Here is a 126,530-nt window from a genome sequence, read left to right as displayed (position 1 = left end):
AATTTGGTACTGGTGTTTATCTGGTGTTCACACGGAAAAGCTTATGAAGTCGTCGTTACTTTAGAGATACTGAGGAAAAAAAATATGTTCACCATTTTGCATAGTTCTCTGGGTTACCCAGGAAACACCACGTGGAGGCAACCATGCGACGTTTTCTTTACATAAAATGACATCAGGAAGTGAGAGAATTAGATTCCGTAAGTAATATTTGGACACTAATTCTTTTGCGCTTAGAATTGAATAATGGAGTTGGGACCCATTAGCTTTTCCTATTTATGACATAATCAATGCCCGTACCAAACTTTACATTTCTATGACACCGGAAAGTGAAAAAATTACATTCCGCACGTAAAATTTCGACGCCAATTCTTTTGCGCTAGAATTGAATAATCGAGTTGGGACCCATTAGCATTTCCTATTTTTGACATAATCAATGCTCGTGCCAAATTTCCCGTTTCTATGACACCGGAAAGTGAAAAAATTACATTCCGCACGTAAAATTTCGACGCCAATTCTTTTGCGCTAGAATTGAATAATGGAGTTGGGACCCATTAGCTTTTCCTATTTATGACACAATCAATGCTCGTGCCAAATTTCCAGTTTCTATGACACCGGAAAGTGAAAAAATTACATTCCGCACGAAAAATTTGGACGCCAATTCTTTTGCGCATAGAATTGAATAATGGAGTTGGGACCCATTAGCTTTTCCTATTTATGACATAATCAATGCCCGTGCCAAACTTTACATTTCTATGACACCGGAAAGTGAAAAAATTACATTCCGCACGTAAAATTTCGACGCCAATTCTTTTGCGCTAGAATTGAATAATCGAGTTGGGACCCATTAGATTTTCCTATTTATGACATAATCAATGCTCGTGCCAAATTTCCCGTTTCTATGACACCGGAAAGTGAAGAAATTACATTCTGCATGTAAAATTTGGACGCTAATTCTTTGGCGCTTAGAATTGAATAATCGAGTTGGGACCCATTAGCTTTTCCTATTTTTGACATAATCAATGCTCGTGCCAAATTTCACTTTTCTATGACACTGGAAAGTGAGAAAATTAGATTCCGTACGTAAAAGTTGGACGCTAATTCTTTTGCGCATATTATTGAATAATCAAGTTGGAACCCATTAGCTTTTCCTATTTATGACATAATCAATGCTCGTGCCAAGTTTTAAGTTTCTATGACATTGGGAAGTGACAGATTTAGATTATGTACGTAAAATTTTGACGCCAATTCTTTTGCGCTAGAATTGAATAATCGAGTTGGGATCCAATTACTTTTCCTATTTTGGAGATAATCTATGCTTGTGCCAAATTTCATGTTTCTACGACATCGGGAAGTTGGAGATCTTTTGGCGAGTCAGTCAGTGAGGGCTTTTCCCTTTTCGGTGTCATAGAAACGTGAAATTTGGCACGAGCATTGATTATGTCATAAATAGGAAAAGCTAATGGGTCCCAATGCCATTATTCAATTTTATGCGCAAAAGAATTAGCGTCCAAATCTTACGTGCGGAATGTAATTTTTTCACTTTCCGGTGTCATGGAAACGTGAAATTTGGCACAAGCATTGATTATGTCAGAAATAGGAAAAGCTAATGGGTCCCAACTCCATTATTCAATTCTAGCGCAAAAGAATTGGCGTCGAAATTTTACCTGTGGCTCACCATCAGGGCCACAGGCTTTATCTGGTTGTTACTTTACTCTATGTTTGGCGCACTAGGTAGCCTTATCTTGGGGACCTATTGTTTGAGCAGAAAAATTTGTTGAAGCCTATTTTTGGCTGCCTGCTTGAATATTAGATTGGTTGTCTGAACTTTTGATAGGAGTCTAGCATTTCTAGATTAGTGTTGCTGACATTGCAACACTTTTAGGAGGATAGGTATACAGCTTTAAATACAGGATCCTCTTTAGCTGACCCATCTGAACATGCACCTGACTTTCTATTAATGTCAGTGCATATGACTAGAAGTTGTACATTAGTGCTGCTAACATTGCAACACCTGTAGGAGGATAGGTATACAGCGCTAAATACAGGATCCGTATAGCTGACATATCTAAACACGCATCTGACTTGTGACTACTGTCAGTGCACAAGTTCTTTATCCGAGTCCTCCTTCCTTCTTTACCAACGTAGCCACTATACCATCGTACCCTGCTGGCTTTTTGTCTAACGGTGTCTGGTATATATATATACCTGTTGGCGACATCTTCGCAGACAACCCACTTTCTTGCCAATTTAATCCTACTGATTATATATCCTAAAAGAGGAAGATAGCTTAGTCAATTAAATGATTGACGCTATTAATCCCACTAAAGATTTTTTGGTCAAATATACATCTGTGGCTCCTGATGAACCGCTCTAAAGCGAGCGGAGAAACGCGTTGAGCCGTATTTCTCTGTGACTTCACCAGTCATTCAGAGCCGTAGTTCTCTGCGACCTCTACATACGACTGTCACCAGTCATTCGGTGCAGGAACTCTGTATATGCACTAAAGTTGTCCACTTATACTGACCATGCTATTGTGACCATCATCTACATTGGAGACATTGGATGCATAACTCAAACTTGCACCTAAATATATCTTCTCCTCTTTTTCGTGTTAATGTATGTTAGTACTGTTAGTCAGCCCGTATATGTTTTTAAGAGTTTCTAATAAACTATATTCTTTTAGTCTATACCTGTGAAGGGCTTTTAGGAAAAGCTAATGGGTCTCAACCTTATTATTAAATTCTAGCGCAAAAGAATTGGCGTCGAAATTTTACGTGCGGAATGTGATTTCTTCACTTTCCGGTGTCATAGAAACAGGAAACTTGGCACGAGTATTAATCTATATATATAAAGACGAAAGCCCTCACTGACTCACTGACTAGCGCAAAAGAATTAGCGTCCAAATTTTACGTACGGAATCTAATTTTCTCACTTTCCGGTGTCATAGAAACGTGAAATTTGGCACGAGCATTGATTATGTCATAAATAGGAAAAGCTAATGGGTCCCAACTCGAATATTCAATTCTAGCGCAAAAGAATTGGCGTCAAAATTTTACGTGCAGAATGTTATTTTTTCACTTTCCGGTGTCATAGAAACGTGAAATTTGGCAGGAGCATTGATTATGTCATAAATAGGAAAAGCTAATGGGTCCCAACTCCATTATTCAGTTTTATGCGCAAAAGAATTAGCGTCCAGATTTTACGTGCAGAATGTAATTTCTCCACTTTCCGGTGTCATAGAAAGAGGAAATTTGGCACGAGCATTGATTATGTCATAAATAGGAAAAGCTAATGGGTCCCAACTCCATTATTCAGTTCTATGCGCAAAAGAATTAGCGTCCAAATTTTACGTACATAATCTAAATGTCTCACTTCCCAATGTCATAGAAACATGAAATTTGGCACAAGCATTGATTGTGTCCTAAGTATGAAAAGTTAATGGGTCCCAACTCGATTATTCAATTCTAAGCGCAAAAGAATTAGTGTCCTTATTTTATGTACGTAATCTAATTCTCTCACTTGCTGATGTCATTTTATATAAAGGAAACGTCGCATGGTTGTCTCCACGTGGGGTTTCCTGGGTAACGTAGAGAACTATGCAAAATGGTGAACATAAGTTTTTCCTCAGTATCTCTAAAGTACCCACGACTTCATAAGATTTTCTGTGTGAACACCAGATAAACACCAGTACCTAAGTAACTCGGGCGAAGCCGGGTATATCAGCTAGTTATATATATATATATATATATATATATATATACACACACACACGTACATATGTGGGGAAAAAAAATCCCTGAGACAAATAGGTCCTCACTGTGGAAAGTATAGCTCACTGTAGAGAACCTTTTAATGGATATTAATCAATCTAAAGTATAACTTATAATAATAATTATCTAACATTTAGACACAATTGGAGACCACAATACACGTGTACACATACAAACATATACATACATGGGTTTAGATAGCCAATAGTGACAATCCAAATGAGAACTACTGTTATATTACAGTTATAATTCACGTACCAAAATACTCAATAGGATATAAAGTCCTCAGAGGGGCTAAAACTCCTTTCTTTCTTACAGTGTGAGCACCACATGTGCGTTCAGAGTTACTCTTATGACAGCCATCATCAGAGCTGTAACACAAGACTTCTATGTAATCCGAGGGGAAAGAAAGTGTCTAAGTTCCACAGTGGGGGCGTCCTTTTAGGGAAACGATAGCTATATGTAGTCAACATCGGAGCTGTACAGCATAACGTACCATACAGCGGCAGCATTGTGGAACCCATGTATGTATATGTTTGTATGTGTACACGTGTATTGTGGTCTCCAATTGTGTCTAAATGTTAGATAATTATTATTAAAAGTTATACTTTAGATTGAGTTGATATATCCATTAAAAGTTTCTCTACAGTGATCTACACGTATATGTGTCACTCACCGGCCACCGGCCCCGCTCTGCTCATGCGGCGGCTGCCCGGCAGCCAGCACATGAAAGAGCCGGGGCCGCGGGAGAGGTGAGTGCCTGCGCTGCTCTCTGCAGGCGCTCGGGTCGGGTCCCGCGCGGAGAATTCTCGCAGCCGGATCCGACCCGGTCGTCTGCAGGCGGCCATAAGAGTACATTCCTGCTACACCCAGGAAGATGTGGGCTGGGAGGGCCAGAGAGACAGCTCAGTGGAGCTGGGAGGACTGCTAGCCCCAGGGTCTGGTGCAGACCAGGAAGGCAGGAGGTTGATAGGGTTGACCACCCTAACCTCAACACCCAGGTGGGGTGAGTATATGGACTTTATGTTTTACTGAAGTACGATATATGGACTCCGTTTACGTTGTTTGTGCTGTGAATAAAGACTGGCAGGAGCCAGGTTTAAAGAACATCCATGTCTCCAGAGAGAGTGTTTCTACACAGCTGGTGCCCATTCCGGTCCGGAAGTTAGCGATCCGCAGGCAAGTAGACCCCGGCTGGCCACAATAAATATATATATATCTATATATACACACACATACATACATACATACATACACACACACACATATGAGAGAAAGAGACAGAGAAAGAATTCTGGCCTTACCACCATTTAGGATTTATTAGTTAAAAGACTAAATACATCTTTAGTACAGAAAAAGAAAACAAGAAATGGGGGATTTATCAATAATTGCAGAGACACCTGTCATCTCAGAATTAAATGTCAGGAATTTACAAAGAATATAGCATCATGGTGACCCCACGTCATCTTTCACATAAACCCATCAGAACATATAGATCTGTCTTTTCATTAGCAAACTTGCCTATCAAAAATAATAATTATGCAAGGGGCGACAAGTTTACCAAAACAACAGGAATTCTTGGCATATAAAGAATCAATTAGCTCTAAAATGAACAATTATAAACTGTTACAAATTCAAAACTAGCATTGTACAGGGTAAAACAGCAGGAGGACAGTAATAGTTATGTATTCCGAGAAAATCCCAGTTTTAGAGTTTGTCACGTGTATTCTTATGTATATCTGGGATTTTCAACAATTGTCTATTTTTAATAATAGTAGATCCACTAAGTCCAACAAAGCATCCAAGCAGGTGCTCATTAGTAACTTTCAGAAGTCAGAGCTCCCCAAAGTCACTCATAATTCTACACAAGCAGTCTTAAGATACTATATTTTCAGAAACACAGCATTAAAATCAGAATGACACACAGTTACAGAATACAAATATTTTGTACTATTTGTCAATAAAACTAGTTTGCAGAAGAAAAGAATGCTACTTTCCCGTGTGAATTCCCTGATGCCTAAAGACACTTCTTTGCTGGGCAAAACATTTCCCACATTCTGAACATTAAAATGGCTTCTCCCCTGTGTGAATATATTGGTGTGTAACAAGAGCTGCTTTCGCAGCAAAACATTTCCCACATTCTGTACATGAAAATGGCTTCTCTCCTGTGTGAATTCTCTGATGTGAAACAAGATGTGGTTTCTGATGAAAACATTTCCCACATTCTGTACACGAAAATGGCTTCTCCCCTGTGTGAATTCTCTTATGTTCAACAACATATGATTTCCATTTAAAACATTTCCCACATTCTGAACATGAAAATGGCTTCTCCCCTGTGTGAGTTCTTTGATGTGAAACAAGAAGTGATTTCCATTTAAAACATTTCCCACATTCTGTACATGAAAATGGCTTCTCTCCTGTGTGAATTCTCTGATGTGAAACAAGATGTGTTTTCTGATTAAAACATTTCCCACATTCTGTACACGAAAATGGCTTCTCCCCTGTGTGAATTCTCTTATGTTCAACAACATATGATTTCCATTTAAAACATTTTCCACATTCTGAACAGGAAAAAGGCTTATCTGCTTTGTGAATTCTCTGATGTAAAACAAGAAGTGATTTCCGATTAAAACATTTCCCACATTCTGAACATGAAAATGGCTTCTCTCCTGTGTGAATTCTCTGATGACTAACAAGACATGATTTCTGAGTAAAACATTTCTCACATTCTGAACATGAAAATGGTTTCTCTCCTGTGTGAATTCTCTGATGTGAAACAAGCTCTGATTTCCATTTAAAATATTTCCCACATTCTGAACATGAAAATGGCTTCTCTCCTGTGTGAATTCTCTGATGTGAAACAAGATGTGTTTTCTGATTAAAACATTTCCCACATTCTGTACACGAAAATGGCTTCTCCCCTGTGTGAATTCTCTTATGTTCAACAACATATGATTTCCATTTAAAACATTTTCCACATTCTGAACAGGAAAAAGGCTTCTCTCCTGTGTGAATTCTCTGATGTGAAACAAGATGTGTTTTCTGATTAAAACATTTCCCACATTCTGAACATGAAAATGGCTTCTCTCCTGTGTGAATTCTCTGATGTGAAACAAGATATGGTTTCAATTTAAAACATTTCCCACATTCTGAACAGGAAAAAGGCTTCTCCCCTGTAGGATCTCCTTGATGTTTAGCCTTCCTCCTGTGACTTTTCACCTGTTTACCAGTCTGTGATGGATGAGAAGATGGGACCTGTATAAGAGGATCAGATGATGGATCTTTGCTGTGAAGAGCTGATGGGATATCTGGGATAATGGCGGGTTCTTCATATGCATCTTGTGTGATACCACAATCTTCTGCTTTACAGTGTGCAGATATCAGACATCCCTCGGAGCTCCCAATACAGTCACGTGCTAAGAAGTAAACAGATTTTTACTATGTTTGAACAATATACCATATTTTTCAGACCATAAGAGGCACCTAAGTTTTAGTTGGAAGTAAGAAAAAAATATTTCAAACCAAATGGTGTGCAAAAACGTTTAACAGAGTAAACATCTGCAGCCGACACGCTGTTATGGGGGTATCTTCAGCAGAGACACTCTTAGGAGAACATCTGTGGCCAACACTAATATAGGGACATGGGGGTATAATGCACAATATATGTAGATATTAAGGAGGGGGTGGGGAGAGGGTTTTTTGTACCTTGAAGCCCCGCACAGAAATAAAGCATGCCGCGATTTGTTTGCCGCATGAGATTTCGCGCGGCCGTCTGCATAGGATTGAGTAACTGCCTTATCCGAGCGTGCTCACTTATCATCTTAACGATGAGCTGTTCAGATCACTGCAGTGATGTAGTAGAGTCCAGACTCTTCATGGTACTGGTGAATATTTTATTGGGGGGGGGGTAGACTGGGAACTAATGAGAGGAGGCCAGGACCCCTGTAAAACTGTTTGTCCTACTTGAGTCCCCGAACCCGATTCACTTGCATCGGTCATTAGCTAAACCAAAAGGATCCTCATGCCACTGTATTTCTTTGCTCAGGTTATTGGATAGAGGCCACCAGGTCAATGACCTCTTAGTTAGGGGGGATAACCTAATAACATTTTTTTCCTATGGATATCTGCCTCCTGTCCCACTTGGACAGAACCTCCCTTTGGAGGGGCCTAGAATGTGCTAGAGCCCACGCACCATGGTTATGTATGCAGATGATGAGCCTGAACCTGTATCCAGCAGTACCCCAAGGAATACTTCTTCAGTGTCCAGGGTCAGACTTGATTTTCTTTTTTTAAACTCGTTTTATTGACAAGTAAACAGCTTGTACAACATAACAACTGCAGTACATAGACATTCATAAAGTTTCGAGATCAGGCATCTATAAGATATATAGTAATTGTTCTATACAATACTCTCATCGGTGGATAGGAGAGGAAGAGAGGATTGGGGGAGTAGAGGAGTAATGGGGAAGCATCCAATAGTGGGTTCATAGAAGGGACGTAGAGGTGAGGTGTTTTGGGTAGGTAAACCAATATAGGGCTTGATCAGTCTGTATTTTCAGGATAACGTTGCCGCCTTTGTAACGCCGATATGACTAGGGTGAGAGGTTGCTGGGGAAGAGGGTTAGCGACGAGTCACACCACTGGCCCCATACCTTTTGGAATTTGTCCTGGCATTTGCGTGCTTTATATATCAGGTTGTTGTACGGTATGGTTGAGTTGGTAATCTTTCTCCACATTGTCAGAGTCGGACCTCTTGGGTCCATCCAGCGTATCGCAATAACCTTTCTGGCTAGGAATAATACTCCCCGCAAGAAGATTCTATCATAGTGGTGCCAATGTTATGCGTCGAGGACGCCAAAGAGGCAGATTTCTGGAGTGATGGGAACCGGGACGTCCAGGATCGGGGAAAGCAAGTTTGTGACTTCGTTCCAGTATGACCGGATCTGTGGGCAGTCCCAAATCCTGTGTCAAAAGTCCGGATTTGATTTTCTTTAATTTATTATCCACCCCAGACCTGACAAAAGCTCTATCGTCTGGGTCAGATCAGTTAACATGGTAGGTTTATCATCTGCAATAATTAACATTTCATCCAGGTATGGGACAATATTAACCCTTTGAGCTCTGAGGTGAGCTATTGGCTCTATCATTATTTTAGAAAATAAATGTGGGGCCATCGCCGACCAAAAGGCCGACAGACAAACTGAAAATGGTGAACGACTGTGTCCATTTGAACTGCAAGCCTAATGTATTTTTGGTTAGTTTGATGGACTGGTTTACGGCAGTAAGCACCCTTTAATCTAAGGTACGTAAGATGCTGTTTAGCTTTATCAGAGATATAGTAGATTTAATGGTTTCCATTTTACATCTCCGAACTGTAATATATTTAGGAGACGTCTAAGATGTGTTATTATTCTTCAGGACCCGTTGGGCTTGGTAACTATAAATATTTTTGAATAGTAACCTTTCCCTGTTCACCAAGAGGAACTGGCTCTACTGCACCTCTGTGTAAGAGCTCCTTCACCCCTTGTTGTATTTCTTGCTGGAAATCTATGGGCTGATTAGTTGTAATCACAGATCTCCAAGCTGGTAGTGAGTAAAATGTTATCCTATAACCCTGCTGGATTATTGGCAGTACCCATGCATTATCAGAAATCAGATATTCCCATAGTAAAGGAGCCATCTGCCCCCCACTGGCTGTTTGACTTCAGAGGATATTTGAAGTGGGAATGGTAGTACAGGGTTTTTACCTTTCCTTTCCTTAGGATAAGACCATCTGCCATGTTCTTTCCCTCTGGTCTGTCTCCGTGGGTAGCCAGGTCTGCATGGAGGAAGAGGGTCTCTTGGCCTAAACTCTCTGGGTAATCTCTTCTGTTTTCCAGCTTTTTCCAGGATTTTATTTAGTTCAGAAACAAAAACAAATATTCACCCCAAAGGGAATGGTGCATAGATGGTTTTGGACGTTGGATCTGCTCTCTCCATGCTTTCACCCATAAGGCCCTCCTAGAGGCATTAATCAGACTTGCATTTCTTGTAGCAATCCAGAGGGATTCTACAGATGCATCTGCCAAGAAACCGGTCACTTTTTTAAGTAAAGGGATACTCTTTCATCTCTCTTCCCTGGAGGTTCTTTGTTTTAGACTGTCCTCCAGTCTTGTGAGCCTGAGAAACATAGTTCTGGCCACGGATGTGGCTACAACATCAGGCTCTATCAGGGTAGATGTGGCTTCCCATGATCTCCTAAGTAATAGATCGGCTTTTTTGTCCATAGGTTCCGGTAGTTGAGAGGATTCCTCAAACGAAAGGTAGGTATTTCTGGTTGCTTTAGCCACAGGTGAATATACTTTGGGAATTTCACTCCATAGGCTTGTCTCCTCTTATATAAATAGGAGTCTCCCTTTGAAGAGAGAGTTGACCTCTCGCGAAATTACCATGTCTGTATAGAACTAGACTGAGGGAAAGACTGCAAGTCCAAAATCTATTAAAATGCTATGAAGCAGCCCAGGTGGCTCAATTGATTCTACTTCCCTCCACTTCGAATACTCCCCTCTGGTCGGTCATCCATAGAGGCCACAGAGGTCCTTCCTCTCACTATAGAATCCATCTTGTAGAACCCACCGATAAATAGACCCCTCATCACTAACCCGATAACAAAACATCCTCTTAAAATCTGGTACTATATCAAATACTTTAGGAGGCTTAATGTCTCCCCATTTGCCCATTCTACCATATTCTCTATTTCCTCCTGCAATAACTCTTCCTAATCATTTAAAGTTTGGATAGACAGAGATCTCACAAAAATATATCATCTACTATCGTTAGAAATAATCACTCCATTCCCCACCCTCCAAAAAGACTTTGACTTCCCATCCTCTGACGTACAAGAACACAAACAATCCCCTGACTTTAACCGCTCTTGAAATCTTTTCCCTAAGACGCCCACAAGCTACAGGCCTCATCCCCCAAATATACTGTAGACTGGTCAACTCCTCTTACCAGACACAACTGCCGTATATCTCACGCTGGGAGGAAGACACGGGCAACACTCCTTCTGATGAAGATTAGTGCTGCAAAATACTGCAATATACATAAAACTCCCTGGGCAGTGTTGCTAAATAGAGATGAGCGAGCACACTCGTCCGAGCTTGATACTCGTTCGAGTATTTCCCTTCCCCACATGTTTAGCGCCATTTTCTGGCCAATAAACATGTGGGGAAGGCATTACCACTTCCTGCTGTAACGTGCCAGACCTCTGCCCGCCAACAGCAATGAGTGGCTGGCGGGATCAGGTGACCGCGGAGTATTTAAACTGGTCCCGCCCGCGGCTCGCCTCAGACGCATGCTTGCAGAGGTTAGGGAAAGTGCTGATGCTGATATAGGAAAAGTGTTAGAGTAGGATCCTCTCTTCAAGAACCCCAACGGTCCTCCTTAGGGCTACTCCTCATCGTGTGCATTACTGTTGTGGCTGGCTGGGAGCACCATTTTTTTTAAGCATCTAGGCCTGTGCAAAACATTTCAGCTATACCGTTCTGTGTGTGCAGTGCATTAGGCAGAAGTCTCATCGCTAAATAGTATGCTGATATTTCCTGGGCCACTGCAGACCACTTCAGCTAGACCGTACTGTGTGTGCAGGGCATTAGGCAGAGGTCTCATCGCTAAATAGTATGCAAATATTTCCTGGGCCACTGCAGAACAGCATTTCACAGATACCATTCTCTGTATTGGGTGAAGTAGCCGCAGTTATTAGCACTGTCCACTAGCTGTATAGCTTTCTGCCCCTGTGCAGAGCGTTTCACAATACCCTTTCCTTGAGTGCGGTGAAGTAGCCACAGTTATCAGCACTATCCACTGGCTATATAGTTTTCTGCCCCTGTGCAGAGCGTCGCACAATACCCTTTCCTTGGGGGCGTTGAGGTAGCCGCAGTTAGCAGCACTATCCACTGGCTTTAGAGTTTTCTCCCACTCCATACAGCCTCTCTTATTTACAAGTCTCTGTGAGCGGTAAATGACCCCTAGGTATCAGCGCAAGACAGCAGTTAAATTTTTTCCAGTCATAGCATAGAGCCTCCGCTATCTACAAGTCTCTGTGTGTGGTGAATTAGCCACAGTTGTCATCGCTGTACAGTGGGGAAATGTATTTGGGCCCTGCTCAATCCTTAATCCCACATGATGAGGGGTAAGGGTCGAGGATGTGGCTGTGGTCGTCCAAGTGAGGGTGTGGGCACAGGCCGAGGTCCAGGGCGGGGTGAATCACAGTCGGCTGCTGAGGGATTAGGAGAGTGCCAAGTCCATATGCTCCCCAGATTCATATCACAATTTGGGGGTCTGCGTGGTAGAGCTTTATTAGAAGCAGAGTAGTGCGATGAGGTCCTGTCGTGGATGGCAGAAAATGCGTCCAGCAATGAATCGACCCCCCAGTCTTCTATGCAGTCCACTACTCCCAGCCTAGGGACTGCAACTCTGAATCCTCTGGCTGCTCCTCCTTCCTCCCAGCCTTGTCACTCCAGGTAAATGACAGATTCTGAGAAGGCAGACTACCAGGAACTGTTCTCGGGTCCCTTCCCCGAGTGGGAAAAAATGGTTCTTCTTTAACCTGAGGAGTTTGTCGTGACCGATGCCCAACATTTGGAAAGTTCCCTGAGTCCGGGTGATGAGGCTGGGGACTTGCGGCAACCGATGAGGATGATGAGACACAGTTGTCTGTCGTTGAGGTAGTAGTAAGGGCAGGAAATCGGAGGGAGGAGTGCACAGAGAATTCGGAGGTATAGCTGATGGATGATGAGGTGACTGACCCCACCTGGCTTGCTAAGCCTACTGAAGACAGGGATTCAAAGGGGGAGGCAAGTGCAGCAGCAGGACAGGTTAGAAGAGGCAGAGGGGTGGTCAGGGGGAGAGGCAGGGGCAGAGCAAAGAATCCCCCAACTGTTTCCCACAGCACCCCCTCGCGGCAAGCCTCCATGCAGAGGGCTAGGTGTTCAAAAGGTGTGGATGTTTTTTAGTGAGAGCGTAAACGACCGACGAACAGTGGTGTGCAAGCTGTGCCGCACCAAGATCAGCCAGAGAGCCACCACAACCAGCCTCACCACCACCAGCATACGCAGGCATATGATGGCCAAGCATTCCACAAGGTGGGACGAAGGCCATTCACCGCCTCCAGGTCCAATCCCAACCTCTTCCCCTGTGCCACAACCTGGCACAGAGATCCAATCCCCCTTCCAGGACGCAGGCATGAGCGCCTTCCGGACTGCACCCACACCCTCACCTCCACGGTCCTGCACTCCATCCAGCAATGTCTCTCAGCTGAGCATTCAGCTATCGCTAACACAAGCGTTGGAGCGAATGCACAAGCTTTAAATGTGCACATTGCCAAATTAAATCAGACTAGAGATGCTGCCGTACAGGCTTGTGGAAACGGAGGCTTTCAAAATCATAATGGCAATGGTCCCGTGCTACTCGGTCCCTAGTCGCCACTATTTTTCCCAGTGCGCCCTCCCCACCCTACACCAGCACGTCTCCCGCAACATTAACCGTGCCCTCACCAATGCAGTCACTGGGAAGGTCCACTTAACGACGGACATGTGGATAAGTATCCTTGGTGATTTCAACATTCCTACTAACGACTCTAGCTCCTCATCTGCCTCCCGGATTTTAACACTTACCTCCTCCCTTGGCTTATCACTAATCTCTGATTCCCCCACTCAGAGATGGTAACACTCTCAATTTAGTTTTCCTCCGTCTCTGCTCTGCTTCTCACTTTACTAACTCCCCACTTCCACTCTCAGATCACAACCTTCTCTCTTTCTCCATCAGGCACCCTAGCATCTCTCCTGACCCTCCTATCTATCGCACCTCTAGGAACCTCCAGTCTGTCCGCACTAAACAGTTTGCCGAAACTATTCAGTCCTCCCTATCGCCTATCTCTCGCCTCCCCTGCCCTAACCTGGCAGCTGAATACTACCACACCACCCTCAGCCGTGCCCTGGATGATGTGGCACCACCCGTGACGCGAGCCGTCAAACGCAGACCACGGCAACCTTGACTCACGTCCCAAACGCGCATCATCCGGCGGTGCTCTAGGTGCGCCGAGCGGCTGTGGAGAAAGTCAAAGCTGCCGGCAGACTTCCCCCACTTCAAATTCATGCTTAAAACGTATAACCTAGCCCTTCACCATGCCAAACAAGTTTATTTCACCTCCCTTGTCTCCTCACTATCCCACAACCCCAAACAACTCTTTGAGACCTTTCACTCCCTCCTCAGCCCCAAGGAACAGGCCCCTGCGACAGACCTGACTGCTGGAGAACTAGCTGCCTATTTCAAAGAAAAAAAATCGACCACATTCGAAAAGAAATCTCTGAAAGCTGCATGGTTAGCCCTGATCCCAGCTTCATCAGCACTGCACCCAGCACCTACTCACTATCTACGTTAGAACCAACGACAGAGGAAGAAGTCTCCAGGCTCCTTTCCGCTGCCCGCCCTACCACCTGCGCTAGCGACCCTCTCCCCTCTCATCTCCTCCGCTCCCTTTCCCCAGCTCTCATTACTCACCTTACCACAATCTGCAACCTCTCCCTAACCTCTGGCACTTTTCCCTCCTCATTCAAACACTCCATTATATCCCCTCTGCTTAAAAAACCAACCCTGGACCCGACTAATGCTGCCAACTACCGACCCGTCTCAAACCTCCCATTTATCTCCAAATTACTGGAACGCCTGGTCTACTCCCGCCTTACTCGCTTCCTCTCTGACAACTCACTCCTCGACCCCCTCCAGTCTGGCTTCCGCTCTCTACACTCGACCGAAACTGCCCTTACAAAAGTAACAAATGACCTGATGACTGCAAAGTCGAGAGGTGATTACTCCCTACTAATCCTCCTTGACCTGTCTGCTGCATTTGACACTGTCGACCATAATCTCCTTCTCACTATGCTCCACTCTATTGGTCTAAAGGATACTGCTCTCTCCTGGTTCTCCTCCTACCTCTCTGACCGCTCTTTCAGTGTTTACTTTGCTGGTTCTATCTCTGCTCCACTTCCTCTCGCTGTCGGGGTACCTCAGGGCTCAGTCCTTGGTCCCCTTCTTTTCTCTATCTATACTGCCCCAATTGGACAAACCATCCACAGATTCGGCCTCCAATACCATCTCTATGCTGACGACACCCAACTATACACCTCCTCTCGTGAGATCTCTGGCCCATTCCTCCAAAATATCACAGACTGTCTGTCCACTGTCTTTAACACTATGTCCTCCCTGTTTCTCAAACTAAACCTCTCTAAAACTGACCTCCTTGTCTTTCCACCTTCTAACCGACCTCCCCTCAACATCTCCATTCCAGTGTCTGGCACTATCATAACCCCCAGACGGCATGCCCGATGCCTTGGGGTCACACTGGACTCTGACCTCTCCTTTGCCCCCCATATCCAATCTCTGGCCCAAACATGCCACATGCACCTCAGAAATATTGCTAAAATATGTCCGTTCCTAACCACGGACACGCTAAAGACGCTCGTGGTTGCGCTCATCCACTCCCGGCTCGACTACTGCAACTCGCTACTCATTGGCCTCCCCCGCACTAGACTCGCTCCACTCCAATCCATACTAAATGCAGCAGCTAGACTCATTTTTCTATCCAGTCGTTATTCAGACGCCTCTGCATTATGCCAGTCGCTGCATTGGCTGCCCATCCACTGCAGAACTAAATTTAAACTCCTCTACCTCACTCACAAAGCTCTGCATGGCGTTGCGCCACCATACATCGCCTCCCTACTGTCAGTACACCACCCAGCGCGCTCACTCCGATCGGCTAACACCCTCAGACTAAACGCCCCTGTAATACGAACCTCACATGCTCGCCTACAGGACTTCACTAGAGCAGCACCCATCCTCTGGAATGCTCTACCCCAAGGCATCCGGACAATTCCCGATGCACGAAATTTCAGACGTGCCTTAAAAACGCACCTCTTCAGGGAAGCATACCAAATCTCCTGACCTAATCCCTCGCCCCTCCCTATGGTGCTCCACCCTGTTTGCCTTCTGATAAATGATCTGTACATAAAATTTCCTATTGCCTGTGTTCCCCAACCCCTGCACCTACTGTACCACCCTCAACCCATTTGTGTCTAACCCAATGTATCTCACATTGCAATTGTTGCAATTGTTGTATTGTTTTGCATTTATCCATGCCTGAAAGCGCTGCGGAATAAGTTGGCGCTATACAAATAAAGATTATTATTATATTATATAAGTATTGGCGGGCAGAGCCACTATATCTCCCTGACGGCACATTGGGTGAACTTGGTGGAGGCTGAGGCTGAGTCAGAGCCTGGGACCGCTCACGTGCTACCCACACCAAGAATAGCAGGTCCTACCTCGGTGCTGGTATCTGCAGCGTATTATGCCACCTCCTCCAACCCCCCCTCCTCCTCCTCTGCCTCCACCTCTCAATTAAGAAGTGTGAGCACGTCGCCAGCAGTCTTTAGCGTGGCAGCACAGCGGTGGGCAAGCGTCAGCAAGCTGTGTTGAAACTAATCAGCTTAGGTGACAAGAGGGGAGGTGCGGGTATCAGGCAGCATGTCCAGCGCAGGTAGGGGAACACTTTCCAAGGCCTTTGCCAGTTTTATGGCTCCCCAGCAAGACTTTGTCACCACTCCCCAGTCAAGGCTGAGTCCGATGGAGCACTGTAAAAAGATAGTGAGGGAGTACATAGCCGACCATATCACCGTCCCCAGTGATGCCTCTGCTCCATACAACTATTGGGTGTCAAAGCTGGACACATGGCACGAGCTTGCGCTATACGCCCTGGAGGTGCTGGCCTGCCCTGCCGCTAGCGTCTTGTCAGAGAGGGTGTTTAGTGTTGCTGGGGGGGATAATCATCTCAGATAAGCGTAACTGCCTGTCAACTGACAGAGCCGACATGCTTACCCTCAAAGATGAACAAAGGCTGGATTTCCCCAGACTTCTCTTTTCCACCAGTAGAAAGCAGCGGATCCTAAAGATTCTTTTCGCTGCAACAGAAGAAAAATGCATCCTCTATCACCCCAAAAAAACGGGAGAATTAGCTTCGACTATCCCTCTCGGATATTATTACTCCTCTTCCTCCTACTCCTCCTCCTAAAAAAACAGTATGTCATCACGCTGAACTGCCAATTTTTCAGCCCAAAAGGCTCTGTTAATTAGTTTTACAGTTTTTAAAAGTTTTAAAAGTTTAACTCAAACCAATTTTTTCGGAGGGCTATCTCCAGGCTCTGTTACAAATTAAGCAACAACGAGCTGTATCTTTAAAAAATGTTTAGGGGTTTCACCTGCCCTCGGAGTTCAGCAATTTTTCAGGGGTACACTTGTACTCTTGGTACACCAATCTTTCCGGCCTATACTCTTACTACTGAAAGGTTTGAGCGGTTCGCCTATACACTTGCTACAGAAAGGTCACAGGGGTCCGCCTATACTCTTGCTACTGAAAGGTCACAGGGGTCCGCCTATATTCTTGCTACTGAAAGGTCACAGGGGTCTGCCTATACTCTTGCTACTGAAAGGTTTGAGCGGTCCGCCTATACTCTTGCTACTGAAAGGTCACAGGGGTCTGCCTATACTCTTGCTACTGAAAGGTTTGAGCGGTCCGCCTATACTCTTGCTACAGAAATGTTACAGGGGTCTGCCTATACTCTTGCTACTGAAAGGTTTGAGCGGTTCGCCTATACTCTTGCTACTGAAAGGTTTGAGCGGTTCGCCTATACTCTTGCTACTGAAAGGTTTGAGCGGTTCGCCTATACTCTTGCTACTGAAAGGTTTGAGCGGTTCGCCTATACTCTTGCTACTGAAAGGTTTGAGCGGTTCGCCTATACTCTTGCTACTGAAAGGTTTGAGCGGTTCGCCTATACTCTTGCTACTGAAAGGTTTGAGCGGTTCGCCTATACTCTTGCTACTGAAAGGTTTGAGCGGTTCGCCTATAAGAAAGGTCACAGGGGTCTGCCTATACTCTTGCTACTGAAAGGTCACAGGGGTCCGCCTATACTCTTGCTACTGAAAGGTCACAGGGGTCCGCCTATACTCTTGCTACTGAAAGGTCACAGGGGTCTGCCTATACTCTTGCTACTGAAAGGTCACAGGGGTCTGCCTATACTCTTGCTACTGAAAGGTCACAGGGGTCCGCCTATACTCTTGCTACAGAAATGTTACAGGGGTCTGCCTATACTCTTGCTACAGAAATGTTTGAGCGGTTCGCATATACTCTTGCTACTGAAAGGTTTGAGCGGTTCGCCTATACTCTTGCTACTGAAAGGTTTGAGCGGTTCGCCTATACTCTTGCTACTGAAAGGTTTGAGCGGTTCGCCTATACTCTTGCTACTGAAAGGTTTGAGCGGTTCGCCTATACTCTTGCTACTGAAAGGTTTGAACGGTTCGCCTATACTCTTGCTACTGAAAGGTTTGAGCGGTTCGCCTATACTCTTGCTACTGAAAGGTTTGAGCGGTTCGCCTATACTCTTGCTACAGAAATGTTTCAGGGGTCCACCTATACACTTGCTATTGAAAGGTTTGAGCGGTTCGCATACACTCTTGCTACTGAAAGGTTTGAGGGGTTCGCCTATACTCTTGCTACTGAAAGGTTTGAGGGGTTCGCCTATACTCTTGCTACAGAAATGTTACAGGGGTCCGCCTATACTCTTGCTACAGAAATGTTACAGGGGTCCGCCTATACTCTTGCTACAGAAATGTTACAGGGGTCCGCCTATACTCTTGCTACAGAAATGTTACAGGGGTCCGCCTATACTCTTGCTACAGAAATGTTTCAGGGGTCCGCCTATACACTTGCTATTGAAAAGTTTGAGCGGTTCGCATATACTCTTGCTACTGAAAGGATTGAGGGGTTCGCCTATACTCTTGCTACTGAAAGGTTTGAGGGGTTCGCCTATACTCTTGCTACAGAAATGATTCAGGGATCTGCCTATACTGTGGATGCACAAAGGTTTTCCATAGGGGTATTCAGCTGTCTGGCACAAATACACAAAATGACTTGGGCAGAAGTGTGAGTCGAGGCCGAGGTCCTGGCTGGGGGCCAACTGCGCCAAGTTTGAGCACTGTCATTTCTTCATGTGTAATACTGTCTTTGGATTTCATGGGCTCGCCTATCCTGTGGGTTCACAAAGGTTTCCCAGCGCGGTGTTCAGCTATCTGACACATACATCGAATAAATTGTGGGGGCACACATGGATTTCCCATAGCTATGTAACTCACTGCACATTGGGTCAACCAGGTGGAGGCTGGGACCGAGCCTGGCCCTGGGCCTGCTCACATGCTTCCCACACAGAGTATTGTGGGTCCTACATCAGTCATAGTTTCTTGGGCTTCTTGGGCCACCGCCTCCTCCTGCTTGGGGATCAGGGCTGGTCAACATGTATTTTCTCTCGTGTTACCACAGTTATCGGGGACACTGGTTTTGACCAATCAAAAGAAGCATAACTGAATTAAGGATACGTTCACAGCTGTACTAGCATCCAAGTCCGCTTCATGCCCACGATTGCTGAGGGTGTAGAGAAGAGGCCGAGGTCCTAGTGGGGGGGGGGGGCATTTGTGCCAGGTTTGGCCTGTGGAACTTCTTCATGGTTCATCCAGTCTCTGTAGCGATGAAAGCAAGCGTAACTGATTTAATGAGACGTTCACAGCAGTACTAGCATCTGAGTCCGCTTTATGCCCACGACTGCTGTGTGTGTGGGCAGAGGTCCAGGGGGGGCGGGTGGATGGCAACTGCGCCAGGTTTGGCCTGTGGAACTTGTTCGTGGTTCATCCTGTCTTTGGAGCGATGAAAGCAACCGCGAGTGACTGCATATTGGGTCAACCTGGCTTTAGGCCCGCTCACGTGCTTCCCACACAGAGTATTGCGGGTCCTACCTCAGTCACGGTTTCTCGGGCTTTTTATGCCACCTCCTCCTCCTGCTTGGGGTCTGGGGATCAGCGCTGGTCAACATGTATTTGCTCTCGTGTTACCACAGTTATCTGAGACACTGGTTTGGACCAATCAAAAGAAGCATAACTGATTTAAGGAGACGTTCACAGCTGTACTAGCATCCGAGTCCGCTTCATGCCCACGATCGCTGAGGGTGTGGGCAGAGGCCGAGGTCCTGGGCAAGGTGAAACTCTGCCATGTGTGGGCACTCTGATTTCTTCATATTTCGTACTGTTCCTGGGTTGCAGGAGCTCGCCTATGCTGTGGGTGCGCAAAGATTTCCCATTGCGGTGTTTTAGCCATGGGGCACAAATAAACTGAATGACTTGGGTAGTGCGCAGAGTGCAGATGGCTTTCCCAAGGCATTGTTCAGCTATCTGACACATACACTGGATAAATTGTGTGGGCACACATGGATTTCCCATAGCTACGTAACTCACGGCACATTGGGTCAACCAGGTGGAGGCTGGGACCGAGCCTGGCCCTGGGCCTGCTCATGTGCTTCCCACACAGAGTATTGCGGGTCCTACCACGGTCATGGTTTGTCTGGCTTCTTATGCCACCTCCACTCCTGCTAGGGGTCTGGGGATCAGTGCTGGTCGACATGTATTTTCTCTCGTGTTACCACAGTTATCTGTAACACTGGTTTGGACCAATCAAAAGAAGCGTAACTGATTTAAGGAGACGTTCACAGCAGTACTAGTATCAGAGTCTGCTTTAAGCCCACTATTGCTGAGGGTGTAGGGCAGAGGTCGAGGTCATGGGGGGGCGGGGTGGGTGGCAACTGCGCCAGGTTTGGCCCGTGGAACTTCTTTGTGGTTCATCCCATCTTTGGAGCAATGAAAGCAACTGCAAGTGACGGCCCATTGGGTCAACCAGGTGGAGGCTGGGACCGAGCCTGACAATGGGCCCGCTCATGTGCTTCCCACACAGAGTATTGCGGGCCCTACCTCGGTCACGGTTTCTTGGGCTTATTATGCCACCTCCTCCTGCTCCTTGGGATCTGGGGAATAGCGCTGGTCGGCATGTATTATCTCTCGTGTTTCGTGTTACCACAGTTATCCGAGATACTGGATTGGAGCGTTCACAGGAAGCGTAACTGATTTAATGAGACTTTCACTGTATACCTGTGGTGGTTACTTTTACGACACATCCTGCTTCAAACCAATCTTTGGTGTTAGTATGCATTGCGGAGATGTGTAAAAGTACAGGCATCTGAGTCCCCTTCGTGCCCACGTTAGCGGCTCCTGCCAATTTTGTGACGGAGGTGGCACGGGATTGGAATTATGATTGGACGTCAATTTATCATCAATTCTCATCAACAGTGTGGGCTATCGCCCACACTTTCAAGGAGGGTAGCTGCCAGACACTGCAAACCCTCTGCTGTGTGCGGCTCCGGATTCTCCTCATCCAAGACACACTTATAAATAGACATGAGGGTGGTGTGGCTATCAAGTGAGCGTTTGGCATTAGGGCAGCTGAGCGCTGCGCGGGGAAAAATTTGAGTATGCTGTGGACGCTGGCTCATGTGGATGATTGGACAGCAATGCCAGCATGTAACCCAGGAGAAGAGGCAGCAGTGTCACCCGCAGGTTGTGATTGGCCTTGGTTGCAGCTAGTGTGGTGCTTGGCTAAGATGTGCCAGCGCGTGTGCCTTGCTGCCTATGGTTTGTCCCAAATAAATTGTTAGGAGAGTGACTGCCAGGATCTTGCCCCCTATTTGGCTTAATAGTGCAACCTGGAAGCCTCAGATGCATCCATGCATGCTGTCCCTGCCGTTCCCTATCCGTTTCTGTGGTGTTTCCAAGACTTTGTGAGGTTTTCCAGTGTTTCACAAATCCTCCCCTATGCGGGGCATCGGTCAGCTTGAAAAATACTCAAGTCGCCCATTGACTTCAATGGGGTTCATTACTCAAAACGAGCTCTCGAGTATTATGAAGAGCTCGACTCAAGTACTGAGCACCCGAGCATTTTGGTACTCGCTCATTTCTATTGCTAAACAAACAAATTGAAAATATTCTTCCAGATTGGCAGACATTGATCTTTTTCATTGTAGCCTTGAAACAAACCATTGCCCATTCTTAGCAAAACACATCTCTAGAGTTCACTGAGGAGAAACCCTGAATTAACTGCTATCTAATTAATTACAAATGAACTTCAATAAATATAACTAGTTGTTTATAATACCATCAAATAGCCTAGAACATCTTACAGTAATCGACTCCACCGGAGAAGGTTCCCCCCCTTACCTTCCCCCTCCAATCCCATAGCATTTCCCCATGATTCGGCCCTGGCCAGGCCATTACTCTACATTACTTACAGCCTTATAATGAAGAAGCTTGTAGCACATTGTTAGGTTCTCACTATCTGGGAAATCACCAGTTATATCCTTCTGTTATATGTCCTTGCAATTCTGTAATGTAACTAATTTACAAACTGCTTCATCTTTTACTTGTTAAACTTTACTGTAAACTTCAAAGCACAAATAAAAAATACAGCATAGTAACAAAATATGTGAGGCCAAAAAAGCCCCCTGTCCATCCAGTTCAGCCAAACCCCAATGGGGTAAAAGCCAATGTTACCCATCTAAGGAATAATAATCTGGAATATTCCCCGGATCACCGACCCTTCTGAAGCAATTACTGATAAACAATAGGAAAAACTAAACAAGTAAGTGAATCGGCCAATGAGTACCTCATGCTGCTTATCTGGGGCTTTTCCTACAGACAAGTAGATCTTGAGGGGTGAGACCTTTATGTTGAGCATGGTGTCCACGGATCAGATATCGGACTGGACATCTCTAACGGTTCTGGAAGCTCTGGTGGAATTAGTGACACTCCTGCTGGCTAAAACTACACCAATAGGTCACTTAGGAGGCCCAGTGATACAGGGGAAAGTTATGGAAGCTCGTTTGTTCGGAGATCACATCTTCTCTGCTGTATTTAGTGGTTACTACTCACCTGGGTGGTTACCTGTAGGAATCTCCTCTTCACACCGCTGATCGCCCCTCACATTTATCTCTGTAGTATTAATATTGGTCAGATCTTCATCCTGATACAAAAGCAGGGAGACAAATATTATAAAAGTCAGCAGCCGGTTGGAGAAGTCATGTGGAATGTTTTATGACATAATGATCTGACAGGAGTAGTTATCTAAGCCACATAGCTGCAGGTCTAGAAGCCGGACATAGATATTACATGGCGGCTCAATGACCCCTCAGGAACCTCATACATGTATATCTGGCATGGCTAGACACGCTGCAGGTTGTCTCAGTGGAGGAGATCAGCGTCTACCAGACACATTCGCTGCTTGTCTCCGGGGATATAAAGGAGCAGATAGATATAAATCCAACCTCTTGGCTCCTTATTCCCACCAGCAGTCTCCACCGCCAGAACACTGGGAGAAGATCCAGACAAGATGTAATGTCTCTGGTCAGCGGTAATCCTGCCATCTCCACCGGCCTCATCACACAAGGAGAAGACATCTAATAAGACTGAAGACAAGAGCTTCACAGCCTTCTACAGATCAGAGGGACATCTCCATCTACCTGATGGTCCTGTGGAAGAAGAGGACGGGGACATCTCTCTGGGGTTCTTCTCTTACTGGATGGAACTGCAGGAAACACAGACGGACAATGAAGTCATTCTTTATATACAGATAATACAGTCCCCGTGGATTTAGTCCTGTCTATTACCTGGTGATGGGAGCGGCTGGCGGGTCTCCATCATGGCCTCCTTGTACAGATCCTTGTGTCCTTCTAAATACTCCCACTCCTCCATGGAGAAATAGACAGCGACATCCTGACACCTTATAGGAACCTGACAACACAATATACAGTCATCACCCAGAAGCCTCCAGTGCTGTTACTGTATAATGTCACAGCATCCCCTGCAGCATCACCTCTCCAGTGAGCAGCTCTATCATCTTGTTGGTGAGTTCTAGAATCTTCCGTACATTGATGTCCTCATGTATCAGGGGGTGAGGTTGGGGCCCCGTCATTGGGCTCAGAGGTCTTCCCCATCCATCACACACAGGAGCCCGACAGCCATCACTAGAGGTCTTCTTCACTACTGTGTAATCCTGTATATGGGGAGACATTAATAAACATCACTGCAGACATTTCCAGAGTCCAATTGTTGTACTCTGCGGTGGGCCAGCTCAGCGCCCTGAGGCCTGCAGAAATTTTGGTGCCAATAACGGGCTAGTCTCTAGTTTGGAGGTACTAATTTAGTACAATGCTACAATGTCAGTCGGGCAGGGTATCATGGTAACAAATCAGTTCATGACGCCAGCCCTTATACCGATCCCCAACCGGCTCCAGGCAAAAATTAATTAAAATGTGAAGAATAAAATAAAAATTGGGGACAGTCCTTTCCCCTGAATAATGGTATTAGTGTGGAACGGTACTGGTGCATCTCGTGTCCACCTGAAGAATGGGTGGGGACATGGGTTGGCTGGGATGAGATATAGGGGAGGGTCGGGTGATGTCCACAACAGCAGATTGGCTGATGCTGGGCTGCCATCTCTGCTGTTAGCGCCTGTCTTACTGTCCCAGCACCAGCCTTCAGTCAGTGATTCTGGCCCCAATGGCAGTCTCCCCGCGGCGGGCTGCAATGTGCACTACCGAGGCTGCTGTCATTCTCCCCTCCCATCTGCGCTTGTGGACCCATTGGCAGTTACCCCCCTTGCGGGCTGCAAGGTCCACTCCTGACCTCACTGTCATTTGCCACAGCGGTCTTCCATCATATCCCCTGTTGGGTCCAGTCACTAATCCCGGTGTACTTGGATCATTTCCCCTCCTGTCTCCTGTCACTCACCCCGTTGCTCACCCATGTCCCCTCCTGCTCCATCAGTATCCCCGCCAGCCTCTGCTGCAATCTGTGCTTCAGTCTTCCTCCTGCTCCACAGAAGCCGCTACCAATCCTACCATTACAGCAGCGGCGCTGTCAACTGCAGGGACCTCCAGTAGGCAGTTGTCATTCACGGCCATGGGCCTCTGTTCTCCGCTGGAATACGGTGTCAAACGCAGTTTTCTGCCGAGGTAGCCAATCAGCAGCCGTGGGCGGTCCCTATAACTCCACCTGCACATAGCCATGTCTGCACTCATAGTTCTGGTGGAGAAAAGATGCACCCGTACCGTGTGGTACTTGTAGTGCTGGTGTTACTGTGGCAAGAAGAGATTCCAGGAGGCAGGAATACACAGTAAGCTAAAACAACAGTACATTTCTTTGAGAGCCGTCTACAATATATTAATTCACTACTAATTATTAGGAAATATAGTACCAGTGTTTCTGGTGGTGCAATGCGTTACATGGTACATCCATTACGATTCACAGACATCACACACAGCTCTACTCCGTCCATCTTGACCCCCACACATCACACACTGCTCTACTCCATCCATCCTGACCCCCACACATCACACACAGCTCTACTCCATCCATCCTGACCCCCACACATCACACACAAAGCTCTACTCCATCCATCCTGACCCCCACACATCACACACACAGCTCTACTCCATCCATCCTGACCCCCACACATCACACACACAGCTCTACTCCATCCATCCTGACCCCCACACATCACACACACACAGCTCTACTCCATCCATCCTGACCCCCCCCCACATCACACACAGCTCTACTCCATCCATCCTGACCCCACACATCACACACAGCTCTACTCCGTCCATCCTGATCCCCACACATCACACACACAGCTCTACTGCATCCATCCTGCCCCCCCCCCCCCACACATCACACACACAGCTCTACTCCATCCATCCCGACCCTCACACATCACACACACAGCTCTACTCCATCCATCCTGACCCCCACACATCACACACACAGCTCTACTCCGTCCATCCTGATCCCCACACATCACACACACAGCTCTACTGCATCCATCCTGCCCCCCCCCCCACACATCACACACAGCTCTACTGCATCCATCCTGCCCCCCCCACACATCACACACAGCTCTACTCCGTCCATCCTGATCCCCACACATCACACACACAGCTCTACTGCATCCATCCTGCCCCCCCCACACATCACACACACAGCTCTACTCCATCCATCCCGACCCTCACACATCACACACACAGCTCTACTCCATCCATCCTGACCCCCACACATCACACACACAGCTCTACTCCGTCCATCCTGATCCCCACACATCACACACAGCTCTACTCCATTCATCCTGATCCCCACACATCACACACACAGCTCTACTCCATCCATCCTGACCCCCCCACACATCACACACAGCTCTACTCCATCCATCCCGACCCTCACACATCACACACAGCTCTACTCCATCCATCCTGACCCGCACACATCACACACAGAGCTCTACTCCATCCATCCTGACCCCCACACATCACACACAGCTCTACTCCATCCATCCTGACCCCCACACATCACACACACAGCTCTACTCCATCCATCCTGACCCCCACACATCACACACACAGCTCTACTCCATCCATCCTGACCCCCACACATCACACACACAGCTCTACTCCGTCCATCCTGACCCCCACACACACACACAGCTCTACTCCATCCATCCTGACCCCCACACATCACACACACAGCTCTACTCCATCCATCCCGACCCTCACACATCACACACACAGCTCTACTCCATCCATCCTGACCCCCACACATCACACACACAGCTCTACTCCGTCCATCCTGATCCCCACACATCACACACAGCTCTACTCCATTCATCCTGATCCCCACACATCACACACACAGCTCTACTCCATCCATCCTGACCCCCCCACACATCACACACAGCTCTACTCCATCCATCCCGACCCTCACACATCACACACAGCTCTACTCCATCCATCCTGACCCGCACACATCACACACAGAGCTCTACTCCATCCATCCTGACCCCCACACATCACACACAGCTCTACTCCATCCATCCTGACCCCCACACATCACACACACACAGCTCTACTCCATCCATCCTGACCCCCACACATCACACACAGCTCTACTCCATCCATCCTGACCCCCACACATCACACACACAGCTCTACTCCATCCATCCTGACCCCCACACATCACACACACAGCTCTACTCCATCCATCCTGACCCCCACACATCACACACACAGCTCTACTCCATCCATCCTGACCCCCACACATCACACACAGCTCATCCAGCAGGGATCACCACCAGCACAGCAGAGTCCTGCACACACTGAGCTCCAGCCTGGTCATGTGATCCCTAACTCCTCCCACACATGTGGTCACATGGGCGTGACATCTTCACAGGTCCTGGAAGCACGTGGCTGCTGTCTGGCTCTGCTGGTCTGCGTCCTCCTGTGGGGGGTTGGAGGGTCTCATCTGTCCACGACTATGAGGGGGCGTCTCATCTGTACACGACTATGGGGGGGCGTCCCATCTGTACACAACTATGGGGGGCGTCTCATCTGTATACGACTATGGGGAGGCGTCTCATCTGTACACGACTATGGGGGGGGCGTCTCATCTGTACACGACTATGGGGGGGCGTCTCATCTGTACACGACTATGGGGGGGCGTCTCATCTGTACACGACTATGGGGGGGCGTCTCATCTGTACACGACTATGGGGGGCGTCTCATCTGTACACGACTATGGGGGCGTCTCATCTGTACACGACTATGGGGGGGGGCGTCTCATCTGTACACGACTATGGGGGGCGTCTCATCTGTACACGACTATGGGGGGGCGTCTCATCTGTACACGACTATGGGGGGCGTCTCATCTGTCCACGACTATGGGGGGACATCTCATCTGTACACGACTATGGCCTCCCCTGCACCAGACTCTACCCTCTCCAATCCATCCTGAATGCGGCAGCCAGGCTCATCTTCCTGTCCAGCCGCTACTCGGACGCCTCTGTCCTGTGCCGGTCACTGCACTGGCTGCCCGTTAAATACAGAATTCAATTTAAACTCGCTACCTTCATCCACAAAGCCCTCCACAGTGCTGCGCCCCCCTATATCGCCTCCCTCATCTCAATCCATCACCCAGCCCGGGCTCTCCGCTCTGCTAACGAAACCAGACTAAGCGCCCCTTTAATTTGAACTTCTCATTCCCGCCTCCAAGACTTCTTCAGAGCAGCACCGGTCCTCTGGAACGCACTTCCAAAGGCTACCCGAGCAATCCAGGACTTGCAGACCTTCAGGCGTGCTCTAAAAATGCACCACTTCAGGGAGGCATACCGAATTCCCTAAACAAACCCCTCTGTACTCCGCCTGATAACATGCTCCCTGACCTACTGACTGCAATCCTTGCCAGCCATCATAAACCGCTCCTGCAGTCATACTGTTTCTGCCGTCACACGGCTAAATGTGTGACCATTGTCTATGTGTATAGCATCCCTCACTCTCCACCTCGCCATACCGTGCACACCTCCAGCCCTTTACCTTCTGTATCACCCCATTACTTGTAGTATGTAAGCTCGTTGGAGCAGGACCCGCACCCCTATTGTTTCCATCAATTGATTACTATGTAACCGTGGTTCTGTAATGTTTGTACTTTTGTCTTTCTGTATCCCCCCTGTCTATGTAAGCGCTGCGGAATATGTTGGCGCTATACAAATAAAGTTTATTATTATTACACACATACATTATATATATATATATATATATATACACACATACATTATATATATACACACACACATACATTATATATATATATATATACACATACATTATATACACTACCGTTCAAAAGTTTGGGGTCACATTGAAATGTCCTTATTTTTGAAGGAAAAGCACTGTACTTTTCAATGAAGATAACTTTAAACTAGTCCTAACTTTAAACAAATGCACTCTATACATTGCTAATGTGGTAAATGACTATTCTAGCTGCAAATGTCTGTTTTTTTGTGCAATATCTACAAAGGTGTATAGAGGCCCATTTCCAGCAACTATCACTCCAGTGTTCTAATGGTACAATGTGTTTGCTCATTGGCTCAGAAGGCTAATTGATGATTAGAAAACCCTTGTGCAATCATGTTCACACATCTGAAAACAGTCTAGCTCGTTACAGAAGCTACAAAACTGACCTTCCTGTGAGCAGATTGAGTTTCTGGAGCATCACATTTGTGGGGTCAATTAAACGCTCAAAATGGCCAGAAAAAGAGAACTTTCATCTGAAACTCGACAGTCTATTCTTGTTCTTAGAAATGAAGGCTATTCCATGCGAGAAATTGCTAAGAAATTGAAGATTTCCTACAACGGTGTGTACTACTCCCTTCAGAGGACAGCACAAACAGGCTCTAACCAGAGTAGAAAAAGAAGTGGGAGGCCGCGTTGCACAACTAAGCAAGAAGATAAGCACATTAGAGTCTCTAGTTTGAGAAACAGACGCCTCACAGGTACCCAACTGGCATCTTCATTAAATAGTACCCGCAAAACACCAGTGTCAACATCTACAGGGAAGAGGCGGCTGCGGGATTTTGGGCTTCAGGGCAGAGTGGCAAAGAAAAAGCCATATCTGAGACTGGCCAATAAAAGAAAAAGATTAAGATGGGCAAAAGAACACAGACATTGGACAGGGGAAGACTGGAAAAAAGTGTTGTGGACGGATGAATCCAAGTTTGAGGTGTTTGGATCACAAAGAAGAACGTTTGTGAGACGCAGAACAAATGAAAAGATGCTGGAAGAATGCCTGACGCCATCTGTTAAGCATGGTGGAGGTAATGTGATGGTCTGGGGTTGCTTTGGTGCTGGTAAGGTGGGAGATTTGTACAGGGTAAAAGGGATTCTGAATAAGGAAGGCTATCACTCCATTTTGCAACGCCATGCCATACCCAGTGGACAGCGCTTGATTGGAACCAATTTCATCCTACAACAGGACAATGACCCTAAACACACCTCCAAATTGTGCAAGAACTATTTACAGCAGAAGCAGGCAGCTGGTATTCTATCGGTAATGGAGTGGCCAGCGCAGTCACCAGATCTGAACCCCATAGAGCTGTTGTGGGAGCAGCTTGACCGTATGGTACGCCAGAAGTGTCCATCCAACCAATCCAACTTGTGGGAGATGCTTCTAGAAGCGTGGGGTGCAATTTCACAAGCTTACCTCCACAAATTAACAGCTAGAATGTCAAAGGTGTGCAATGCTGTAATTGCTGCAAAAGGAGGATTCTTTGACGAAAGCAAAGTTTGATGTAAAAACAATGTTATTTCAAATACAAATCATTATTTCTAACCTTGTCAATGTCTTGGCTCTATTTTCTATTCATTTCACAACGCATGGTGGTGAATAAGTGTGACTTTTCATGGAAAAAACAAAATTGTTTGGGTGACCCCAAACTTTTGAACGGTAGTGTATATATATATATATATATATATATATATATATATATATATACACACACACACACACTTTATATATATATATATATATATACACATACATACATACATACACACACACACACACACACACACACACACTAGGGATGAGCGAGCGTACTCGTCCTAGCTTGATGCTCATTCGAGTATTAGGGTACTCGAGATGCTCGTTACTCGAGAAGAGCACCACGCGATGTTCGAGTCACTTTCATTTTCTTCCCTGAGAAATTTGCGCCCTTTTCTGGCCAATAGAAAGACAGGGAAGGCATTACAACTTCCTCCTGTGACATTCCAGCCCTATCCCACCCCCTGCAGTGAGTGGCTGGCGAGATCAGGTGACACCCGAGTATTAAAATCTGCCCCACCCAGGGCTCGCCACAGATGCATGCTGACATAGATCAGGGAAAGTGCTGTCTTGCTGTAGCTGCTATAGGGAGAGCGTTAGGAGTATTTTAGGCTTCAAGAACCCCAACGGTCCTTCTTAGGGCCACATCTGACCGTGTGCAGTACTGTTGAGGCTGCTGTTACCATACAGCGCGGCACGGGGTCCCGCGGTCGGCGCTCGTCGCTCCGGCGTCGGCTCCAGCAGCCTGGAGCCCTGTGTCGAGGTCATCCCAGCAGCTTGGGTTGGCCAGTGGGCGGCGGCGTGGGCGTGCCCGCCCGTAGGGTGCCGCCCGCACTCCTCTGTGCTTCTTATACAGCAGTGGGTGGAGTTGCCTCCTCCCACTCTCCGCCCCTGGGCGGAACCTTGAGGTTAAAAGACTGGCAGTGAACTGAGCTCACGGCCAGTTATTGGTTCTGCATGCACCTAGCCTGTCTGTCTGCGGTTCTCCTCAGCCAGTCCCTAGTTGTCGGTCAGCTCCCTCTGGTCCCCTATTACTCAGTCTGTTTTTGTTGGTTCTGTTTGCCTCTAATCTAGTCTGGCCCAGTCAGCACTAGTTGCTATCCAGCACCCTGCCAGTTTGCCTGTGAGTCCCATCTCCAGCCTTGTAAGTTTTGTTGGTCTGATTCATCTGCCTCCTCTGTCGGCACTCTGTTCCCCCCATTAGGTAGTTTCCTGCTTGTCAGCCACCAGGGCAGGGACCGCCGTCCAGTTGTCCGCCTGGGGTTAGCCAGGGCCGAGGCAAGTAGGCAGGGACAGTGAGGTGCGGGAAGATCAGGGCATCCCACTTGGCGCTCGGGGGGCAGAGTGCCGTAACAGCTGCTTTTAGCAGTGTTGCACTTTTTTTTTTTGTATATCGGGCGTGCAGACCATAGCGTCCTCAGTCTGCAGTCATTTTACAGAGTATAGGGGCAGTACTGGTGAGGCAGGGACAGTGGTACATGGAAAGAGATATACTGTCTATATAGGCAGTGGGCTTTTTCAAAAAAATTGGGGAAAAATACTATATTTGGGCTGCCTGTGACCGTCTTCAGGTTACTGCGTGTCTGCTGGGGGTAGTAGTCACTAATTAATACCCAGCTAAGCGTTACAGCAGGCTTGCGCATACTTGTTTCCTGGCTCTGCTGTCTCCGTTACATGATCGCCGTCATCCCGCCAGAGGGAAACAGTATACATATATACGCTGCATACGGTGTCTGTCTGCTTTTTCATCTCACCATTTTAAAAAATTGTAGCAAAATACTTAAGGCCTACCACTGCCCTTTGGCCACTTGACTGGTTCTGCGCTGTGAATTACAGTAGCTCAGTCATACGCACCTAGGTCTCACTACAGGCTTGCGCATAATTGTTTCCTGGCTCTGCTGTGCGCTCCGTAAGCGAAGTCAGCCTCCAACCACAGGCCAATAAGCGGCACATTTAATTACAGCGTTCTGTTTCTGCTCTACTCGTAATACACCATGCTGAGGGGTAGGGGTAGGCCTAGAGGACGTGGACGCGGGCAAGGACGCAGAGGCCCAAGTCAGGGTGTGGGCACAGGCCGAGCTCCTGGTCCAGGTGTATCGCAGCCGACTGCTGCGGGATTAGGAGAGAGGCACGTTTCTGGTATCCCCAGATTCATCTCACAATTAATGGGTCCACACGGTAGACCTTTATTAGAAACTGAGCAGTGTGAGCCGGTCCTGTCGTGGATGGCAGAAAGTGCATCCAGCAATCTATCGACCACCCAGTCTTCTACGCCGTCCACTGCTGCAACTCTGAATCCTCTGGCTGCTGCTCCTCCTTCCTCCCAGCCTCCTCACTCCATTACAATGACACATTCTGAGGAGCAGGCAGACTCCCAGGAACTGTTCTCGGGCCCCTGCCCAGAATAGACAGCAATGGTTCCTCTCCCACCGGAGGAGTTTGTCGTGACCGATGCCCAACCTTTGGAAAGTTCCCGGGGTCCGGGGGATGAGGCTGGGGACTTCCGGCAACTGTCTCAAGAGCTTTCAGTGGGTGAGGAGGACGATGACGATGAGACACAGTTGTCTATCAGTGAGGTAGTAGTAAGGGCAGTAAGTCCGAGGGAGGAGTGCACAGAGGATTCGGAGGAAGAGCAGCTGGACGATGAGGGGACTGACCCCACCTGGTTTGCTAAGCCTACTGAGGACAGGTCTTCAGAGGGGGAGGCAAGTGCAGCAGCAGGGCAGGTTGGAAGAGGCAGTGCGGTGGCCAGGGGTAGAGGCAGGGCCAGACCGAATAATCCACCAACTGTTTCCCAAAGCGCCCGCTCGCGCCATGCCCCCTGCAGAAGCCGAGGTGCTCAAAGGTGTGGCAGTTTTTCACTGAGAGCGCAGACGACCGACGAACTGTGGTGTGCAAGGTTTGTCGCAACAAAATCAGCCGGGGAGCCACCACCACCAGCCTCACCACCACCAGCATGCGCATGCATATGATGGCCAAGCACCCCACAAGGTGGGACGAAGGCTGTTCACCGCCTCCGGTTTGCACCACTGCCTCTCCCCCTGTGCCCCAACCTGCCACTGAGATCCAACCCCCCTCTCAGGACACAGGCACGACCATCTCCCAGCCTGCACCCACACCCTCACCTCCGCTGTCCTCGGCCCCATCCAGCAATGTCTCTCAGCGCAGCGTCCAGCCATCGCTAGCACAACTGTTTGAGCGCAAGCGCAAGTACGCCGCCACGCACCCGCACGCTCAAGCGTTAAACGTGCACATAGCCAAATTGATCAGCCTGGAGATGCTGTCGTATAGGCTTGTGGAAATGGAGGCTTTCAAAAACATAATGGCGGCGGCAGCCCCGCGCTACTCGGTTCCCAGTCGCCACTACTTTTCCCGATGTGCCGTCCCAGCCCTGCACGACCACGTCTGCCGCAACATTGTACGCGCCATCACCAACACGGTTACTGCCAAGGTCCACTTAACAACGGACACGTGGACAAGCACAGGCGGGCAGGGCCACTATATCTCCCTGACAGCACATTGGGTGAATTTAGTGGAGGCTGGGACCGAGTCAGAGCCTGGGACCGCTCACGTCCTACCCACCCCCAGAATTGCTGGCCCCAGATCGGTGCTGGTATCTGCGGCGGTGTATGCTTCCTTCACTAAACCACCCTCCTCCTCCTACGCAACCTCTGTCTCGCAATCAAGATGTGTCAGCAGCAGCACGTCGCCAGCAGTCGGTGTCGCGCGGCGTGGCAGCACAGCGTTGGGCAAGCGTCAGCAGGCCGTGCTGAAACTACTCAGCTTAGAAGAGAAGAGGCACACGGCCCACGAACTGCTGCAGGGTCTGACAGAGCAGACCGACCGCTGGCTTGCGCCGCTGAGCCTCCAACCGGGCATGGTCGTGTGTGACAACGACCGCAACCTGGTGGCGGCTCTGCAGCTCGGCAGTCTCACGCACGTGCCATGCCTGGCCCACGTCTTTAATTTGGTGGTTCAGCGGTTTCTGCAAAGCTACCCACGCTTGTTAGACCTGCTCGGAAAGGTGCGGCGGCTCAGCGCACATTTCCGCAAGTCCAACACGGACGCTGCCACCCTGCGGACCCTGCAAAATCGGTTTAATCTGCCAGTGCACCGACTGCTGTGCGACGTGCCCACACGGTGGAACTCTACGCTCCACATGTTGGCCAGGCTCTATGAGCAGCGTAGAGCTATAGTGGAATACCAACTCCAACATGGGCGGCGTAGTGCGAGTCAGCCTCCTCAATTCTTTACAGAAGAGTGGGCCTGGTTGGCAGACATCTGCCAGCTCCTTGGAAACTTTGAGGAGTCTAACCAGATGGTGAGCGGCGATGCTGCAATCATTAGCGTCACCATTCCTCTGCTATGCCTTTTGAGAAGTTCCCTGCAAAGCATAAAGGCAAACGCTTTGCGCTTGGAAATGGAGGCGGGGGAAGACAGTATGTCGCTGGATAGTCAGAGCACCCTCATGTCTATATCTCAGCGCGTTGAGGAGGAGGGGGAGGAGCATGAGGAGGAGGGGGAAGAGACAGCTTGGCCCACTGCTGAGGGTACCCATGCTGCTTGCCTGTCATCCTTTCAGCGTGTATGGCCTGAGGAGGAGGAGGATCCTGAAAATGATCTTTCTAGTGAGGACAACCATGTGTTGCGTACAGGTACCCTGGCACACATGGCTGACTTCATGTTAGGATGCCTTTCTCGTGACCCTCGCGTTACACGCATTCTGGCCACTACGGATTACTGGGTGTACACACTGCTCGACCCACGGTATAAGGAGAACCTTTCCACTCTCATACCCAAAGAGGAAAGGGGTTTGAGAGTGATGCTATACCACAGGACCCTGGCGGACAAACTGATGGTAAAATTCCCATCCGACAGCGCTAGTGGCAGAAGGCGCAGTTCCGAGGGCCAGGTAGCAGGGGAGGCGCGGAGATCAGGCAGCATGTACAGCGCAGGCAGGGGAACACTCTCCAAGGCCTTTGCCAGCTTTATGGCTCCCCAGCAAGACTGTGTCACCGCTCCCCAGTCAAGGCTGAGTCGGCGGGAGCACTGTAAAAGGATGGTGAGGGAGTACGTAGCCGATCGCACGACCGTCCTCCGTGACGCCTCTGCTCCCTACAACTACTGGGTGTCGAAGCTGGACACGTGGCCTGAACTCGCGCTGTATGCCCTGGAGGTGCTTGCTTGTCCTGCGGCTAGCGTCTTGTCAGAGAGGGTGTTTAGTGCGGCTGGGGGAATCATCACGGATAAGCGTACCTGCCTGTCAACTGACAGTGCCGACAGGCTTACACTCATAAAGATGAACAAAGCCTGGATTTCCCCAGACTTCTCTTCTCCACCAGCGGACAGCAGCGATACCTAAGCAATACGTAGGCTGCACCCGCGGATGGAAGCATCGTTCTCTATCACCATAAAAAATGGGGACCTTTTAGCTTCATCAATCTGTGTATTATATTCATCCTCCTCCTCCTGAAACCTCACGTAATTTTTCTTAGGCCCACAAGGCTCAGTCATATTACTTTTGTAAACAATGTTAATACGTTTCAATTCTCATTAAAGCGTTGAAACTTGCACCTGAGCCAATTTTTATTTTAACTGGGCTGCCTCCAGGCCTAGTTACAAATAAAGCCACAGTAACCAAAGCGATTAATGGGTTTCACCTGCCCTCTTGGCTGGGCATGAGCAATTTTTCTGAGGTACATTAGTACTGTTGGTACACCAATTTTTTTGGACCCTCGCCTACAGTGTAATCCTAGTAATTTTTATGGGTTGGCCTACACTTTTGCTACAAAGTGTCCCTGCGCAGCCTTCAGCTGCCCTCATGCCACACGCTGGCCTCATAGCCACACCACCCTCATGTCTATTTATAAGTGCGTCTGCCATGAGGAGGAACCGCAGGCACACACTGCAGAGGGTTGGCAGGGGCAGGCAGCGACCCTCTTTAAAAGGGGCGGGGCGATAGCCCACAATGCTGTACAGAAGCAATGAGAAATCCAATCCTGTGCCATCTCCGTCAGGAGCTGCAAACGTGGGCATAGCAATGGGGAATCCATGTGCCGCACAGTATTCATTCTGTCAAGGTGTCGCATAGCTCAATCCACACTGCAAGGGGAAAACCGTCTGCGCTCTGCCCCCTACCCAAGTCAGTCAGTGTCTTTGTGCCAGACAGGTCAAACACCGCGATGGGAGCTAAGTTTGCACCAACAGCATAGGTGGGTCCTAGGAAACCCAAGACATGAACCAAAAATTGATCTGAGCGGCCAAACATGGCAGACTTGCCCCGTGCCCACGGCATAGGCCTCGGCCCACAGATTCAGCAATCCTAGGCTGGAAGCGGACTTTCACTGCACCCAGGACATAGGCCTCTGCACAAACCCTTAGCAATCGCGTGCCTACAGCGGACTCCAATGCTAGCGTAGCTGTGCACGTCTCATTAGCGCTGTATTGCTCCTGTAGTTTGTCCCAATGCAGTGCCCCGGATAGTAGAGCTAACATTAGATTAAATACAGGTGGGCTTCGACCCACACTGCATGCCCCAGTCAGATCGGGGTTTTTTATAAATAGTCACAGGCAGGTACAACTCCGCAATGGGAATCCACCGGCGGTACATAAACAAATCCCATTGCAGTGCCCAGCACAGCTGAGGTAACGTCAGATTAAATGCAGGTGGGTTTCGGCCCACGCTGCATGCCCCAGTCTGACCGGGCTTTTTAATACATAGACACAGGCAGGTACAACTCCCTAATGTGAAGTCCGTGTGGACCCAAAGCATGGGTGGCTCCCTGGAACACCGGCGGTACATAAACAAATCCCATTGTAGTGCCCAGCACAGCTGAGATAACGTCAGATTAAATGCAGGTGGGCTTCGGCCCACACTGCATGCCCCAGTCTGACCGAGGTTTTTAATGCATAGACACTGGCAGGTACAAATCCGTAATGTGAAGTCCCTGTGGACCCACAGCATGGGTGGCTCCCTGGAACCCATCGGCGGTACATAAATGTATCCCATTGCAGTGCCCTGCTCAGCAGAGCTAACGTCAGATACAATACAGGTGGGCTTCGGCCCACAGTGCATGCCCCAGTCAGACTGGTAATATGTACCTTAACAGTAACCGCGTTGGTGGGAATGTGGTGGCGACTGCGGACCTAGTAGCGTGGTTTTATTTAGTTGGTTTTCGGAATGTGGCCAGGATTAAGTGGGCCGTGGCAGGGGGATGGTGGGGGGGTCTCTCTTGTTGTGTCGTTAAAGGTGAAATTCTTGGACTGCCACCAGACGGACCAATGCAAAGGTATTTGCCAAGAATGTTTTCATTGTTGGAGGAGGAGGGGGATGTTTTTGAGGCACTGCGTGTCCTCTCCACGTGTCCGTGGTTATATGCACCTTAACAGTAACCGCGTTGGTGGGAAATGGCCTCGCCGCCATCATGTCTTTGGGAAGCCTCCGTTTCCACACCCCAGTGACATAGCATTAGCAGCGGTATAGGCAGAGCCCAGAATTAGTAACATTTCAGCGGTAGCATTAGGTACAGGCCCCAGTAACATATCACTAGCAGCATTATAGGGGTAGCACAGTATTAGTTCCATTTCAGTAGTAGTAGCAGTCCAGACAGGCCGCGGTAACAATTCCGAAGCAGCAGTATAGGGGGAGCACAGTCTTAGTTCCATTTCAGTAATAGTAGCACTCAAGACAGGCCCCAGTAACAATTCCGAAGCAGCAGTATAGGGGGAGCACAGTCTTAGTTCCATTTCAGTAATAGTAGCACTCAAGACAGGCCCCAGTAACAATTCCGAAGCAGCAGTATAGGGGGAGCACAGTCTTAGTTCCATTTCAGTAATAGTAGCACTCAAGACAGGCCCCAGTAACAATTCCAAAGTAGCAGTATAGGGGGAGCACAGCCTTAGTTCCATTTCAGTAGTAGTAGCAGTCAAGACAGGCCACAGTAACATTCCCGCTGCAGCAGTTTAGGGGGAGCGCAGTCTTAGTTCCATTTCAGTAATAGTAGCACTCAAGACAGGCCCCAGTAACAATTCCGAAGCAGCAGTATAGGGGGAGCACAGTCTTAGTTCCATTTCAGTAATAGTAGCAGTCTAGACAGGCCCCAGTAACAATTCCGAAGCAGCAGTATAGGGGGAGCACAGTCTTAGTTCCATTTCAGTAATAGTAGCACTCAAGACAGGCCCCAGTAACAATTCCGAAGCAGCAGTATAGGAGGAGCGCAGTCTTAGTTCCATTTCAGTAATAGTAGCGCTCAAGACAGGCCCCAGTAACATTCCCGTTGCAGCAGTTTAGGGAGATAACAGTCTCTTTCACATTTCAGTAGTTGCAGTATAGACAAGGCCACAGTTACATTTATGTAGCAAAAGTGTAGGCCAACCCCACACACCTTGCTGTACCATGAGTACAGGCGAAGCCCATAAAAATTACTAGGATTACACTGTAGGCGAGGGCCCAAAAAAATTGGTGTACCAACAGTACTAATGTACCTCAGAAAAATTGCCCATGCCCAACCAAGAGGGCAGGTGAAACCCATTAATCGCTTTGGTTACTGTGGCTTTATTTGTAACTAGGCCTGGAGGCAGCCCAGTTAAAATAAAAATTTGGTTCAGGTGCAAGTTTCAACGCTTTAATGAGAATTGAAATGTATAAACATTGTTTACAAAAGTAATATGACTGAGCCTTGTGGGCCTAAGAAAAATTGCCCGTTCGGCGTGATTACGTGAGGTTTCAGGAGGAGGAGCAGGAGGAGGAGGATGAATATAATACACAAATTGATGTAGCTAAAAGGTCCCCGTTTTTTATGGTGATAGAGAACGATGCTTCCATCCGCGGGTGCAGCCTACGTATTGTTTAGGTACCGCTGCTGTCCGCTGGTGAAGAGAAGTCTGGGGAAATCCAGGCTTTGTTCATCTTTATGAGTGTAAGCCTGTCGGCACTGTCAGTTGACAGGCGGGTACGCTTATCCGTGATGATTCCCCCAGCTGCACTAAACACCCTCTCTGACAAGACGCTAGTCGCAGGACAAGCAAGCACCTCCAGGGCATACAGCGCGAGTTCAGGCCACGTGTCCAGCTTCGACACCCAGTAGTTGTAGGGAGCAGAGGCGTCACGGAGGACGGTCGTGCGATCGGCTACGTACTCCCTCACCATCCTTTTACAGTGCTCCCGCCGACTCAGCCTTGACTGGGGAGTGGTGACACAGTCTTGCTGGGGAGCCATAAAGCTGGCAAAGGCCTTGGAGAGTGTTCCCCTGCCTGCGCTGTACATGCTGCCTGATCTCCGCGCCTCCCCTGCTACCTGGCCCTCGGAACTGCGTCTTCTGCCACTAGCGCTGTCGGATGGGAATTTTACCATCAGTTTGTCCGCCAGGGTCCTGTGGTATAGCATCACTCTCGAACCCCTTTCCTCTTCGGGTATGAGAGTAGAAAGGTTCTCCTTATACCGTGGGTCGAGCAGTGTGTACACCCAGTAATCCGTAGTGGCCAGAATGCGTGTAACGCGAGGGTCACGAGAAAGGCATCCTAACATGAAGTCAGCCATGTGTGCCAGGGTACCTGTACGCAACACATGGCTGTCCTCACTAGGAAGATCACTTTCAGGATCCTCCTCCTCCTCCTCCTCAGGCCATACACGCTGAAAGGATGACAGGCAAGCAGCATGGGTACCCTCAGCAGTGGGCCAAGCTGTCTCTTCCCCCTCCTCCTCATGCTCCTCCACCTCCTCCTCAAAGCGCTGAGATATAGACATGAGGGTGCTCTGACTATCCAGCGACATACTGTCTTCCCCCGCCTCCATGTCCGAGCGCAAAGCATTTGCCTTTATGCTTTGCAGGGAACTTCTCAAGAGGCATAGCAGAGGAATGGTGACGCTAATGATTGCAGCATCGCCGCTCACCATCTGGGTAGACTCCTCAAAGTTTCCAAGGACCTGGCAGATGTCTGCCAACCAGGCCCACTCTTCTGTAAAGAATTGAGGAGGCTGACTCCCACTACGCCGCCCATGTTGGAGTTGATATTCCAGTATAGCTCTACGCTGCTCATAGAGCCTGGCCAACATGTGGAGCGTAGAGTTCCACCGTGTGCGCACGTCGCACAGCAGTCGGTGCACTGGCAGATTAAACAGATGTTGCAGGGTCCGCAGGGTGGCAGCGTCCATGTTGGACTTGCGGAAATGTGCGCTGAGTTGGCGCACCTTTCCGAGCAGGTCTAACAAGCGTGGGTAGCTTTTCAGAAACCGCTGAACCACCAAATTAAAGACGTGGGCCAGGCATGGCATGTGCGTGAGTCTGCCGAGCTGCAGAGCCGCCACCAGGTTACGGCCGTTGTCACACACGACCATGCCCGGTTGGAGGCTCAGCGGCAAAAGCCAGCGGTCGGTCTGCTCTGTCAGACCCTGCAGCAGTTCGTGGGCCGTGTGCCTCTTCTCTCCTAAGCTGAGTAGTTTCAGCACGGCCTGCTGACGCTTGCCCACCGCTGTGCTGCCATGCTGCGCGACACCGACTGCTGGCGACGTGCTGCTGCTGACACATCTTGATTGCGAGACAGAGGTTGCGTAGGAGAAGGAGAAGGAAGAGGAGGAGGGTGGTTTAGTGGAGGAAGCATACACCGCCGCAGGTACCAGCACCGATATGGGGCCAGCAATTCTGGGGGTGGGTAGGACGTGAGCGGTCCCAGGCTCTGACTCGGTCCCAGCCTCCACTAAATTCACCCAATGTGCTGTCAGGGAGATATAGTGGCCCTGCCCGCCTGTGCTTGTCCACGTGTCCGTTGTTAAGTGGACCTTGGCAGTAACCGTGTTGGTGAGGGCGCGTACAATGTTGCGGGAGACGTGGTCGTGCAGGGCTGGAACGGCACATCGGGAAAAGTAGTGGCGACTGGGAACCGAGTAGCGCAGGGCCGCTGCCGCCATCATGTTTTTGAAAGCCTCCGTTTCCACAAGCCTATACGGCAGCATCTCCAGGCTGATCAATTTGGCTATGTGCACGTTTAACGCTTGAGCGTGCAGGTGCGTGGCGGCGTACTTGCGCTCAAACAGTTGCGCTAGCGACGGCTGGACGTTGCGCTGAGAGACATTGCTGGATGGGGCCGAGGACAGCGGAGGTGAGGGTGTGGGTGCAGGCCGGGAGACGGTCGTGCCTGTGTCCTGAGAGGGGGGTTGGATCTCAGTGCAGGTTGGGGCACAGGGGGAGAGGCAGTGGTGCAAACCGGAGGCGGTGAACGGCCTTCGTCCCACCTTGTGGGGTGCTTGGCCATCATATGCATGCGCATGCTGGTGGTGGTGGTGGCTCCCCGGCTGATCTTGGCGGGACAAACCTTGCACACCACAGTTCGTCGGTCGTCTGCACTCTCAGTCAAAAACTGCCACACCTTTGAGCACCTCGGCCTCTGCAGGGTGGCATGGCACGAGGGGGCGCTTTGGGAAACAGTTGGTGGATTATTCGGTCTGGCCCTGCCTCTACCCCTGGCCACGGCACTGCCTCTTCCAACCTGCCCTGCTGCTGCACTTGCCTCCCCCTCTGAAGACCTGTCCTCAGTAGGCTTAGCAAACCAGGTGGGGTCAGTTCCCTCATCGTCCAGCTGCTCTTCCTCCGAATCCTCTGTGCGCTCCTCCCTCGGACTTACTGCCCTTACTACTACCTCACTGATAGACAACTGTGTCTCATCGTCATCGTCCTCCTCACCCACTGAAAGCTCTTGAGACAGTTGCCGGAAGTCCCCAGCCTCATCCCCCGGACCCCGGGAACTTTCCAAAGGTTGGGCATCGGTCACGACAAACTCCTCCGGTGGGAGAGGAACCATTGCTGCCCATTCTGGGCAGGGGCCCAAGAACAGTTCCTGGGAGTCTGCCTGCTCCTCAGAATGTGTCATTTTAATGGAGTGAGGAGGCTGGGAGGAAGGAGGAGCAGCAGCCAGAGGATTCAGAGTTGCAGCAGTGGACGGCGTAGAAGACTGGGTGGTCGATAGATTGCTGGATGCACTTTCTGCCATCCACGACAGGACCGGCTCACACTGCTCAGTTTCTAATAAAGGTCTACCGTGTGGACCCATTAATTGTGAGATGAATCTGGGGACACCAGAAACGTGCCTCTCTCCTAATCCCGCAGCAGTCGGCTGCGATACACCTGGACCAGGAGCTCGGCCTGTGCCCACACCCTGACTTGGGCCTCCGCGTCCTTGCCCGCGTCCACGTCCTCTAGGCCTACCCCTACCTCTCAGCATGGTGTATTACGAGTAGAGCAGAAACAGAACGCTGTAATTAAATGTGCCGCTTATTGGCCTGTGGTTGGAGGCTGACTTCGCTTACGGAGCGCACAGCAGAGCCAGGAAACAATTATGCGCAAGCCTGTAGTGAGACCTAGGTGCGTATGACTGAGCTACTGTAATTCACAGCGTAGAACCAGTCAAGTGGCCAAAGGGCAGTGGTGGGCCTTAAGTATTTTGCTACAATTTTTTAAAATGGTGAGGTGAAAAAGCAGACAGACACCATATGCAGCGTATATATGTATACTCTTTCCCTCTGGCGGGATGACGGCGATCATGTAACGGAGACAGCAGAGCCAGGAAACAATTATGCGCAAGCCTCTAGTGAGACCTAGGTGCGTATGACTGAGCTACTGTAATTCACAGCGCAGAACCAGTCAAGTGGCCAAAGGGCAGTGGTAGGCCTTAAGTATTTTGCTACAATTTTTTAAAATGGTGAGGTGAAAAAGCAGACAGACACCGTATGCAGCATATATATGTATACTGTTTCCCTCTGGCGGGATGACGGCGATCATGTAACGGAGACAGCAGAGCCAGGAAACAATTATGTGCAAGCCTGTAGTGAGACCTAGGTGCGTATGACTGAGCTACTGTAATTCACAGCGCAGAACCAGTCAAGTGGCCAAAGGCCAGTGGTAGGCCTTAAGTATTTTGCTACAATTTTTTAAAATGGTGAGGTGAAAAACCAGACAGACACCGTATGCAGCGTATATATGTATACTCTTTCCCTCTGGCGGGATGACGGCGATCATGTAACGGAGACAGCAGAGCCAGGAAACAATTATGCGCAAGCCTGCTGTAACACCTAGCTGGGTATTAATTAGCGACTACTACCCCCAGCAGACACGCAGTAACCTGAAGACGGTCACAGGCAGCCCAAATATAGTATTTTTCCCCAATTTTTTTGAAAAAGCCCACTGCCTATATAGACAGTATATCTCTTTCCATGTACCACTGTCCCTGCCTCACCAGTACTGCCCCTATACTCTGTAAAATGACTGCAGACTGAGGACGTAATGGTCTGCACGCCTGATATACAAAAAAAAAAAAAGTGCAACACTGCTAAAAGCAGCCTCAACAGTACTGCACACGGTCAGATGTGGCCCGTTGGGGTTCTTGAAGACGAAAATAACACCTAACACTCTCCCTATAGCAGCTACAGCAAGACAGCACTTTCCCTGATCTATGTCAGCATGCATCTGTGGCGAGCCGTGGGAGGGGCAGATTTTAATACTCGTGTGTCACCTGATCTCCCCAGCCACTCACTGCAGGGGAGTGGGATAGGGCTGGAATGTCACATGAGGAAGTTGTAATGCCTTCCCTGTCTTTCTATTGGCCAGAAAAGCGCGCAAATTTCTCAGGGAAGAAAATGAAAGTGACTCGAACATCGCGTGGTGCTCGTCTCGAGTAACGAGCATCTCGAGTACCCTAATAATCGAACGAGTACACTCACTCATCTCTAATGTGTGTGTGTATATATATATATATATATATATATATATATATATATATATATATATATAATATAATATGCGTGTGTGTGTGTGTGTGTATATATATAATGTATGTGTGTAATAATAATAAACTTTATTTGTATAGCGCCAACATATTCCGCAGCGCTTACATAGACAGGGGGATACAGAAAGACAAAAGTACAAACATTACAGAACCACGGTTACATAGTAATCAATTGATGGAAACAATAGGGGTGCGGGTCCTGCTCCAACGAGCTTACATACTACAAGTAATGGGGTGATAATGGGGTGATACAGAAGGTAAAGGGCTGGAGATGTGCACGGTATGGCGAGGTGGAGAGTGAGGGATGCTATACACATAGACAATGGTCAGACATTTAGCCGTGTGACGGCAGAATCAGTATGACTGCAGGAGCGGTTTATGATGGCTAGCAGGGATTGCAGTCAGTAGGTCAGGGAGCATGTTATCAGGCGGAGTACAGAGGGGTTTGTTTAGGAAATGCGGTATGCCTCCCTGAAGTGGTGCATTTTTAGAGCACGCCTGAAGGTCTGCAAGTCCTGGATTGCTCGGGTAGCCTTTGGTAGTGCGTTCCAGAGGACCGGTGCTGCTCTGGAGAAGTCTTGGAGGCGGGAATGAGAAGTTCAAATTAAAGGGGCGCTCAGTCTGGTTTCGTTAGCAGAGCGGAGAGCCCGGGCTGGTTGATGTATGGAGATGAGGGAGGTGATATAGGGGGCGCTGCACTGTGGAGGGCTTTGTGGATGAAGGTAGCGAGTTTAAATTGAATTCTGTATTTAACGGGCAGCCAGTGCAGTGACCGGCACAGGGCAGAGGCATCCGAGTAGCGGCTGGACAGGAAGATGAGCCTGGCTGCTGCATTCAGGATGGATTGGAGAGGGTAAACTCTGGTGCAGGGGAGGCCGATCAGCAACGAGTTGTAATAATCGAGCCGGGAGTGGATGAGGGCAACAGTAAGTGTTTTTAACGTGTCTACAGTGAGAAAAGAGCGGATTTTTGCGATGTTCTTGAGGTGCAGCTGACATGTTCGGGCCAGAGATTGTATATAGGGGGTAAAAGAGAGATCAGAATCAAATATAACCCCAAGGCAGCGGGCATGTTGTCTAGGAGTTATGGTGGCGCCACACACTGAGATGGAGATGTCAAGAGGAGGTCGGTTAGTGGAGGGTGGAAAGACCAGTAAGTCAGTTTTAGAGAGGTTTAGTTTTAGGTAGAGAGAGGGACATAGTGTTAGAGACAGCGGACAGACAGTTAGTGATGTTTTGGAGTAAAGGTGCAGAGATGTCACGGGGAGAGGTGTATAGCTGGGTGTCATCAGCATACAGGTGGTATTGGAGGCCAAATCTCCTGATGGTTTGTCCAATAGGGGCTGTGTAGATAAAGAAAAGAAGGGGGCCGAGGACAGAGCCCTGGGGGACCCCAACAGGAAGGGGAAGAGGAGGGGAGGTAGAGCCAGCAAAGGAGACACTGAAAGAGCGGTCAGATAGGTAGGAGGAGAACCAGGAGAGGGCAGTGTCCTTTAGGCCAATGGAGCGTAGCATACTGAGGAGAAGTTTGTGGTCAACAGTGTCAAATGCTGCGGAGAGGTCGAGGAGGATCAGTAGGGAGTAATCGCTCCTCGATTTGGCTGTCAGTAGGTCATTGGATACCCTTGTAAGGGCAGTTTCTGTCGAGTGTTGAGGTCGAAAGCCAGACTGTAGCGGGTCGAGGAGAGAGTTCTCTGATAGATAGCTTACAAGGCGGGAGTAAACCACACGTTCAAGTAGTTTGGAGATGAAGGGGAGGTTTGAGATGGGTTGGTAGTTGGTAGCATCAGTCGCATCCAGAGTCGGCTTCTTTAGCAGTGGGGATATGATGACGTGTTTGAAAGAAGAGGGAAAGATGCCAGAGGACAGAGAGAGGTTGAATATAGTGGTAAGATGGGAGATGACCACTGGGGAGAAGGAACGGAGGAGGTGTGAGGGGAGGGGGTCGCTAGCACAGGTGGTGGGGCGAGCAGAGAAGAGCAATTTGGAGACTTCTTCCTCTGTCGCTGGTCTGAGTACAGACAGTGAGCAGGAGCTAGATGCAGTGCTGACAAGACTAGGGTCAGGGCTAGTCTGGGATTGGGAAGTTATTTCCTGACGGATGTCATCAATTTTCTTTTTGAAGTAAGCAGCCAGCTCTTTGGCACTGAGATCCGTCACCGGGGGCTGCGGTTTAGGGCTGAGAAGGGAGTGAAAAGTATCAAAGAGCCGTTTAGGGTTGTGGGATAGTGAGGAGACTAGAGAGGTGAAATAGACTTGTTTGGCATGGTGGAGGGCAAGGTTGTAGGTTCTGAGCATGAATTTGTAGTGGAGGAAGTCTGCGGACGTTTGCGATTTCCTCCACAGCCGTTCAGCACTTCTAGAGCACCGCCGGATGAAGCGCGTTTGAGGCGTGAGCCAGGGTTGCCGCGGTCTACATCGGATGGCTCGGGTCCTGGGGGGCGCCGCTTCATCCAGGGCATGTTTGAGAGCGGTGTTGTAGTGAGCGGCAGCCAGGTTGGGGCAGGTGAGGAGAGAGATGGGGGACAGAGAGGACTGTAGGGATTCAGCAAAGTTCTGGGTGTGAATGGCCTTAAGGTTCCTGTAGGTACTGTAGGTAGGTGGGTCTGGAGAGATGTTAGGGAGCGTCACAGAGAAAGAGAGGAGCTTATGATCTGAGAGCGGGAGAGGGGTTAGTGAAGTTGGAAGCAGAGCAGAGCCGGAGGAAGACCAGATCCAGAGTATTGCCATCCCTGTGAGTGGGAGAGGCTGTGAGTTGAGAGAGACCAAGGGAGGAGGTGAGCGAAAGAAGCTGAGAGGCAGTTGGGGTAATTAGTGGGGATGTTAAAATCACCTAAGATGAGGGTTGGAATTTCACAGGATAGGAAGTGGGGGAGCCAGGCAGCAAAGTGGTCCAAAAACAGGTGAGCAGCACCTGGGGGGGCGATAGATAACTGCTACTCGCATGGACAGCGGGCGGAAAAGCCGTAGCATATGTACTTCAAATGATGGAAAAGTGAGTGAGAGTAGAGGGGGATGACCTGGTAGGTGCATTTTGGGGAGAGAAGAGCACCTACTCCTCCGCCACGCCTGTCATCTGGTCTCGGGGTATGGGAGAACTGCAGGCCATTGTAAGACAGTGCAGCAGGGGAGGCCGTGTCAGACAGCTGTACCCACGTTTCTGTGAGAGCTAGCAGATTTAAAGATTTAGCAGTAAAAAAGTCGTGGATGGTGGGGAGTTTATTACATGCTGACTGGCAGTTCCAGAGTGCACAATTAAAGGAGTCAGGGGAGGGTATGCATGGGCTAGCAGTTGGGCTTGGGGATTTTATTAGTGAGTCCGGTAGGGGGTAATAGCTAGGAGCAGTGGAGGGTGGGCCAGGATTGGGAGAGATATCCCCAGCAGCTAGTAACAGCAGAATAGCGAGGGTTAGCAGATGGTTAGGAGATTTGTGAGGAAGACTGTTATTTTTGTTAGTGACATGAGGGGGTTTGAGGCTAAGCAAGAAGGCAAAGAGTACATGCGAGCTGTGCATAGGTGAGGACAGTAGAGAGGGGCTAATATGAATAGTGTGCCCCAGAGGTTGGCACTTGAAAGAAGTTCTGAAACTGAGAGCAAGGATGAGAACAGAAGTGACAGCATTAGCGATAGCTTTTAAGTGTAAAGCATTAAGGCAGAGTTTGTGACCTACCTGTCTCCTACACTGTCGAACTGCCATGATGGAACTGTATCATACTTTCTCCAGCTCATACTTAATACAGCATTATATTCGCGTGGCAGCCACCCATTATAGTGAAAGTTTAAGGTACGACTAGGAAACAGCTGGGAGTGGCTAATCAGGTTCCAATTGACTAGCCAGCTGACTTTAGCATTGCAAATCTAATGACCAAAAGGGGGGGGGGGGGAGTGAAATTTATTGCTCTCCTTAGATAAGGAAAGCATCTCAGCAAAGATGGGTGAAAGATGCCATTTGGGGGAGGTGGATGGCAGAGGTGACTAAAAGAAAAGTTTCATTTACGGATGCAAACAGATGAAATGCAAGATACACAATTCACAGCAAGCAAGCAGCACAGAGAATTTAAGCAGATGGAGATAGCAGGAGTTCAGCTTGGTGTGGGATGGTGCAGAAATGAACGTACCTGTTGAGAGAGGAAGAAGGTAGATGGATGTTATTAACTGCCATGATTGAACTGTATCATACTTTCTCCAGCTCCATAATATGCTGTAAATATTAGATTACAGTCATTGTGTTGGGGAAAAAAAAAAAAATTGTAAGAAGGTTATAGTATAACTTCGTAGGGAAACAGAAAATTGTATAAATAATGTAAATATTTCATGTTATCTTCTTTTCATGTCTTAAGGGCCCGGCATAGCGTAGGGGGGTTTATGAGGGGAATGCTCTAGGTGGTACCAAAAGTTATTTCATTTCAAATGAGAAAAAAAAATCTAAAGCCAGTTTATTTGTTTTTTTTCTGGGGAACATATACTGGCATTGCTGATTTGTCTGGCATCGAGGATCTTCTGCCACCAGAGAGTCCATGGGCAGTAAGGGAAGATACGGACAGAAAAACTAAAGCAGGAGAAGAGGCAAAGAACAAAAAAGAAGCTCAAGAAAGGTCAAGAGAGGATGAGGAGGTCCTTATTATTCTGCTTTGTTCAGAAGAAGCAAGCTTCCTGAGCGGACATTGTACGGACTGGAATACACATGTTGTGTTAATTTGTGTTCCATCCATCCAGACCCCCACACATCACACACACAGCTCTACTCCATCCATCCCGACCCCCACACATCACACACACAGCTCTACTCCATCCATCCTGACCCCCACACATCACACACAGCTCTACTCCATCCATCCCGACCCCCACACATCACACACACACACAGCTCTACTCCATCCATCCTGACCCCCACACATCACACACACACACAGCTCTACTCCATCCATCCTGACCCCCACACATCACACACACAGCTCTACTCCATCCATCCTGACCCCCACACATCACACACACAGCTCTACTCCATATATCCTGACCCCCAAACATCACACACAGTTCTACTCCATATATCCTGACCCCCACACATCACACACAGCTCTACTTCATATATCCTGACCCCCACACATCACACACACAGCTCTACTCCATCCATCCTGACCCCCACACATCACACACACAGCTCTACTCCATCCATACTGACCCCCACACATCACACACACAGCTCTACTCCATCCATCCTGACCCCCACACATCACACACACAGCTCTACTCCATCCATCCTGACCCCCACACATCACACACAGCTCTACTCCATCCATCCTGACCCCCAAACATCACACACACAGTTCTACTCCAAAGATCCTGACCCCCACACATCACACACAGCTCTACTCCATATATCCTGACCCCCACACATCACACACACAGCTCTACTCCATCCATCCTGACCCCCACACATCACACACACAGCTCTACTCCATCCATCCTGACCCCAACACATCACACACACAACTCTACTCCATCCATCCTGACCCCCACACATCACGCACACAGCTCTACTCCATCCATCCTGACCCCCACACATCACACACACAGCTCTACTCCATCCATCCTGACCCCCACACATCACACACACAGCTCTACTCCATCCATCCTGACCCCCACACATCACACACACAGCTCTACTCCATCCATCCTGACTCCCACACATCACACACCCAGCTCTACTCCATCGATCCAGACCCCCACAAATCACACACCCAGCTCTACTCCATCCATCCTGACCCCCACACATCACACACACAGCTCTACTCCATCCATCCTGACCCCCACACATCACACACACACAGCTCTACTCCATCCATCCTGACCCCCACACATCACACACAGCTCTACTCCATCCATCCTGACCCCCAAACATCACACACAGCTCTACTCCATCCATCCTGACCCCCACACATCACACACACAGCTCTACTCCAAAGATCCTGACCCCCACACATCACACACAGCTCTACTCCATATATCCTGACCCCCACACATCACACACACAGCTCTACTCCATCCATCCTGACCCCCACACATCACACACACAGCTCTACTCCATCCATCCTGACCCCCACACATCACACACACAGCTCTACTCCATCCATCCTGACCCCCACACATCACACACACAGCTCTACTCCATCCATCCTGACCCCCACACATCACACACACAGCTTTACTCCATCCATCCTGACCCCCACACATCACACACACAGCTCTACTCCATCCATCCTGACCCCCACACATCACACACATAGCTCTACTCCATCCATCCTGATTCCCACACATCACACACACAGCTCTACTCCATCTATCCTGACCCCCACACATCACACACACAGCTCTACTCCATCCATCCTGACCCCCACACATCACACGCAGCTCTACTCCATCCATCCTGACCCCCACACATCACACACACAGCTCTACTCCATCCATCCTGACCCCACACCTCACACACAGCTCTACTCCATCCATCCTGACCCCACACCTCACACACAGCTCTACTCCATCCATCCTGACCCCCACACATCACACACAGCTCTACTCCATCCATCCTGACCCCCACACATCACACACAGCTCTACTCCATCCATCCTGACCCCCACACATCACACACAGCTCTACTCTATCCATCCTGACCCCCACACATCACACACAGCTCTACTCCATCTAATTGTTTCGTTAGTTCGCACACTACTGCCTTCCTGCCGCACTAAAGCTCTCTCTCTGCTGCTCTACTCTTTACATCTCCTTCATCAGATCAACTCCTTCTCCTCTAGTGATAACCGAAATTACTCTGACTGGAATTCCTCCACCAATCACAGACCTGTTGCCGGGTGGTGAACTGCCCAATCCATATAATGCTCCTGATAGCCAATCAGGAAGGCTGCAGGTCGTCTGGCAGAATAATCAGTAATAAAAATACAACATTTACTTTAAAGGCACAACTCTGATCCACTACACAATCACCTCCACAGTGACATCATCAGAATCTCTCCCCTCTCCAGTGACATCATCTGTAAGTACCATAGAGGTGAATGATGTACTGTGACATCATCAGAATCTCTCCCCTCTCCAGTGACATCATCTGTTATTACCATAGATGTGAATGATGTACTGTGACATCATCAGAATCTCTCCCCTCTCCAGTGACATCATCTGTTATTACCATAGATGTGAATGATGTACTGTGACATCATCAGAATCTCTCCCCTCTCCAGTGACATCATCTGTTATTACCATAGATGAGAATGATGTACTGTGACATCATCAGAATCTCTCACCTCACCAGTAAGCTGGAAGAGTATCTCTAGGGTGACATTTATTATACTCTCTGCCATCTTGCTCTTGTCCTTCTCCATCCTTCCCGGGTCAGCGAGGATGAATTCTCTTATAGACGGATCTCAGCAGAGGATCGGGTGTTGTAGAACCTGAAGGGAAAGAAGGTTAAACAATATAAAAGCCGCACAATACAAGAAGGAGAAAGATTAGAGGAGAGATTAAAGGGCAGCTGTTTTATGATGCCAGAACTGCCGGCAGCACAACATCCTGACAGCCACACGGCAGACATGGAGGTTCTATCAGAGATGCTGCAGCGTAAAGAGAACACACTTTACAAAGTAGTCAGAAACGGGGAGAAGAGTCATAGGGGCGGTCCCTGCAGACATCCCCAACCCCCACTCCTCTGTCCCCAGTAATCACCTCCCCCCCCCCCACCCCACCCCCCCACATACTGCCCTCTCAGTCCTCACAGCGCTCCTCCTCCTCTGCGGTGCACTGATGAGCGGGGGGGAAAAGGCAGTATACATGCAGTATGTTCAGCACTGATTGGCTGAGACTTGGTCCAATCAGTGCTGTGCCTTATTGCAGCATCGCTGCCGGCTCATCACCCCGCCTCCCCCATAGCCCGTATCTCATCATGCTGCTGCTTCCTCTCCACCCACATGGGCAGAGCCAATCAGGCTTCATTAAAACAGCAAATTAATTCCATGACCGAGCCCTACAAGCAGGGTTATAAGTCAGCCGCCACCCTATAGTCGTGTACAGATAAGACGCCCCCCCATAGTCGTGTACAGATGAGACGCCCCCCCCCATAGTCGTGTACAGATGAGACGCCCCCCCCCAATAGTCGTGTACAGATGAGACCCCCCCCCCCCCCATAGTCCTGTACAGATGAGACGCCCCCCATAGTCGTGTACAGATGAGACCCCCCCCCCCCCCATAGTCCTGTACAGATGAGACGCCCCCCCATAGTCGTGGACAGATGAGACGCCCCCCCATAGTCGTGGACAGATGAGACGCCCCCCCATAGTCGTGGACAGATGAGACCCTCAAACCCCCCACAGGAGGACACAAACCTACAGAGCCAGAAAGAAGCGATGTGCTTTCAGGACCTGTGAAGATGTCACGCCCATGTGACCACATGTGTGGGAGGTGTAGGGATCACATGACCAGGCTGGAGATCAGTGTGTGCAGGACTCTGCTGTGCTGGTTGTGATCCCTGCTGGATGAGCTGAAGGGAGCAGGATGGATGGAGTAGAGCTGTGTGTGTGATGTGTGGGGGTCAGGATGGATGGAGTAGAGCTGTGTGTGATGTGTGGGGATCAGGATGGATGGAGTAGAGCTGTGTGTGATGTGTGGGGGTCAGGATGGATAGAGTAGAGCTGTGTGTGTGATGTGTGGGGATCAGGATGGATGGAGTAGAGCTGTGTGTGTGAGATGTGTGGGGGTCAGGATGGATGGAGTAGAGCTGTGTGTGATGTGTGGGGGTCAGGATGGATGGAGTAGAGCTGTGTGTGTGATGTGTGGGGGTCAGGATGGATGGAGTAGAGCTGTGTGTGTGTGTGATGTGTGGGGATCAGGATGGATGGAGTAGAGCTGTGTGTGTGATGTGTGGGGGTCAGGATGGATGGAGTAGAGCTGTGTGTGTGATGTGTGGGGGTCAGGATGGATGGAGTAGAGCTGTGTGTGTGATGTGTGGGGGTCAGGATGGATGGAGTAGAGCTGTGTGTGTGATGTGTGGGGGTCAGGATGGATGGAGTAGAGCTGTGTGTGATGTGTGGGGGTCAGGATGGATGGAGTAGAGCTGTGTGTGTGATGTGTGGGGGTCAGGATGGATGGAGTAAAGCTGTGTGTGTGATGTGTGGGGGTCAGGATGGATGGAGTAAAGCTGTGTGTGTGATGTGTGGGGGTCAGGATGGATGGAGTAGAGCTGTGTGTGATGTGTGGGGGTCAGGATGGATGGAGTAGAGCTGTGTGTGTGATGTGTGGGGGTCAGGATGGATGGAGTAGAGCTGTGTGTGTGATGTGTGGGGGTCAGGATGGATGGAGTAGAGCTGTGTGTGTGACGTGTGGGGGTCAGGATGGATGGAGTAGAGCTGTGTGTGACGTGTGGGGGTCAGGATGGATGGAGTAGAGCTGTGTGTGTGATGTGTGGGGGTCAGGATGGATGGAGTAGAGCTGTGTGTGTGATGTGTGGGGGTCAGGATGAATGGAGTAGAGCTGTGTGTGTGATGTGTGGGGGTCAGGATGGATGGAGTAGAGCTGTGTGTGTGATGTGTGGGGGTCAGGATGGTTGGAGTAGAGCTGTGTGTGATGTGTGGGGGTCAGGATGGATGGAGTAGAGCTGTGTGTGATGTGTGGGGGTCAGGATGGATGGAGTAGAGCTGTGTGTGGTGTGGGGGTCAGGATGGATGGAGTAGAGCTGTGTGTGTGATGTGTGGAGGTCAGGATGGATAGAGTAGAGCTGTGTGTGTGATGTGTGGGGGTCAGGATGGATGGAGTAGAGCTGTGTGTGTGATGTGTGGAGGTCAGGATGGATGGAGTAGAGCTGTGTGTGTGATGTGTGGGGGTCAGGATGGATGGAGTAGAGCTGTGTGTGTGATGTGTGGAGGTCAGGATGGATAGAGTAGAGCTGTGTGTGTGATGTGTGGGGGTCAGGATGGATGGAGTAGAGCTGTGTGTGTGATGTGTGGGGGTCAGGATGGATGGAGTAGAACTGTGTGTGATGTGTGGGGTCAGGATGGGTGGAGTAGAGCTGTGTGCGATGTGTGGGATCAGGATGGATGGAGTAGAGCTGTGTGTGATGTGTGGGGGTCAGGATGGATAGAGTAGAGCTGTGTGTGTGATGTGTGGGGTCAGGATGGATGGAGTAGAGCTGTGTGTGTGATGTGTGGGGGTCAGGATGGATGGAGTAGAACTGTGTGTGATGTGTGGGGTCAGGATGGGTGGAGTAGAGCTGTGTGCGATGTGTGGGATCAGGATGGATGGAGTAGAGCTGTGTGTGTGATGTGTGGAGGTCAGGATGGATAGAGTAGAGCTGTGTGTGTGATGTGTGGGGGTCAGGATGGATGGAGTAGAGCTGTGTGTGTGATGTGTGGGGGTCAGGATGGATGGAGTAGAACTGTGTGTGATGTGTGGGGTCAGGATGGGTGGAGTAGAGCTGTGTGCGATGTGTGGGATCAGGATGGATGGAGTAGAGCTGTGTGTGATGTGTGGGGGTCAGGATGGATAGAGTAGAGCTGTGTGTGTGATGTGTGGGGTCAGGATGGATGGAGTAGAGCTGTGTGTGTGATGTGTGGGGGTCAGGATGGATGGAGTAGAACTGTGTGTGATGTGTGGGGTCAGGATGGGTGGAGTAGAGCTGTGTGCGATGTGTGGGATCAGGATGGATGGAGTAGAGCTGTGTGTGTGATGTGTGGAGGTCAGGATGGATAGAGTAGAGCTGTGTGTGTGATGTGTGGGGTCAGGATGGATGGAGTAGAGCTGTGTGTGTGATGTGTGGGGGTCAGGATGGATGGAGTAGAACTGTGTGTGATGTGTGGGGTCAGGATGGGTGGAGTAGAGCTGTGTGCGATCAGGATGGATGGAGTAGAGCTGTGTGTGATGTGTGGGGGTCAGGATGGATGGAGTAGAGCTGTGTGTGTGATGTGTGGGGGTCAGGATGGATGGAGTAGAGCTGTGTGTGTGATGTGTGGGATCAGGATGGATGGAGTAGAGCTGTGTGTGATGTGTGGGGGTCAGGATGGATGGAGTAGAGCTGTGTGTGTGATGTGTGGGGGTCAGGATGGATGGAACTCTATTTTATTATAAAATTAGGAAACATAACAGTAATTGTCAAAACAAAAGTATGACTCTCTCCACAGTTTGGAGCATCAAACACAAATTAACACAACATGTGTATTCCAGTCCGTACAATGTCCGCTCAGGAAGCTTGCTTCTTCTGAACAAAGCAGAATAATAAGGACCTCCTCATCCTCTCTTGACCTTTCTTGAGCTTCTCTTTTGTTCTTTGCCTCTTCTCCTGCTTTAGTTTTTCTGTCCGTATCTTTCCTTACTGCCCATGGACTCTCTGGTGCCAGAAGATCCTCGATGCCAGACAAATCAGCAATGCCAGTATACGTTCCCCAGAAAAAAAAAACAAATAAACTGGCTTTAGATTTTTTTTTTCCCATTTGAAATGAAATAACAGTACCACCTAGAACATTCCCCTCATAAACCCCCCTACGCTATGCCGGGCCCTTAAGAGATGAAAAGAAGTTAACATGAAATGTTTACATTATTTATACAATTTTCTGTTTCCCTACGTAGTTATACTATAACCTACTTACAAAATTATTATTTATATATATTTTAATTTTTTTTTTCCCAACACAATAACTAATCTAATATTTACAGCATATTATATACATATATACACAAAATATAATTTATTATTTTTTTTATTTTTTTTTATTTTTCTATTTTTTTTTCCCCCCTCAATATAATTTAATTAAATTTTGTTACACACTTAATTCTCTTCACTATAAAGAAAATGACCTTCCCCCTCTTACCATCACCGTCTTACCATTGAGTCCTGGTTCAGTCATTTGCAAGCCCTATTTCTCCTTTTGTACTTAAAACAAAACAAAAAGCTATTAGTGTGAGAAAAACCAGCCCACCACCAGGAATCGGAAAGGGAAACAGGCTAGGGCACCGTAAAAGAAAGGCCCCTCCATAACCGAGATGCCTTTGGCGCTCCCAACCTGCTGCCCTCCCAAGAACGTACCTTCCCCAGGTCATCAAGAATGCCCCTACATACTACTTCCACCGGGAGGATTTTCTGACGCGTCGAAACTAGACACCTTGCGTGCCACGTGAAATATCTAACCACTAGGCTGACTAAATATAACGTGCATTTATCCCGGCCACCCAGAACTCTGAAAGCTCCATATGCCCACTCGGAATAGGAGAGTCCAGCCAGCCGGGGCCAGCCGATGGAAATCCCCACCCTTCTATATACCTCTGTATTGAAGGGACATTGAAGTAGGAAATGCTCCATGGTTTCCACCGTAGAGCCACACTCCTCACGGGGGCAATTTCTTTCCTCCGTGCTCCTATACTTCAGATTGTCCCTCACATACAGCTTTCCGTGGAAAGAGCGCCAGGCCAAATCCCAAAACTTCATAGGGACCCTCACTGAATTTAACAAAACCAACCCACCCTCCAGGTCCTGGCCTGGGCAGTCCTTGAGGGCCAATGGCTTTTGGAAACGGGAGGTCAGGACCCTCCTATCAAGGAACCTCCTCGAGAGAGTCTCAACCTCCACAGCCCCCAAGCCCCATCGACGGATAAGCTTCAGAGCCGGAGTAACGTAAGCCGGGAGATGTCCGTGCGGCGTGCGTAGGTCTTTCACTCGCCCTCCTCTCACCCAATCCTGGAGAAAGGGCCGAAACCATGACTTAGAGGAAACTACCCACCAAGGAGCCCTTTCCTCATTGCGGAAGTTGACTAGATTAATCTTCAAGAAGGTGTTGACTAAAAACACCACGGGATTGACCATACCCAATCCCCCTAGTCTCCTTGGGCGGTATGTAACCTCTCGCTTCACTAGGTTCAGCCTGTTGTCCCATAACAGCTGGAAGAACAGGCTATAGATCCGTGTCCAAGAAGACTCTGGCAAGATGCACACGCTGCCTAGATAGATAAATAAGGGGAGCAGGAAGGTTTTGATGAGGCTCACCTTTTCCCTCAGGGACAAAGACCATCCCTTCCATTGGTCCACCTTTTGACTGGCATCTTTTAGTCTGCCTTCCCAATTTGTCTCGGGATAATTTCCCTGGCCAAAATGGATGCCCAGAATTTTTAATGACTCCTGGGGTCTTGGGAGGGTGTCCGAGAGACTAAAATCAGGGTCTCCTTCTCCCAACCACAGACTTCCACACTTATCCCAGTTGAGCTGGGATCCAGTTACCTCTGAATACTCCACAACCTCCGACATCACCCATCCCGCCTCCTCGCGAGCAGAGACGAAAATCGTGACATCATCGGCGTAGGCCACCACCTTTAGTGCCGGCCCAGAGTCCCCCAGGCCCACCCCAACCCCCGCCAACGGCCCACAACCCAACCTCCTTAAAAAGGGGTCGATCGCAAACACGTATAGCAGGGGGCTTAAGGGACAGCCCTGACGAACCCCGGATCCCACAAAAAAGGGGCGCCCAGCCCAACCGTTCACCAGCGGGAAACTCTCAGCCCCTTTGTACAAAGTTTTTAACCAATTGACAAACCCTACCGGCAGACCATATTTCAAAAGCACCGACCAGAGGTACTCATGGTTAACCTTATCAAAAGCCTTTGCCTGATCCAAGGACAGCAAGAACCCTCTCCAGTTCCCAGCCCTGCCCTGCTCCACAACCTCCCGGACACTCAGCACAGCACTAAATGTGCTTCGGCCTGGAACAGAACAGTGCTGATCACCCGAAAGCAACTCCGGTGCAAAACGCACCAAACGATTAAACAGCACCTTAGCCAAAATCTTCCGGTCCGTATTGAGCAGCGCTATGGGACGCCAATTCTCAATCCGGGACGGATCCTTACCCTTTGACAAGATGATCAGGGCTGACCTCCTCATTGACTCTGGCAGAGTACCCGAGGAAAGGCACTCATTATATACCTCAGTCAATAGGGGAACCAACTGTTCCTTAAAGGTTTTGTAGAACTCGGATGATAAGCCATCCGGACCTGGCGTTTTCTTGAGCTTAAGCCCTTCAAAGGCCAGTCTCACTTCCTCTTCTCTGATAGCGTCTGTCAAAACGTCAAGCCCAGAGGTCACTCTCTCTTCAGGAATGGTTTCAGCCAGGAAAGTCGACAGCCTGTCTCGATCTTGATCCTTCCCTGCCAGAAGGCCCGAGTAGTAGGATCTGACTACCTCCAGGATCTCTGAACTGGACCTCTTCAGAGACCCTGTACTATCAATCAGTCCTGTAACCATCTTACTATTTACTGACATCCTACAGTTTCTGTAGGGGTCGGGCGAGCGGAATTTCCCGAAATCCCTCTCAAAAACCAAGGATGTGTACCTATCATACTGGCACCTTTTTAACAGGGATTTCACTCTGGAGACTTCCTCACGGTTGCCCCCCGCCGAGACAAGCCTCTCGAGTTTCCTCCTCAGTCCTTGATATAAACGATAACAAGACAAGGATCTGAGGTTAGAGAGCTCACGGAAATACCTCGCTGCCCTTTTCTTGAAAATCTCCCACCACTCTGACTTACTGTTACATAGGCCCATGAGCGGAATCTGGCTCTGAAGGAACTCCTCAAAGGACTGTCTTATCTCAGCTTCTTCCAGGAGGGCCGAATTCAATTTCCATAAACCTCTACCCATCCGAGGGGTATCTGTAACATTCAAAGTAAACATAATTAAACAGTGGTCGGAGAACTCCACCTCCACCACCAATAAAGGTGAGGAGACAGCTTCCTCCTTTAAATAAAACCTGTCTATCCTAGACCTACTACTACCTCTATGGAAGGTGAACACCGTGTTGCCTGGGGCATGCCTGATGTGGATGTCCTCCAGGCGAGCCTCACTGACTATTCTATTCAAAGCGACGCTATCATAATCCAGTCTGTCTTTGGTACCTCCCCTATCGCAGAGCCTCGTGACGTTATTGAAGTCTCCACCAAAGACTACCAACCGGCTTGAAAAAAGATAGGGCTTGATCCTTGTGAAAAGGTCCTTTCGCTCACATTGACTTTGAGGACCGTAGATGTTAATCAGTCGTAGCTCTTGACCTCCCACAAGGACGTCTAGGACCAAACACCTCCCCATTTCCACCTCAATCACCCGTCGGCATGTGACATCTGCGGTTTTAAAAAGAACCGCCACTCCGCTATACTGCTCGGCCGCAAGAGACCAATAGGAGGGCCCGTGAGTCCACTCCCTCTTTGCCTGATATATACTGGCTAAATCTGTTAGCCTGGTCTCCTGCAAAAATAAAATATCAGCTTCAACACGGCTGAAAAAATCAAAGGCCATAAATCTTGCAGTATTTGACTTAATGCTGGCTACATTAATGGTCGCCAGCGTCAACGGACTGAGTGCCGCCATCTAAGGTGATTAAGGTTGGATGACTCTTATCTTATCCCTTCCCCTTTCTTCACCCGAAAACCCACATTCCTCTCCTCCTCTCTTTAATGACGCAGACATATCCATGCCCTCGATTGTTGCCCCTCCTTCTTCAGGGGACGCCAAACTTTTGTCTGGTGGCTTCGGTACCTCCTCCCTCCCCTGGGACTCAGTCTTCCCAAGGACGGGAGGGGGGGGGTCACATCCTCCGGCCCCTCCCCACCCCTCTCGGGTTCCCCCGTCACCCCCACTAGCAAGGGAGATTCAGGTTCCCCCTCAAGGGATTGAAAACGGTTTGAAAGAGACACCAGAGGGGAGCCGGTTTGTCCTTCCATTAGTCTCTGACCCGGGGCAGGAGAAGATTTCCTTTTACCTGGTTGTTTTTTCTTTTTCACATCCTTTTTCCGCCTCTTTTCCAGCCATTCTCTGCCATCTTCATTTGATGACAGAGCGGCGCCAGAGGCGGACCCCTCTTCCCTCTGCAGTCTCTCGGTCTCCTCCTCCAACTCGCTCTCCCCTGGAGCCTCAGTAGCAGGAGCTTTCTCAAGGGCAGGGGCGCGGACCGTGCCAATGGTTTTCCCAGATGTTTCACCTGCCCTTGCCGCCTTCCTGGCTTCCAGGCGTCTCATCTGACTTGCTGTCTTACTGCCGTTCTTCACTGGACCCTCAGCCCCAGTACCCCCGTCAACACCCTCCCCCACCGGCAGACCCTCACCCTGCGTCTCCTGAGGCCTACCCGTAGGTTCAGGGGCCGCGTTGGCACTAGAACGAGGGCAGCGGCTGTAGGGGTGTCCTAGAACACCACACAGGTGACAGCGTATGTCCCTACACGATGCGGCTGTATGGCCTACCCCTCCACATGAGAAGCACACCTGCTGAGTACAGTCTGCACTAAAATGGGTGGGGTCGCCGCATCGGTGACACACTTTAGGCTGTCCCCGGTAGAAGACCGAGATCCTGTCCCTACCCAGATAGGCCGAGGAGGGGATGTGGGTCACTGAGTTCCCCGCCCGGCTCAGCTGGACCAGAAAAGTCCATGCCCCGGACCAGATACCATATTCATCCCGGTTTTTCACCGGGGCACCCTTAACTTCTCCAAAACGACTTAACCAGGTCATGATATCAAGCGAAGACAGAGACTCATTACGCGTTAACACAGTCACCGTCTTTACATCGTCCTGGCGGGACAGGGGGGAGACCCTGAAATCCCGCCAGCCGGGCCGATTCTTCACCAGCTCGTAATTGGTCCAGAAGAGTTCCAAACCCTCTGGCCTTACGAAACTGATGTCGAACTCCGGGGTACCGAAGGGATGGATCAGAGCAAAGATGTTATGTGCCCTGAAGCCCATCTTCAGCAGTAGTTCAACCACCTCACTCCTCCTAGGGCATGTTTCATCACTTTCCCACCGAAGACGGACTGCATTCCTTCTGGTCCCCCTTGGCCCGCCTGTTGGGAGTGACCAATTTCCCATATTTTCTCGGAAGGCAGAAAGACCAAAACGTTGAACCCAAAAACTTAAATCCACCTGCTCACCATCTATAAGGGCAGACCTCTCGCCCCGTCTCAGAGCGGCCGTGAGTTGCTGTCCTAAATCCCTATCCGTGCCACCAGACAAAACCCTCCTCGCATCACCCTGAACTGCACCAGCGTAGCTCTTTGCCCCAGGGGCCACCGGGGGGTTACTACTGCGGGGAGGGGAGGGCCTAGATGAAGGGCCCGGCATAGCCCCCCTCTCATCTCCACTCATCTCATTATTGCTCCTGCTCCCTTGCTGGGGAGGCTCAATCCCTTTTCCCCCTTCCATAATTTTTCCACTCCAGCATCCTTCACCTGCATTCTCACCTGCACCCACACTCTTCTCCCTCCCCTCACTCTCCCTACTTTCCTCAACCTCCACACCTTTGTTATTCTGCATTTTATTCTGTTTTGTTCTTTCAACACTCCCCTCCTCCCCTTTATCAGTGTTTAGCCCTTCATTTCCCTTATCTATTACAATCTCCTTCTCTCCCTCTGCTTCTACTTGCTTTATTACTTTCACCCCCTCATGCACTCCACCATTCTTTCTTTTATTTCCCTTTTGTCCCTCCTCAGTTCCCCCTCCCCTCTTGTTTTGGGAAACTGCTTGTACTGTCTTCCCTGCTGTTTTCTTCACCTTCGGGCTGGCCTGCACCAAAATGGTTCCCGATAAGCCTCTTTGCAGCATGGCCTGGGTCCCCCCCAGCCGGCCATCCCGACCGCTCTCACTCATTCTTCTTTTACCCTCCTTTATTTCAGCCACACTCTTACAACTCGCAGCTCTTCTCATTTTACCATCTTCCAAAGAGACTGACTTTGGCGCGGTTTCTCTAGCGCTCGGGCCAGGCGCTGTCTTACTTGCCCCAACTGATTTCCCGGTAGCACCTTCCTTGGGCGTTACTGCTTTTACATCTATTTTTTTTCCCTGGACATTTTTAACCCTCTGAGTGCTGAGAACCCCAGACTGCTTTTTACTTTCATTCATCAGCTGCCCCTTTTTAATCACTCCTGCCTTTCCACTCCCCGCTGCTTCAGCTCCCCGCCCCTCCGTCTCCTGTGCACGATCCGCTGCCTTAACCCCTAACTCCCCGCTGGACACTAGCCCCGTGCCTGTATGAGCCGGGAGAGTTTGGGATTCAGGTTTTACATTGCATGTTGCTGGCACTGCTGATTTTACACTGGCATCGCCTCTGCCCTTTCTTGATACATTTAACCCCTGCCCGGTCCCTTTTGTTTTAGTATCTTTTCCTTTGTCCTGGAGAGGAGAGACCACCGGCTGCTGCTGCGTTGCCGCCTGTGCGTTCTCCCCCCCTCCAGGGCACTGCTCATCTACTATTGGCAAACAATCCATATCATCAGTCCCCTCACCCGGCTCCTGTACCTCCACCACAGAAGCCTGGTCTGAGGAGACCTGCTTAGCTACATGCTCCAACTGTACTTGCTCCACCGAGCCCGCGAAACCATCATTACTATGCCCCGCCCCCTTGTAGTCCGACCCTGCAGCAAGCACCTTGCCAGACTGGACACGGGGGGCTACCAATGGTTCTATTTTCTCTCCCTTTTGACTGGCTCCCGATGCCACTTCAGACACCGGGCGACCCCCTGCCGCAGGGATTGCATTATCAGGAAGTGGCACATATCTTGAACTTACCACTTCCACTGTAGCCTTCTTCGCCTGGCCTTTTGCGCGGATACGGGTGTCCTCTTCAGGTGTCTCGTTCCCGAAGCACAGCTTGCTCAAATCCGGGGGGGCCTCCATTTTCTGGATCTCGCTGAGTAGATACCCGCCGCTGTCACTTTCCTCTTCCATGGATGAACCTGAGAGGGGCGGGTTGGCTTGTCTTGCCGGGATGCTAGCGTCCGACTCGTGACCCGTCCTCTGCTTTCCTTGGCCGCCTCTGGGGCTCTGTTCATTCACCCCCTGCGATCTAGCAGTGTTTGAATGCTGCTGCAGGCTTGCAGAAAGCTGGGTTTCCCTCTGCAGCCTTCCTCTGCACTCTCTTCACTGCTGGTATAGGACGGAATGTTCCTATTAAAGCGCTCCTGGTGTCTCCAGTTCTCCGACATGCTGCCTCCGTTTGCCTTTATAGCGTCTTTTCTTGCCGTCAGTTTCTTAATTTCCTCCATTATGTTCTTTATTTCGTCCTGATAGTCTTTCTTTTGGTCTCTTGAGCATGTCTCTAGCAGGGCTTTCAGACCCTGCACTTCATGCTGCAGTTTCTTCAATTTCCCGCTTATTGCATCAAACTCCCGCTTGTACTTATTAAAGCGGGTGGCTAATTGCTCCGCTGTCTCTCCATCCTTTCTTTCACCCCAGGAGTACAGATCTTCCTCCTGGGGCTTACCTTTAATTTCTGCCGCTTGCACTCTCAGTCTCTGCGACCTCCTTAATTCCGTATTGGCTCTTGGAACCGGCTGCCTCTCGCTGCCCCCCGCCGGTCCATCCCGGGAGGCAGTGGATGCCCCAGGCGAGGGCATACACGCTGGGGAAAAGCAGACCTTCTCCCCCTGGAAGAGGGAGAGGCTGCCTGCACGTCTTCACTCTCCAACAGCTGAGCACACACTGCTGCACTCTGACACGCCCACCGCAGGATGGATGGAGTAGAGCTGTGTGTGTGATGTGTGGGGGTCAGGATGGATGGAGTAGAGCTGTGTGTGTGATGTGTGGGGGTCAGGATGGATGCAGTAGAGCTGTGTGTGTGATGTGTGGGGGTCAGGATGGATGGAGTAGAGCTGTGTGTGTGATGTGTGGGGGTCAGGATGGATGCAGTAGAGCTGTGTGTGTGATGTGTGGGGGGTCAGGATGGATGGAGTAGAGCTGTGTGTGATGTGTGGGGGTCAGGATGGATGGAGTAGAGCTGTGTGTGTGAAGTGTGGGGGTCAGGATGGATGGAGTAGAGCTGTGTGTGATGTGTGGGATCAGGATGGATGGAGTAGAGCTGTGTGTGGGGGTCAGGATGGATGGAGTAGAGCTGTGTGTGATGTGTGGGGGGTCAGGATGGATGGAGTAGAGCTGTGTGTGTGATGTGTGGGGGTCAGGATGGATGGAGTAGAGCTGTGTGTGTGATGTGTGGGGGTCAGGATGGATGGAGTAGAGCTGTGTGTGTGATGTGTGGGGGTCAGGATGGATGGAGTAGAGCTGTGTGTCATGTGTGGGGGGTCAGGATGGATAGAGTAGAGCTGTGTGTGTGATGTGTGGGGGTCAGGATGGATGGAGTAGAGCTGTGTGTGATGTGTGGGGGGTCAGGATGGATGGAGTAGAGCTGTGTGTGATGTGTGGGGGTCAGGATGGATGGAGTAGAGCTGTGTGTGTGATGTGTGGGGGTCAGGATGGATGGAGTAGAGCTGTGTGTGTGATGTGTGGGGGTCAGGATGGATGGAGTAGAGCTGTGTGTGTGATGTGTGGGGGTCAGGATGGATGGAGTAGAGCTGTGTGTGTGATGTGTGGGGGTCAGGATGGATGGAGTAGAGCTGTGTGTGATGTGTGGGGGTCAGGATGGATGGAGTAGAGCTGTGTGTGTGTGATGTGTGGGGGTCAGGATGGATGGAGTAGAGCTGTGTGTGTGATGTGTGGGGTCAGGATGGATGGAGTAGAGCTGTGTGTGTGATGTGTGGGGTCAGGATGGATGGAGTAGAGCTGTGTGTGTGATGTGTGGGGATCAGGATGGATGGAGTAGAGCTGTGTGTGTGATGTGTGGGGATCAGGATGGATGGAGTAGAGCTGTGTGTGATGTGTGGGGGTCAGGATGGATGGAGTAGAGCTGTGTGTGTGTGATGTGTGGGGGTCAGGATGGATGGAGTAGAGCTGTGTGTGTGATGTGTGGGGTCAGGATGGATGGAGTAGAGCTGTGTGTGTGATGTGTGGGGTCAGGATGGATGGAGTAGAGCTGTGTGTGTGATGTGTGGGGATCAGGATGGATGGAGTAGAGCTGTGTGTGTGATGTGTGGGGATCAGGATGGATGGAGTAGAGCTGTGTGTGATGTGTGGGGGTCAGGATGGATGGAGTAGAGCTGTGTGTGATGTGTGGGGGTCAGGATGGATGGAGTAGAGCTGTGTGTGATGTGTGGGGGTCAGGATGGATGGAGTACAGCTGTGTGTGTGATGTGTGGGGGTCAGGATGGATGAAGTAGACCTGTGTGTGTGATGTGTGGGGGTCAGGATGGATGGAGTAGAGCTGTGTGTGTGATGTGTGGGGTCAGGATGGATGGAGTAGAGCTGTGTGTGTGATGTGTGGGGGTCAGGATGGATGGAGTAGAGCTGTGTGTGTGATGTGTGGGGGTCAGGATGGATGGAGTAGAGCTGTGTGTGTGATGTGTGGGGGTCAGGATGGATGGAGTAGAGCTGTGTGTGTGATGTGTGGGGGTCAGGATGGATGGAGTAGAGCTGTGTGTGTGATGTGTGGGGGGTCAGGATGGATGGAGTAGAGCTGTGTGTGATGTGTGGGGGGTCAGGATGGATGGAGTAGAGCTGTGTGTGATGTGTGGGGGTCAGGATGGATGGAGTAGAGCTGTGTGTGTGATGTGTGGGGGTCAGGATGGATGGAGTAGAGCTGTGTGTGTGATGTGTGGGGGTCAGGATGGATGGAGTAGAGCTGTGTGTGTGATGTGTGGGGGTAAGGATGGATGGAGTAGAGCTGTGTGTGTGATGTGTGGGGGTCAGGATGGATGGAGTAGAGCTGTGTGTGATGTGGTGGGGTCAGGATGGAGTAGAGCTGTGTGTGTGATGTGTGGGGGTCAGGATGGATGGAGTAGAGCTGTGTGTGTGATGTGTGGGGGTCAGGATGGATGGAGTAGAGCTGTGTGTGTGTGATGTGTGGGGGTCAGGATGGATGGAGTAGAGCTGTGTGTGTGATGTGTGGGGTCAGGATGGATGGAGTAGAGCTGTGTGTGTGATGTGTGGGGTCAGGATGGATGGAGTAGAGCTGTGTGTGTGATGTGTGGGGATCAGGATGGATGGAGTAGAGCTGTGTGTGTGATGTGTGGGGATCAGGATGGATGGAGTAGAGCTGTGTGTGATGTGTGGGGGTCAGGATGGATGGAGTAGAGCTGTGTGTGTGTGATGTGTGGGGGTCAGGATGGATGGAGTAGAGCTGTGTGTGTGATGTGTGGGGTCAGGATGGATGGAGTAGAGCTGTGTGTGTGATGTGTGGGGTCAGGATGGATGGAGTAGAGCTGTGTGTGTGATGTGTGGGGATCAGGATGGATGGAGTAGAGCTGTGTGTGTGATGTGTGGGGATCAGGATGGATGGAGTAGAGCTGTGTGTGATGTGTGGGATCAGGATGGATGGAGTAGAGCTGTGTGTGATGTGTGGGGGTCAGGATGGATGGAGTAGAGCTGTGTGTGTGATTTGTGGGGGTCAGGATGGATGGAGTAGAGCTGTGTGTGTGATGTGTGGGGGTCAGGATGGATGGAGTAGAGCTGTGTGTGTGATGTGTGGGGGTCAGGATGGATGGAGTAGAGCTGTGTGTGATATGTGGGGGTCAGGATGAATGGAGTAGAGCTGTGTGTGATGTGTGGGGGTCAGGATGGATGGAGTAGAGCTGTGTGTGTGTGATGTGTGGGGGTCAGGATGGATGGAGTAGAGCTGTGTGTGTGATGTGTGGGGTCAGGATGGATGGAGTAGAGCTGTGTGTGTGATGTGTGGGGTCAGGATGGATGGAGTAGAGCTGTGTGTGTGATGTTTGGGGATCAGGATGGATGGAGTAGAGCTGTGTGTGTGATGTGTGGGGATCAGGATGGATGGAGTAGAGCTGTGTGTGATGTGTGGGGGTCAGGATGGATGGAGTAGAGCTGTGTGTGATGTGTGGGGGTCAGGATGGATGGAGTAGAGCTGTGTGTGATGTGTGGGGGTCAGGATGGATGGAGTACAGCTGTGTGTGTGATGTATGGGGGTCAGGATGGATGAAGTAGACCTGTGTGTGTGATGTGTGGGGGTCAGGATGGATGGAGTAGAGCTGTGTGTGTGATGTGTGGGGTCAGGATGGATGGAGTAGAGCTGTGTGTGATGTGTGGGGGGTCAGGATGGATGGAGTAGAGCTGTGTGTGTGATGTGTGGGGGTCAGGATGGATGGAGTAGAGCTGTGTGTGTGATGTGTGGGGGTCAGGATGGATGGAGTAGAGCTGTGTGTGTGATGTGTAGGGGTCAGGATGGATGGAGTAGAGCTGTGTGTGATATGTGGGGATCAGGATGGATGGAGTAGAGCTGTGTGTGTGATGTGTGGGGGTCAGGATGGATGAAGTAGACCTGTGTGTGTGATGTGTGGGGGTCAGGATGGATGGAGTAGAGCTGTGTGTGTGATGTGTGGGGTCAGGATGGATGGAGTAGAGCTGTGTGTGTGATGTGTGGGTGTCAGGATGGATGGAGTAGAGCTGTGTGTGTGATGTGTGCGGGTCAGGATGGATGGAGTAGAGCTGTGTGTGTGATGTGTGGGGGTCAGGATGGATGGAGTAGAGCTGTGTGTGTGATGTGTGGGGGTCAGGATGGATGGAGTAGAGCTGTGTGTGTGATGTGTGGGGGTCAGGATGGATAGATTAGAGCTGTGTGTGTGATGTGTGGGGGTCAGGATGGATGGAGAAGAGCTGTGTGTGTGTGATGTGTGGGGGTCAGGATGGATGGAGTAGAGCTGTGTGTGTGATGTGTGGGGTCAGGATGGATGGAGTAGAGATGTGTGTGTGTGGGGGTCAGGATGGATGGAGTAGAGCTGTGTGTGTGATGTGTGGGGGTCAGGATGGATGGAGTAGAGCTGTGTGTGTGATGTGTGGGGGTCAGGATGGATGGAGTAGAGCTGTGTGTGTGATGTGTGGGGTCAGGATGGATGGAGTAGAGCTGTGTGTGTGTGATGTGTGGGGGTCAGGATGGATGGAGTAGAGCTGTGTGTGATGTGTGGGGGTCAGGATGGATGGAGTAGAGCTGTGTGTGTGATGTGTGGGGGTCAGGATGGATGGAGTAGAGCTGTGTGTGTGATGTGTGGGGGTCAGGATGGATGGAGTAGAGCTGTGTGTGTGATGTGTGGGGGTCAGGATGGATGGAACAGAGCTGTGTGTGTGATGTGTGGGGGTCAGGATGGATGGAGCAGAGCTGTGTGTGTGATGTGTGGGGGTCAGGATTGATGGAGTAGAGCTGTGTGTGTGATGTGTGGGGGTCAGGATGGATGGAGCAGAGCTGTGTGTGATGTGTGGGGGTCAGGATGGATGGAGCAGAGCTGTGTGTGATGTGTGGGGGTCAGGATGGATGGAGTAGAGCTGTGTGTGTGTGATGTGTGGGGGTCAGGATGGATGGAGTAGAGCTGTGTGTGTGTGATGTGTGGGGGTCAGGATGGATGGAGTAGAGCTGTGTGTGTGTGATGTGTGGGGGTCAGGATGGATGGAGTTGAGCTGTGTGTGATGTGTGGGGGTCAGGATGGATGGAGTAGAGCTGTGTGTGTGATGTGTGGGGGTCAGGATGGATGGAGTAGAGCTGTGTGTGTGATGTGTGGGGTCAGGATGGATAGAGTAGAGCTGTGTGTGTGATGTGTGGGGGTCAGGATGGATGGAGTAGAGCTGTGTGTGTGATGTGTGGGGGTCAGGATGGATGGAGTAGAGCTGTGTGTGTGATGTGTGGTGGTCAGGATGGATGGAGTAGAGCTGTGTGTGTGATGTGTGGGGGTCAGGATGGATGGAGTAGAGCTGTGTGTGTGATGTGTGGGGTCAGGATGGATGGAGTAGAGCTGTGTGTGTGTGATGTGTGGGGGTCAGGATGGATGGAGTAGAGCTGTGTGTGATGTGTGGGGGTCAGGATGGATGGAGTAGAGCTGTGTGTGTGATGTGTGGGGTCAGGATGGATGGAGTAGAGCTGTGTGTGTGTGATGTGTGGGGGTCAGGATGGATGGAGTAGAGCTGTGTGTGATGTGTGGGGGTCAGGATGGATGGAGTAGAGCTGTGTGTGTGATGTGTGGAGGTCAAGATGGATAGAGTAGAGCTGTGTGTGTGATGTGTGGAGGTCAGGATGGATGGAGTAGAGCTGTGTGTGTGATGTGTGGGGGTCAGGATGGATGGAGTAGAGCTGTGTGTGTGATGTGTGGGGGTCAGGATGGATGGAGTAGAGCTGTGTGTGTGATGTGTGGGGTCAGGATGGATGGAGTAGAGCTGTGTGTGTGTGATGTGTGGGGGACAGGATGGATGGAGTAGAGCTGTGTGTGATGTGTGGGGGTCAGGATGGATGGAGTAGAGCTGTGTGTGTGATGTGTGGGGGTCAGGATGGATGGAGTAGAGCTGTGTGTGTGATGTGTGGGGGTCAGGATGGATGGAGTAGAGCTGTGTGTGTGATGTGTGGGGGTCAGGATGGATGGAGCAGAGCTGTGTGTGTGATGTTTGGCGGTCAGGATGGATGGAGCAGAGCTGTGTGTGTGATGTGTGGGGGTCAGGATTGATGGAGTAGAGCTGTGTGTGTGATGTGTGGGGGTCAGGATGGATGGAGCAGAGCTGTGTGTGATGTGTGGGGGTCAGGATGGATGGAGCAGAGCTGTGTGTGATGTGTGGGGGTCAGGATGGATGGAGTAGAGCTGTGTGTGTGTGATGTGTGGGGGTCAGGATGGATGGAGTAGAGCTGTGTGTGTGTGATGTGTGGGGGTCAGGATGGATGGAGTAGAGCTGTGTGTGTGATGTGTGGGGATCAGGATGGATGGAGTAGAGCTGTGTGTGTGTGATGTGTGGGGGTCAGGATGGATGGAGTAGAGCTGTGTGTGTGTGATGTGTGGGGGTCAGGATGGATGGAGTAGAGCTGTGTGTGTGATGTGTGGGGATCAGGATGGATGGAGTAGAGCTGTGTGTGTGATGTGTGGGGATCAGGATGGATGGAGTAGGGCTGTGTGTGTGATGTGTGGGGGTCAGGATGGATGGAGTAGAGCTGTGTGTGTGATGTGTGGGGGTCAGGATGGATGGAGTAGAGCTGTGTGTGTGATGTGTGGGGGTCAGGATGGATGGAGTAGAGCTGTGTGTGTGATGTGTGGGGGTCAGGATGGATGGAGTAGAGCTGTGTGTGTGATGTGTGGAGGTCAGGATGGATAGAGTAGAGCGGTGTGTGTGATGTGTGGAGGTCAGGATGGATGGAGTAGAGCTGTGTGTGTGATGTGTGGGGGTCAGGATGGAGGGAGTAGAGCTGTGTGTGTGATGTGTGGGGGTCAGGATGGATGGAGTAGAGCTGTGTGTGTGATGTGTGGGGGTCAGGATGGATGGAGTAGAGCTGTGTGTGTGATGTGTGGGGGTCAGGATGGATGGAGTAGAGCTGTGTGTGTGATGTGTGGGGGTCAGGATGGATGGAGCAGAGCTGTGTTTGTGATGTGTGGGGTGTCAGGATGGATGGAGTAGAGCTGTGTGATGTGTGGGGGTCAGGATGGATGGAGTAGAGCTGTGTGTGTGATGTGTGGGGGTCAGGATGGATGGAGCAGAGCTGTGTGTGATGTGTGGGGATCAGGATGGATGGAGTAGAGCTGTGTGTGTGATGTGTGGGGGTCAGGATGGATGGAGTAGAGCTGTGTGTGATGTGTGGGAGTCAGGATGGATGGAGCAGAGCTGTGTGTGTGATGTGTGGGGGTCAGGATGGATGGAGTAGAGCTGTGTGTGTGATGTGTGGGGGTCAGGATGGATGGAGTAGAGCTTTGTGTGTGATGTGTGCGGGTCAGGATGGATGGAGTAGAGCTGTGTGTGATGTGTGGCGGTTAGTATGGATGTAGTACAGCTGTGTGTGTGATGTGTGGGGGTCAGGATGGATGGAGTAGAGCTGTGTGTGTGATGTGTGGGGGTCAGGATGGATGGAGTAGAGCTGTGTGTGTGTGTGATGTGTGGGGGTCAGGATGGATGGAGTAGAGCTGTGTGTGTGATGTGTGGGGGTCAGGATGGATGGAGTAGAGCTGTGTGTGTGATGTGTGGGGGTCAGGATGGATGGAGTAGAGCTGTGTGTGATGTGTGGGGGTCAGGATGGATGGAGTAGAGCTGTGTGTGTGATGTGTGGGGTCAGGATGGATGGAGTAGAGCTGTGTGTGTGATGTGTGGGGGTCAGGATGGATGGAGTAGAGCTGTGTGTGATGTGTGTAGGGTCCGGATGGATGGAGTAGAGCGGTGTGTGTGATGTATGGGAGTCAGGATGGATGGAGTAGAGCTGTGTGTGTGATGTGTGGGGGTCAGGATGGATGGAGTAGAGCTGTGTGTGTGATGTGTGGGGGTCAGGATGGATGGAGTAGAGCTGTGTGTGATGTGTGGGGGTCAGGATGGATGGAGTAGAGCGGTGTGTGTGATGTGTGGGAGTCAGGATGGATGGAGTAGAGCTGTGTGTGTGATGTGTGTGGGTTAGGGTGGATGGAGTAGAGCTGTGTGTGTGATGTGTGGGGTCAGGATGGATGGAGTAGAGCTGTGTGTGTGATGTGTGGGGGTCAGGATGGATGGAGTAGAGCTGTGTGTGATGTGTGGAGGGTCCGGATGGATGGAGTAGAGCGGTGTGTGTGATGTGTGGGAGTCAGGATGGATGGAGTAGAGCTGTGTGTGTGATGTGTGGCGGTCAGGATGGATGGAGTAGAGCTGTGTGTGTGATGTGTGGGGGTCAGGATGGATGGAGTAGAGCTGTGTGTGTGATGTGTGGGATCAGGATGGATGGAGTAGAGCTGTGTGTGTGATGTGTGGGGGTCAGGATGGATGGAGTAGAGCTGTGTGTGTGATGTGTGGGGGTCAGGATGGATGGAGTAGAGCTGTGTGTGTGATGTGTGGGGGTCAGGATGGATCGAGTAGAGCTGTGTGTGTGATGTGTGGGATCAGGATGGATGGAGTAGAGCTCTGCGTGTGATGTGTGGGGGTCAGGATGGATGGAGTAGAGCTGTGTGTGTGATGTGTGGGGGTCAGGATAGATGGAGTAGAGCTGTGCGTGTGATGTGTGGGGGTCAGGATGGATGGAGTAGAGCTGTGTGTGATGTGTGGGGGTCAGGATGGATGGAGTAGAGCTGTGTGTGTGTGATGTGTGGGGGTCAGGATAGATGGAGTAGAGCTGTGTGTGTGATGTGTGGGGCTCAGGATGGATGGAGTAGAGCTGTGTGTGATGTGTGGGGGTCAGGATGGATGGAGTAGAGCTGTGTGTGTGATGTGTGGGGGTCAGGATGGATGGAGTAGAGCTGTGTGTGTGATGTGTGGGGGTCAGGATGGATGGAGTAGAGCTGTGTGTGTGATGTGTGGGGGTCAGGATGGATGGAGTAGAGCTGTGTGTGATGTGTGGGGGTCAGGATGGATGTAGGAGAGCTGTGTGTGTGATGTGTGGGGGTCAGGATGGATGGAACTCTATTTTATTATAAAATTAGGAAACATAACAGTAATTGTCAAAACAAAAATCTGTCTCTCTCCACAGTTTGGAGCATCAAACACAAATTAACACAACATGTGTATTCCAGTCCGTACAATGTCCGCTCAGGAAGCTTGCTTCTTCTGAACAAAGCAGAATAATAAGGACCTCCTCATCCTCTCTTGACTTTTCTTGAGCTTCTCTTTTGTTCTTTGCCTCTTCTCCTGCTTTAGTTTTTCTGTCCGTATCTTCCCTTACTGCCCATGGACTCCTTGGTGCCAGAAGATCCTTGATGCCAGACAAATCAGCAATGCCAGTATATGTTCCCCAGGAAAAAAACAAATAAACTGGCTTTAGCTTTTTTTTTCTCTCCTTTGAAATGAAATAACTTTTAGTACCACCTAGAGCATTCCCCTCATAAACCCCCCTACGCTATGCCGGGCCCCTAAGACATGAAAAGAAGATAACATTAAATATTTACATTATTTATACAATTTTCTGTTTCCCTACGAAGTTATACTATAACCTACTTACAATTTTTTTTTAAATTAATTAAATTTTTTTTTTCTTTTTTTCTTTTTTTTCCCAACACAATAACTGTAATCTAATATTTACAGCATATTATGGAGCTGGAGAAAGTATGATACCGTACAATCATGGCAGTTAATAACATCCATCTACCTTCTTCCTCTCTCAACAGGTACATTCATTTCTGCACCATCCCGCTCCAAACTGAACTGCTGCTATCTCCCTCTGCTTAAATCCTCTGTGCTGCTTGCTTCCTGTGAATTGTGTATCTTGCATTTCATCTGTTTGCATCGGTAAATGAAACTTTACTTTTAGTCACCTCTGCCATCCACCTCCCCCAAATGGCATCTTTCACCCATCCTTGCTGAGATGCTTTCCTTATCTAAGGAGAGCAATAAATTTCACTCCCCCCCCCCCCCTTTTGGTCATTACGTTTGCAATGCTAAAGTCAGCTGGCTAGTCTATTGGAACCTGATTAGCCACTCCCAGCTGTTTCCTAGTCGTACCTTAAACTTTCACTATAATATCAGTGTAAGCATGCATGCCACGCGAATATGAGCTGTATTAAGTATGAGCTGGAGAAAGTATGATACAGTTCAATCATGGCAGTTCGACAGGTAGGCCACAAACTCTGCCTTAATGCTTTACACTTAAAAGCTATCGCTAATGTTGTCACCTCTGTTCTCACTCTTGCTCTCAGTTTCAGAACTTCTTTCAAGTGCCAACCTCTGGGGCACACTATTCATATTAGCCCCTCTCTACTGTCCTCACCTATGCACAGCTCGCATGTACTCTTTGCCTTCTTGCTTAGCCTCAAACCCCCTCATGTCACTAACAAAAATAACAGTCTTCCTCACAAATCTCCTAACCATCTGCTAACCCTCGCTATTCTGCTGTTACTAGCTGCTGGGGATATCTCTCCCAATCCTGGCCCACCCTCCACTGCTCCTAGCTATCACCCCCTACCGGACTCACTAATAAAATCCCCAAGCCCAACTGCTAGCCCATGCATACCCTCCCCTGACTCCTTTAATTGTGCACTCTGGAACTGCCAGTCAGCATGTAATAAACTCCCCACCATCCACGACTTTTTTACTGCTAAATCTTTAAATCTGCTAGCTTTCACTGAAACGTGGGTACAGCAGTCTGACACGGCCTACCCTGCTGCACTGTCTTACAATGGCCTGCAGTTCTCCCATACCCCGAGACCAGATGACAGGCGTGGCAGAGGAGTAGGTGCTCTTCTCTCCCAGAAATGCACCTACCAGGTCATCCCCCCTGTACCCTCACTCACTTTTCCATCATTTGAAGTACATATGCTACGGCTTTTCCGCCCGCTGTCCATGCGAGTAGCAGTTATCTATCGCCCCCCAGGTGCTGCTCACCTGTTTTTGGACCACTTTGCTGCCTGGCTCCCCCACTTCCTATCCTGTGAAATTCCAACCCTCATCTTAGGTGATTTTAACATCCCCACTAATGACCCCAACTGCCTCTCAGCTTCTTTCGCTCACCTCCTCCCTTGGTCTCTCTCAACTCACAGCCTCTCCCACTCACAAGGATGGCAATACTCTGGATCTGGTCTTCCTCCGGCTCTGCTGTGCTTCCAACTTCACTAACTCCCCTCTCCCGCTCTCAGATCATAAGCTCCTCTCTTTCTCTGTCACGCTCCCTAACATCTCTCCAGACCCACCTACCTACAGTACCTACAGGAACCTTAAGGCCATTCACACCCAGAACTTTGCTGAATCCCTACAGTCCTCTCTGTCCCCCATCTCTCTCCTCACCTGCCCCAACCTGGCTGCCGCTCACTACAACGCCGCTCTCAAACATGCCCTGGATGAAGCGGCGCCCCCCAGGACCCGAGCCATCCGATGTAGACCGCAGCAACCCTGGCTCACGCCTCAAACGCGCTTCATCCGGCGGTGCTCTAGAAGTGCTGAACGGCTGTGGAGGAAATCGCAAACGTCCGCAGACTTCCTCCACTACAAATTCATGCTCAGAACCTACAACCTCGCCCTCCACCGCGCCAAACAAGTCTATTTCACCTCTCTAGTCTCCTCACTATCCCACAACCCTAAACGGCTCTTTGATACTTTTCACTCCCTTCTCAGCCCTAAACCGCAGCCCCCGGTGACGGATCTCAGTGCTGAAAAGCTGGCTGCTTACTTCAAAAAGAAAATTGATGACATCCGTCAGGAAATAACTTCCTAATCCCAGACTAGCCCTTACCCTAGTCTTGTCAGCACTGCAGATAGCTCCTTCTCACTGTCTGTACTCAGACCAGCGACAGAGGAAGAAGTCTCCAAATTGCTCTTCTCTGCTCGCCCCACCACCTGCGCCAGCGACCCCCTCCCCTCACACCTCCTCCGTTCCTTCTCCCCAGTGGTCATCTCCCATCTCACCACTATATTCAACCTCTCTCTGACCTCTGGCATCTTTCCCTCTTCTTTCAAACACGTCATCATATCCCCACTGCTAAAGAAGCCGACTCTGGATGCGACTGATGCTGCCAACTACCAACCTATCTCAAACCTCCCCTTCAACTCCAAACTACTTGAACGTGTGGTTTACTCCCGCCTTGTAAGCTACCTATCAGAGCACTCTCTCCTAGACCGCCTACTGTCTGGCTTTCGACCTCAACACTCGACAGAAACTGCCCTTACAAGGGTATCCAATGACCTACTGACAGCCAAATCGAGGGGTGATTACTCCCTACTGATCCTCCTCGACCTCTCCGCAGCATTTGACACTGTTGACCACAAACTCCTCCTCAGTATGCTACGCTCCATTGGCCTAAAGGACACTGCCCTCTCCTGGTTCTCCTCCTACCTATCTGACTGCTCTTTCAGTGTCTCCTTTGCTGGCTCTACCTCCCCTCCTCTTCCCCTTCCTGTTGGGGTCCCCCAGGGCTCTGTCCTCGGCCCCCTTCTTTTCTTTATCTACACAGCCCCTATTGGACAAACCATCAGGAGATTTGGCCTCCAATACCACCTGTATGCTGATGACACCCAGCTATACACCTCTCCCCGTGACATCTCTGCACCTTTACTCCAAAACATCACTAACTGTCTGTCTGCTGTCTCTAACACTATGTCCTCTCTCTACCTAAAACTAAACCTCTCTAAAACTGACTTACTGGTATTTCCACCCTCCACTAACCGACCTCCTCTTGACATCTCCATCTCAGTGTGTGGCACCACCATAACTCCTAGACAACATGCCCGCTGCCTTGGGGTCATATTTGATTCTGATCTCTCTTTTACCCCCTATATACAATCTCTGGCCCGAACATGTCAGCTGCACCTCAAAAACATTGCAAGAATCCGCTCTTTTCTCACTGTAGACACGTTAAAAACACTTACTGTTGCCCTCATCCACTCCCGGCTCGATTATTGCAACTCGTTGCTGATTGGCCTCCCCTGCACCAGACTCTACCCTCTCCAATCCATCCTGAATGCGGCAGCCAGGCTCATCTTCCTGTCCAGCCGCTACTCGGACGCCTCTGCCCTGTGCCAGTCACTGCACTGGCTGCCCGTTAAATACAGAATTCAATTTAAACTCGCTACCTTCATCCACAAAGCCCTCCACAGTGCTGCGCCCCCCTATATCGCCTCCCTCATCTCAATCCATCACCCAGCCCGGGCTCTCCGCTCTGCTAATGAAACCAGACTAAGCGCCCCTTTAATTTGAACTTCTCATTCCCGCCTCCAAGACTTCTTCAGAGCAGCATCGGTCCTCTGGAACGCACTTCCAAAGGCTACCCGAGCAATCCAGGACTTGCAGACCTTCAGGCGTGCTCTAAAAATGCACCACTTCAGGGAGGCATACCGCATTTCCTAAACAAACCCCTCTGTACTCCGCCTGATAACATGCTCCCTGACCTACTGACTGCAATCCCTGCTAGCCATCATAAACCGCTCCTGCAGTCATACTGATTCTGCCGTCACACGGCTAAATGTCTGACCATTGTCTATGTGTATAGCATCCCTCACTCTCCACCTCCCCATACCGTGCACACTGCCAGCCCCTTTACCTTCTGTATCCCCCCATTACTTGTAGTATGTAAGCTCGTTGGAGCAGGACCCGCACCCTATTGTTTCCATCAATTGATTACTATGTAACCGTGGTTCTGTAATGTTTGTACTTTTGTCTTTCTGTATCCCCCTGTCTATGTAAGCGCTGCGGAATATGTTGGCGCTATACAAATAAAGTTTATTGTTATTACACATATACATTATATATATATATATATATATATATATATATATATATATATATATATATATATTTATACACACATACATTATATATATACACACACACACATACATTATATATATATATATATATACATTACATTATATATATATATACACATACATTATATATATATATATATACACACACACACACACTACATATATATATATATACATATATATATATATATATATATATATATATATATATATATATATATATAGATATATACACACACACACACATACATTAGGGATGAGCGAGCGTACTCGTCCGAGCTTGATGCTCATTCGAGTATTAGGGTACTCGAGATGCTCGTTACTCGAGACGAGCACCACGCGATGTTCGAGTCACTTTCATTTTCTTCCCTGAGAAATTTGCACCCTTTTCTGGCCAATAGAAAGACAGGGAAGGCATTACAACTTCCTCCTGTGACATTCCAGCCCTATACCACCCCCTGCAGTGAGTGGCTGGCGAGATCAGGTGACACCCGAGTATTAAAATCTGCCCCACCCACGGCTCGCCACAGATGCATGCTGACATAGATCAGGGAAAATGCTGTCTTGCTGTAGCTGCTATAGGGAGAGTGTTAGAAGTATTTTAGGCTTCAAGAACCCCAACAGTCCTTCTTAGGGCCACATCTGACCGTGTGCAGTACTGTTGAGGCTGCTTTTAGCAGTGTTGTACTTTTTTTTTTTTGTATATCAGGCGTGCAGACCATTGCGTCCTCAGTCTGCAGTCATTTTACAGAGTATAGGGGCAGTACTGGTGAGGCAGGGACAGTGGTACATGGAAAGAGATCTACTGTCTATATAGGCAGTGGGCTTTTTCAAAAAAATTGGGGAAAAATACTATATTTGGGCTGCCTGTGACCGTCTTCAGGTTACTGCGCGTCTGCTGGGGGTAGTAGTCACTAATTAATACCCAGCTAAGCGTTACAGCAGGCTTGCGCATAATTGTTTCCTGGCTCTGCTGTCTCCGTTACATGATTGCCGTCATCCCGCCAGAGGGAAACAGTATACATATATACGCTGCATACGGTGTCTGTCTGCTTTTTCATCTCACCATTTTAAAAAATTGTAGCAAAATACTTAAAGGGGTTGTCCCGCGCCGAAACGGGTTTTTTTTTTTTCAAACCCCCCCCCCGTTCGGCGCGAGACAACCCCGATGCAGGGACTGAAAAAAAGAACAGGACAGCGCTTACCTGAATCCCGGCGCTCCGGTGACTTCTATACTTACCGGTGAAGATGGCCGCCGGGATCCTCTACCTCCGTGGACCGCAGCTCTTCTGTGCGGTCCATTGCCGATTCCAGCCTCCTGATTGGCTGGAATCGGCACGTGACGGGGCGGAGCTACACGGAGCTACGCGGAGCCCCATAGAGAACAGGAGAAGACCCGGACTGCGCAAGCGCGGCTAATTTGGCCATCGGAGGGCGAAAATTAGTCGGCACCATGGAGACGAGGACGCCAGCAACGGAGCAGGTAAGTATAAAACTTTTTATAACTTCTGTATGGCTCATAATTAATGCACAATGTACATTACAAAGTGCATTAATATGGCCATACAGAAGTGTATAGACCCACTTGCTGCCGCGGGACAACCCCTTTAAGGCCTACCACTGCCCTTTGGCCACTTGACTGGTTCTGCGCTGTGAATTACAGTAGTTCAGTCATACGCACCTAGGTCTCACTACAGGCTTGCGCATAATTGTTTCCTGGCTCTGCTGTCTCCGTTACATGATCGCCGTCATCCCGCCAGAGGGAAACAGTATACATATATACGCTGCATACGGTGTCTGTCTGCTTTTTCATCTCACCATTTTAAAAAATTGTAGCAAAATACTTAAGGCCTACCACTGCCCTTTGGCCACTTGACTGGTTCTGCACTGTGAATTACAGTAGCTCAGTCATACGCACCTAGGTCTCACTACAGGCTTGCGCATAATTGTTTCCTGGCTCTGCTGTGCGCTCCGTAAGCGAAGTCAGCCTCCAACCACAGGCCAATAAGCGGCACATTTAATTACAGCGTTCTGTTTCTGCTCTACTCGTAATACACCATGCTGAGGGGTAGGGGTAGGCCTAGAGGACGTGGACGCGGGCAAGGACGCGGAGGCCCAAGCCAGGGTGTGGGCACAGGCCGAGCTCCTGGTCCAGGTGTATCGCAGCCGACTGCTGCGGGATTAGGAGAGAGGCACGTTTCTGGAGTCCCCAGATTCATTTCACAATTAATGGGTCCACGCGGTAGACCTTTATTAGAAACTGAGCAGTGTGAGCAGGTCCTGTCGTGGATGGAAGAAAGTGCATCCAGCAATCTATCGACCACCCAGTCTTCTACGCCGTCCACTGCTGCAACTCTGAATCCTCTGGCTGCTGCTCCTCCTTCCTCCCAGCCTCCTCACTCCATTAAAATGACACATTCTGAGGAGCAGGCAGACTCCCAGGAACTGTTCTCGGGCCCCTGCTCAGAATAGACAGCAATGGTTCCTCTCCCACCGGAGGAGTTTGTCGTGACCGATGCCCAACCTTTGGAAAGTTCCCGAGGTCCGGGGCATGAGGCTGGGGACTTCCGGCAACTGTCTCAAGAGCTTTCAGTGGGTGAGGAGGACGATGACGATTAGACACAGTTGTCTATCAGTGAGGTAGTAGTAAGGGCAGTAAGTCCGAGGGAGGAGTGCACAGAGGATTCGGAGGAAGAGCAGCTGGACGATGAGGGGACTGACCCCACCTGGTTTGCTAAGCCTACTGAGGACAGGTCTTCAGAGGGGGAGGCAAGTGCAGCAGCAGGGCAGGTTGGAAGAGGCAGTGCGGTGGCCAGGGGTAGAGGCAGGGCCAGACCGAATAATCCACCAACTGTTTCCCAAAGCGCCCCCTCGCGCCATGCCCCCCTGAGAAGCCGAGGTGCTCAAAGGTGTGGCAGTTTTTCACTGAGAGTGCAGACGACCGACGAACTGTGGTGTGCAAGGTTTGTCGCACCAAGATCAGCCGGGGAGCCACCACCACCAGCCTCACCACCACCAGCATGCGCATGCATATGATGGCCAAGCACCCCACAAGGTGGGACGAAGGCTGTTCACCGCCTCCGGTTTGCACCACTGCCTCTCCCCCTGTGCCCCAACCTGCCACTGAGATCCAACCCCCCTCTCAGGACACAGGCACGACCGTCTCCCGGCCTGCACCCACACCCTCACCTCCGCTGTCCTCGGCCCCATCCAGCAATGTCTTTCAGCGCAGCGTCCAGCCGTCGCTAGCACAACTGTTTGAGCGCAAGCGCAAGTACGCCGCCACGCACCCGCACGCTCAAGCGTTAAACGTGCACATAGCCAAATTGATCAGCCTGGAGATGCTGTCGTATAGGCTTGTGGAAACGGAGGCTTTCAAAAACATGATGGCGGCGGCGGCCCCATGCTACTCGGTTCCCAGTCGCCACTACTTTTCCTGATGTGCCGTCCCAGCCCTGCACGACCACGTCTCCCGCAACATTGTACGCTCCCTCACCAACACGGTTACTGCCAAGGTCCACTTAACAACGGACACGTGGACAAGCACAGGCGGGCAGGGCCACTATATCTCCCTGACGGCACATTGGGTGAATTTAGTGGAGGCTGGGACCGAGTCAGAGCCTGGGACCGCTCACGTCTTACCCACCCCCAGAATTGCTGGCCCCAGATCGGTGCTGGTATCTGCGGCGGTGTATGCTTCCTTCACTAAACCACCCTCCTCCTCCTACGCAACCTCTGTCTCGCAATCAAGATGTGTCAGCAGCAGCACGTCGCCAGCAGTCGGTGTCGCGCGGCGTGGCAGCACAGCGTTGGGCAAGCGTCAGCAGGCCGTGCTGAAACTACTCAGCTTAGAAGAGAAGAGGCACACGGCCCACGAACTGCTGCAGGGTCTGACAGAGCAGACCGACCGCTGGCTTGCGCCGCTGAGCCTCCAACAGGGCATGGTCGTGTGTGACAACGACCGTAACCTGGTGGCGGCTCTGCAGCTCGGCAGCCTCACGCACGTGCCATGCCTGGCCCACGTCTTTAATTTGGTGGTTCAGCGTTTTCTGCAAAGCTACCCACGCTTGTTAGACCTGCTCGGAAAGGTGCGGCGGCTCAGCGCACATTTCCGCAAGTCCAACACGGACGCTGCCACCCTGTGGACCCTGCAAAATCGGTTTAATCTGCCAGTGCACCGACTGCTGTGCAACGTGCCCACACGGTGGAACTCTACGCTCCACATGTTGGCCAGGCTCTATGAGCAGCGTAGAGCTATAGTGGAATACCAACTCCAACATGGGCGGCGTAGTGCGAGTCAGCCTCCTCAATTCTTTACAGAAGAGTGGGCCTGGTTGGCAGACATCTGCCAGGTCCTTGGAAACTTTGAGGAGTCTAACCAGATGGTGAGCGGCGATGCTGCAATCATTAGCGTCACCATTCCTCTGCTATGCCTTTTGAGAAGTTCCCTGCAAAGCATAAAGGCAAACGCTTTGCGCTTGGAAATGGAGGCGGGGGAAGACAGTATGTCGCTGGATAGTCAGAGCACCCTCATGTCTATATCTCAGCGCGTTGAGGAGGAGGGGGAGGAGCATGAGGAGGAGGGGGAAGAGACAGCTTGGCCCACTGCTGAGGGTACCCATGCTGCTTGCCTGTCATCCTTTCAGCGTGTATGGCCTGAGGAGGAGGAGGATCCTGAAAATGATCTTCCTAGTGAAGACAACCATGTGTTGCGTACAGGTACCCTGGCACACATGGCTGACTTCATGTTAGGATGCCTTTCTCGTGACCCTCGCGTTACACGCATTCTGGCCACTACGGATTACTGGGTGTACACACTGCTCGACCCACGGTATAAGGAGAACCTTTCCACTCTCATACCCGAAGAGGAAAGGGGTTCGAGAGTGATGCTATACCACAGGACCCTGGCGGACAAACTGATGGTAAAATTCCCATCCGACAGCGCTAGTGGCAGAAGGAGCAGTTCCGAGGGCCAGGTAGCAGGGGAGGCGCGGAGATCAGGCAGCATGTACAGCGCAGGCAGGGGAACACTCTCCAAGGCCTTTGCCAGCTTTATGGCTCCCCAGCAAGACTGTGTCACCGCTCCCCAGTCAAGGCTGAGTCGGCAGGGGTACTGTAAAAGGATGGTGAGGGAGTACGTAGCCGATCGCACGACCGTCCTCCGTGACGCCTCTGCTCCCTACAACTACTGGGTGTCGAAGCTGGACACGTGGCCTGAACTCGCGCTGTATGCCCTGGAGGTGCTTGCTTGTCCTGTGGCTAGCGTCTTGTCAGAGAGGGTGTTTAGTGCGGCTGGGGGAATCATCACGGATAAGCGTACCCGCCTGTCAACTGACAGTGCTGACAGGCTTACACTCATAAAGATGAACAAAGCCTGGATTTCCCCATACTTCTCTTCTCCACCAGCGGACAGCAGCGGTACCTAAAGAATACGTAGGCTGCACCCGCGGATGGAAGCATCGTTCTCTATCACCATAAAAAATGGGGACCTGTTAGCTTCATCAATCTGTGTATTATATTCATCTTCCTCCTCCTGCTCCTCCTCCTGAAATCTCACGTAATCACGCCGAACGGGCAATTTTTCTTAGGCCCACAAGGCTCAGTCATATTACTTTTGTAAACAATGTTTATACGTTTCAATTCTCATTAAAGCGTTGAAACTTGCACCTGAACCAAATTTTATTTTAACTGGGCTGCCTCCAGGCCTAGTTACAAATAAAGCCACAGTAACCAAAGCGATTAATGGGTTTCACCTGCCCTCTTGGCTGGGTATGAGCAATTTTTCTGAGGTACATTAGTACTGTTGGTACACCAATTTTTTTGGGCCCTCGCCTACAGTGTAATCCTAGTAATTTTTATGGGTTGGCCTACACTTTTGCTACATAAATGTAACTGGGGCCTTGTCTATACTGCAACTACTGAAATGTGAAAGAGACTGTTATCTCCCTAAACTGCTGCAACGGGAATGTTACTGTGGCCTGTGTTGAGTGCTACTATTACTGAAATGGAACTAATACTGTGCTCCCCCTATACTGCTGCTTTGGAATTGTTACTGGGGCCTGTCTAGACTGCTACTATTACTGAAATGGAACTAAGACTGTGCTCCCCCTATAATGCTGCTAGTGATATGTTACTGGGGCCTGTCCCTAATGCTACCGCTGAAATGTTACTGATTCTGGGCTCTGCCTATACCGCTGCTAATGCTATGTCACTGGGGTGTGGAAACGGAGGCTTCCCAAAAACATGATGGTGACAAGGCCATTTCCCACCAACGCGGTTACTGTTAAGGTGCATATAACCACGGACACGTGGAGAGGACACGTAGTGCCTCAAAAACATCCCCCTCCTCCTCCAACAATGAAAACATTCTTGGCAAATACCTTTGCATTGGTCCGTCTGGTGGCAGTCCAAGAATATCACCTTTAACGACACAACAAGAGAGACCCCCCCACCATCCCCCTGCCACGGCCCACTTAAAGGGGTTGTCCCGCGAAAGCAAGTGGAGCTATACACTTCTGTATGGCCATATTAATGCACTTTGTAATGTACATTGTGCATTAATTATGAGCCATACAGAAGTTATCAGAAATTATTCACTTACCTGTTCTGTTGCTAGCGTCCTCGTCTCCATGGTGCCGTCTAATTTTCAGCGTCTAATCACCGGATTAGACGCGCTTGCGCAGTCCGGTCTTCTTTTCTCGATGGGGCCGCTCGTGCCGGAGAGCGGCTCCGTGTAGCTCCGCCCCGTCACGTGCCGATTCCAGCCAATCAGGAGGCTGGAATCGGCAATGGACCGCACAGAAGAGCTGCGGTCCACCGAGGGAGAAGATCCCGGCGGCCATCTTCAACCGGTAAGTAAGAAGTCACCGGAGCGCGGGGATTCAGGTAAGCGCTGTGCAGATTTTTTTTTAGGTCCCTGCATCGGGTTTGTCTCGCGCCGAACGGGGGGGCTGTTGAAAAAAAAAAAAACCCGTTTCGGCGGGGGACAACCCCTTTAATCCTTGCCACATTCCGAAAACCAACTAAATAAAACCGCGGTACTAGGTCCACAGTCGCCACCACATTCCCACCAACGCGGTTACTGTTAAGGTGCATATAACCACGGCCACGTGGAGAGGACACGTAGTGCCTCAAAAACATCCCCCTCCTCCTCCAACAATGAAAACATTCTTGGCAAATACCTTTGCATTGGTCCGTCTGGTAGCAGTCCAAGAATTTCACCTTAACGACACAACAAGAGAAACCCCCCACCATCCCCCCACCACGGCCCACTTAATCCTGGCCACATTCCGAAAACCAACTAAATAAAACCGCGCTACCAGGTCCGCAGTCGCCACCACATTCCCACCAACGCGGTTACTGTTAAGGTACATATTACCAGTCTGACTGGGGCATGCACTGTGGGCCGAAGCTCACCTGTATTGTATCTGACGTTAGCTCTGCTGAGCAGGGCACTGCAATGGGATACATTTATGTACCGCCGATGGGTTCCAGGGAGCCACCCATGCTGTGGGTCAACAGGGACTTCACATTACAGATTTGTACCTGCCAGTGTCTATGTATTAAAAACCCCGGTCAGACTGAGGCATGCAGTGTGGGCCGAAGCCCACCTGCATTTAATCTGACGTTACCTCAGCTGTGCTGGGCACTGCAATGGGATTTGTTTATGTACCGCCGGTGGGTTCCAGGGAGCCACCCATGCTTTTGGTCCACACGGACTTCACATTAGGGAGTTGTACCTGCCTGTGTCTATGTATTAAAAACCCCGGTCAGACTGGGGCATGCAGCGTGGGCCGAAGCCCACCTGCATTTAATCTGACGTTACCTCAGCTGTGCTGGGCACTGCAATGGGATTTGTTTATGTACCGCCGGTGGGTTCCAGGGAGCCACCCATGCTGTGGGTGCACACGGAATTCCCATTGCAGAGTTGTACCTGCCTGTGACTATTTATAAAAAACCCCGGTCTGACTGGGGCATGCAGTGTGGGCCGAAGCCCACCTGTATTTAATCTAACGTTAGCTCTACTATCCGGGGCACTGCATTGGGACAAACTACAGGAGCAATACAGTGCTAATGAGATGTGCACAGCTACGCTAGCATTGGAGTCCGCTGTAGGCCTGCGATTGCTAAGGGTTTGTGCAGATGCCTATGTCCTGGGTGCAGTGAAAGTCCGCTTCCTGCCTAGGATTGGTGAAGCTGTGGGCCGAGGCCTATGTCGTGGACGCGGTGCAAGTCTGCCATGTTTGGCCGCTCAGATCAATTTTTTGTTCATGTCTTCGGTTTCCTAGGACCCACCTATGCTGTTGGTGCAAACTTAGCTCCCATCGCGGTGTTTGACCTGTCTGGCACAAAGACACTGACTGACTTGGGTAGGGGGCAGAGCGCAGACGGTTTTCCCCTTGCAGTGTGGATTGAGCTATGCGACACCTTGACAGAATGAATACTGTGCGGCATATGGATTCCCCATTGCTATGCGCACGTTTGCAGCTCCTGACAGAGGTGGCACAGGATTGGATTTCTCATTGCTTCTGTACAGCATTGTGGGCTATCACCCCGCCCCTTTTAAAGAGGGTCGCTGCCTAGCCCTGCCAACCCTCTGCAGTGTGTGCCTCGGGTTCCTCATGGCAGACGCACTTATAAATAGACATGAGGGTGGTGTGGCTATGAGGCCAGCGTGTGGCATGAGTGTAGCTGAAGGCTGCGCAGGGACACTTGGGTGTGCGCTGTGGACACTGGGTCGTGTGTGTGTGTGTGTGTGTGGGGGGGGGGCAGCATGTAACCCAGGAGAAGTGGCAATGGAGTGTTATGCAGGCAGTGATTGTGCTTGGTTGGAGGTAGTGTGGTGCTTAGCTAAGGTATGCCATGCTAATGAGGGTTTTTCAGAAGTAAAAGTTGTTGGGAGGGGGGGGGCCCACTCTTGCCGCTATTGTGGCTTAATAGTGGGACCTGGGAACCTGAGATGCAGCCCAACATGTAGCCCCTCGCCTGCCCTATCCGTTGCTGTGTCGTTCCCATCACTTTCTTGAATTTCCCAGATTTTCACAAATGAAAACCTTAGCGAGCATCGGCGATATACAAAAATGCTCGGGTCGCCCATTGACTTCAATGGGGTTCGTTACTCGAAATGAACCCTCGAGCATCGCGGAAAGTTCGACTCGAGTAACGAGCACCCGAGCATTTTGGTGCTTGCTCATCTCTAATACACACACATTATATATATATATATACACACACATACATTATATATATATATACACACACATTTTATATATATATATATATATATATATATACACACACATACATTATATATATATATGTATATACACACATACATTATATATACATATATACACACATACATTTTATATATATACTAGCGTACCCGTCGCGCGTTGCTGCGAAGACAGACATACATACATACATTCGTTTTTATATATCTAGATGACGGCAGCAGCGACCACTGAGGTTTTGTAGGCCGCTGCTTCCCCCTTCCAGGCTGAATAAAATAGCCGTTGTGTGAGAATCGCTGGGGGGGAGACATTCTTACTGCTGGGAGAATTGCTGGGGGGGGGGGGGGGGGGAGACATTCTTACTGCTGGGAGAATTGCTGGGGGGGGATGGGAGACATTCTGACTGCTGGGAGAATCGCTGGGGGGGGGGGATGGGAGACATTCTGACTGCTGGGAGAATCGCTGAGGGGGGATCGGAGACATTCTGACTGCTGGGAGAATCGCTGGCGGGGGAGCGGAGGCATGACTGCTGGGAGAATCGTTGGGGGGGGGGGGGGCATGGTGACTGCCAAGAAAATCTCTGTGGGGGAAGGGGGGCATGATGACTGCGAGGAGAACCGCTGGGGGGGAGCCATTATGACTGCTGGGGGAACCACTTGGGGGGAGGGGGGCATTATTATTGCTGGCGGACGGGGAGGGGGGCATGGTGACTGCCAAGAAAATCTCTGTGGGGGAAGGGGGGCATGATGACTGCCAGGAGAACCGCTGGGGGGGAGCCATTATGACTGCTGGGGGAACCACTTGGGGGGAGGGGGGCCTTATTATTGCTGGCGGACAGCTGGGGGTGGCATTGTGACTGCTGGTGGACCACTGGGGGGGGGGGGGTATTATGACTGCTGGGGGAACCGCTGGGGGGGGGGGGGAGCGGGCATTATTACTGCTGGGGGACCGCTGGGGTATATCACTCTTATTACTAATGGGGGGAGTGTCACTATTATTACTGCTGTGGGATGTCACTATTATCGCTGGGGTGAAGGTGTCACTATTACCGCTGGGGTATGTGTACATGTGGCAGAAATGGGCAGGGCTCTTTCAGAATAGACCGGGTGCAGATTTTGACTGCTTTTTAGATGCGGAAATGCTGCAGAATTTTCCACAGAAATCTCCGCTGAGGACATTCTGCAGTATTTCCGCGTCCAAAAAGCAGTCAGAATCTGCACCCGGTCTATTCTGAAACAGCCTTGTCCTTTTTAGAACGACGGGGGTAAAATCATACGTTGTGATAAGCCCCGCCCCCTGACGTGTTGGCACTTTGCGATACATAAGTAGGTTTTGGGTTGTAGTTTGGGCACTCGGTCCCTAAAAGGTTCGCCATCACTGGCCTAGTACATGTTTGCCCACTTCCAACTCCAATGGAGACTGACTGTAAATGGCTGGCGTGCTCTAGTATTAGATAGCTACAAAGCAGGTAGCGTAGGAGCGAGGGACTGGGGGGCGGGAGATTAGGACAGGAAAGGGTTAAGCGACCGGAGGAGGTGGGAGGAGTTAATACAGGAAGAAGAGAGAGGGAGAAGGAGAGTGTGCCATTCCACGTGGAGTAAGAGAAGAAGGAAGACGTGTGAAGGAAGGCAGAAGATTAAAAGAGAAGAAACATGGACCAGCTCGTTCTGCAGATCAAGGAAGCTGTTGCCAGCCAGGGACCGGAATGGCTGATGAGGATGGCCGCGGAGATCGGTGCCACGCCGTCGGGAGAAGCCGGGGCAGGAGAAGTGCAGCCGGCGCAGATGGCATCCAGCGCGCCCCGCGGAAGACCCCAGAGAAGGAGGATTCCCCCTACCAGGCTGAGCCCGAGCCCAGCCGTGAAGAAGGGGGCCCAGAACGCAAGCCCGAGACCTGCGCGTTCGAATGTCGGTGGCGGAGCGCGGCCGCAGCGACCGGCGGCGGGAGGCAACATGGGCGCGACCGGAAGAAGCGCCGGAAGACCAGAAGAAACCCCCGAGGGACTTACCGGGACTTCAGCAGCGGCATCAGGAGCGGGTAAGTCCAGCGTGGGAAGGGTTTGCCCCGCGGCTGTCCAGCGTCGGGCGGAGAGAGAAGGGGGACGGCCTGCGCGCCGTGCCGGCGGCGGGCGGATGGATCCGCGGGCCGGAAGAAGTTCCGGCGCCGGGACTCCCGAGCGGAGGGAGACGAGCCCCAGCGGCAGCAGCGAGGCCAGCAACAGCGCAAGCGGCCGCAGCAGCGCGAGCGCAGGGCAAAGGGGGGGGTGGGGGATGAGGAGGAAGAGGCGCAGGGCGGGAAAGCAGAGGGGGGGAAGGGGGGGGGGAGCCCGGGGAGCCCAAGCAGGCAGTATGGCCCCATTGTCGCCCCAGGGCTCATGCCCTAATATGAGGGGCAGTGGGACACAATATATAGACACCTCAAGCCGGCAAGGGGGAGGGGGGGTACAATCAGGCAGTATGGCCCCATTGTCGCCCCAGGGCTCATGCCCTAACATGAGGGGCAGCGGGATATTTTATAGAGACGCGCCAAGCCAGAAAGGGGCTTACGGGGCACGCAGGAAGGAGGGAGGGGGAGGAGGGGCAGCGAGCAGCGGTCACAGGTCGCCCCGGGGTTCTTTCCCTTTTGCAAAGGACAGTCGAACACAAGCAGGCGAAGGCACTTCAGGCCGGCAAGGGGCTTACGGGGTGGAGCAAAGCGGACAGGTGAGACAGAGGAAAGGAAAGGGGGGAGGGGGAAGCTACCTGCCCGGTAGTCAAGGGGCCGGTAGCGGGACGGAGGGGGGGTTAGGCAGCAGGCGGGAGGTTGGCAGCATGGCGCGAGGAAGTTGGCGCAGCGAAGCAAGAACAGATAGCTCGTCATCGGAGTCCGGTGAGCCTTGTACACGTCAGGAGGCGCCCCATTTCGCCAGAGGGTACAGGCGTTCGGAAGCGGTGGACAGGAGCGGTAGGCGCAGCGGCCATGGGACTTTGGTTTGCGCGTCGCAGCAGGCGTTACCATGTTCACCGGCTTCCTCCACAGATGAGAGGCGGGCCTCACGTACCGAAAGGCAGGGCGAGCGGGCCGCAGCCTCCAGGGCGTCCTATGGCTACAGCAGGCGACCCCGTGGTGTCTCCCGTAATTGGGACAGGGTACGACACGCGGTGGCGAGTCCGGAAAGGAGCCAACCGGGACCGAGTCACCCGTCTTTCCCCTCGGCAGGGCCGGAGGACGAATTGGAGGGTGAGTCCCAATGTCATAGAGTGTGGGGTGATTCGTCGCCCAATAATGTGAATAATTTTATGGTAGCGCTGAGAGCGCTGGTGAACGAGTTTGACAAAGGTAAAGGTATGGTGACGAGTGTTAACCCGGGGAGTCCCGTGGTTGGTGATGTGGCTCACGCTGCCGGGTGCTCGCCAGTGGTGGCGACCGGAAAAGGCGACGAGTCGGTAAAAGATGGTTTGCGTTTTTCAGACTCCTTATTTTGTGGCGTGGCCCCGCTGGGGGTGGGCCTCGCGGAGGACACAATTGAAAAAATTAAAGGTGGAGTGTACGTGGACATTTGGTCGCTCCTATCGGTGGAGCATGTATCGGTGGATAAGGAGCGCTTCGCAGAACGGGACAAGAAGCCCAAAGTAGCTAAAACATTTAGCAATTGGCTACAAGCCATGTTAACCCTGGCTCACGTCATATGCCAGTACCAGCCGGGTAAAGGCCCGGAGCTACTGGTATATATTAACACTATTCATAGCGCTTACAAGCTGCACGGAGGTGCGGCATGGTGGCGCTATGACGAAGATTTTCGTCGGAGAATTTCGGGAACGAGTCATGTGAGCTGGGCGACAAAAGCGACGGATGCTTGGATCCAGTTGATCCTGGCACAAAAGCCGACGAAGCCCCTTTTTCAGAGCAACAGTACGGTTACTGGTGGGCAGCAGGCACCCGTTCCACATAAGCCCTCGGGTTCCTGCTGGGCATTTAATGAGGGTAACTGTCGGTTTCTTGCAGCATGTAAATTCCGGCACGAGTGCTCCTTTTGCGGCGGTGCGCACGCAGCGGTCAGATGTTTTCGGAGACAAAAGCAAAACTTGCCCGCGGCAACAGCGTTGCCCGGGGGCAACTCCAGTGAACGCGCTGTTCCTGGAGGAGTGGTTAGACAAGTACCACAGGAGACGGGAAGCAAACCTTCTTAAAGAAGGTTTTAACACGGGTTTCGTCATTCCGCATCAACCAGGTTCGGCGTTAACGCTTAGCCGCAATTTAAAATCGGCGTATGATAATAAAGAGATGGTGATGGAGAAGCTGCTAAAGGAGGTAGAACTGGGTCGGATGGCGGGGCCTTTTCAGGAACCGCCATTTGAGAACTTACGCGTTTCAGCTTTGGGCTTGGTACCAAAGAAGGAACCGGGTAAGTTCCGGCTTATCCATCACCTATCCTACCCGACGGGCGAGTCAGTCAACGACGGGATTTCCAAGGAGCAAACAGCTGTATCGTATACTTCTTTCGATAGGGCTGTCTGCCTAGTACGGCAGGCCGGAAGGGGGGCTCTGTTGGCAAAAGCCGATATCGAGTCCGCTTTTCGACTATTACCGGTGCATCCAGATTGCTTCCACTTGTTGGGCTGCCGTTTGGACGGCTTATATTTTGTGGATATGTGCTTACCGATGGGGTGTTCCATCTCTTGTTATTACTTTGAAGTGTTCAGTTCATTTCTGGACTGGATGCTTCGTTACGAGACGGGCATCCGATCGGTGTTGCATTATCTGGATGATTTCCTTTTCGTCGGGCCATCAGATTCAGAGATATGCGGGTTGTTATTGGCATCATTTCAGGATCTGATGGAAAAAGCGGGAGTACCGCTGTCACGCGAAAAAACGGTCGGTCCGGTGACATGTCTTACATTTTTAGGCATTGAAATCGATACCATGGCAATGGTATTTCGTTTACCGGACGAGAAAGTAGCGCGGTTGCGGCAGGAGGTTAAGTTGGTTGGCAGTTCTAAGAAAGTTACACTGCACCAGCTCCAAGTAATTATCGGCTTGCTAAATTTTGCGTGTCGGGTCATCCCGATGGGCCGCCCGTTTGCAAGGCGGCTGTCATTGGCGACAGTCGGGATTAAAGAGAAACACCACTTCGTCAGAGTGACAAAGGGTATGAAGGAGGACTTACACACATGGCAAGTCTTTCTTCAAACGTTTAATGGTCAGGTGATTTGTCAAGCTGCGGAAGTTGCAAACGAGGAGCTGGGACTGATGTCGGATGCATCGGGCTCCTGTGGTTTCGGGGTAATTTTGGAGGACAGTTGGTGCAGCGCACCTTGGCCCAGAGAATGGTTCGAAAGACGATGGGTGAAGAACATAACACTGCTGGAGATTTTTCCGCTAATGGTGGCGGTGGAGATCTGGGGGACGATTTTGGAAAACAGGAATATCTGCTTCTGGTCGGACAACCAGGCAGTAGTGACAGCGGTGAACAGGCAGACGTCCAGATCTCCCTTGGTTTTGGCAGTTTTACGCCATTTGGTCTTGCGATGCCTGCAGAGTAATATTAAGCTGAAGGCGAGATACGTACCCGGAATAAACAATAACACGGCTGACGCTCTTTCTCGTTTCCAGATGGAGAGATTCAGGGAACTCCACCCGACAGCGGATGTCAAAGGGGTATGTTGCCCGGCGATCTTATGGGAGATAGTAGAAGAGAGCTCACGACTCTGATTCGCAACTCCGTTGCGGAATCGACGTGGAAGCGATATAATGCTATATGGAAAAGGTGGTTGATGGCAGCAGGGGGACAATTCCCTGAGGGAGCGCGGGCAAGAGCGGTGACGTTAGACGTTATAGCGGAGCTGCGGCGTCGCGGTGCATCGGCGAGCTCGGCGCGCAAGCACTTATCGGCCATTGCGTTTTTGTTGCGCCTGCACGGACGGCGTGACGTGACAAAGGAGTTTGTCTTCGGACAGATTCTCAAAGGTTGGAAAAAAGAAGGGTCGTCAAGAGACGACAGGCGGCCGATAACATTTGAGCTGTTAAAGGCGATGCTGAACGTTTTGGGAGCAGTGTGCAAAGATGAAAGCGAGGTGCTGCTTTTTCGGGTGGCGTTTTCGTTAGCGTTTTTCGCGGCATTGAGACTGAGCGAAATAGTGGCCCCCAGCTGTAGGAAGCTGGGGGGGTTGCGTTTCGAGGATGTTCTATGCGGTACAGATGATATAAAGATATGCATCAAAAAGTCCAAGACTGATGTGTATGGCGCAGGCGAGTGGCTGCGCTTGACGGCGTTGGGGACAGCGGCTTGTCCTGTGGCGTTGCTGAGACAGTTTTTGTCACGGCACAGCGGAAAAGGACAGCTATTGGCGCATGCTTCAGGAGCCCCACTGACCAAGTTCCAGTTTGGGGCTGTTATGCGCGCATGCTTGAAGCGATTAGGTTTCGAGCCCAGCGAGTTTGGCACGCATTCTTTCAGGATCGGCGCAGCAACGTCTGCTTTTGCTTGCGGATTAAGAGGAGACGAGGTGAAGCGAGTTGGACGCTGGAGGTCGGAGGCGTACAAGTCGTACGTCCGACCAAATTTGAGAGTGTTATAGTTTAAGTTACATTGTGGTGTGCCGTTATGTGTTTATTTTGCAGGTTCGGAGTGGACAGTTTGGGTGGTGGGTCACTCTTTCATTCATTGGGCAGAGAAACGAGCGGGGACCCGGCCCATTGGCAGAAACCTGGGCATGAAAGAGGTCCAGGTAAAATGGCACGGGGTAAGAGGTCTTCAATGGGCCAGGCTGCTACAAGAAATATTGTGTGTCAGCAGATGGTCCCAGGGGAAAGTGATACTGGTAATTCATGCGGGTGGGAACGACTTGGGCCGGGTAAGGGTAGCTGAGTTAGTAACGCTTATGAAGGAGGATATGTTGAGGTTCAAAAAATTTTTTGAGGACACCATTATAGTATGGTCCGATATAGTCGCCAGGAGAGTGTGGAAAGAAGCAAGGGACGTGGAGGCTATCGACAGGGTAAGGAAAAGTGTAAATTTTAAGATTTCCAAATTCGTTAAGTCAATAGGAGGGGTAGCCGTGAGGCACTGGGAGCTGGAGAAAAAGGTGCCAGGTATGTGGAGGAAGGATGGTGTCCATTTAAGTGATATAGGTATGGACACTTTCCTATCGGGGTTGCAGGACGGGGTGGAGGCGGCTATGTCGCTGGCATGTGGGGGGCGGATGGCAGCGTAGACAGGCTGCATCCTTCATGGCGGTTTAGCGGTATTTCCATGCCAGCTGGAAGATTGAGGGTGCGTACAGGCCGTAACGGGCTTTCTCACGCCTCGAAAGGTTTAGAGCATTAGATGTTAGGAACAGGCGATAGGCATGGAAAGAAGGAAATAATTTGATGTTATATAATAATATTAAATAAGCTGTGGCCTTCCCACATAATTTATGCCAGCATAGAGTGAAATACATGTCTTTAAGAATTTTGGTTAATAAAGAAGTTTTGTTTATTAAGAAGTAGTCACGTGTTTTATTGAAGGGAGCGGGAAGTATGGGGAGTCCCCCCAGTCTAGATAGCTACAAAGCAGGTAGCGTAGGAGCGAGGGACTGGGGGGCGGGAGATTAGGACAGGAAAGGGTTAAGCGACCGGAGGAGGTGGGAGGAGTTAATACAGGAAGAAGAGAGAGGGAGAAGGAGAGTGTGCCATTCCACGTGGAGTAAGAGAAGAAGGAAGACGCCCACCCGCCCGCCCTCTGAGCTGAGGGGGGAATGGGAAGGGGTTTTCCGGGTTGAGAGGTGTTAAGTTGTCACAGCAGTAGGCGGTTTAGCGGTATTTCCATGCCAGCTGGAAGATTGAGGGTGCGTACAGGCCGTAACGGGCTTTCTCATGCCTCGAAAGGTTTAGAGCATTAGATGTTAGGAACAGGCGATAGGCATGGAAAGAAGGAAATAATTTGATGTTATATAATAATATAAATAAGCTGTGGCCTTCCCACATAATTTATGCCAGCATAGAGTGAAATACATGTCTTTAAGAATTTTGGTTAATAAAGAAGTTTTGTTTATTAAGAAGTAGTCACGTGTTTTATTGAAGGGAGCGGGAAGTATGGGGAGTCCCCCCAGTCTTATGGTTTCAAGCTGTACGTGTCATTGCATACAGTCTATCTATCTATCTATCTATCAGGGTTATTGCATACAGTCTATCTATCTATCTATCTATCTATCTATCTATCTATCTATCTATCTATCTATCTATCTATCTATCTATCAGGGTTATTGCATACAGTCTATCTATCTATCTATCTATCTATCTATCTATCAGGGTTATTGCATACAGTCTATCTATCTATCTATCAGGGTTATTGCATACAGTCTATCTATCTATCTATCTATCTATCTATCTATCTATCTATGACATCAGGAAATGAGAGAATTAGATTTTGTAGGCCGCTGCTTCCCCCTTGCAGGCTGAATAAAATAGCCGTTGGGTGGAACATACAATTTATCCGGCTGCTGTGGCTTCTTAGGAAGATATCCTAGTACTTGTTTACCCACTTCCAACTCCAATGGTAATTGGCTGGCGTGCTCTAGTGGTTCCAAGCTGTACGTGTCATAATAGAGCCTTAATGACATCACAATGCAGCTTTATAGAACATGTTGGGGCATGTTCAAGGGCGTCCGATGTTGATGACATCAGTGATGACATCACAATAGCAGGTGGCAAACTTATTCGATCTACGTGGGGGGGGGGGGGCAGGGGCGTAACTATAGAGGATGCAGGGGATGCGGTTGCACCCGGGCCCAGGAGCCTTAGGGGGCCCATATAGGGAGCCCAGTACTATGAGTAAAGCATTATAGTTGGGGGCCCTGTTACAAGTTTTGCATCGGGGCCCAGGAGCTTCAAGTTACGCCTCTGGGGGGGGGGCGTAACTTTCGACGACGCTCGCGCGCCATTTATCGTAGGATATTTGTACTATGCCTATAATCTTCCCAGGAGTGTACTTAACAACTTCCCAAAGTTTCATGGCGATCGGATGAATGGTGTAGTAGCGCATAAAGGACAAACAGACACGCACGCAGACATACATTCAATTTTATATATTTAGATATATATATATACACACATACATTATATATATATATATACATAATGAAAACAAAGATCTGGTCCGGTGTCGCCAGTAGAGCAAAATGTGATTGTTCCCAGCAAGAGAAACCACGTAATCCTGTAGATAGGAGACCTTTTAATGGCTAACAAAAATACATGATGTAATAATAGCGAGCTTCCGAACCAACGCAGGGATCTTCTTCAGGATTAATGGATTGGATCAGAAGAGGCATGCATATTTATACACACTTATAACATACATACTTATGACAAGGCACAGATATGGATATATATATATATACACTTATGACAAGGCACAGATATGGATGTGATTGGTTCGCACTTAAAAGGAATTCGGCAACAACAAACAAACTTTTTTTGTCTAGGCACTGATAGCGGAGTGAAATAAAGGTATCATATCTACAAGACTACGTCGTTTCTCTTACTGATAACAATCACATATATATATACACACACACATTATCACACATTATATATACAGTATACACACATATATACATATATATACACACATACATATACACATATTATATATATATATATATACACACACACACATACATTGAATAATGGAGTTGGGACCCATTAGCTTTTCCTATTTATGACATAAATCAATGCTTGTGCCAAATTTCCCGCTTCTATGACACCGGGAAGTGAAGAAATTACCTTCCGCACGTAAAATTTCGATGCCAATTCTTTTGCGCTAGAATTGAATATTCGAGTTGGGACCAATTAGCATTTCCTATTTCTGACATAATTAATGCTCGTGCCAAATTTCACGTTTCTATGACACCGCAAAGTGAAAAAATTCCGCACGTGAAATTTGGACGCTAATTCTTTTGCGCATAAAATTGAATAATGGCATTGGGACCCATTAACTTTTCCTATTTATGACATAATCAATGCTCGTGCCAAATTTCCCGTTTTTATGACACCGAAAAGTGAAAAAATTACATTCCGCACGTAAAATTTTGACGCTAATTCTTTGCGCATAGAATTGAATAATCGAGTTGGGACCCAATTACTTTTCCTATTTTGGAGATAATCTATGCTCGTGCCAAAATTCATGTTTCTACGATATCGGGAAGTTGGAGAACTTTTGGCGAGTCAGTCAGTCAGTGAGTCAGTCAGTGAGTCAGTCAGTGCTTTCAGCTTTATATATATAGATGATGAAAGCCCTCACTGACTCACTGACTGACTCGCCAAAAGTTCTCCAACTTCCCGATGTCGTAGAAACATGAATTTTGGCAGGAGCATAGATTATCTCCAAAATAGGAAAAGTAATTGGGTCCCAACTCGATTATTCAATTCTATGCGCAAAAGAATTAGCGTCCAAATTTTACGTAGATAAAATAAATCTGTCACTTCCCAATGTCATAGAAACTTAAAACTTGGCACGAGCATTGAATATGTCACAAATAGGAAAAGTTAATGGGTCCCAACTTGATTATTCAATTCTATGCGCAAAAGAATTAGCGTGCAAATTTTACGTACGGAATTTAATTCTCTCACTTCCCGCTGTCATAGAAACTCGAAATTTGGCAGGAGCATTGATTATGTCAGAAATAGGAAGAGCTAATGGGTCCCAACTCGATTATTTAATTCTATGCGCAAAAGAATTAGCGTCCAAATTTTACGTGCGGAATGTAATTTTCTCACTTTCCGGTGTCATAGAAACGGGAAATTTGGCACGAGCATTGATTATGTCAAAAATAGGAAAAGCTAATGGGTCCCAAATCCATTATTCAATTCTATGCGCAAAAGAATTAGCGTCCAAATTTTACGTTTGGAATGTAATTTCTTCACTTTCCGGTGTCATAGAAACCAGAAATTTGGCACGGACATTGATTATGTCATAAATATGAAAAGCTAATGGGTCCCAACTCGATTATTCAATTCTATGCGCAAAAGAATTAGCGTCCAAATTTTACGTACGGAATCTAATTTTCTCACTTTCCGATGTCATAGAAACGTGAAATTTGGCACGAGCATTGATTATGTCAAAAATAGGAAAAGCTAATGGGTCCCAACTCGATTATTCAATTCTAGCGCAAAAGAATTGGCGTCGAAATTTTACGTGTGGAATGTAATTTTTTCACTTTCCGTTGTCATAGAAATGGGAAATTTAGCACGAGCATTAAATATGTCATAAATAGGAAAAGCTAATGGGTCCCAACTCGAATATTCAATTCTATGCGCAAAAGAATTAGCGTCGAAATTATACGTGCAGAATGTAATTTCTTCACTTTCTGGTGTCATAGAAACGGGAAATTTGGCACGAGCATTGATTATGTCATAAATAGGAAAAGCTAATGGGTCCCAACTCGATTATTCAATTCTAGCGCAAAAGAATTGGCGTCAAAATTTTACGTGCGGAATGTAATTTTCTCACTTTCTGGTCTCAAAGAAACGGGAAATTTGGCACGAGCATTGATTACGTCATAAATAGGAAAAGCTAATGGGTCTGAACTCCATTATTCAATTCTAAGTGCAAAAGAATTAGCGTCCAAATTTTATGTTCGGAATCTAATTTTCTCACTTTCCAGTGTCATAGAAACGTGAAATTTGGCACGAGCATTGAGTATGTCAAAAATAGGAAAAGCTAATGACATAATCCCAACTCGATTATTCAATTCTAGCGCAAAAGAATTGGCGTCGAAATTTTACGTGCGGAATGTAATTTCTTCACTTTCCGGTGTCATAGAAACGGGAAATTTGGCACGAGCATTAATCTATATATATAACTAGCTGATATACCCGGCTTCGCCCGAGTTAATTTGGTCCTGGTGTTTATCTGGTGTTCACACGGAAAAGCTTATGAAGTCGTCGTTACTTTAGAGATACTGAGGAAAAAAAATATGTTCACCATTTTGCATAGTTCTCTGCTTTACCCAGGAAATACCAAGGGGAGGTAACCATGCGACGTTTTCTTTACATAAAATGACATCAGGAAGTGAGAGAATTAGATTCCGTACGTAATATTTGGACACTAATTCTTTTGCGCTTAGAATTGAATAATGGAGTTGGGACCCATTAGCTTTTCCTATTTATGACATAATCAGTGCCCGTACCAAACTTTACATTTCTATGACACCGGAAAGTGAAAAAATTACATTCCGCACGTAAAATTTCGACGCCAATTCTTTTGCGCTAGAATTGAATAATCGAGTTGGGACCCATTAGCATTTCCTATTTTTGACATAATCAATGCTCGTGCCAAATTTCCCGTTTCTATAACACCGGAAAGTGAAAAAATTACATTCCGCACGTAAAATTTTGACGCCAATTCTTTTGCGCATAGAATTGAATAATGGAGTTGGGACCCATTAGCTTTTCCTATTTATGACATAATCAATGCCCGTGCCAAACTTTACATTTCTATGACACCGGAAAGTGAAGAAATTACATTCCGCACGTAAAATTTTGACGCCAATTCTTTTGCGCTAGAATTGAATAATGGAGTTGGGACCCATTAGCTTTTCCTATTTTTGACATAATCAATGCTTGTGCCAAATTTCACGTTTCTATGACATCGGAAAGTGAGAAAATTAGATTCCGTACGTAAAAGTTGGACGCTAATTCTTTTGCGCATAGAATTGAATAATCGAGTTGGGACCCATTAGCTCTTCCTATTTCTGACATAATTAATGCTCCTGCCAAATTTCGAGTTTCTATGACACCGGGAAGTGAGAGAATTAGATTCCGTATGTAAAATTTGCACGCTAATTCTTTTGCGCATATTATTGAATAATCAAGTTGGAACCCATTAACTTTTCCTATTTATGACATAATCAATGCTCGTGCCAAGTTTTAAGTTTCTATGACATTGGGAAGTGACAGATTTAGATTATGTACGTAAAATTTTGACGCCAATTCTTTTGCGCTAGAATTGAATAATCGAGTTGGGATCCAATTACTTTTCCTATTTTGGAGATAATCTATGCTTGTGCCAAATTTCATGTTTCTACGACATCGGGAAGTTGGAGATCTTTTGGCGAGTCAGTCAGTGAGGGCTTTCGTCATCTATATATATAAAGCTGAAAGCACTGACTGACTGACTGACTCACTGACTGACTGACTCACTGACTGACTCACTGACTGACTCGCCAAAAGTTCTCCAACTTCCCGATATCGTAGAAACATGAATTTTGGCAGGAGCATAGATTATCTCCAAAATAGGAAAAGTAATTGGGTCCCAACTCGATTATTCAATTCTAGCGCAAAGAATTAGCGTCCAAATTTTACGTACGGAATCTAATTTTCTCACTTTCTGGTCTCAAAGAAACGGGAAATGTGGCAGGAGCATTGATTATGTCATAAATAGGAAAAGCTAATGGGTCCCAACTCCATTATTTAATTCTAGCGCAAAAGAATTAGCGTCCAAATTTTACGTACGGAATGTAATTTTTTCACTTTCCGGTGTCATAGAAATATGAAATTTGGCACGAGCATTGATTATGTCATAAATAGGAAAAGCTAATGGGTCCCAACTCCATTATTCAATTCTAGCGCAAAAGAATTGGCGTCCAAATTTTACGTGCGGAATGTAATTTCTTCACTTTCCGGTGTCATAGAAAGAGGAAATTTGGCACGAGCATTGATTATGTCATAAATAGGAAAAGCTAATGGGTCCCAACTCGATTATTCAATTCTATGCGCAAAAGAATTGGCGTCGAAATTTTACGTGCAGAATGTAATTTTCTCACTTTCTGGTCTCAAAGAAACGGGAAATTTGGCACGAGCATTGATTATGTCATAAATAGGAAAAGCTAATGGGTCCCAACTCCATTATTCAGTTCTATGCGCAAAAGAATTAGCGTCCAAATTTTACGTACATAATCTAAATGTCTCACTTCCCAATGTCATAGAAACATGAAATTTGGCACAAGCATTGATTGTGTCCTAAGTATGAAAAGTTAATGGGTCCCAACTCGATTATTCAATTCTAAGCGCAAAAGAATTAGTGTCCTTATTTTATGTATGTAATCTAATTCTCTCACTTCCTGATGTCATCTATATATATAAAATTGAATGTATGTCTGCGTGCGTGTCTGTTTGTCCTTTATGCGCTACTACACCATTCATCCGATCGCCATGAAACTTTGGGAAGTTGTTGAGTACACTCCTGGGAAGATTATAGGCATAGTACAAATATCCTACGATAAATGGCGCGCGAGCGTCGTCGAAAGTTACGCCCCCCCCCACGTAGATCGAATAAGTTTGCCACCTGCTATTGTGATGTCATCACTGAGGTCATCAACATCGGACGCCCTTGAACATGCCCCAACATGTTCTATAAAGCTGCATTGTGATGTCATTAAGGCTCTATTATGACACGTACAGCTTGGAACCACTAGAGCACGCCAGCCAATTACCATTGGAGTTGGAAGTGGGTAAACAAGTACTAGGATATCTTCCTAAGAAGCCACAGCAGCCGGATAAATTGTATGTTCAACCCAACGGCTATTTTATTCAGCCCGCAAGGGGGAAGCAGCGGCCTACAAAATCTAATTCTCTCATTTCCTGATGTCATAGATAGATAGATAGATAGACTGTATGCAATAACCCTGATAGATAGATAGATAGATAGATAGATAGATAGATAGATAGATAGATAGACTGTATGCAATAACCCTGATAGATAGATAGATAGATAGATAGACTGTATGCAATAACCCTGATAGATAGATAGATAGATAGATAGATAGATAGATAGACTGTATGCAATAACCCTGATAGATAGATAGATAGATAGATAGATAGATAGATAGACTGTATGCAATAACCCTGATAGATAGATAGATAGATAGACTGTATGCAATAACCCTGATAGATAGATAGATAGATAGATAGATAGACTGTATGCAATGACACGTACAGCTTGAAACCATAAATACTAGAGCATGCCAGCCATTTACAGTCAGTCTCCATTGGAGTTGGAAGTGGGCAAACATGTACTCGGCCAGTGATGGCGAACCTTTTAGGGACCGAGTGCCCAAACTACAACCCAAAACCCACTTATGTATCGCAAAGTGCCAACACGTCAGGGGGCGGGGCTTACCACAACGTATGATTTTACCCCCGTCGTTCTAAAAAGGACAAGGCTGTTTCAGAATAGACCGGGTGCAGATTCTGACTGCTTTTTGGACGCGGAAATACTGCAGAATGTCCTCAGCGGAGATTTCTGTGGAAAATTCTGCAGCATTTCCGCATCTAAAAAGCAGTCAAAATCTGCACCCGGTCTATTCTGAAAGAGCCCTGCCCATTTCTGCCACATGTACACATACCCCAGCGGTAATAGTGACACCTTCACCCCAGCGATAATAGTGACATCCCACAGCAGTAATAATAGTGACACTCCCCCCATTAGTAATAAGAGTGATATACCCCAGCGGTCCCCCAGCAGTAATAATGCCCGCTCCCCCCCCCCAGCGGTTCCCCCAGCAGTCATAATACCCCCCCCCAGTGGTCCACCAGCAGTCACAATGCCACCCCCAGCTGTCCGCCAGCAATAATAATGCCCCCCTCCCCCCAAGCGGTTCCCCCAGCAGTCATAATGGCTCCCCCCCAGCGGTTCTCCTGGCAGTCATCATGCCCCCCTTCCCCCACAGAGATTTTCTTGGCAGTCACCATGCCCCCCTCCCCGTCCGCCAGCAATAATAATGCCCCCCTCCCCCCAAGTGGTTCCCCCAGCAGTCATAATGGCTCCCCCCCCAGCGGTTCTCCTGGCAGTCATCATGCCCCCCTTCCCCCACAGAGATTTTCTTGGCAGTCACCATGCCCCCCTCCCCCCAACGATTCTCCCAGCAGTCATGCCTCCGCTCCCCCGCCAGCGATTCTCCCAGCAGTCAGAATGTCTCCGATCCCCCCCCAGCGATTCTCCCAGCAGTCAGAATGTCTCCCATCCCCCCCCCAGCGATTCTCCCAGCAGTCAGAATGTCTCCCATCCCCCCCAGCGATTATCCCAGCAGTCAGAATGTCTCCCATCCCCCCCCCCAGCGATTATCCCAGCAGTCAGAATGTCTTCCATCCCCCCCAGCAATTCTCCCAGCAGTAAGAATGTCTCCCATCCCCCCCAGCGATTATCCCAGCAGTCAGAATGTCTCCCATCCCCCCCAGCAATTCTCCCAGCAGTAAGAATGTCTCCCCCCCCAGCGATTCTCACACAATGGCTATTTTATTCAGCCTGGAAGGGGGAAGCAGCGGCCTACAAAACCTCAGTGGTCGCTGCTGCCGTCATCTAGATATATAAAAACGAAGTATGTATGTATGTCTGTCTTCGCAGCAACGCGCGATGGGTATGCTAGTTTTATATAAAGGAAACGTCGCATGGTTGCCTCCACGTGGGGTTTCCTGGGTAACGTAGAGAACTATGCAAAATGGTGAACATAAGTTTTTCCTCAGTATCTCTAAAGTAACGACGACTTCATAAGATTTTCTGTGTGAACACCAGATAAACACCAGTACCTAAGTAACTCGGGCGAAGCCGGGTATATCAGCTAGTTATATATATACACACACATATCTATCTATCTATCTACACACATACATATATATATATATATATATATACATACACATACACATATATATATATATACACACACACACATTATATATATATATCTATATACCTTATATATATATACACATATCTATCTATCTATCTACACACATATACACATACACACACGTACATATGTGGGGAAAAAAAATCCCAGAGACAAATAGGTCCTCACTGTGGAAAGTATAGCTCACTGTAGAGAACCTTTTAATGGATATTAATCAATCTAAAATATAACTTTTAATAATAATTATCTAACATTTAGACACAATTGTGGACCACAATACACGTGTACACATACAAACATATACATACATGGGTTTAGATAGCCAATAGTGACAATCCAAATGAGAACTACTGTTATATTACAGTTATAATTCACGTACCAAAATACTCAATAGGATATAAAGTCCTCAGAGGGGCTAAAACTCCTTTCTTTCTTACAGTGTGAGCACCACATGTGCGTTCAGAGTTACTCTTATGACAGCCATCATCAGAGCTGTAACACAAGACTTCTCTGTAATCCGAGGGGAAAGAAAGTGTCTAAGTTCCACAGTGGGGGCGTCCTTTTAGGGAAACGATAGCTATATGCAGTCAACATGGGAGCTGTACAGCATAACGTACCATACAGCGGCAGCATTGTGGAACCCATGTATGTATATGTTTGTATGTGTACACGTGTATTGTGGTCTCCAATTGTGTCTAAATGTTAGATAATTATTATTAAAAGTTATACTTTAGATTGAGTTGATATATCCATTAAAAGTTTCTCTACAGTGATCTACACGTATATGTGTCACTCACCGGCCGCTGGCCCCGCTCTGCTCATGCGGCGGCTGCCCGGCAGCCAGCACATGAAAGAGCCGGGGCCGCGGGAGAGGTGAGTGCCTGCGCTGCTCTCTGCAGGCGCTCGGGTCGGGTCCCGCGCGGAGAATTCTCGCAGCCGGATCCGACCCGGTCGTCTGCAGGCGGCCATAAGAGTACATTCCTGCTACACCCAGGGAGAAGTGGGCTGGGAGGGCCAGAGAGACAGCTCAGTGGAGCTGGGAGGGCTGCTAGCCCCAGGGTCTGGTGCAGACCAGGAAGGCAGGAGGTTGACAGGGTTGACCACCCTAACCTCAACACCCAGGTGGGGTGAGTATATGGACTTTATGTTTTACTGAAGTACGATATATGGACTCCGTTTACGTTGTTTGTGCTGTGAATAAAGACTGGCAGGAGCCAGGTTTAAAGAACATCCATGTCTCCAGAGAGAGTGTTTCTACACAGCTGGTGCCCATTCCGGTCCGGAAGTTAGCGATCCGCAGGCAAGTAGACCCCGGCTGGCCACAATAAATATATATATATCTATATATACACACACATACATACATACATACATACACACACACACATATGAGAGAAAGAGACAGAGAAAGAATTCTGGCCTTACCACCATTTAGGATTTATTAGTTAAAAGACTAAATACATCTTTAGTACAGAAAAAGAAAACAAGAAATGGGGGATTTATCAATATTTGCAGAGACACCTGTCATCTCAGAATTAAATGTCAGGAATTTACAAAGAATATAGCATCATGGTGACCCCACGTCATCTTTCACATAAACCCATCAGAACATATAGATCTGTCTTTTCATTAGCAAACTTGCCTATCAAAAATAATAATTATGCAAGGGGCGACAAGTTTACCAAAACAACAGGAATTCTTGGCATATAAAGAATCAATTAGCTGTAAAATGAACAGTTATAAACTGTTACAAATTCAAAACTAGCATTGTACAGGGTAAAACAGCAGGAGGAAAGGAATAGTTATGTATTCCGAGAAAATCCCATTTTTAGAGTTTGTCACGTGTATTCTTATGTATATCTGGGATTTTCAACAATTGTCTATTTTTAATAATAGTAAATCCACTAAGTCCAACAAAGCATCCAAGCAGGTGCTCATTAGTAACTTTCAGAAGTCAGAGCTCCCCAAAGTCACTCATAATTCTACACAAGCAGTCTTAAAATACAATATTTTCAGAAATACAGCATTAAATCAGAATGACACACAGTTACAGAATACAAATATTTTGTACTATTTGTCAATAAAACTAGTTTGGAGAAGAAAAGAATGCTAATTTCCCGTGTGAATTCCCTGATGCCTAAAGACACTTCTTTGCTGGGCAAAACACTTCCCACATTCTGAACATTAAAATGGCTTCTCCCCTGTGTGAATATATTGGTGTGTAACAAGAGCTGCTTTCGCAGCAAAACATTTTCCACATTCTGCACATGAAAATGGCTTCTCTCCTGTGTGAGTTCTCTGATGTAAAACAACAAGTGATTTCCGATTAAAACATTTCCCACATTCTGCACATGAAAATGGCTTCTCTCCTGTGTGAGTTCTCTGATGTAAAACAAGAAGTGATTTCCGATTAAAACATTTCCCACATTCTGTACATGAAAATGGCTTCTCCCCTGTGTGAATTCTCTGATGTGTAGCAAAAGTTGTTTGATGGGTAAAACATTTCCCACATTCTGTACACGAAAATGGCTTCTCCCCTGTGTGAATTCTCTGATGTGAAACAAGATATGATTTGCATTTAAAACATTTCCCACATTCTGAACAGGAAAAAGGCTTATCTGCTGTGTGAATTCTCTGATGTGAAACAAGCTCTGATTTCCATTTAAAATATTTCCCACATTCTGAACATGAAAATGGCTTCTCCCCTGTGTGAGTTCTTTGATGTAAAACAAGAAGTGATTTCCGATTAAAACATTTCCCACATTCTGAACATGAAAAAGGCTTATCTGCTGTGTGAGTTATCTGATGTGAAACAAGATGCGATTTCCATTTAAAACATTTCCCACATTCTGAACATGAAAATGGCTTCTCCCCTGTGTGAGTTCTTTGATGTGAAACAAGAAGTGATTTCTGATTAAAACATTTCCCACATTCTGAACATGAAAAAGGCTTATCTGCTGTGTGACTTCTCTGATGTGTAGAATGATTTGATTTCCATTTAAAACATTTCCCACATTCTGAACATGAAAATGGCTTCTCTCCTGTGTGAGTTCTCTGATGTGAAACAAGATGTCGTTTCTGATGAAAACATTTCCCACATTCTGTACATGAAAATGGCTTCTCCCCTGTGTGAGTTCTCTGATGTGTAGCAAAAGTTGCTTGATGGGTAAAACATTTCCCACATTCTGTACATGAAAATGGCTTCTCTCCTGTGTGAATTCTCTGATGTGAAACAAGACGTGGTTTCTGATTAAAACATTTCCCACATTCTGTACACGAAAATGGCTTCTCCCCTGTGTGAATTCTCTTATGTTCAACAACATATGATTTCCATTTAAAACATTTTCCACATTCTGAACAGGAAAAAGGCTTATCTGCTTTGTGATTTCTCTGATGTGAAACAAGCTCGGATTTCCATTTAAAACATTTCCCACATTCTGAACATGAAAATGGCTTCTCTCCTGTGTGAATTCTCTGATGACTAACAAGACATGATTTCTGAGTAAAACATTTCTCACATTCTGAACATGAAAATGGTTTCTCTCCTGTGTGAATTCTCTGATGTGAAACAAGATATGGTTTCAATTTAAAACATTTCCCACATTCTGAACAGGAAAAAGGCTTCTCCCCTGTAGGATCTCCTTGATGTTTAGCCTTCCTCCTGTGACTTTTCACCTGTTTACCAGTCTGTGATGGATGAGAAGATGGGACCTGTATAAGAGGATCAGATGATGGATCTTTGCTGTGAAGAGCTGATGGGATATCTGGGATAATGGCGGGTTCTTCATATGCATCTTGTGTGATACCACAATCTTCTGCTTTACAGTGTGCAGATATCAGACATCCCTCGGAGCTCCCAATACAGTCACGTGCTAAGAAGTAAACAGATTTTTACTATGTTTGAACAATATACCATATTTTTCAGACCATAAGAGGCACCTAAGTTTTAGTTGGAAGTAAGAAAAAAATATTTCAAACCAAATGGTGTGCAAAAACGTTTAACAGAGTAAACATCTGCAGCCAACACGCTGTTATGGGGGTATCTTCAGCAGAGACACTCTTAGGAGAACATCTGTGGCCAACACTATTATAGGGACATGGAGGTATAATGCACAATATATGTAGATATTAAGGAGGGGGTGGGGAGAGGGTTTTTTGTACCTTGAAGCCCCGCACAGAAATAAAGCATGAGATTTCGCGCGGCCGTCTGCATAGGATTGAGTAACTGCCTTATCCGAGCGTGCTCACTTATCATCTTAATGATGAGCTGTTCAGATCACTGCAGTGATGTAGTAGAGTCCAGACTCTTCATGGTACTGGTGAATATTTTATTGGGGGGGGTAGACTGGGAACTAATGAGAGGAGGCCAGGACCCCTGTAAAACTGTTTGTCCTACTTGAGTCCCCGAACCCGATTCACTTGCATCGGTCATTAGCTAAACCAAAAGGATCCTCGTGCCACTGTATTTCTTTGCTCAGGTTATTGGATAGAGGCCACCAGGTCAATGACCTCTTAGTTAGGGGGGATAACCTAATAACATTTTTTTCCTATGGATATCTGCCTCCTGTCCCACTTGGACAGAACCTCCCTTTGGAGGGGCCTAGAATGTGCTAGAGCCCACGCACCATGCTTATGTATGCAGATGATGAGCCTGAACCTGTATCCAGCAGTACCCCAAGGAATACTTCTTCAGTGTCCAGGCTCAGACTTGATTTTCTTTTTTTAAACTCGTTTTATTGACAAGTAAACAGCTTGTACAACATAACAACTGCAGTACATAGACATTCATAAAGTTTCGAGATCAGGCATCTATAAGATATATAGTAATTGTTCTATACAATACTCTCATCGGTGGATAGGAGAGGAAGAGAGGATAGGGAGAGTAGAGGAGTAATGGGGAAGCATCCAATAGTGGGTTCATAGAAGGGACGTAGAGGTGAGGTGTTTTGGGTAGGTAAACCAATATAGGGGTTGATCAGTCTGTATTTTCAGGATAACGTTGCCGCCTTTGTAACGCCGATATGGCTAGGGTGAGAGGTTGCTGGGGAAGAGGGTTAGCGACGAGTCGCACCACTGGCCCCATACCTTTTGGAATTTGTCCTGGCATTTGCGTGCTTTATATATCAGGTTGTTGTACGGTATGGTTGAGTTGGTAATCTTTCTCCACATTGTCAGAGTCGGACCTCTTGGGTCCATCCAGCGTATCGCAATAACCTTTCTTGCTAGGAATAATACTTCCTGCAGGAAGATTCTATCATAGTGGTGCCAATGTTCTGCGTCGAGGACGCCAAAGAGGCAGATTTCTGGAGTGATGGGAACCGGGACGTCCAGGATTGTGGAAAGCAAGTTTGTGACTTCGTTCCAGTATGACCGGATCTGTGGGCAGTCCCAAATCCTGTGTCAAAAGTCCGGACTTGATTTTCTTTAATTTATTATCCACCCCAGACCTGACAAAAGCTCTATCGTCTGGGTCAGATCAGTTAACATGGTAGGTTTATTATCTGCAATAATTAACATTTCATCCAGGTATGGGACAATATTAACCCCTTGACCTCTGAGGTGAGCTATTGGCTCTATCATTTTTTTAGAAAATAAATGTGGGGCCATCGCCAACCAAAAGGCCGACAGACAAACTGAAAATGGTGAACGACTGTGTCCATTTGAACTGCAAGTCTAATGTATTTTTGGTTAGTTTGATGGACTGGTATATGGCAGTAAGCACCCTTTAATCTAAGGTACGTAAGATGCTGTTTAGCTTTAGCAGAGATATAGTAGATTTAATGGTTTCCCTTTTAACTCTCCGAACTGTAATATATTTAGGAGACGTCTAAGATGTGTTCCTATTCTGCAGGGCCCGTTGGGCTTGGTAATTATAAATATTTTTGAATAGTAACCTTTCCCTGTTCACCAAGAGGAACTGGCTCTACTGCACCTCTGTGTAAGAGCTCCTTCACCCCTTGTTGTATTTCTTGCTGGAAATCTATGGGCTGATTAGTTGTAATCACAGATCTCCCAGGTGGTAGTGAGTAAAATGCTATCCTATAACCCTGCTGGATTATTGGCAGTACCCATGCATTATCAGAAATCAGATATTCCCATAGTATAGAAGCCATCTGCCCCCCACTGGCTGTTTGACTTCAGAGGATATTTGAAGTGGGAATGGTAGTGGAGGGTTTTTAGCTTTCCTTCCCTTAGGATAAGACCATCTGCCATGTTCTTTCCCTCTGGTCTGTCTCTGTGGGTAGCCAGGTCTGCATGGAGGAAGAGGGTCTCTTGGCCTAAACTCTCTTGGTAATCTCTTCTGTTTTCCAGCTTTTTCCAGGATTTTATTTAGTTCAGAAACAAAAACAAATATTCACCCCGAAGGGAATGGTGCATAGATGGTTTTGGATGTTGGATCTGCTCTCCATGCTTTCACCCATAAGGCCCTCCTAGAGGCATTATTCAGACTTGCATTTCTTGCAGCAATCCAGAGGGATTCTACAGATGCATCTGCCAAGAAACCGGTCACTTTTTTAAGTAAAGGGATACTCTCATCTCTCTTCCCTGGAGGTTCTTTGTTTTAGACTGTCCTCCAGTCTTGTGAGCCTGAGAAACATAGTTCTGGCCACGGATGTGGCTACAACATCAGGCTCTATCAGGGTAGACGTGGCTTCCCATGATCTCCTAAGTAATAGATCGGCTTTTTTGTCCATAGGTTCCGGTAGTTGAGAGGATTCCTCAAATGAAAGGTAGGTATTTCTGGTTGCTTTAGCCACAGGTGAATCTACTTTAGGGATTTCACTCCATAGGCTTGTCTCCTCAATTAAATAGGAGTCTCCCTTTGAAGAGAGAGTTGACCTCTCGCGAAATTACCATGTCTGTATAGAACTAGACTGAAGGAAAGACTGCAAGTCCCAAATCTATTAAAATGCTATCAAGCAGGTGGCTCAATTGATTCTACTTCCCTCCACTTAGAATACTCCCCTCGGGTCGGTCATCCATAGAGGCCACAGAGGTCCTTCCTCTCACTATAGAATCCATCTTGTAGAACCCACCGATAGATAGACCCCTCATCACTAACCCGATAACAAAACATCCTCTTAAAATCTGGTACTCTATCAAATACTTTAGGAGGCTTAATGTCTCCCCATTTGCCCATTCTACCATATTCTCTATTTCCTCCTGCAATAACTCTTCCCAAATCATTTAAAATTTGGATAGACAGAGATCTCACCAAAATATATCATCTACTATCGTTAGAAATAATCACTCCATTGCCCACCCTCCAAATAAAGACTTTGACTTCCCATCCCGTGACGTACAAGAACACAAACAATCCCCTGACTTTAACCGCTCTTGAAATCTTTTCCCTAAGACGCCCACATGCTACAGGCCTCATCACTCAAATATACTGTAGCCTGGTCAACTCCTCTTACCAGACACAACTGCTGTATGTCTCACGCTGGGAGGAAGACACGGGCAACACTCCTTCTGATGAAGATTAGTGCTGCAAAATACTGCAATATACATAAAACTCCTTGGGCAGTGTTGCTAAATAGAGATGAGCGAGCACACTGGTCCGAGCTTGATACTCGTTCGAGTATTTCCCTTCCCCACATGTTTAGCGCCATTTTCTGGCCAATAAACATGTGGGGAAGGCATTACCACTTCCTGCTGTAACGTGCCAGACCTCTCCCCGCCAACAGCAATAAGTGGCTGGCGGGATCAGGTGACCGCCGAGTACTTAAACTGGTCCCGCCCGCGGCTCGCCTCAGACGCATGCTTGCAGAGGTTAGGGAAAGTGCTGATGCTGATATAGGAAAAGTGTTAGAGTAGGATCCACTCTCCAAGAACCCCAATGGTCCTCCTTAAGGCTACTCCTCATCGTGTGCATTACTGTTGTGGCTGGCTGGGAGCACCATTTTTTTTAAAGCATCTAGGCCTGTGCAGATCATTTCAGCTATACCGTTCTATGTGTGCAGTGCATTAGGCAGAGGTCTCATCGCTAAATAGTACGCTGATATTTCCTGGGCCACTGCAGACCACTTCAGCTAGACCGTACTGTGTGTGCAGGGCATTAGGCAGAGGTCTCATCACTAAATAGTATGCAAATATTTCCTGGGCCACTGCAGAACAGCGTTTCACAGATACCATTCTCTGTATTGGGTGAAGTAGCCGCAGTTATTAGCACTGTCCACTAGCTGTATAGCTTTCTGCCCCTGTGCAGAGCGTTTCACAATACCCTTTCCTTCAGTGCGGTGAAGTAGCCACAGTTATCAGCACTATCCACTGGCTATATAGTTTTCTGGCCCTGTGCAGAGCGTCGCACAATACCCTTTCCTTGGGGGTGTTGAGGTAGCCGCAGTTAGCAGCACTATCCACTGGCTTTAGAGTTTTCTCCCACTCCATACAGCCTCTCTTATTTACAAGTCTCTGTGAACGGTAAATGACCCCTAGGTATCAGCGCAAGACAGCAGTTTAATTTTTTCCAGTCATAGCACAGAGCCTCCGCTATCTACAAGTCTCTGTGTGCGGTGAATTAGCCACAGTTGTCTGCACTGTACAGTGGGGAAATGTATTTGGGCCCTGCTCAATCCTTAATCCCACATGATGAGGAGTAGGGGTAAGGGTCAAGGACGTGGCCGCGGTCGTCCAAGTGAGGGTGTGGGCACAGGCCGAGGTCCTGGGGTGAATCATAGTCGGCTGCTGAGGGATTAGGAGAGTGCCAAGTCCATACGCTCCCCAGATTCATATCACAATTTGGGGGTCTGCGTGGTAGACCTTTATTAGAAGCAGAGTAGTGCGAGCAGGTCCTGTCGTGGATGGCAGAAAATGCGTCCAGCAATGAATCGACCCCCCCAGTCTTCTATGCAGTCCACTACTCCCAGCCTAGGGACTGCAACTCTGAATCCTCTGGCTGCTCCTCCTTCGTCCCAGCCTTGTCACTCCAGGAAAATGACAGATTCTGAGAAGGCAGACTACCAGGAACTGTTCTCGGGTCCCTGCCCTGAGTGGGAAAAAATGGTTCCTCTTTAACCTGAGGAGTTTGTCGTGACTGATGCCCAACATTTGGAAAGTTCCCTGAGTCCGGGTGATGAGGCTGGGGACTTGCGGCAACCGATGAGGATGATGAGACACAGTTGTCTGTCGTTGAGGTAGTAGTAAGGGCAGGAAATCGGAGGGAGGAGTGAACAGAGAATTCGGAGGAAGAGCTGATGGATGATGAGGTGACTGACCCCACCTGGCTTGCTAAGCCTACTGAAGACAGGGATTCAAAGGGGGAGGCAAGTGCAGCAGCAGGACAGGTTAGAAGAGGCAGAGGGGTGGTCAGGGGGAGAGGCAGGGGCAGAGCAAAGAATCCCCCAACTGTTTCCCACAGCACCCCCTCGCGGCAAGCCTCCATGCAGAGGGCTAGGTGTTCAAAAGGTGTGGATGTTTTTTAGTGAGAGCGTAAACGACCGACGAACAGTGGTGTGCAACCTGTGCCGCACCAAGATCAGCCAGGGAGCCACCACAACCAGCCTCACCACCACCAGCATACGCAGGCATATGATGGCCTAGCACCCCACAAGGTGGGACGAAGGCCATTCACCGCCTCCAGGTCCAATACCAACCTCTTCCCCTGTGCCACAACCTGGCACACAGATCCAATCCCCCTTCCAGGACGCAGGCACGAGCGCCTTCCGGACTGCACCCACACCCTCATCTCCACAGTCCTGCACTCCATCCAGCAATGTCTCTCAGCTGAGCATTCAGCTATCGCTAACACAAGCATTGGAGCGAATGCACAAGCTTTAAATGTGCACATTGCCAAATTAAATCAGACTAGAGACCTGACCGTACAGGCTTGTGGAAACGGAGGCTTTCAAAATCATGATGGTGACGGTCCCGTGCTACTCGGTCCCTAGTCGCCTCTATTTTTCCCAGTGCGCCCTCCCCACCCTACACCAGCACGTCTCCCGCAACATTAACCGTGCCCTCACCAACGCAGTTACTAGGAAGGTCCACTTAACGACGGACACGTGGATAAGTATTGGCGGGCAGGGCCACTATATCTCCCTGACGGCACATTGGGTGAACTTGGTGGAGGCGGAGACTGAGTCAGAGCCTGGGACAGCTCACGTGCTACCCACACCAAGAATAGCAGGTCCTACCTCGGTGCTGGTATCTGCAGCGTATTATGTCACCTCCTCCAACCCCCCCCCCTCCTCCTCCTCTGCCTCCACCTCTCAATTAAGAAGTGTGAGCACATCGCCAGCAGTCTTTAGCGCGGCAGCACAGCGATGGGCAAGCGTCAGCACGCTGTGTTGAAACTAATCAGCTTAGGTGACAAGAGGGGAGGTGCGGGGATCAGGCAGCATGTCCAGCGCAGGCAGGGGAACACTTTCCAAGGCCTTTGCCAGTTTTATGGCTCCCCAGCAAGACTTTGTCACCACTCCCCAGTCAAGGCTGAGTCCGATGGAGCACTGTAAAAAGATAGTGAGGGAGTACATAGCCGACCATACCACCGTCCCCCGTGATGCCTCTGCTCCATACAACTATTGGGTGTCAAAGCTGGACACATGGCACGAGCTTGTGCTGTACGCCCTGGAGGTGCTGGCCTGCCCTGCCGTGCCGCTAGCGTCTTGTCAGAGAGGGTGTTCAGTGTTGCTGGGGGGGATAATCATCTCAGATAAGCGTAACCGCCTGTCAACTGACAGAGCCGACATGCTTACCCTCATAAAGATGAACAAAGGCTGGATTTCTCCAGACTTCTCTTCTCCACCAGTGGAAAGTAGCGGATCCTAAAGATTCTTTTCACTGCAACAGGAGAAAAATGCATCCTCTATCACCCCAAAAAAGGGGAGAATTAGCTTTGACTATCCCTCTCGGATATTAATACTCCTCTTCCTTCTACTCCTCCTACTAAAAAACAGTATGTCATCACGCTGAACTGCCAATTTTTCTGCGGCCCAAAAGGCTCTGTTAATTAGTTTTACAGTTTTTAAAAGTTTTAAAAGTTTAACTCAAACCAATTTTTTCAAAGGGCTATCTCCAGGCTCTGTTACAAATTAGGCAACAACGAGCTGTATCTTTAAAAAGTGTTTAGGGGTTTCACCTGCCCTCGGAGTTCAGCAATTTTTCAGGGGTACACTTGTACTCTTGGTACACCAATTTTTCCGGCCTTCGCCTATACTCTTGCTACAGAAATGTTACAGGGGTCTGCCTATACTCTTGCTACTGAAAGGTTTGAGCGGTTCGCCTATACTCTTGCTACTGAAAGGTTTGAGCGGTTCGCCTATACTTTTGCTACAGAAATGTTTCAGGGGTCCGTCTATACTCTTGCTACTGAAAGGTTTGAGCGGTTCGCCTATACTTTTGCTACAGAAATGTTTCAGGGGTCCGCCTATTCTCTTGCTACAGAAAGGTTACAGGGGTCCGCCTATTCTCTTGCTACAGAAAGGTTACAGGGGTCCGCCTATACTCTCGCTACTGAAAGGTTACAGGGGTCCGCCTATACTCTCGCTACTGAAAGGTTACAGGGGTCCGCCTATACTCTCGCTACTGAAAGGTTACAGGGGTCCGCCTATACTCTCGCTACTGAAAGGTTACAGGGGGTCCGCCTATACTCTCGCTACTGAAAGGTTACAGGGGTCCGCCTATTCTCTTGCTACAGAAAGGTTACAGGGGTCCGCCTATACTCTTGCTACTGAAAGGTTTGAGCGGTTCGCCTATACTCTTGCTACAGAAATGCTTCAGGGGTCCGCCTATTCTCTTGCTACTGAAAGGTTACAGGGGTCCGCCTATACTCTCGCTACTGAAAGGTTACAGGGGTCCGCCTATACTCTCGCTACTGAAAGGTTACAGGGGTCCGCCTATACTCTCGCTACTGAAAGGTTACAGGGGTCCGCCTATACTCTCGCTACTGAAAGGTTACAGGGGTCCGCCTATACTCTTGCTACTGAAAGGTTACAGGGGTCCGCCTATACTCTTGCTACTGAAAGGTTACAGGGGTCCGCCTATACTCTTGCTACTGAAAGGTTACAGGGGTCCGCCTATACTCTTGCTACTGAAAGGTTACAGGGGTCCGCCTATACTCTTGCTACTGAAAGGTTACAGGGGTCCGCCTATACTCTTGCTACTGAAAGGTTACAGGGGTCCGCCTATACTCTTGCTACTGAAAGGTTACAGGGGTCCGCCTATACTTTTGCTACTGAAAGGTTTGAGCGGTCCGCCTATACTCTTGCTAGTGAAAGGTTTGAGTGGGTCGCCTATACGCTTGCTACTGAAAGGTTTGAGCGGGTCGTCTATACTCTTGCTACTGAAAGGTTTGAGCGGTTCGCCTATACTCTTGCTACTGAAAGGTTTGAGCGGTTCGCCTATACTTGTCAGGATGGGCGGCTATCGGGGTCGCCGTGCCCACACGGCGGACGCTGTCACCCCTGCTGCGAGTGCGCGTCGCAGGGGGACTCCTACGCTGGTCATCACTCCTGGTCGCCCGGCCCCTACATGGCGCAGAGGTGCTAGCAGCATGGCGGCTGCTACCCGGCGCCGTGTTCCTGTTTCCATGGCAGCCTGCTGCATCCCCACTGACCTAGGCTAGTCTGCTAGTGCTGAGGGAGGTACTCCCAGCACTGTCTGATTATCCTGCTGCTGTCAGGTGCACCGCCCCAATCAGCTGCTGGGGCGGGAGCTCTGACAGCATTTAAACCTCTCAGTTGCTTTCTGACCCTGTCAGTGTTTGTATAGGCTTCCTTGCACTCACCAGCGTTTCCTTGTAGTCCTGATTATTAGTGTTGTGACCTTGGCTTTCCCCCTGACCTGACTTTGTCTCCTCCTTCTGTCCTGCGTTTCTCTGGACTGACTTTTGTACTTGACCCTGGCTTGCTCCTGGACTGGTTTGCGGTTTTCCCTTGTGCTTCGCTCTGGTTGTCTGTTTGTCCATTTGTTTTCTGTTTCTCCAGCATTCCCCTAGCCAGTCGCCCAGTTGCCCGCCTGGGGTTAGCCAGGAGTGGAGGCAAGTAGGCAGGGACAGGGGTTGTGGGCTACGTTGCAGGGACCCCCGACTCCTGCTTTCCCTGGTTTCCTGACAGAAACACTGGCCCTAAACGTTTTCTGGTTCCTACATCCGTCCAGCCACTAGTCCATCCATGGAGGCTATTTCAGCCCTAGCTAATCAGGTGCAGAGGCTGACAGGTAGGGTGCAAGATTTAACCGCACGGTTCCTCCAGCAGGAACAGGCCGCGGCCAGTGCACCAGCGGTGCTGCCTCCTGCTTATACTAATAAGCTTGAGCCCAAGGCTACCCTCCCTGATTTTTTTTCTGGGAACCGGAGACAGTTTTTCTCCTTCCGGGAGGGGTGTAAGCTGTATTTCACTTTGCATCCGTACTCCTCTGGAACAGAGTTCCAAAGAGTGGGAGTTGTCATATCCCGCTTGAGAGGTGACCCGCAGAATTGGGCTTTTTCCTTGCCCGCCGACTCGCCCATCAGGCAGTCCCTGGACTCTTTCTTTACCGCGTTATGCCTGGTCTATGACGAGCCAGATCGGGCCGGGTATGCGGTTTCCAGGTTATTAGAACTGCGACAGGGTAGGCTGGCAGCGGAGGAATATTGCTCTCAGTTTCGACAGTATTGCGCTGAGTCTGGTTGGAATGACCGAGCCCTTAAGGACTTATTTCTGACGGGTCTCTCGGATGCGCTGAGAGACCTCCTTGTTTCGTATCCTGAGCCTGACAGTTTGGAGCAAGCCATGACGCTAGCCATTAGAGCGGACCGCCGCCTTAGGGCAAGATGTTTCCCCAAGACCAGTTTTGGGTTATCAGGCCGTAGGACCGACATCCAGGGTTCGCCAGCTGTCTCCTCGGAACCCATGGAACTGGGGTCCATGTCTCCCAGACAACGCAAGGAGTTTCGTCTCAAGAACCGACTGTGCTTGTACTATGGAGAAGCAGGACACCGGGTCGCATCCTGCAAGAAGAGGCCGCAACCAGGAAGACTTCCGCTCCTAAGTGATGTCCGGGAGGATCACTTAGGAGCCCAGGTACCCCCAGAATGTTCCAAGTTGTTGTTACCATGCTCTATTGCATTTGATTCCTTCCTTGTTTCGGGTCAAGCCTTCATAGATTCTGGGGCAGCCGCCAATTTCATTAATTTTGATTTCATTGCTCCCATAGCCAAGGTGTTAAGAAACCTTGATGCTCCCGTCCAGGTGTCTGGAATTGATTCTACACCCTTATTAGCTGGACATGTCAGTCGGGTCACTCCAGAGCTGAAGTTTTCTGTGGGGGCCTTGCACACAGAACCTTGTACCTTTTTGGTCATGGAAAACTTATCGGTGGACGTGGTGCTCGGCCTGCCGTGGTTAAAGGTACATAACCCAGTCATCAACTGGGAGACTCTGGAGTTAGTCCGATGGGGGCAGGGTGCAGTGACCACATGCCTGCCGTTCAGGTCCATACAACTGAATGCAAGGAACCGACCCTGCCGCATAATTTGACCGAATTTGCTGATGTATTTTCTAAACAGCTATCCGATGCATTACCACCTCATCGGGAGTGGGATTGTAAAATCAACATTATTCCCGGGGCTAAACTTCCAAAGGGGGGTATATATAACATCACTGTACCAGAGCGAGAAGCCATGAAGGAATACGTTTCTGAGAGTTTGGCCAAGGGCCATATCCGCCCATCTGAGTCTCCTGCTGGGGCAGGATTCTTCTTCGTAGAGAAGAAGGATGGCAGCCTGCGGCCATGCATCGATTATAGAGGTTTGAATAAGATCACTGTCCGTAACCAGTACTCTCTCCCTCTGATACCTGATCTCCTGAATCAAGTATCAGGAGCTAAATGGTTCTCCAAACTTGATCTGAGGGGAGCTTATAATCTGATCAGAATAAGAGAGGGAGAGGAATGGAAGACGGCGTTCAATACGCCTCTGGGGCATTTTGAGTATTTGGTGATGCCTTTTGGTTTATGCAATGCCCCAGCCGTCTTCCAAGGTTTCATGAATGCTATATTCCAGGATGTCATGGGCATATTCTTGGTGGTCTACTTAGACGACATCCTGGTGTTCTCCGCCGACTGGGAGTCACACCTTTGTCACCTACGGATAGTCCTCAACCGACTTCGGGCTAACCAGCTGTTTGCGAAACTCGAGAAGTGTTTGTTTGGGGTCCAGGAGATCTCATTTTTAGGGTACATAATTACCCCATCTGTTATCAAGATGGATCCAGGGAAGGTTAGGGCAATAACAGACTGGGCGCAACCTACTAACCTGAAGGCTTTGCAGCGTTTTCTGGGATTTGACAACTTCTACCGCAAATTTATTAAGGGTTTCTCAGTCATCGCCAAACCATTACCTGATTTAACCAGGAAAGGGGCTGAGGTTGGCAGCTGGACGCCGGAGGCGGTCACCGCCTTTTTGAATCTTAAAGAAGCCTTCTCCTCCACGCCTGTCCTTGTTCAACCCGACTTGAACAGCCCCTTCATTGTGGAGGTGGATGCTTCTGAATTTGGAGTGGGAGCCGTCCTGTCTCAGGGACCAGCAACCCTCTCTAACCTCCGACCCTGCGCGTTCTTCTCAAGAAAATTCTCGTCCTCTGAACTATATTAACTATGATATAGGTAATAGGGAATTGTTGGCCATCAAGTGGGCTTTTGAGGAATGGTGGCATTTCCTTGAGGGAGCCAGACACCAGATTACCGTCCTCACTGACCACAAAAACTTGGTGTATCTTGAGTCAGCTAAACGATTAAATGCCCGGCAGGCGCGCTGGGCCTTATTTTTTTCCCCGTTTCAATTTTGGTGTCACCTTCTGGCCTGGGTCGAAGAACATTAGAGCCGACGCGTTGTCACGTAGCTTCAATGTGCCTGAACCTGTGGATTCTCAGCCAGAGGGGATCCTTTCTCCTGGAGTGGTTCTAGCTGCCTTAACCTCCGATCTCTTATCTCTGCTGCATGCCACCCAGCAAGGTGCCCCAGAGCCCCCCCCCCCCCCCCCGGAGGGCAAACTGTTTGTTCCTCTCTCCCTGAGACTACAGGTTCTCGAAGAGATACACTCTTCGGTTCTGACTGGTCATCCTGGCATTAGGGGGACAGTGTATTTATGCTCCCGGTTATACTGGTGGCCCCAGATGTCCAGAGATGTCCGGGGTTTTGTCAAGGCCTGTGCTGTTTGTGCTCGGGGGAAGAATGTTAGGAGACACCGTGAAGGTCCTATTCTTCCCCTACCAGCTCCATGTAAACCTTGGTCGCACATATCCATGGATTTCATTACGGATTTACCCCCGTCACAGAGTCATACCGTCATCTGGGTAGTGGTTGATAGGTTTTCTAAGATGGCCCATTTTGTCCCATTAAGTAAATTACCCTCAGCTAGGGACCTAGCTGACCTGTTTATTAAGGAGATAGTCCGTTTACACGGTGTTCCAGAAGATATTGTTTCTGATCGGGGGGTACAGTTTGTGGCACGGTTCTGGCAGGCATTCTGTATCGATGTTAACCTGTCGTTCTCTTCCGCCTTTCACCCTGAGTCCAACGGAAAGACGGAGCGTATGAATCAGGAACTCATTCAGTACCTTCGTCTGTTTGTCTCAGACAACAAGGAAGAACGGGTGAGGTTTTTGCCTTTGGCGGAATTCGCTATAAATAACCATACCAGCTCATCATCTCAGTTTTCCCCTTTTTTCTGCAACTACGGGTTCCATCCCCGCTTTACCGTATCTGTCTCCTTGCCGTCGGATAACCCGTCGGCTGATTCTTTTACGGGGGAGCTGGACGCCGTCTGGGTCCAGGTTAGCAAGAACTTACTGGAATCGCAGGAGAAGTTGCAGAAACAAGGTGCTGGTAAACGCACTCTGTCTGACCCCTTTGTAATTGGTGACCTAGTCTATCTGTCCACAAGAAATTTAAAGTTGAAGGTACCATCTCTCAAGTTAGCTCCTCGTTTTGTTGGGCCATTCCCTATTTCCAAGGTTATTAGCCCGGTGGCCTATGAACTAACCTTACCTGACTCCTGGAAGGTGCATAACGTCTTCCACAAGTCGCTCTTGAAGAGGTTCGTTCCCCCGGTATTGCCCACCCGCAAACCTCCTCCTCCCACCCTTGTCCAAGGAGAGATGGAGTTCAAGATAGAACGAATTCTGCAGTCCAGGCGGGTACAGGGTGCTTACCAGTATTTAGTGCACTGGAAGGGGTTTGGACCCGAGGAGCGGTCATGGGTTCCGGCCAAGGATGTCCATGCTCTGCGGCTAGTCCGTCACTTTCATAGGACCTACCCCCTCAAGCCAGCGTCGGGTCATGGGGGTCCGGTGTCCCCCCGTAAGAGGGGGGATACTGTCAGGATGGGCGGCTATCGGGGTCGCCGTGCTCACACGGCGGACGCTGTCACCCCTGTTGCGAGTGCGCGTCGCAGGGGGACTCCTACGCTGGTCATCACTCCTGGCCGCCCGGCCCCTACACGGCGCAGAGGTGCTAGCAGCATGGCGGCTGCTACCCGGCGCCGTGTTCCTGTTTCCATGGCAGCCTGCTGCATCCCCACTGACCTAGGCTGGTCTGCTAGTGCTAAGGGAGGTACTCCCAGCACTGTCTGATTATCCTGCTGCTGTCAGGTGCACCGCCCCAATCAGATGCTGGGGCGGGAGCTCTGACAGCATTTAAACCCCTCAGTTGCTTCCTGACACTGCCAGTGTTTGTATAGGCTTCCATGCACTCCCCAGCGTTTCCTTGTAGTCCTGATTATTAGTGTTGTGACCTTGGCTTTCCCCCTGACCTGACTTTGTCTCCTCCTTCTGTCCTGCGTTTCTCCGGACTGACTTTTGTACTTGACCCTGGCTTGCTCCTGGACTGGTTTGCGGTTTTCCCTTGTGCTTCGCTCTGTTTGTCCATTTGTTTTCTGTTTCCAGGGATTGTGGCTTTCTCCAGCATTCCCCTAGCCAGTGTAGGGACCGTTGCCCAGTTGCCCGCCTGCGGTTAGCCAGGAGTGGAGGCAAGTAGGCAGGGACAGGGGTTGTGGGCTACGTTGCAGGGACCCCCGACTCCTGCTTTCCCTGGTTTCCTGACAATACTCTTGCTACTGAAAGGTTTGAGCGGTTCGCCAATACTCTTGCTACTGAAAGGTTTGAGCGGTTCGCCTATACTCTTGCTACTGAAAGGTTTGAGCGGTTCGCCTATACTCTTGCTATTGAAAGGTTTGAGCGGTTTGCATATACTCTTGCTACTGAAAGGTTTGAGCGGTTCGCCTATACTCTTGCTATTGAAAGGTTTGAGCGGTTTGCATATACTCTTGCTACTGAAAGGTTTCAGGGGTTCGCCTATACTCTTGCTACTGAAAGGTTTGAGCGGTTCGCATATACTCTTGCTACTGAAAGGTCACAGGGGTCCGCCTATACTCTTGCTACTGAAAGGTCACAGGGGTCTGCCTATACTCTTGCTACTGAAAGGTTTGAGCGGTCCTCCTATACTCTTGCTATTGAAAGGTTTGAGCGGTTTGCATATACTCTTGCTACTGAAAGGTTTCAGGGGTTCGCCTATACTCTTGCTACTGAAAGGTTTGAGCGGTTCGCCTATACTCTTGCTACTGAAAGGTTTGAGCGGTTCGTCTATACTCTTGCTACTGAAAGGTTTGAGCGATTCGCCTATACTCTTGCTACTGAAAGGTTTGAGCGGTCCTCCTATACTCTTGCTATTGAAAGGTTTGAGCGGTTTGCATATACTCTTGCTACTGAAAGGTTTCAGGGGTTCGCCTATACTCTTGCTACTGAAAGGTTTGAGCGGTTTGCCTATACTCTTGCTACTGAAAGGTTTGAGCGGTCCTCCTATACTCTTGCTATTGAAAGGTTTGAGCGGTTTGCATATACTCTTGCTACTGAAAGGTTTCAGGGGTTCGCCTATACTCTTGCTACTGAAAGGTTTGAGCGGTTCGCCTATACTCTTGCTACTGAAAGGTTTGAGCGGTTCGCCTATACTCTTGCTACTGAAAGGTTTGAGCGGTCCTCCTATACTCTTGCTATTGAAAGGTTTGAGCGGTTTGCATATACTCTTGCTACTGAAAGGTTTCAGGGGTTCGCCTATACTCTTGCTACTGAAAGGTTTGAGCTGTTCGCCTATACTCTTGCTACTGAAAGGTTTGAGCGGTTCGCCTATACTCTTGCTACTGAAAGGTTTGAGCGGTTCGCCTATACTCTTGCTACTGAAAGGTTTGAGCGGTTCGCCTATACTCTTGCTACTGAAATGTTACAGGAGTCCGCCAATACATTTGCTACTGAAAGGATTGAGGGGTTCGCCTATACTTTTGCTACAGAAAAGTTTTTAGGGATCTGCCTATTCTGTGGATGCACAAAGGTTTTCCATAGGGGTATTCAGCTGTCTGGCACAAATACACAAAATGACTTGGGCAGAAGTGTGGGTCGAGGCCGAGGTCAGCTATCTGACAAGTACATCGAATAAATTGTGGGGGCACACATGGATTTCCCATAGCTATGTAACTCACTGCACATTGGGTCAACCAGGTGGAGGCTGGGACCGAGCCTGGCCCTGGGCCTGTTCACATGCTTCCCACACAGTGTATTGTGGGTCCTACATCAGTCATGGTTTCTTGGGCTTCTTGGGCCACCGACTCCCCCTGCTTGGGGATCAGAGCTGGTCAACATGTATTTTCTCTCGTGTTACCACAGTTATCGGAGACACTGGTTTTGACCAATCAAAAGAAGCATAACTGATTTAAGGATACATTCACAGCTGTACTAGCATCTGAGTCCGCTGTATGCCCACGACTGCTGAGGGTGTGGGCAGAGGTTCTGGGGGGGCGGGTGGATGGCAACTGCGCCAGGTTTGGCCTGTGGAACTTGTTCGTGGTTCATCCTGTCTTTGGAGCGATGAAAGCAACCGCAAGGGGCTGCATATTGGGTCAACCTGGCCTTAGGCCCGCTCACGTGCTTCCCACACAGAGTATTGCGGGTCCTACCTCAGTCACGGTTTCTCAGGCTTTTTATGCAACCTCCTCCTCCTGCTTGGGATCTGGGGATCAGCGCTGGTCAACATGTATTTGCTCTCGTGTTACCACAGTTATCTGAGACACTGGTTTGGACCAATCAAAAGAAGCATAACTGATTTAAGGAGACGTTCACAGTTGTACTAGCATCCGAGTCCGCTTCATGCCCACGATTGCTGAAGGTGTGGGTAGAGGCCGAGGTCCTGGGCAAGGTGAAACTCTGCCATGTGTGGGCACTCTGATTTCTTCATATTTCGTACTGTCCCTGGGTTGCAGGAGCACGCCTATGCTGTGGGTGCGCAAAGATTTCCCATTGCGGTGTTTTAGCCATGGGGCACAAATAAACTGAATGACTTGGGTAGTGCGCAGAGTGCAGATGGCTTTCCCAAGGCATTGTTCAGCTATCTGACACATACACTGGATAAATTGTGTGGGCACACATGGATTTCCCATAACTACGTAACTCACGGCACATTGGGTCAACCAGGTGGAGGCTGGGACCGAGCCTGGCCCTGGGCCTGCTCACGTGCTTCCCACACAGAGTATTGCGGGTCCTACCACGGTCATGGTTTGTCTGGCTTCTTATGCCACCTCCACTCCTGCTAGGGGTCTGGGGATCAGTGCTGGTCGACATGTATTTTCTCTCGTGTTACCACAGTTATCTAAGACACTGGTTTGGACCAATCAAAAGAAGCGTAACTGATTTTAGGAGATGTTCACAGCTGTACTAGTATCAGAGTCCGCTTTAAGCCCACTATTGCTGAGGGTGTAGGGCAGAGGTCGAGGTCATGGGGGGGCGGGGTGGGTGGCAACTGCGCCAGATTTGGCCCGTGGAACTTTGTGGTTCATCCCATCTTTGGAGCAATGAAAGCAACTGCAAATGACGGCACATTGGGTCAACCAGGTGGAGGCTGGGACCGAGCCTGACCATGGGCCTGCTCACGTGCTTCCCACACAGAGTATTGCGGGTCCTACCTCTGTCACAGTTTCTTGGGCTTATTATGCCACCTCCTTGGGATCTGGGGAATAGCGCTGGTCGGCATGTATTATCTCTCGTGTTTCGTGTTACCACAGTTATCCGAGATACTGGATTGGAGCGTTCACAGGAAGCGTAACTATTTAATGAGACTTTCACTGTATACCTGTGTTGGCTACTTTTACGACACATCCTGCTTCAAACCAATCTTTGGTGTTAGTATGCATTGCTGCATTGTGGAGATGTGTAAAAGTACTGGCATCTGAGTCCCCTTCGTGCCCACGTTAGCAGTTCCTGACAATTTTGTGACGGAGGTGGCACGGGATTGGAATTATGATGGGACGTCAATTTATCATCAATTCTCATCAACAGTGTGGGCTATCGCCCACACTTTCAAGGAGGGTGGCTGCCAGGCACTGCAAACCCTCTGCTGTTTGCGTCTCCGGATTCTCCTCATCCAAGATGCACTTATAAATAGACATGAGGGTGGTGTGGCTATCAAGTGAGCGTTTGGCATTAGGGCAGCTGAACGCTGCGCGGGGAAAAATTTGAGTATGCTGTGGACGCTGGCTCATGTGGATGATTGGACAGCAATGCCAGCATGTAACCCAGGAGAAGAGGCAGCAGTGTCACCCGCAGGTTGTGATTGGCCTTGGTTGCAGCTAGTGTGGCCCTTAGCCCTGCCCCCGTTCCGCCTCCTCTCATTGCAAATAGTGCAGAGGGGTGGAGAGGAGGCAGAGAGGGGGCGGGAGCTCAGTTCCTGCTCCTGGCTCTTCCATCCTCCCCCCTTCTGCAGAAAGAGATAACGTATATCGGCTCGGCGTGAAAACCGAGCCGATATACGTTCGTGTGAATGCACCCTAATAATGAAGAAGCTTGTAGCACATTGTTAGGTTCTCACTATCTGGGAAATCACCAGTTATATCCTTCTGTTATAAGTCCTTGTAATTCTGTGATGTAACTAATTTACAAACTGCTTCATCTTTTACTTGTTGGACTTTGTTGTAAACTTCAAAGCACAAATAAAAAATACAGCATAGTAACAAAATATGTGAGGCCAAAAAAGCCCCCTGTCCATCCAGTTCAGCCAAACCCCAATGGGGTAAAAGCCAATGTTACCCATCTAAGGAACAATAAGCTGGAATATTCCCCGGATCACCGACCCCTCTGAAGTTATTAATGATAAACAATAGGAAAAACTAAACAAGTAAGTGAATCGGCCTCTTATTTGGGGCTTTTCCTACGGACAAGTAGATCTTGAGGGGTGAGACCTTTATGTTGGGCATGGTGTCCACGGATCAGATATCGGACTGGACATCTCTAACGGTTCTGGAAGCTCTGGTGGAATTAGTGACACTCCTGCCGGCTAATCCTACACCAATAGGTCACTTAGGAGGCCCAGTGATACAGGGGAAAGTTATGGAAGCTCGTTTGTTCGAAGATCACACCTTCTCTGCTGCATTTAGTGGTTATTACTCACCTGGGCGGTTACCTGTAGGAATCTCCTCTTTACACCGCTGATCACCCCTCACATTTATCTCTGTAGTATTACTATTGGTCAGATCTTCATCCTGATACAAAAGCAGGGAGACAAATATTGTAAAAGTCAGCAGATGGTTGAAGTCATGTGGAATGTTTTATGACATAATGATCTGACAGGAGTAGTTATCTGAGCCACATAGCTGCAGGTCTCGGAACTGGACATAGATATTACATGGCGGCTCAATTACCCCTCAGGAACCTCCTACATGTATATCCGGCATGGCTAGACACGCTGCAGGTTGTCTCAGTGGAGGAGATCAGCGTCTACCAGACACATCCGCTGCTTGTCTCAGGGAAATAAAGGAGCAGATAGATATAAATCCAACCTGTTGGCTCCTTATTCCCACCAGCAGTCTCCACCGCCAGAACACTGGGAGAAGATCCAGACAAGATGTAATGTCTCTGGTCAGCGGTAATACTGCCATCCCCACCGGCCTCATCACACAAGTAGAAGACATCTAATAAGACTGAAGACAAGAGCTTCACAGCCTTCTACAGATCAGAGGGACATCTCCATCTACCTGATGGTCCTGTGGAAGAAGAGGACGGGGACATCTCTCTGGGGTTCTTCTCTTACTGGATGGAACTGCAGGAAACACAGACGGACACTGAAGTCATTCTTTATATACAGATAATAAAGTCCCCGTGGATTTAGTCCTGTCTATTACCTGGTGATGGGAGCGGCTGGCGGGTCTCCATCATGGCCTCCTTGTACAGATCCTTGTGTCCTTCTAAATACTCCCACTCCTCCATGGAGAAATAGACAGCGACATCCTGACACCTTATAGGAACCTGACAACACAATATACAGTCATCACCCAGAAGCCTCCAGTGCTGTTACTGTATAATGTCCCAGCATTCCCTGCAGCGTCACCTCTCCAGTCAGCAGCTCAATCATCTTGTTGGTCAGTTCTAGAATCTTCTGTACATTGATGTCCTCATGTATCAGGGGGTGCGGTTGGGGCCCCGGGATTGGGCTATGGGGTCTTCCCCATTCATCACACACAGGGGCCCGACAGCCATCGCTAGAGGTCTTCTTCACTACTGTGTAATCCTGTATATGGGGAGACATTAATAAACATCACTACAGACATTTCCAGAGTCCAATTGTTGTACTCTGCGGCGGGCCAGCTCGGGGCCCTGAGGCCTGCAGAAATTTTGGTGCCAATAACGGGCTAGTCTCTAGTTTGGATGTACTAATTTAGTACAATGCTACAATGTCAGTCGGGCAGGGTATCATGGTAACAAGTCCGTTCATGACGCTAACCCTTACACCGATCCCCAACCGGCTCCAGGCAAAAATTAATTAAAATGTGAAGAATAAAATAAAAATTGGGGACAGTCCTTTCCCCTGAATAATGGTATTAGTGTGGAATGGTACTGGTGCATCTTGTGTCCACCTGAAGAATGGGTGGGGACATGGGTTGGCTGGGATGAGATATAGG

At 49.2% G+C, this 126,530-nt stretch overlaps 4 protein-coding genes across 4 annotated transcripts in view; 1 reads left to right on the top strand and 3 right to left on the bottom strand.

Moving 5' to 3' along the window:
* Positions 1–5,057: 5,057 nt before the first annotated feature.
* LOC136629003 (zinc finger protein 83-like) lies at positions 5,058–52,128 on the bottom strand. The gene is made up of 7 exons (XM_066605105.1): positions 52,103–52,128; positions 51,029–51,175; positions 23,605–23,784; positions 23,399–23,522; positions 23,252–23,316; positions 22,665–22,755; positions 5,058–7,186 (listed from the first exon to the last, which is right to left on the bottom strand). Exons 2-7 carry the CDS (start codon positions 51,104–51,106, stop codon positions 5,835–5,837), a joined length of 1,890 nt encoding a protein of 629 aa, XP_066461202.1. The 5' UTR covers positions 51,107–51,175; positions 52,103–52,128; the 3' UTR covers positions 5,058–5,834.
* Positions 52,129–87,618: 35,490 nt separating this feature from the next.
* Positions 87,619–92,523, top strand: LOC136628692 (uncharacterized). The gene is made up of 3 exons (XM_066604796.1): positions 87,619–88,003; positions 88,985–89,185; positions 91,559–92,523. The coding sequence occupies exons 1-3, from the start codon at positions 87,619–87,621 to the stop codon at positions 92,521–92,523; spliced, it is 1,551 nt and encodes a 516-aa protein (XP_066460893.1).
* A 12,276-nt stretch (positions 92,524–104,799) lies between these two features.
* On the bottom strand, positions 104,800–115,522 carry LOC136628691 (oocyte zinc finger protein XlCOF7.1-like). Its single transcript, XM_066604795.1, has 2 exons — positions 115,399–115,522; positions 104,800–106,487 (listed from the first exon to the last, which is right to left on the bottom strand). Exons 1-2 carry the CDS (start codon positions 115,520–115,522, stop codon positions 104,800–104,802), a joined length of 1,812 nt encoding a protein of 603 aa, XP_066460892.1.
* Positions 115,523–125,736: 10,214 nt separating this feature from the next.
* The window catches only part of LOC136629060 (gastrula zinc finger protein XlCGF66.1-like), a 4,847-nt gene continuing 4,053 nt past the window's right edge, over positions 125,737–126,530 (bottom strand). The window contains exons 2-3 of the mRNA XM_066605186.1: positions 125,960–126,139; positions 125,737–125,877 (exon numbers count right to left, since the gene is read on the bottom strand). Of these exons, the coding sequence (XP_066461283.1) occupies positions 125,737–125,877; positions 125,960–126,139 (321 nt within the window). The remainder of the gene's footprint in view (positions 125,878–125,959; positions 126,140–126,530) is intronic.

The sequence above is a fragment of the Eleutherodactylus coqui genome, chromosome 5, assembly GCF_035609145.1.
Source record: "Eleutherodactylus coqui strain aEleCoq1 chromosome 5, aEleCoq1.hap1, whole genome shotgun sequence".
In the NCBI taxonomy this organism is placed as follows: Eukaryota; Metazoa; Chordata; class Amphibia; order Anura; family Eleutherodactylidae; genus Eleutherodactylus; species Eleutherodactylus coqui.
The sequence above is the reverse complement of the archived record's forward strand: the minus strand, read 5'-3'. Positions and strand labels throughout refer to the sequence as shown.

Coding starts and splice junctions, on each gene's coding strand:
- LOC136628692 (XM_066604796.1), top strand. CDS start 87,619: ATGGACCAGCTCGTTCTGCAGATCAAGGAAGCTGTTGCCAGCCAGGGA. Junction 88,004..88,984: donor AGCAGCGGCATCAGGAGCGG/GTAAGTCCAGCG, acceptor CTTCCTCCACAG/ATGAGAGGCGGGCCTCACGT. Junction 89,186..91,558: donor GCCGGAGGACGAATTGGAGG/GTGAGTCCCAAT, acceptor TCTCGTTTCCAG/ATGGAGAGATTCAGGGAACT.
- LOC136629003 (XM_066605105.1), bottom strand. CDS start 51,106: ATGGAGAAGGACAAGAGCAAGATGGCAGAGAGTATAATAAATGTCACC. Junction 23,785..51,028: donor TCTTCCAGCTTACTGGTGAG/GTGAGAGATTCT, acceptor CCCCATATACAG/GATTACACAGTAGTGAAGAA. Junction 23,317..23,398: donor CCAGCCGCTCCCATCACCAG/GTAATAGACAGG, acceptor TGTTTCCTGCAG/TTCCATCCAGTAAGAGAAGA.
- LOC136628691 (XM_066604795.1), bottom strand. CDS start 115,522: ATGGACAAACAGACAACCAGAGCGAAGCACAAGGGAAAACCGCAAACC. Junction 106,488..115,398: donor GAAGGAGGAGACAAAGTCAG/GTCAGGGGGAAA, acceptor TTTACTTCTTAG/CACGTGACTGTATTGGGAGC.